The sequence below is a fragment of the Carcharodon carcharias genome, chromosome 6, assembly GCF_017639515.1.
Source record: "Carcharodon carcharias isolate sCarCar2 chromosome 6, sCarCar2.pri, whole genome shotgun sequence".
Classification (NCBI taxonomy): Eukaryota; Metazoa; Chordata; class Chondrichthyes; order Lamniformes; family Lamnidae; genus Carcharodon; species Carcharodon carcharias.
Genome location: NC_054472.1, coordinates 167,670,898 through 167,804,495, shown reverse-complemented (window position 1 = coordinate 167,804,495; position 133,598 = coordinate 167,670,898). Strand labels below are relative to the sequence as shown.

The 133,598-nt window shown below is 42.5% G+C and overlaps 1 protein-coding gene across 6 annotated transcripts; it reads right to left on the bottom strand.

The window, feature by feature from the left end:
• Positions 1-23,869: 23,869 nt before the first annotated feature.
• On the bottom strand, positions 23,870-104,613 carry LOC121278900 (solute carrier family 45 member 4-like). 6 transcript variants are annotated; one of them, XM_041189409.1, is made up of 9 exons: positions 104,436-104,613; positions 63,400-63,935; positions 50,719-50,907; positions 35,935-36,114; positions 33,524-34,617; positions 30,970-31,069; positions 28,800-29,011; positions 27,854-28,255; positions 23,870-26,316 (listed from the first exon to the last, which is right to left on the bottom strand). In XM_041189409.1, exons 2-8 carry the CDS (start codon positions 63,632-63,634, stop codon positions 27,896-27,898), a joined length of 2,370 nt encoding a protein of 789 aa, XP_041045343.1. In that variant the 5' UTR covers positions 63,635-63,935; positions 104,436-104,613; the 3' UTR covers positions 23,870-26,316; positions 27,854-27,895. The 6 variants fall into 6 exon arrangements, with proteins under 6 accessions (XP_041045343.1, XP_041045341.1, XP_041045347.1 ...); XM_041189407.1 differs by having other exon boundaries at positions 23,870-28,255; XM_041189413.1 differs by having other exon boundaries at positions 23,870-28,255; positions 35,935-36,027.
• Positions 104,614-133,598: the final 28,985 nt, after the last annotated feature.

The following is a 133,598-nucleotide window of genomic DNA, read 5'->3' as shown; positions in this document are numbered from 1 at the left end:
ACGGCTGTAGTTGGGATTGGAAGAAAGGGTGGGGACGGAGGGACAGGCAGGGGTGGAGGGTCCTAGATGGGTGTTGGTGTCGATGAGTTGTTGGAGCTTGCGTTCCTTAGCACTTGAGAGAAAGAGAAAAAGTTTCTTGTTGAGGCGTCGGATGAGCCGAAGGATAAAATGAAACTGGGGGCACGCGCAGCTTTGAAAAAGGGTACAGCGGTGCTGCTGGAGGGAGAGGTCGAGTGTGTTCATATGGCGGCGCATGGCACTGAGTGTGGATTTCAGAATGTGACGTGAACAGCAGTCCGAGAAAAGTTTTATGTCCCGGAGATACCTGTAATCCTGGGTGGGTTCGAAACATGAGGGGTGGAATTTCAGTTGAAATCCACGTGGGGTAAGTCGGAGACGGAGACAGTCACTGAGAAAGGAGATATGGCTGTGAAAGCGGGTTTTAGTAAACACCTTGCCAAACACTAGGAGGGAAATGGAAAGCAAGGAAGGTGAGCAAGACAACAGAGAGATACGGAAATCTTGTCGCAGAGAGGAACAGAACTTCTTCAAGGAGGTAGGCATTTCTTGAAGAGCAGTGGCAGTCAATTAAACACAGAGATAAAAACAAAAAAACTGAGGATGCTGGAAATCCAAAACAAAAACAGAATTACCTGGAAAAACTCAGCAGGTCTGGCAGCATCGGCGGAGAAGAAAAGAGTTGACGTTTCGAGTCCTCATGACCCTTCGACAGAACTTGAGTTCGAGTCCAAGAAAGAGTTGAAGTATAAGCTGGTTTAAGGTGTGTGTGTGTGTGTGGGGGGTGGAGAGATAGAGAGAGAGGTGGGGGGGGGGGGGGGGGGGGGGCGGGGTGTGGTTGTAGGGACAAACAAGCAGTGATAGAAGCAGATCATCAAAAGATGTCAATGACAATAGTACAATAGAACACATAGGTGTTAAAGTTGGTGATATTATCTAAACGAATGTGCTAATTAAGAATGGATGGTAGGGCACTCAAGGTATAGCTCTATACCCAACCTGGGGATTTTATGGCTTTGAGTACAGCCTGATGATATTATCTACATATCTCAGTTGCCCTTTATACATCATGACAAAGGATCAGGTTGGTCAACAAAACATTATTATTGCATTAATGTTGTTAGTCTGGATAGAGGCATATGCAAGATGCTTACTTTGATGGGTTTTTGAATCCTTGCCATTATGGCATGGCAAACAAGTTGCTGGTATGCTCACCACAAGTGGATTCAGAGCCTGACATAAGAAGTACATCGAAGGTAGGAGCTTTGCAGCAATTAATGGATAAGTTTTGCCTCAGCCAGAGGACCTACAATCAAATCAAGTACTTGCTTTAGGATCAAGCAGTGTTTCACAATGTTTTACAAGGAGCCAATTCCTCTAGCACTTCTCATTCTTATCAATTGTTGCGCTACAGGTGGAACTGCTGCTTTACAACTCGACCACTTATAAATTGGAAAAGAAAACTGCAAATGAGTGATAGTGATGGTTGGCCCAGGGACTGGTTCTCTGCCCATTTTCTTCTTGCCTTGTGGTCCTGTGCTTTTTTTCTTCATTTGTTTGAAATTGAAAATGGGAGGCTATTACAATGACTAATATGATTAGAGAAAAGAATACGTGTGTTGTTTCCTGTTCCTTTTCTTTGTGAGCTTAAAGGAAGCACATCGCTTCCCTCCCCTTCCCAAAGGATCCTCTACCTGTAAGCAACCATTATCCCTTGAGGTTTGAGGCCTTCTGTCATCATCATGGGACGCTGGCTTCGCTGGCTGGGCCAGCATTTATTGCCCATCCCTAGTTGCCCTTGAGAAGGTGATGGTGAGCTGCCTTCTTGAACTACTGAACATCAACCTAGGTAATGGAAATGATAACAGTGTAATAGACCTTGCAAAGCCTGCCTTACTAGCCTCTGGTGGTGGTGAGCTGCCTTCTTGAACTGCTGCAGTCTATGTGGCGTAGGTATACACACAGCTGTTAGGAAGGGAGTTCCAGGATTTTAACCCAGTGACAGTGAAGGAACAACGATATATTTCCAAGTCAGGATGGTGAGTGACTTTGAGGGGAACTTCCAGGTGGTGGTGTTCCCATCTATCTGCTGCCTTTGTTCTTCTGGATGGTTTTGGTCATGGGTTTGGAAGATACAGCCTAAGGAGCCTTGGTGAATTCCTGCAGTGCATCTTGTAGATGGTACACACTGCACTGTGCATCGGTGGTGGAGTGAATGTTTGTGGATGTGGTGCCAATCAAGCAGACTGCTATGTCCTGGACAGTGTCAAGCTTCTTCAGTGTTGTAGGAGCTGCACTCATCCAGGCAAGTGGGGAGTATTCTATCACATTCCTGACTTGTGCCTTGTAGATGGTGGATATGCTTTGGGGAGTCAGGAGGCGAGTTACTCGTCACACGGTTCATAGAAACATAGAAAATAGGAGCCGGAGTAGGCCATTCAGCCCTTTGAGCCTGCTCTGCCATTCATTATGATCATGGCTTATCATCCAACTCAATAGCTTGCTCCCGCTTTCTCCCCTTTGATCCCTTTCGCCCCAAGAGCTATATCTAACTCATTCTTGAAAACATACAATGTTTTGGCCTTAACTACTTTATGTGGTAGCGAATTCCACAGGCTCACCACTCTCTGGGTGAAGAAATTTCTCCTCATCTCAGTCCTAAATGGTTTACCCCTTTTCCTTGGACTGTGACCCTTGGTTCTGGACTCCCCCACCATCTGGAACATCCTTCCTGCATCTATCCTGTCTAGTCCTGTTAGAATTTTATAGCTTTCTATGAGATCCCCCCATATTCTTCTGAATTCCAGCGAATATAATCCTAACCGACTCAATCTCTTCACATATGTCAGTCCCGCCATCCCAGGAATCAGCATGGTAAACCTCCGCTGCACTCCCTCCTTAGCAAGAACATCCTTCCTCAGATAAGGAGACCTAAACTGCACACAATATTCCAGGTGTGGTCTCACCAAGGCCCTGTATGTTTGCAGCAAGACATCCCTGCTCCTGTACTTGAATCCTCTCGCTATGAAGGCCAACATACCATTTATCTTCTTTGCCGCCTGCTGCACCTGCATGCTTACCTTCAGCGACTGGTGTACTAGGACACCCAGGTCTCGTTCCATATTCCCCCTTCTCAACTTATAGCCATTCAGATAATCTGCCTTCCTGTTTTTGCTACCAAAGTGGATAACCTCACATTATCCACTTATACTGCATCTGCCATGCATTTTCCCACTCACTCAGCTTGTCCAAATCACACTGAAGCATCTCTGCATCCTCCTCACAACTCACCCTCCCACCCAGCTTTGTGTCACCTGCAAATTTGAAGATATTACATTTAGTTCCCTCATCAAAATCATTAATATATATTGTGAATAGCTGGGGTCCCAGCACTGATCCCTGCAGTACCCCACTATTCACTGCCTGCCATTTGGAAAAAGACCCATTTATTCCTACTCTTTGTTTCCTGTCTGCCAACCAGTTTTCTATCCACCTCAATACACTACCCCCAATCCCATGTGCTTTAATTTTACACGCTAATCTCTTATGTGGAACTTTGTCGAAAGCCTTCTGAAAGTCCAAATAAACCACATCGACTGGCTCCCCCTCATCAACTCTACTAGTTACATCCTCGAAAAATTCCAGTAGATTGGTCAAGCATGATTTCCCTTTCGTAAATTCATGCTGACTGTCCAATTCTGCCACTGTTTTCCAAGTGCTCAGCTATTAAATCTTTTATAATGGACTCTAGAATTTTCCCCGCTACCAACGTCAGGCTGACTGGTCTATAATTCCCTGTATTCTCTCTGCCTCCCTTTTTAAATAATGGGGTTACATTAGCTATTCTCCAATCTGTAGGAACTGTTCCAGAGTCTATAGAATCTCGGAAGATGACCATCAATGCATCCACTTTTTCTAGGGCCACTTTCTTAAGTACTCTAGGATGTAGGTTATCAGGCCCTGGGGATTTATCGGCCTTCAATCTTATCAATTTCCTCAACACCATTTCCCTACTAATACTGATTTCTTTCAGTTTCTCCCTGTCACTAAACCCTGTGTTCCCCAACATTTCTGGTATGTTATTTGTGTCCTTCTTTATGAAGACAGAACCAAAGTCAGCCATTTCTTTGTTCCCCATTTGTTGGACAGACTTGGGTTGTTTTCGTTGGAGCAGGGAAAACTGAGGGGTGACCTGATCGAGGTGTACAAGATTATGAGGGGCACAGACAGGGTGGATAGGGAGCAGCTGTTCACCTTAGTTGAAGGGTCAGTCACAAGGGGACATAAGTTCAAAGTGAGGGGCAGGAGGTTTAGTGGGGATGTGAGGAAAGACTTTTTTTACCCAGAGGGTGATGACAGTCTGGAATGCGCTGCCTGGGAGGGTGGTGGAGGCGGGTTGCCTCACATCCTTTAAAAAGTACCTGGATGGGCACTTGGCACATCATAACATTCAAGGCTATGGGCCAAGTGCTGGTAAATGGGATTAGGTAGGTAGGTCAGGTGATTCTCAAGTGTCGGTGCAGATTCGATGGGCCAAAGGGCCTCTTCTGCACTGTGATTCTGTGATTATAAATTCCCCTGTTTCTGACTGTAAGGGACCTACATTTGTCTTCACCAATCTTTTTCTCTTCACATGCCTATAGAAACTTTTACAGTCAGTTTTTATATTCCCTGCAAGCTTACTTTCATACACTATTTTCCCCTCTTTAATCAATCCCTGGGTCCTCCTTTGCTGAATTCTAAACTGCTCCCAATCCTCAGATCTGTTTTTTTTCTGGCCAATTTGTATGCCTCTTCCTTGGATCTAATACTATCTCTAATTTCCCTTGTAAGCCATGGTTTGGCCACCTTTCCTGTTTTACTTTTGCAACAGATGGGAATAAACAATTGTTGCAGTTCATCCATGTGCTCTTTGAATGTTTGCCATTGCCTATCCACCATCATCCCTTTAAGTAATGTTTCCCAATCCATCATAGCCAACTCATGCCTCATATCATCGTAGTTTCCTTTATTAAGTTCAGCACCCTAGTCTCAGAATCAACTACGTCACACTCCATGTTGATGAAGAATTCTATCATATTATGGTCACTCAAACCCAATGGGGCCTCGCACAACTAGATTGCCAATTATTCCTTTCTCATTACGCAATACCCAATCTAGGATGGCCTGTCCTCTAGTTGGTTCCTCAACGTATTGGTCCAGAAAACCATCCCGTGTACACTTCAGGAATTCCTCCTCTACAGTATTGTTACTAATTTGATTTGCCCAATCTACGTGCAGATTAAAATCATCCATAATTACAGATGTTCTTTTATTGCATGCGTCTCTAATTGCTTGTTTAATGCCATTCCCAACATCACCACTTCAGTTTGGGGGTCTATATACAACCCCCACTAACGTTTTTTGCCCCTTAGTATTTCTCAGCTCTACCCATACAGATTCCAGATCGTCGGAGCTAATATCTTTCCTCGTTATTGCGTTAATTTCCTCTTTAACCAGCAATGCAAGTCCACGGCCTTTTCCTTTTAGTCTGTCCTTCCTAAGTACTGAATGCCCCTGGATGTTCAGTTCCTATCCCTAGTCACCCTGTAGCCATAATAGTCTCCGTAATCCCGACTATATCATACCTGTTTACATCTATTTGCATGGTTAATTCATCCACTTTATTGTGAATGCTCCTCGTGTTAAGGCACAAAGTCTTAAAGCTTGTCTTTTTAACATTACTTGTCCCGTTCCCACTATTTTTCACTGAGGCCCTGTTTGATTCTTGCCCTTGATTTGTCTGCCTATCACTTATTCCCCTTTCTGTCTTTTGTTCTTGTCCTTGATTCCCCCTCCTCTGATTCCTTGCACAGGTTCCCATCCCCCTGCCATTATAGTTTAAACCCTCCCCAACCACTCCAGTAAATATTCCCCCTAGGACATCAGTCCTGGTCCTGCCCAGGTGTAACCCGTCCAGTTTGTACTGATCCCACCTTCCCCAGAGCCAGTCCCAATGTCCCAGGAATCCGAAACCCTCCCCCTCACACCATCTCTTCTGCCACATATTCATCCAATATATCCTGCTATTTCTACTCTGACTGGCACGGGGCACTGGTAGTAATCCTGAAATCACTACCTTTGATGTCCCACTTTTCAACTTACTTCCTAACTCCCTATATTCTGCTTTTAGGACTTCACCCCTTTTTTCACCTATGTCGTTTGTACCAATGTGTACCACGACCACTGGCTGTTCAGCCTCTCCCTTCAGAATGTCCTGTAGCCGCTCTGAGACATCCTTGATCCTAGCACCAGGGAGGCAACATACCAGCCTGGAGTCTTGTTTGCAGCTACAGAAACACCTGTCTATTCCCCTTACAATTGAATCCCATATAACTATTGCATTCCCACACTTTTTACGCTTCCCCTGTGCTGCAGAGCCAACCGTGGTGCAATGAATTTGGCTGTTGCTGCTTTCCTGAGAGGCCATTCACCCCAACAGTATCCAAAGCAGTATATCTGTTTTGCAGGGGAATAGCCACAGGAGATTCCTGCACTGCCTGCCTGGTCCTCTTGCTCTGCCTGGTGGTCACCCATTCCCTTCCTGCCTGTGGACCCTTAGCTAGCGGTGTGACCACCTCGCTATACGTGCCATCCACGATACTCTCTGCCTCGCGGATGCTTCACAGTGTCCCCAGCCGCCACTCCAGCTCTGAAACCTAGGCTTCCAGGAGCTGCAGCTGGAGACACTTCACTCACACATGCTGGCCCCAGGCACTGGAAATGGCGGGAGAATGGGTTTAAGAAACTTCAGCCATGATTGAATGGCAGAGCAGACTCGAAGGGCCGAATGGCCTAATTTCTGCTCCTCTGTCTTATGGTCTTATAATGAAAGGAAGGTCATTGATGAAGCAGCTGAAGATGGTTGGGCTTAGTACACTACTCAGTGGAGCTCCTGCAGCGATGTCCTGGAGCTGAGATGACCAACAACCACACCCATTCTCCATTTGTGCTAGATGTGACTCCAACTAGCAGAGTTTTCCCCGATTTCCGTTGACTCCAGTTTTGCTAGGGCTCCTTGATGTCACAATGCGGCCTTGATGACAAGGGCAGTCACTCTCACCTCACCTCGGGAGTTCAGCTCTTTTGTTCATGTTTGAATCAAGGCTGTAATGAGGTCAGGAGCTGAGTGGCCCTGGCAAAACCCAAAGTGGGCATCAGTGAGGTTATTGCTAAGCAAGTGTTGACGACCCCTTCCATTGCTTTACTGATGATCAAGAGTAGCTCAATGGGGCAGTAATTCGCCAGGTTGGATTTGTCCTGCTTTTTGTGTACAGGACTTAACTGAGCAACTTTCCACATAGTCAGGTAGATGCCAGTGTTGTAGCTGTACTGGAACAGCTTGGCTAGGGGCACGGCAAGTACTGGAGCACAAGTCTTCAGTACTATTGCCGGAATATTGTCAGGGTCCGTAGCCTTTGCAATATCAAGTGCCTTCAGACATTTCTTGATATCACATGGAGTGAATCGAATTGGCTGAAGACTGGCATCTGTGATGCTGGGGACCTCCGGAGGAGGCCGAAATGGTTCATCCACTCGGCACTTCTGGCTAATGATTGTTGCGAATGCTTCAGTCTTATCTTTTGCACTGCTGTGCTAGGCTCCTACATCATTGAGGATGGGGGATATTTGTGGAGCCTCCTCCTCCAGTGAGTTGTTTAATTGTCCACCACCATTCATGACTGGATGTGGCAAGACTGTAGAGCTTAGATCTGACCTGTTGATTGTGGGGTTGCTTTGCTCTATCGTTTGCTGCTTATGCTGTTTGGCATGCAAGCAGTCCTGTATTATTGCTTCACCAGGTTGACACCTCATTTTTAGGTATGCCTGATGCTGCTCCTGGCATGTCCTCCTGCACTCTTCATCGAACCATTGTTGATCCCCTGGCTTGATGGAAATGGAAGAGTGTGGGATATGACGGGCCATGAGGTTACAGATTGTGTTTGAGTACAATTCTGCTGCTGTTGATGACCCACAGTGCCTCATGGATGTCCAGTTTTGAGTTTCTAGATTTGTTTGAAATCTATCCCATTTAGCATGGTGGTAGTGCCACACAACATGATGGACGGTATCCTCAGTGTGAAGGCAGAACTTCGTCTCCACAATGACTGTGCAGTGGTCACTCCTACCGATACTGTCTTGGACAGATGCATCTGCGGCAGGCAGGTTGGTGAGGATGAGATCAAGTGTGTTTTTCCCCTTTGTTGGTTCCCTCACCATCAGCCGCAGACAGTTGAGCAGCTATGTCTTTTAGGATTTGGCCAGCTCGGTCTGTAGTCTCCCACCCAGAATACATTCTGCACCCTTGCCACCCTCAGTGCTTCCTCCAAGTAGCGTTCAACAGCTGAGGGAAGGCACTATGTTGTACTCAGCAGGTTTCCTTGCCCATGTTTGACTTGATGCCATGAGACTTAATGGGATCCGGAGTCAATGTTAAGGTCTCCCAGGGCAACTCCATCCCGACTGTATACCACTGTGCTGCCACCTCTGCTGGGTCTGTCCTGCTGCTAGTGCAGGACATACCAAGGGATGGTGATGGTGGAGTCTGGGACATTATCTGTAAGGTATGATTCCATGAGGATGACTATGTCAGGCTGATGCTTGACTAGTCTGTGATGCAGCTCTCCCAATTTTGGCACTAGCTCCCATATGTTAGTAAGGAGGACTTTGCAGGGTTGACAAGGCTGTGTTTGCCATTGTCATTTCCGGTGTCTAGGTTGATGTCGGATGGTCTGGCTGGTTTCATTCCTTTTTTGTTACTTTGTAGTGGTTTATTACAACTGAGTGTCTTGCTAGGCCATTTCAGAGGGCATTTAAGAGTGAACCACATTGCTGTGGGTGTGGAGTCACATGTAAGCCAGGCCAGGTAAGGACAGCAGATTTCCTTCCCTAAAGGACATTCGTGAACCAGATGGGTTTTTACAACAATCGACAATGGTTTCATGGTTATCATTAGACTTTTAATATGGATGCTTTACTACTTCCATTTTTCAGTGTGTCTCTACACTACATGAGATGCATTTTTCTGCCTCGCCACTGGAGGGAGACATTGTTGCATTGATACTTTATAACATTAACAAAATAAATGATCAGAAGCCCCCTCACATTCTTTTCTATCATTTTTTCCTGGTTAATATAAAATTTTCTCCATCATGCATTTAGAACTTTTACCTAATTAACACAGGAGAGTAGTGATAAAGGGGATGTTTTCTGGGATGCAACAAATGATATTCCCCAAGGATCTGTAAAGGGACCTCAGCTTTGATGATACTAGGTTAGGAGCCACAGTAAATTCTATAGACTGTAATCTCCAGCTCTAAAGGGACTAAGCGAATGGTTAAAACCTAGGCAGATGGTTTTAATATGAAATGAGAGATCATTTACTTTGGGCCTGAGAAAAGCAAACCGGAATATTTTCTTAATGGTGAGTGATGTGTAGGAGCAAACAAATGCATGTGCCTATTAACACAAATCCTGAAAAGCTACTGCCTGGAGACTATAAGTAATTAAAAGTTTAGCGATAAAGGCCAAAATTCCATTAGTGGGTTTTTAATTCAAAATTAAGAAAGTGATGTTTCAGTTGTACAGTGTCTTGGTTAGATCCCATCTGGAATACTGTGCTTTGTTTTAGGCACCTCTAGGAAGTTATAATGGACTTGAAAGTGTTGGGGTATTTTTGCAGGGGGCAGGGGAGTGAGAGTGTTGCAGGTAGGATTGGAGGTTTTTTTTAAAAAAAGCTTTCCCAAAACAGCTGTTAATCATTGTCAGGCTAAATCCTATGCCTGAGATTAACAGTGGGAGAAAATCGGGGCAAATTTCTGCATAAGTACAGGGCATCAAGCCCATGTCTCTGACACTAACATCAGTATTGGAGTCATTCTCATAAAGGTCCCAGGCAGTATAATTGTGCCCATTACCTATGGGATGGGTTGAGACCTCCTCAGGCTCCTACATCTCAGTGAGCATCTCAACATTTGCCCCTGTTGCTATCGGAAGATCCAAGTCAGTATTTCTTCTGGTGGGGAGTCCAAAATCAGGAAATAAAAGAATGTACGAAATAGGAGCTAGAGTTATTTCTCTCCTATATTCTTTAAAATTGAAATGAAAACAAAAGTATTGGATAAACTCAGCAGGTCTGGTAGTATCTGTGCAGAGCGAAACAGAGCTACTGTTTCTGACCCTTCTTCAGAGCTAAAAGAGCTTTTAGCTCTGAAGAAGTCATATTGGACTCTAACCACGAACTTGGTTTCTCTCTCCACAGATGCTGCCAGACCTGCTGAGTTTGTTTTCATTTCAGATTTCCAGCATCTGCAGTATTTTCCTTTCATCCCTTAATATTGACTTCTGTCCTGAATACGTTTGGAAATGAAAACTGGCACAACCTTGGTTCAATGAACGCTAGGAGAAATTCAATAGATAGCTTAACTGTTCTTAACTTACCTCTTATGTTGTTGATATCTGAATTTGGTCTTTGTTGTACCTCTGTCTCAAGTCCACAAATAGTCGCTTGGTAGCACATATTATCCTGGAAGGGCAAGGTTTCTGAAAAATTTTGAGCAACAGGTGAAGCTAGCTGTTTCACGCTGCGACTATGTAGTAACAACACGTGTGGTATTTACCACTAACAAGCTGCTGCTGTCAAGCCAAAAAGACGTTCTGCCTATCACACAAATGAGTAATGTGGTGTATGAATTTCAGTGCCAGTGTGATGCTATAGTATGTACGTAGACCATTTATCCCAAACACTGATGGATCATATCAAACAGCATGTCCCAGCTGCTGTTTGCAACAGGCAGGGTACAGACTGCACTCAAACAGCCCATGCTTGCAAGAGTGTCCAACATTAGATGTGATTCCACGATTGAGGATTATTTAGCAAATGTTGATCAATGTGCTAAGAATTACTTAACAACTTAAGATTGTCAGTAGGGCTCATTGTGTGGCACATGTGTGTGTACTGAAAGCTACAAATATTAATACACAGAGCCCTGTTCTTTGCAGACAGAATATGTACAAACATTGCACCTGTTTCCGCTAAGCAAAGAAGTGACAGCCATTCACTGTCTCATTCCTCAGGGCAATGCCTTGACCAATCAGGGTCAAGCTGCCTGGTTTAAATTCCAAACAATGCTTGGTAGTTAACTGTCAGTCACCATCACTGGTGCATTCTCCATGGCAACGCCACTTGTCAACCCATCAGCACTCTTCACAAACAGTATAAATTGTTGTTTTTTCCCTTATATTGGTATTCTTGTGAGCATCCTGATGAATGAAAGATGTCTCTTTTTTCAGCAATACTCATGTTTTGGACTACCAAATAACTATTCATATGCTTTACCTGGAAAAACTCAGCAGGTCTGGCAGCATCGGCGGAGAAGAAAAGAGTTGACGTTTCGAGTCCTCATGACCCTTCGACAGAACTTGAGTTCGAGTCCAAGAAAGAGTTGAAATATAAGCTGGTTTAAGGTGTGTGTGTGGGGGGGGCGGAGAGATAGAGAGAGAGAGAGGTGGAGGGGGGTGGTGTGGTTGTAGGGACAAACAAGCAGTGATAGAAGCAGATCATCAAAAGATGTCAATGACAATAGTACAATAGAACACATAGGTGTTAAAGTTAAAGTTGGTGATATTATCTAAACGAATGTGCTAATTAAGAATGAATGGTAGGGCACTCAAGGTATAGCTCTAGTGGGGTTTTTTTTTAATAATGGAAATAGGTGGGAAAAGGAAAATCTTTATAATTTATTGGGAAAAAAAAAGGAAGGGGGAAACAGAAAGGGGGTGGGGATGGGGGAGGGAGCTCACGACCTAAAGTTGTTGAATTCAATATTCAGTCTGGAAGGCTGTAAAGTCCCTAGTCGGAAGATTAGGTGTTGTTCCTCCAGTTTGCGTTGGGCTTCACTGGAACAATGCAGCAAGCCAAGGACAGACATGTGGGCAAGAGAGCAGGGTGGAGTGTTAAAATGGCAAGCGACAGGGAGGTTTGGGTCATTCTTGCGGACAGACCGCAGGTGTTCTGCAAAGCGGTCGCCCAGTTTACGTTTGGTCTCTCCAATGTAGAGGAGACCACATTGGGAGCAACGAATGCAGTAGACTAAGTTGGGGGAAATGCAAGTGAAATGTTGCTTCACTTGAAAGGAGTGTTTGGGTCCTTGGACGGTGAGGATAGAGGAAGTGAAGGGGCAGGTGTTGCATCTTTTGCGTGGGCATGGGGTGGTGCCATAGGAGGGGGTTGAGGATTAGGGGGTGATGGAGGAGTGGACCAGGGTGTCCCGGAGGGAGCGATCCCTACGGAATGCCGATAGGGGGGGTGAAGGGAAGATGTGTTTGGTGGTGGCATCATGCTGGAGTTGGCGGAAATGGCGGAGGATGATCCTTTGAATGCGGAGGCTGGTGGGGTGATAAGTGAGGACATGGGGGACCCTATCATGTTTCTGGGAGGGAGGAGAAGGCGTGAGGGCGGATGCGCGGGAGATGGGCCAGACACGGTTGAGGGCCCTGTCAACGACCGTGGGTGGAAAACCTCGGTTAAGGAAGGAGGACATGTCAGAGGAACTGTTTTTGAATGTAGCATCATCGGAACAGATGCGACGGAGGCGAAGGAACTGAGAGAATGGGATGGAGTCCTTACAGGAAGCGGGGTGTGAGGAACTGTAGTCGAGATAGCTGTAGGAGTCGGTGGGTTTGTAATGGATATTGGTGGACAGTCTATCACCAGAGATTGAGACAGAGAGGTCAAGGAAGGGAAGGGAAGTGTCAGAGATGGACCACGTGAAAATGATGGAGGGGTGGAGATTGGAAGCAAAATTAATAAATTTTTCCAAGTCCCGACGAGAGCATGAAGCGGCACCGAAGTAATCATCGATGTACCGGAGAAAGAGTTGTGGAAGGGGGCCGGAGTAGGACTGCAACAAGGAATGTTCCACATACCCCATAAAGAGACAGGCATAGCTGGGGCCCATGCGGGTACCCATAGCCACACCTTTCATTTGGAGGAAGTGAGAGGAGTTGAAGGAGAAATTGTTCAGCGTGAGAACAAGTTCAGCCAGACGGAGGAGAGTAGTGGTGGATGGGGATTGTTCGGGCCTCTGTTCGAGGAAGAAGCTAAGGGCCCTCAGACCATCCTGGTGGGGGATGGAGGTGTAGAGGGATTGGACGTCCATGGTGAAGAGGAAGTGGTTGGGGCCAGGGAACTGGAAATTGTTGATGTGACGTAAGGTGTCAGAGGAATCACGGATGTAGGTGGGAAGGGACTGGACAAGGGGAGAGAGAAGGGAGTCAAGATAACGAGAAATGAGTTCTGTGGGGCAGGAGCAAGCTGAGACGATCGGTCTACCGGTGCAGTTCTGTTTGTGGATTTTGGGTAGGAGATAGAAGTGGGCCGTCCGAGGTTGGGCGACTATCAGGTTGGAAGCTGTGGGAGGGAGATCCCCAGAGGAGATGAGGTCAGTGATAGTCCTGGAAACAATGGCTTGATGTTCAGTGGTGGGGTCATGGTCCAGGGAGAGGTAGGAGGAAGTGTCTGCGAGTTGACGCTCAGCCTCCGCGAGGTAGAGGTCAGTGCGCCAGACAACAGCACCACCCTTGTCAGCGGGTTTGATGACAATGTCAGGGTTGGACCTGAGAGAATGGAGTGCAGTAAGTTCAGAGAGAGACAGGTTAGAATGGGTGAGAGGAGCAGAGAAATTGAGACGACTAATGTCGCACCGACAGTTCTCAATGAAAAGATCGAGATAAGGTAAGAATCCAGAGGGAGGGGTCCAGGTGGAGGGAGAATATTGGAGATGGATAAAAGGATCCGTTGAGCTGGGAGAGGACTCCTGCCCAAAGAAGTGAGCCCGGAGACGAAGACGGCGGAAGAAGGGTTCAGTATCATGCCGAGCCCGAAATTCATTGAGGTGAGTGCGTAAGGGTATGAAACTAAGTCCTTTGCTGAGCACTCCCTTCTCTCTCCCCTTGTCCAGTCCCTTCCCACCTACATCCGTGATTCCTCTGACACCTTACGTCACATCAACAATTTCCAGTTCCCTGGCCCCAACCACTTCCTCTTCACCATGGACATCCAATCCCTCTACACCTCCATCCCCCACCAGGATGGTCTGAGGGCCCTTAGCTTCTTCCTCGAACAGAGGCCCGAACAATCACCATCCACCACTACTCTCCTCCGTCTGGCTGAACTTGTTCTCACGCTGAACAATTTCTCCTTCAACTTAGTCTACTGCATTCGTTGCTCCCAATGTGGTCTCCTCTACATTGGAGAGACCAAACGTAAACTGGGCGACCGCTTTGCAGAACACCTGCGGTCTGTCCGCAAGAATGACCCAAACCTCCCTGTCGCTTGCCATTTTAACACTCCACCCTGCTCTCTTGCCCACATGTCTGTCCTTGGCTTGCTGCATTGTTCCAGTGAAGCCCAACGCAAACTGGAGGAACAACACCTCATCTTCCGACTAGGGACTTTACAGCCTTCCAGACTGAATATTGAATTCAACAACTTTAGGTCGTGAGCTCCCTCCCCCATCCCCACCCCCTTTCTGTTTCCCCCTTCCTTTTTTTTTCCCAATAAATTATAAAGATTTTCCTTTTCCCACCTATTTCCATTATAAAAAAAAAACCCCACTAGAGCTATACCTTGAGTGCCCTACCATCCATTCTTAATTAGCACATTCGTTTAGATAATATCACCAACTTTAACTTTAACACCTATGTGTTCTATTGTACTATTGTCATTGACATCTTTTGATGATCTGCTTCTATCACTGCTTGTTTGTCCCTACAACCACACCACCCCCCTCCACCTCTCTCTCTCTCTATCTCTCCGCCCCCCCACACACACACCTTAAACCAGCTTATATTTCAACTCTTTCTTGGACTCGAACTCAAGTTCTGTCGAAGGGTCATGAGGACTCGAAACGTCAACTCTTTTCTTCTCCGCCGATGCTGCCAGACCTGCTGAGTTTTTCCAGGTAATTCTGTTTTTGTTTTGGATTTCCAGCATCCGCAGTTTTTTTGTTTTTATTCATATACTTTAATTAGATCACACCTCATTCTTCCAATATTCCCTAGAATTCAAAATCCCTCCCCAAGAGACAATCCCCTCATTCCAGGAACATTAAATTAGTGATGGACCATTTAGTAGTGAAGTCCAGGACCCACATAGGGAAGAGAAAATCTGTAACCTTCTAAAAAAAAACTGACTCCTGGGGTTAATTGATAATTTTGCAAGACTGAGATAGTTAGATTTTTTTGTTAAGGATACCAAGGGATAAGCAGCAAAAGCCAATAAATGGTGTTGAGTTACAGGTCAGATATGATTTAATGAATGGTGGAACAGGCTTCAGAGTGACTGAATGGCTTACTCCTGTTCCTAACCCATTAGCTTGTCATGTTGGGGTCTTGGCACAGATGATAACATGGAACTGTGTGGATCAGCACATTGTGATACTTTGGGGTGTTGCAATTTTTTGCTGATACAACTGGGTTCTATAAACATGTCCAGAAAATTTTAAAGGATCTGCCCTCCCTCACACAGCCTCTAACTTTGCCATGACTGAAGCACTTCCTATGCAATCAGGCAGGTCATGGTGTGTCCCGAAGAGAATTTTAGTTGCGTTTTAATTACACGTTGAGCCATGCCTTAATTTTTCTAAAGTGAGTACTCAAACAAGTTTGGTCAATGCTTTATAAATGGAATGACTGAATAACCAAAACAATCAGTAAACCAGAATTTGACACACCTTGATGTTAAATTGTCCATCTCACATCATTGTGTAAGACCACAAGACGTAGGCCATTTGGCCCATTGAGTCTGCTCTGCCATTCAATGAGATCATGGCTGATCTGATAATCCTCAACTCCACTTTCCTGCCTTTTCCCCATAACTCTCGATTCCCTTACTGATTAAAAATCTCTCTCAGCCTAGAATATACTTAATGACCCAGCTTCTATAGCTCTCTGCGGTAAAGAATTCCGCAGATTCACTACCCTCAGAAAAAATTCCTCGTGTGTCTTAAATGGGCGACTCTTAACCCTGATATTATGCCCTCTGGACTTAGACTCTCCCACAAGGGGAAACAAACTCTCAGCATCTACCCTGTCAAGCCCCCAAGAATCTATGTTTCAATAAGGTCGCCTCTCATTCTTCTGAATGCCAATGAGGGCAGGCCCAACCTACTCAATCTCTTCTCATAAGAAAATCTCTCCATACCCAGGATTAACCTAGTGAACTTTATCTGGACTGCCTCCAATGCCATTATATCTTTCCTTAGATAAGGGGAACAAAACTGTTCAGAATTCTGGGTGCAGTCTAACTAGTGCCTTGTATAAAAACAGGGAAGTCTTGCTAAAACTATACTTTATTCCCTTTGAAATAAAGGCCAACATTCCATTTGCCTTCACTATTACCTGCTGAACTTGTAAGTTAGCTTTTTGTTATTCATACAGGACCCCCAAATCCCTCTGCTGCAGCTTTTTCTATTTAATATTCAGCTCCTCTATTCTTCCTGTCAAAATGCATAACCTCACATTTTCCCACATTATATTCCATCTGCCAAGTTTTTGCGATAGTACATTCACTTTCCTCATCCAAGTCATTAATATATATTGTAAATAATTGTGGCCCCAGCACTGACCCCTGTGGCACTCCACTAGTTACAGGTTGCCATCTTGAAAATGACCCCCTTATCCCAACTCTCTGTCTTGTATTGGTTAGCCAACCCTCTATCCATGCTAATATACTACCCCTAACACCATGGGCTCTTATCTTAAGTCATATTATGTGTGGTACCTTAAACGACTTTTGGAAATCCAAATATATTACATCTATTGGTTCCCTCCTCAATGAATTCTAATAAATTTGTCAGGCATGATTTCCCCTTCATGAAGCCATGCTGACTCTGCTTGATTATATGACACATTTCTAAATGCTCTGCTATTACAACCTTTATAATAGACAGACATTTTCTCTAACATTGGACAATCTTATGTTGTGGGGTTGCTTTCCTGTGCTGTGGATTAAGTTGTTATAAAATAATGAAGCATTGGCAACAATAACTTGCATCATATATTACCCTTAACATAAAAAAACATCCCAAGGCACAGCTCAATTTTGTTTTTCGAGCATGCTATTGACAACAAATGAGCTAGTAAATAACCAGAAGCTCAGTGAATGAAGATGGTTTTAACAGAAGTGGGTGTCTTAAAGGAGTGGAGGGAGATGGGAGGTGTAGGCTGAAGGAACAGTTGCCAAAGATTGGGCAAAGGGAATTGAGTATACAAGCAGGTCAGAGTCAGAGGAACAGAGATTTCAGAGGGTGGGTTACAGGACTGGAATAAGTTACAGAGGTAGGGACGGTAAAACCATTAAGGAATTTAGAAATGAGGTTGAGAATTTAAAATCAGAGCTAATAGAGGAGATTGAGATGATAGATGAACAGGACTTGGTGCAAGATAGGTTGCAGATGTTTTGGATGAAGCTGAAGTCTATAGAGGCTAGCCAGGAGAGCATTTGAGTAGCTAAGTCTTGAGGTGCAAAGGTATGAATGAGGGAGGGACAGAGACAGTGAAGGTAGGATACACCGGTGCTTGAACCTCCATTGTATGTAATGGAAACAAAACGTAGCATAAGCTGGTGAAAGTGTCTTTTGTCCTCTCCATATATAATTGGAGGAAACTGGGGTCATTGGGCAAGCAATCTCTACAACCACAGACACTGGAGAGAGATAATGAAGCTATAAAACTGGGCATTTTCAATGTATATGTCAGAGTTGACCAAATTACTTTAAATGTTGTCACCAAGTGACAGAATGTAAATGAGGAAGGAGAGATGTTTCAATCCAGAGGCCAATGGTGTGGATTCAGGAAGTGATACGTTATTGACTATGCTCTGCTGCAATCAGTTGGTAAGAAAAGATCCAAGTCAATATAATTCCATTATTTCTCAATTCAGAGTAAAGGAATTACAGGAAGACAGTGTGGTCAACCATGTCAAAGCATTATACAGAACTGAGGATGATGAAGAGGGATAATGAGCAATTGCCACAATCAGACATTGATTTATTGCTTTGACGTGGATGGATACCTGATTTAATTCCAAATAGGAAAGATGGACATGGATTTGTCAATTGATAACATGTTTAAAGACTTGAAGGGAAGGAAGTTGAAATTGTGTGATAGTTTTCAAGGGCAGAAGAGTCAATAGTGTTTTTTTGTTGAGGGAGGGACATGAGTTGTTTTTTGAAAGGCCAGGACTGGTACCTGAAGGGAGGGAACCATTTACAATGTTAGCATGGGGTCATAAAGTGGTGCTTTCCAGTTTGTTGGCAGGCCTGAGTCAGGGAAGGTGGGGCAGGGGGTGTCTGGCAGCAGGCTTAAATTGGGAGGTAGCGCCTGGTGTGAACATTTGGTGGGAGGGGGTTTTCAGGAAAGGGGCTTCTAAGTATGACTGTCGGGAAGGGAGTTGGGTAGTTAGAGTCACTAGATTGTTATATTGTTTAACAACCCAGTCATAAACAATTGGCACAGATAGTTTGGTCTTAATACTCTCATGGACATTTGATTGCGTTGTTTGAAATGAAGGATCCAGATTGTCTGCACGAAGCTTATTTGAATTAGAAAGGTTAGGGAGAACTAGCTTTGATGTCATCAGAAGCTTTCCTATTCAGAGAGGGTCATTACCCTCTAGAACAAGTTCTCAGCTTGTGCAATTCACTATGATTGTGCAACTCACTGTAAGCATTCAGAAAGAAGAATCCCTGAATTGTCTGGGGGTTTATTTTGTTTCATTCAGGAGCTTATGGCAGTTGGTTGGTGGGGACATTTTTAAGGACAGCGACTAGGTAAGAGGAACAAAGGTAGAGGCAAATATACACTGTCGAGTTAGATGCAAGATGCAACCCAAAGAAAGTATTGCTAGATCAAGGTCGAATTTTTCTGGGGGTGGGGAAGAGGGCATATTACTCTCCCTCACACCCCTCTGCGGGTGGTCTTAACTAACAGAATGTGACTTCTGCCCCTCAGCCCTTGAATGCTGCCAGGCAATCATATTGGCCAGCAGCTCTTGCAGTCTCATGAAGATCATAGATGGACACCGGACCCTGCAAAGTCCCAGCTTTTTGGGTGGGAAGGGATTAGGGAGGGTGACACAATCTTAGGGGTCCCCAGTGTGCACAGGACATCCCCCTTTCTTCTTGCCCTTTCACCAAAGTTGGTAAAAGGCAGCCTTTTCACTCTCATCTGCCTTCCACTGCCAAGTGTTTATGGCAGTGGTGGGATTTAGGTCCTCAAGTGGCCACTGAAGGGCCTCAATAAGCCTAAGGGTGGGTGGGCTAGTGTATGCCTTAACCACCCATCATGTTATGTGCCACCATTGTCCTTGTCTGCCAAAAACATACCTGGCAGGTGTGGTGTTTGGGGGGGTGGGGGGGGGGGGGTGGGGCGCAGAGGAGGCATAAAATACAGCTCAAATTTGGTGACTTTACCCTTTGCAAGAGTCAAGATACAAGATGAAGCCAATGGAAAGAGAACATAGGATGAGGAAGACAATGCTTGCACACGAACAGGGGAGACACCTCATCGTGAGTGAGACACAGCCAGAGAGAGCGAGTATTACCAATTTGGTGCAGAGCGGGAATTTGGTGCAGAGCGGAAGAGGTGCTCTTTGCATTTTTTCTTTGCTATCCAACTTCTTAAATCTTCAGAGTGGTCTTGCCCTGCTGCAGCAGTAGAGGCTACAAGGGAAAGGAATGACTGGTAAGTAGTTGGTAAGGTTGGGTAAGTATTTACTACTTTTATCGCTTATAGTTTAAGATCTTTTTGTGGTTTTTAGTTCTGTAGTAACAAGGATCAGGAAAGAAGGGCCCCTGAGTAATTGATTTCAAAGCTTTAATTTAAAGGGATGAGTCATGGCAAGAGAACTCAAAGCCGTGGTGTGCTCCTCATGGGAAGCCGGGAACATTCCTATTGCCTGGGACCAGCATGTGTGCAGGAAGTGTGTCCAGCTGCAGCTCCTGGAAGCTCAGATTTCAGAGCACGAATGGCAGCTGGGGCCACTGTGGAGCATCCACAAGTCTGAAAGCAACGTGGATAGCACGTTTACAGAGCTGGTCACACCGCAGCTGAAGGGACTTGAGGAAGGAAGGGGAATGGTTGACCACCAGGCACTCCAAGAGAAACAGGTAGGTTGTTCAAGGACTCCTCTTGTGTCCTGCTCACAAATCGGTATTCCATTTTGAAGGCTGATGAGGATGTTGGTTCCTCCAGGGAATGCAGAGAGAGCCAAGCTTCTGGCACCACAAGCAGCCTGTCTGTACAGGAAGGGAGGAAGAGAAGGATTTTATAGTAGGGGAACAGATAGGCACTCCTGTGGCCAACGGGACTCCAGGACTGTGTGTTGCCAGGAGTATTAAAGGTAAAACAGATGAGTTAAGGGTGAGGATTGACAAATGGAATTGTGATATAATAGCCATCACTGAGACGTGGTTGAGAGAGGGGGCAGGATTGGCAGCTCAACATTCAATATAGAATCTTCAGGCGAGACAGGGAAGGGGGTAAAAGAGGAGGTGGTATTGCATTATTAGTTAAGGAGTCAGTTACTGCAGTAAGGAGAGATGATATCTTGCTTTGAGGGTAGAACTTAGGAATAAAATAGCATCAGCCACATTGTTAGGTGTTTATTATAAACCCCCAGTCAGTGGGAAATCGAGGAGCAGAGGTGTGTAAAAACAATAATAGGGTAATTATATTAAGTGATTTCAACTTTCCCAACATTAATTGGGATAGACAAAGTGTTAAGGGCTTGGATGGAGTGGATTTCTTGAAATGTGTACAGGAGAACTTTTTAGGTCAATACGTAGAGGGTCCAACAAGGGACGGCGCATTGCTGGACCTAATTCTGGGGACTGAAGCAGGACAGGTGGCTGAGGTGGTGGTGGGCGAGCATTTTAGTGACAGCCACCACAACATAATGCAGTTTAAACTTGTTATGGACAAAGAAATCGACAAATTGCAAAAAATGTTTTGGATTTTGGAGGTGGTGGGCGGGGTGTGGGAAAGAGCAGATTTTAGTAAAATAAGGCAGATCTGGCCAAGGTAGATTGGGAACAGCTAGAGCAGTAGTGCGGGAAACGTTCAAAAAGGAAATGCAGAGGATACAAGTTCAACATGTTCCCTCTAGGGTGATAGGAAGGAGTAACAAGCCGAGAGAACCACGGATGACCAGAGATATTCAGGATATGATGAGAAGGAAAAGAGAGGCTTTTAGCAGGTACAAGGGGAGCAAATCAGTGGAGGCATTAGTGGAGTACAGAAAGTGCAGGGTGGAGCTTAAGAAAGCAAAGAGGGGATATGAGAAAGCTCTGGCTGGTAAAAGTAGGCAAAATCCCAAGATGTTCTATAAGTGTATCAATGGGTAGAGGATAACCAGGGAATGAGTAGGTCCCATTAGGGACCAATCTATGGGTGGAGCCAGAGGATATCGGTGGAGTGTTGAACAAATACTTTCCATCTGTTTTCAGCCAAGAGAATGAGGCTGAAGGTATGGAACTCGGGGAGAGAGACTGCGAGGTTCTTGAGCATAAAAACAAAAAACTGCGGATGCTGGAAATCCAAAACAAAAACAGAATTACCTGGAAAAACTCAGCAGGTCTGGCAGCATCGGCGGAGAAGAAGAGTTGACGTTTCGCGTCCTCATGTTCTGTGGAAGGGTCATGAGGACTCGAAATGTCAACTCTTTTCTTCTCCGCCGATGCTGCCAGACCTGCTGAGTTTTTCCAGGTAATTGTTTTTGTTTTAGGTTCTTGAGCAAACTGATATAGGGAGTGACAAGGTATTGAAGGTGTTGGCAGGCTTAAAAGTGGACAAATCTCAAGGACTGGATGATTTGTGTCCCAGACTGCTGAGGGAGGCAAGGGAGGAAATTGCAGGGGCTCTGACCCAAATTTTTAATTCCTCTCTGGCCACGGGGGAGGTGCCAGAGGACTGGAGAAGAGCTAAATGTGGTTCCGCTATTGAAGAAGGGTTGTAGAGATAAGCCAGGGAACTACAGGTCAGTGAGTCTCACATCAGTGGTAGGGAAACTATTGGATAAAATTCCGAAGGAGAGAATCCATCTCCACTTGGAGATGCAAAGTTTGATCAGGGATAGTCACATGGCTTTGTCAGAGGGATGTCATGCCTAAAAAATTTGACTGAATTTTTTTGAGGTGACCAGGTGTGTAGGTGAGGGTAGTGCAGTTGATGTAGTTTATGGATTTCAACAAAGCCTTTGACAAGGTCACACATGGGAGACTTATAAAAGTGGCAAATGCACATGGGATACAGGGTATTAATAAGATGGATTCAAAATTGGCTTAGTTGTAGGAGACAGAGGGTAATGACAGAAGGCTGCTTTCGTGACTGGAAGCCAGTGTCCAGTGGCGCACCACAGGGATCTGTGCTCAGTCCCCTATTATTTGTCATTTATATAAACGACATAGATGACTATGTGGGGGATAGGATTAGTAAGTTTGCGGATGACACAAAGATTGGCCATGTGCTTGAGGTTGAGTGTCTTGGGCTTCAGGAAGACATAGACAGGATGGTCAAAATGGGCAGATAAGTGGCAGATGGAATTTAACCCTGAAAAATGAGATGTCGATACACTTTGAAAATTTCCTTGTCAAATTACTCCTTCCAATGAAAGGCATGACACTAGGAAGTTCTGAAGAACAAAGGGACCTTGGCGTGTGTGTCCATAGATCTCTGAAGGCAGAGGGGCATGTTAGTGGGGTGGTGAAAAAGGCATATGGAACACTTGCCTTTATCAAAGGAGGCATAGATTACAAAAGTAGGGAGGCAATGTTAGAGTTGAATAGAACCTTGGTGAGGCCACAGCTGGAGTAGTGTGTGCAGTTCTGGTCGCCACATTATAGGATGTGATTGCACTGGAGGCAGTGCAGAGGAGATTCGCCAGGATGTTGCCTGGGACGAAACATTTATGAAGATTAGATGGACTTGGGTTGCTTTCATTAGAGCAGACAAGACTGAGGGGTGACCTGATTGAGGTGTACAAGATTATGAGGGGCATGGACAGGGTGGATAGGGAGCAGCTGTTCTCCTTAGTTGAAGGGTCAGTCACAAGGGGGCATAAGTTCAAGGTGAGGGGCAGGAGGTTTAGGGGGGATGTGAAGAAAAACTTTTTTACCCAGAGGGTGGTGACGGTCTGGAATGCGCTACCTGGGAGGGTGGTGGAGGCGGGTTGCCTCACATCCTTTAAAAAGCACCTGGATGAGCAATTGGCACGTCATAACATTCAAGGCTATGGGCCAAGGGCTGGTAAATGGGATTAGGTAGGTAAGTCAGGTGTTTCTCACAGACTCGATGGCACACTGTGAAAACGGGGGACGGGGAGAAGGGAGAAAGAGATGATAGGAACAGAGTACAAAACAATGTCTCTGTCAATGAGCAGCTAGATGAATCATTAACTGCTGCACAAACACCAGCAATTTAAAATAAAATTAAATGACAAGAAACACAATTACGATCAGTGCTTAGATAACAAACCAAATGGAACCAGTCAATAACTACAATTTGAACTTCAACAGCCTGCAAATTATTCCAGGTTATACTACACAGGCCTTAATGTTTTGTAATCAGGTCAACTGTCAGTACATTTCCATGTCATTGCACAATGCTGTTGACGCTTCAGCTACAAATTTATCAAGTAGTGATTTACAGGTCAGCAATTCTTGATTTTAAGGCTAATCTGCATTGAACAGGGATATAATAAATTAACAGAAAGAGATACACTGCAGTAAAAATAAGTGCAAACAGACAAAAATAATTTCAGAAATTTTTATTCTTCATGAAAGATAATATATTGAAACACTATAATGGAAGAATAGAACTTTTTTCTAAATTTCTTTTAAAATCAATTGAGTACACAGTTAAAATGGAAAGTGCTGAACAAAGTCACTGTTTCATGCAATGACTCATTTTAAATCCCTCCAACAAAAAAAAGCTTGAAAATATAGAAATAAAGTCTATGCCATTAAGTCACTCATATCATTCTTTGCTTTCATCCCTTTTTAAAAACTAAAGCATGTGTTTAACACATTTAATATTTCCACTCAGCAAGAGCTACTAGTGCCCCAACTTAATAAGTTGATTAAAAAAGCAGTCGTCTTTTGGCCAGTTCACTATGGAACCATATTTAAAATGAGATGCTTTTGTATAACCATTGGTATAAATTTGAGGCATTTGATGTATTTCCTCTGCTATTCCATCTAAGTGCAGTTCAATAATTACAAGGTGACAGTAAAGCCTCCTAAAACCATGGATCTATTAATATAGACAAATTTGGTAATCCTTAAATATACAGAAGAAACACCATGTACATGCTGTGCAAATTGGGAGCAATCACTGTCATTTTGGCATATTTCAGTTGTTGATGGATGGGTCAAATGTGATCTCTTTGCTGCATGTTAACAAAAACTAGCAAGCAACCAGGCCATTCTCCACAATTGAGGATTTTTTTCAAACAAACAGACAGACATGCTAAAAGTACAATTGCTTTAGCTGTAGATCTGAATATGCAGAATACACAAAACATCACAATCATATTTGCAACTTGTTCACATATAAGTTATACATTGATCATTGTCAACTAGGCACATCTTACAAGTGATGTGGCCAGGCAAAATCCTTTGCATTAAACAAGGTGAACAAGTCATACCATTAAAACAAATTAAGATCCTGGTCATTATCAAGATAAATAAATTTAAACTTGTTTGAATAGCTTTCCCCGTGCAAACCCTCAACCCACACCCCCATTGACATAGAACAGATGTCACAACAAATTGCATCGAGTATTCAAAATACTTCACATTCCCATTACCTTCATCCTCAAAGTCTATTATAGTATCTTTGTTTAAACAGTTAGTAGTTCCACTTTTCTGGGCATGGGTTAGCAATAGATTTAAAACTCTTGACAAGCTCAAAATCAAAGAATTACATTTTGATTTTTTTCCTGTACAAATATAAAATGGAAATTTGAACTTTAAAAATTCTTAAGGATAATTGTCTTATCACAAGAGCTCAGATATAAACTGTACCCAACACAAGCTGACACTGTTTGAATGGATTTGCTAAGTTCAGTAGTATTTTAAAATACAAAAAAATTCACAATATAATTGCAAAATAAATAGGACCTTGAAAAACATTTTAAAGTCTTTCTTGATGTAGAATTGTGTGCAATTTTTTGTTGGATTGCCATAAGCATTCAAGAACCAAGCATACTACATTCACAGAGTTTTGCTTCAGTAGTCAACATCATGATGGTATAGAACCAATGTGTTGAACTATAGAATTTTTGCAAAGTCCCTTCCTTTGTCATTTATTGATATCTATTTGCTTTGGCTAGATGGTGCTTTTGTTCCAAACACATGTCCTTGCACTGTATCCACACTTCAAGTATTAATAATGGATTTATGATGGACTTCAATAGATTTTACATACAATGCCATTATTATTTTCCTGGTGATGACACAGCACAGTTTCTTCATGCATTCAGAAGTCTATTTTACAGCAAAGGTAGGTAAATAAATTATTGCAACATTTGTTTGATTCGTCTGCACGCGACAAAACAAAAACTCAGTGGTTTGTCTCAATTTTCCTTCTTTCTCGGCACATTGTGAAAATCATTCTGAATTACATTTCTCAATCTAAAACCAGGCTGAGTACGGCCCAGACTAATCCGGGAAATATCAAGGCTTTGACAAGTAGTTCTCGTTCACTTCAGCATTAAGAGCTTTTGTGCAGCAGAAATTATTATATGCTGCATTCTGCTGTCTTGTCCTGATAGCAACAGGCAAAGCTTAAGCAACTTCAGAATCGTATCTATAAAAACAGGCCATATTAGTTTCAGGCTTCTTTGGCCCCAGCTCAAATTTCAAAAGAATGACACTTGAACTTACATCTGGTAGTAAAATATAATCCTAGTTGTTGCTCAAATCTGTTTTCCTATAGCTGTCATTTCGGGGGTGTTAAAACAATTCCCTCCATAGTAGATGATTTTCTAACCTATTACTTCAAGACTAGAGTTTTAGGACTATCAATTAGAAATGCCTCAGTCAGAATTGCAGTCTCAAACAACATTAAAACTCTGAATCCACACTGGGAGAGGTGAAACAGTTTTGACAGTCTGAAAGATGGAAGTTCGTTCCTGCAGAGGGAGAACTAGCAGGACCGGTCCCATCTTGTAGAAATGTGCCCCATTATGAAGAAAGTCTTAGATGAAAGAGAGAAAAAATATACAATTGGACCATATTTAACTCAGCCAACAACCAGGCAAAGCAGAGTACAGGAAGTTCAGCATGAAGATAGCAGATCTTTTACACAAATCAGTGAGGATCTTTTAAGAATTTGTAAGCCATTTGTATTTTCAGGGAAAGTTCTCTATTTAGTCTTTGCTGATTTAATCAATGTTAGCATTCACATCAGATGTTTTGTTCTTCACTTTTTCAGGTGAAGATATGAAAGAAATGAGCAAAGCTGGCATTAAAACAAATTTCTGCTTTTGAACTCTCAAAGGAAAAACCTGGACAGTTGCTATCTAAAACAAATAAAGGTACTTGATAGGATAGGTTCAAATTACTAGAGGCCAACATTTCAGTTGAACTGGACACAAGACAATTCTCAGATATTTAATCTTGGCTTATTAAACCGCCTGCCTCAGCAGGTTCTCTTCTCACAGCTCTACTGGCCAACGCTCAAAAGGCAGCCAAAGCAAAAGGTATAAGGATACGCTCAAGGTCACTCTAAAGCTTGGAGGCATAAACACCACTGACTGGGAGGAGAATGCTGCTGATCGCTTGGCATGGTACAACCTGGTCCATCAAGATGCAAGCTCAGTGACTCAACAGTGAGGCGGAATGGTGGCTGCAGAGAAAGGAGAAAGAAGCCACCCTGGAGCTGCAGTTTCCACCCCTCCGTGCCCTCACTGCGGAAGAACATGTGGATCCAGAATTGGGCCTCCGTCATCTGAAGTCTCACCAAGCCTGATGGACATCATCCTTGACTCCGAGAGACCGCCGATAATGATTATAGTAAATTCTCTCTTGTCTAAAGACGCTGTCTGTTATTTATAACTTGTTTTTTGTAATTAGCTTACCACAATAGTTAACAGATAAAGCCAATTAACAATATGCATCTGACATGAGAAAATTCAGCTGCTCATTTCTTCCTATATTCTATAGAGTGAGCAAAGATGTTCATGGTCTACCTGGATGAGGATAGCATGCGCAAAGGAGAAAAATTTGGCATAATGCAGTTTGAAAACAAATTTAAATTGCCCAAAAGTAGATTGTTACCAATTGATTTTTAGTGTGGAAATGTTCAATGGCATCTTCGTGGTCAAAATTACAATTTCAACATTCCAATTATGTTAAGATAGGCCATTTTAAAATAAATTGTGGGGCCTTTTAGGAAATCAATTGTTGCAACAAAATAGAAAATCTTTACTAGCTACAAAATGCCATGTTTATGCAGTAGATCAAGGCGACTTTTTTTTTTGAATGGGTCAAAAATCTGTCTAGTCCCTTGATGCCTCACTGTAGCCTTTGGTACATAAAAGCAGCAAAACGTTCTGAAAATGTTCACTGTTTAAACTGGTTTAAAAATATGTTGCTTATTGTGAAACAAACCATTTTGTCTCTGGGGCAGACTTTTACCAGAACCTAATGCGGTTAAGTTTTTGCCTTTTTTTTCCTACAAGGTGGGTTAAAGACTACAGAAGAAAATGGAGAACAGGAAATTTGATGCGTACTTGTGATCACAAATTTCTGGAATGTTTTGCTGATGTGTCAATTCACACAGCTGATTCGATCTCCACTTCAGAGATGGTGCCTTTACGCGTCAGCTTCAAAACAACTGGCTTCTCTGTATTTTTCCCACTGCTTTCTGAAGATGCCATCAGAGTCTCCCTATTCTCTTCCTCCCCTGGATCTTCCTGGTTCTCAGGATATATCACAAGAAACAAGGCAGATAGAAAGCCAAGAAATGAACCAATGGATGCCACAATAGGGATGACTCGAACTGAACCAACTGCTTCCACCACACTGCCCAGTGCTGATGCTACCAGTATTTGGGAAATATAAACTTGGCAAGATAGGATTGCGCAATCTATACCAAAGCCTCTCTTGGAGTTTCCAGGACTGTGATTTCTATACTGCAAAACAAAATTTAAAAAAGTTTGACTAGACTAGAAAATGAAGGTTCACCTTTTAATAAAACATACAATACTCAGTAATAAGATCAGCATTAAAAATTTGGAACAAGGCCAAATATGTTAAATACTGGATGGCTCTTAAGCCCACCAACTGTATAATTTACAAGAAGTGACAGTACTTTTCCCAAAAGCACACAGCAGTTTAGATTATTGGGTTATTGGACATTTAAAAACATCCAAACACAAATGTCCAACTGTTTTTGTGCTTTTCATTTAAGTCACAGGTTCAACTGTTCAATCCTGATACATGCCATTCAGTACATCTAGATAGGAGAAGTGTGTTTCATTACAACACAATACACAGAATGCTCAACTGACACTCCTGGAGTAAGGATAACCAGTTCTCAAAATAATTGATTAGATAATTATGCAGTAATTTAGATCCCATCTTTAGTCTACATAATTTTAGAAAGAATTTCTGCTACCAAGTACTGCAGTTTTAAAACAGTGGTAACAAAAAGAAAACCTCAAATATAAAGCTTACCGTTTTCATTTCATGGTATTGTCCAAGGAGAGCATAAGGACAGTACGAGATACTCATGGACACTATTCCCATTGTACTGATCATTATCATTGCCACGTAAACATTTGGAAAAATAGCCATCACTGCAGTACCAATCGAAAACCCCAGTGTTCCCAATATGTAGATAACCTTAATGCTCAAATCATAGTTGTCCAGGTACTTCTGCAAAATGGCTGCCAGAAAAAGAAAAATAATTGAAATTTATGAAAAAAATCACTGATTTAATGAGATACTTCTATAAAAAGTTAAATGGATTTTAATCAAGAGCTACCAACATCTTAAAATAATTAAAATCACTATTTTTCAAGCAGGTAATAATTTGGTTTATTTTAGTGCAACATTCTGACAATACACAAGCTCACGTGAAATCAGCTCTCCTGATTTGTGTACACAAACCAACTTAAACAGGGTGGTGGAAAAGGGGAAATTGCCTAAACTACCTCCTTTGCAGATTTCAGTTTGTTACCTTGCAATATATATATGCAGCAAACTGAGTTCATATGACACATGGGCAAGCTATCCAAAAATGCAGGGGCACATCCACATTCCAACACTAAATATTGGATTATGCCCTTTAGCTGTTAATCACTTAACAGTACAAGTTACTGATTGAAGCAGAATTACTGAACATACTGACATTTTACATTATGTCTGAAAAGCTGGCAGTCAATTACAATCACTGAAGTTTGCACATTTTTTTTTAAGAAAGCAACACTTTAGCCCTTGGTAGTACAGACTTGAATATTTCTAAAAAGAGACATGCTGCCAAAGCTGTCTTCCACTCATCGGGACAAACACAAAATGTCAAATGATCACAACAATTTATAGCATGGGAGAAAAGGGTGGTGATTGGTTAGCAAGTCAACTCTGATCAGCTAAGAGGTTGTCATGGAAAACCCAACAGGAAATGAAGGCTCCCCAAGCTCCTGGGCAAGGCACAAAGCTTGAACATATTCCGTTTGTTTGCAGAGAACGGGTCCCTGTGTACTAATGTATGTTGCTTCCAGTAAGTGTAAATGAACCATGTTATGAGCAGAACGGATTATCTTAAATCAGTTATGTAGCTATTTGCACACTCAGAATTGCTCAGCAAGTGCTGCTCAATTGCTGAATCACTTCTAATAGTAGATGTTTTATTTTGAGTTTTGCCAGCATGGGCTGTTTGAGTATGGTTTGTACCCTATTTGTTATTAGCAAGCCTATAGTTTCCCATTGCTTTCTCTGTGGCAATGCCTCAGCCAGAGTTAACTTGCCAATCAGTGCCCTTTTCTCCTTTAGTATAAATTGTTATGATCATTTCACATTTGGCCTGATGAGTGCAAGACGAAAAAGCTTTGGCAACATGTCTTTCTTTTCAACATGTTACCCCATAACACAAGGAGATGCTTTATCCAATACAATCTCTCCAAAACATCTTACTCAATTGGAAAGTTTAGCAGTTCCTCACTGAGGGACACTTCTGATGAACCAAAGAGTTAAGGCTAAGTTATAGGCTCTTCCAGAAGCATTGTACACCCCCATCCAGTAATCTAGAATTTCATTTAATTTTCAAATTCCTCATTATTCTGCATCAGAGCTTTAGCTATGATGTCAAGAGAACAGGACTAACCAAATTCAGAAACTATACGCAAAACATACACAAATGCTACTGAATTAGATCAGTACATTTACACTGGTTTTAGTACTTGGCAGGTCTTTGCACCAAATTGACCCATATTGCGCTAAAAATCAAACCTCTTTGTTCATTGCTACATTAAAACATCCTCTTTAAAAACACTTTTTTTTTTAATGGCTCCCAAAAGCAGTATTACATAGACAAAGGGACAGTCTACTGTGCAGTTATGAAAACATTTGGATATCATTGTGTCAGTACTAAAGAGTACAACTAATCTCCGTTCATGACCTGCACATTGTTGCCTTGTGACCTTTCACCTACAGCTAAAGCATTTTTCTTTCCACGTTGACAGCAGTCTAACTACATGAAGTATTAAAATGCTCTTAAAACACAATACCTAGCATAATCATACAATTGATTACAGCAAGTGTGCAGGAAAACCTTGGGTTTAACACTAGAACTAGATTTTATGGTAAACTTCAGGCTGGTTCTGGCACAGTTAGCCTCAATACTAACCCGAACAGATGGCAGCAGTAACAGCATAAATAACAAGTCCCCAGCATCCCATCTGTACACCAGTGTTATAGTTCCAGAGCTCAGTAGAATTGGAAGGACCCTGGCGGGGGGGGAAAAAAAAATCAAGAATTTTGATTAGGCTAACGTGAACACTAGTGACAAATATTGCCATTTGTGGTTCAATAACTGCTAATATGTTATTAATATTTCAATATACTCCTGTTCATGGTGAATGGGGAAGGGGAGGAAGGGAGGATAGAGAGAAAAGGAATTATGCCAGAGATGTAGACACAATCAACTTATTAATAGTTGAACAATGTGGAATTTTCAGTGGATTCTGCTGTAAGGTTGGATTATCAGTTGGGACCATTGTTGTGAGTATGACTGAAACCTAATGCATAAAGAAATTACTATTCTCTATTTATAAAAGAGCTATTGTCCTTGCTATGCATTTTGTTTATTCATAATGTTTTATCTTGGAGATAGGGACACATACACTATCTAGTTTTTATTAGTCAAACCTTTTCTTTGGAAACTCAGCCCTCATAGGTATCCATTTGTGTTGAGCTTCTCGGGACAGTGGCAAATGTTTGTGTATATGAAATTATTATTTATACCAACTCCTTTGCAATTAATGATTGCAGGCTGAGTTTGAGGAATGGATGTAAAGGAATTGGGCAAACACTTGTCAACAAATAGAATGCTATTAGAAAACACTGATTTCCCTTGCATGTCTTTTCCAAGGTTTCAGCTAGAATAATCGGCGAATGCAATTATGTTCGTGAGTCACTTGTTCTCTTACTTTCCTGCTTTGAATAAGTCAGTCAATCTGTAATGCTCATTAACACCTCCTAAAGCTGCCACATCATTCCAATATCCAAGATGCCCAAGGAGATATCACTGCTGCTTTCTCAGTTCAGTAATTTAGCCTATGCTCTGGCTAGTGCCATGTGGTGAGTGGGTGGGGGGGGGGGGGGGGGGGGGGTGGGCGGTGGTGGTGGGGCCCTTTCCAGTGAGTGAATCATTTCAGATATTCAGATTCAAGTATGTTCCATCCTCTTGAAGGAAATATGCATCGTGCTGTAGACAGCAAGATGTGACTTGAGAAACTCATTTAAAAAAAAAAAGTTTTGCTTTCTGCAAGAAAACAGATCAAGGATGCTGTGCGCTAAAATGAAAAATTGTGTACATCTAATGTGACTGAGCACAAAGTTTACCCATCAATTATTTTACAGTTCATTTAGTTGATGTTTTAAGAGCTTGGATATTGTTAGAAGTAAAAGGTCAAGTCACACATTTGCATTTCATCCTGTTTTCTTAAATCATGGCTGCTTCATACTCGGCTTTCCTTATCCCGCAACACTGGCGATAATAGAAGCTAAAGGATTAGTCACTGGTTACAAAAACAAACCTAGCGAGGATGGAATAATACTATCCAATGCGTATTTGTACCAATACTGAATTGTGGTCAGAAAAACATTTAATTATCTGGATACAGCACTGAAATATTCTAAACCCGATTTTACAATTAACATTTTAGCTTCAAGTAAATTTGAACTGGAAAATTAAGCAGCCATTTCTTTTATCTGCACCATCTTTGTTAATAATTCTGATTAAATTAAAACATGGTATGTCCAGCAAAGGGGAACTAAGTCACTGACAAAGAATATAAAGAGATACAAGGTCAAAGAAACAGAAGTAAAGTTGATCACTACAGTTAAAATGCTAGCTATAGCATAATACTTGCGTCCTTCCAAGCTGTCATTGCTAGAATTCTCATCTGAAGTCAATCATGCCTTCTTTGGATAACACACCCACTTTTCCAGCAAACTGGATTCTATGCACGTTATACTTAGTATAAAACTTCAAACCATTCAAGAATCTCAACATTTAATCTATTCCTTTCTAAACTTATGTACAGTGTGTGGAATTTCATTTGACATTCTCAGTTCCAAACTCACTGCAAAAATAACCCAAGATTTCAATCTGAAATTATGCAACTTGATTTAAACCAAATTCTATTTAAAGAACAGATGAGTTGACACCTGGCACCAAGCTGTAAAGGTGATGGGGGTTTCAGCAAGGACTAAACAGCACATTAGAAGATATTTTTTAATCATCACCTTCTTCCAAAAAGTGAATACCATTGAAGAATACTAACACATAAGCAGTCAATTAATAAACTCCTTCAGAGGATGATTCTACAGAGGAATAGGACTAAGAGTGGTTCTGTTCAAAGGCAGCACAGGTACAATGTGCTGTACAAAAGGCCTCTTTCAGTGCTGTAAATTTATGATAGTCACCTGGATTTCATTATCTGATAAACAAAATTGAAAGTTATAAGATAAATATCAATTATAGTATAGCTCATGTTGCAGAAAATATGGAATCATCTGCAGAGCCTAGTCAGGGTCACCCTAATCTAAATAGTTAGGTTAAAACTTTCTTTGTGAGTGGACATTAAACAAGGCCAATTGGTTTTAAATTCCAAAATACTCAATATTCTGCCTCATCAATGAGAACAAAGAAAATGGTTAAAGTGAAAATAACTTACTTTTGGATCTCCTCCATAGATAACCTGCCCCATGAAGTCTGTGTAGAACACTGCAGCTCCAATCACTGCAAACCAGGTTACCAGATGACACACACACAGTCTTAATAGCTCCTTTGGCATTTTCAGCATTGACAACCATAGAAGTTTCACAGTAGTCTCAGTCTCTCCTTCCTCGCTCTCAGTATCACTGCTGGAATTGGTCACACCACTCCGGTTACGTTGTCTCTGTCGCTGCCTTTGTCTTTTCTGCAGATCATACAGGTCATTCATACTCCGTGAGGATTTGATCAGGACAATGGCATTGGCACGACGGAAGCGGTAACGGTGGGAACCAATCTTGCCATAATATGAAAAAGTGTGAGAGGGCTGCCGGTAGAACATGTGCCTCCGCCTACGCATGGAGCTGCAGGTTGTTGATTGTTTAATTCCAATTCCGCTTGTGTTATGGTTAATATTACCGTTACTGAGGTCATCAGCACGTCCATTTGCCACTTTGGAATCAGTCTTCAGATCATTCTGTGAAAAACCTTCAAACTCATGTTCCCTGAGCAAAGCAGACATTTGGTTGAACCTGGTTATAATCTCCTGGTTGTTACTTTTGGGTAAACTTGATAAAGAGTGACACATGCTATCACATTGGTCCTGAAAAATAGAAGGTTCAATGTCCTGCAAAAATAGCAACTCTGATTCAATTTCTATTGTTGCATCAGGCATGTGCAAAACTGAGTCACTTTGGCTCCGTCCAATGTTTACATCCAGGAAGTCGAGGTCGATATCTTGCGCAGAGTAGGTTTCATTAGGGAAGACTGAAGCAGAGTAAGGTCCTTCCTCGTGGAGCAAGTCAAGCCGTGGGACTGGCGGGAGGCTGTCATTTAACTTAACAGTACCACGCGGCTCAGTTTCCTCATCAATTCGATCTTGTTGAGGGTTATATTCCTCTTCTTCAATGCTGAAGAGATGCAAAGCAACAGACACAGAAAAGATGATGGCTGCAAAGAAGAAGAGGACCTGTTGTTGGGATCCGAAGATCTGGCCCAAAGTGGTCTGTGTCCAATCTAAACCACCTAGCATATAGCCAACAGCTCCACCCAGACCTAGGGAGAAATTAAGAGGTGAAAACCAATTTAGATTCTCAATCTGCAGCTATAAACCATTTACCTTATTAAAAAGATTTTTAACACAAGTTCTAGTTAAAATTATGGGCTGTCTCCTGATGCAGTTTTAAAAAAAATTTTCTTCTTTCGTGAGATGTGGGCTTCGTTGGCTGGACCAGCATTTATTGCCCATCCCTAGTTTCCTTTAAGGTGTTGGTGGTGAGCTGCCTTCCTGAACTGCTGCAGTCCACGTGGTGTAGGTACACTCACAGGGAGGGAGTTCCAGGACAACAGTGAATGAGGGCAAGGAAAACAGACAGATTTTACATCTCTCAGGGAATCAAGGAATATGGGGAGTGGACAGCAAAGTGGAGCTGAAGCCCCAGATCAGCCACAACCCATAATGAATGGCAGAGCAGTCTCGACAAGCCATATGTTCTACACCAGCATATCTCCTGCATATCTCTTATGTTTGTGTATTCAGGACTTGAAAAGATCATTGTGATCCACCCCAAAAGTACAATAAAGACTTTAATATCCAGTTAAATAGACAGCTGTCTCCTGAATTAGCTAAGGCTACCATATATACAGGCAATCTGTTCTATATCTTTTCCACCATGTGTAAAGTAGTTACATTTAAATTCACTTCTAAACTCAAGTCTTTGGCCCAAGGTTGATAACATTGCAGTTATGTCAGACAATTTATATTGGATTAGTCTATCAATACCCTTTAGAACTTTAAGGAAATCTCCCATGAATCTTTGCTTACTGTGGATCTTCAGCTACCTCAAGTTTCCCCTTGTAGCTCAGGTGCCCAATTCCCATCTGTCCTATTGTCCTTCTTTGCACCCACTTTAAAGCCAGGATATCCTCCTAACTGCAGTAAGGTGATCAAGATGTAGACAGTACTTCTAGCTGGGGCTAAACAAATGTTCTATACCCTCTGCCATTGAGCATGGATTTTACTAACTATGTGATGCACTAATACAGCCACAATATATATAATTACAAGCTTATTTTTTAAAAAATTATAAAGTACAACAAATATAAAATACCTTTAGAAAAGCCTTCTCATGCATATTCAACTAAAAAGCAAATTGGCCAATGGCCTTTAAAAACAGAGCAATTTAACAAAAGGTATAGGAACATTCTCACCCAAGGATCGCTGCACTTTAAAATCATACACATACTATTTTTTACACCCATTTACATAATTCACTTCAAAAACCACAAGTTTTTGCAAGGTCTCCATCCTTTCACATTTTACAGAGGTAAATTTAAAAAGAAGATTAAACTAAATGAAAACAGGTTACAGACCTGCAGAAAATGCATGGATATTGAGTGCCATATCTTGCTCTTCAGTGTCTGCTACATCCAGCAAATAAGCTCGGATTGGTCCCTCTGTTGCATCTGCGCAAAAGTCCAATATTACTACACCTAAAACAGTCAGGACTATGCCAATTGGCTGATGATCCGGGATGTCTCCAATGGCTAGACCTGAGAAACAGAATTTCTAAAAATAAAACAGGACCGCCAGAAACATGTTTGCACTAAAGCTACTACATAACTTTCAGGGTCCCAAAATGGATGCATTTCAATTCCAAGCTTTATTATCTCAAAACATCATTGTCTTGTTTTTAAGCCTTTTGTATTGTCATGATAATGAAGCAAAAAAAAAAAAACAAACACCGAAATGTGTCCGGAAATATTGGGCTTTAAAAATAAGACCGAATTTTTAAAAAATGCACACAAGCCGCAGGCTGGAATGCTGCAGGGTGATTCTCTAAGAGGTAATGGAACCCCACCCTGTTGCCAGACAAGGTACTTCCAAAGACATCCAGAAACTAATTGCTCCCTCTGGTAGAGGCAATGGGAGATGAGAATCATCTCATCAAGAAACCCTGCGAGCAATGCCCAGATAGATTTGTGAATTTGCTTCCCACTTGGAGTGTACAAAGAAGGGGTTAAAAATGATCTGAAAAGTTGCTCCGGTGTCTGTCTGTTGGTGGGTGTTCTGAGAGAGCAAGTGCTGCACGTTTGACTCAGAAGTAACAGCCACACACAGTGCCCCTTCAAATCACCAGTTTTCAGGCATCCCGATCTATCTACCTCCCTACCGAAGTCAACTCTACCGGAACAGACTATTTGTCTACCAGAAGTAACACTACTGGAACTTTGAAACTGACCATTTGCCTATTGAAGCCAATTCTACTGGAACTTTGAATTGCAATGGCTGCAATGCTCAATCACCTACTCCCCATGAGTCTAGGACTGTTCTGTATGTGTTCACTTACTTCAAGCTAAATTCTTACTTTTAACCTGTATGGCTGTATATGCATGTGTTTTATCCTTTCTTGCCTTTAGTGGTTAATAAACTTACTCTTACCTTTAACTCAAGAAAGTCTGATAAAATTGGCTCCTTCAAAACCAAAATGATCAGGTCTGGGAAAAAGGTATCTGCCAAAAGGGATTCTTTTTAGATTAAATCTTGTTGCGACCAATAAGAGGGATGTGCGGCAGGGGGTTGCACTGAATAAGGACAGGGAACCAGTTCATCTCTCCTCACCCGGAGCATAACTATTTGGGGGTATCCCAGCCAATGACAAAGACAAATTAAGGGGTCTCACCTGGGTCAACAACTTTGGGGAATCTCACCTCGGGGTGGGTTGTAATAAATTGAAGTGTTCGGCTGGGATTTAAACAAATTGGGGACTTGGAGTCTGGAATATTATTTCTCCCATAGAAGAAATGAACGAATTAGGAGTGGGGAAGGTAAATTGTCTTTCTGAAATCAAATTTTTTAAGAACTGCAAAAAGACTTTGAGTTTATACTACTGAAGTGTTAAAAAGGTCCACTTCGATGCCAGTGCCTTTCTGGCAGAACCAGAAGCAGTTACTTTTGAGGATCTAAAAGTTAGGTCCCTCAAACAGTTAAAAGAGTTAGCCAGGCATTTAGGATTAGAATTTCGACTGAAAATCAGAAAACTTGAAATTTTAAAAAGGTCTACAGGTGGAAATTGAGGACGATGAAATGGATAGCATAGCAGTGGAGAGATTAAAATTGGAGAAATGGAAATTAGAATTTCAGGACAGAAAAGGGAATTTCAGGAAAGGGCATGAAGAGACAGAATTTCAGGAGAGAGAAAAGGAAAAGGGAGTTTCAACCAAAGCTTAAACTGAGGAGCATGCATCCTGATGGGTCCCTTGAAGACACCGCTAGCTCAGACTTGAGGATTGAGGCAACCTGGTTTGCTCATCTAATCCCCAAGTTTGATGAAGCAGGGGCAGAAGCCTTCTTTATATCTTTTGAACAGTTAGCACAGCAGTTAAAGTGGCTAATCCAACAGTGGCCCCTATTACTGCAGAGTGAGCTTTCAGGGAAGGTTCACGAGGTTTACTCCCCCTGACTGAGGCAAATGTCACTGACTATGAGGCAGCAAAAAGGGCTATATTAAATGTGAATCAGTTAGTGCCGGAGGTGTACTGTCAGAAATTCTGTACCCTCAGGAGACAGCCTGACAAGATGTACCTGGAATTTGAAAAAGGCTCAAGGAACTTGCTCAAGGAACAAGGATTGAGTCGGGGTAAAAAGGTGTCTGTGAAAGGGATCCTTTATAGATTAAATCTTATTGCAACCAACTGAGAGGAGTGGGGTGCTGAATAAAGACAGGGAACTAGTTCATCCTCCCTCACCCAGGGCATAACAATTTGGGGGTGTCCCAGCCAGATGGTGACAAATTGGGGGCTCTCGCCTGGATCAACAACTTTGGGGAACCTCACCTGGGTCGTGACAGTATAGCAAAATAGTTTGGTCAAAGTATTTCTTAAATCAGCGTGTGAATAACAAAAATGTGCCACATACTTAAATTCCAAGCTGAGTTTTACTTTTAACAATGGTTAAAACACAAGTGAAATTACCTACCCTCATACTGACTTCAAATTGTAATTTTACTTTTCCACTCAACTTAATCCATTCCCTTTCCAATCTTCTCCCCTTGTCCCCACAACCCTACACAAAAAAAAATCAAAATCCTGCACTTCCCTCCTAAGACTCAGATTACTGGGGTGTGGGAGCAATGTTTGGAGATAATGGTCCAGTTATGCTCTGCAAATACAAAATGTACTCTATGTTGAGGATTACTGTAGTTGCATCTTGTTAAAGGTTTCAGTTCAGAAATCAACATTATATATCTTTAGTCAGCTTTCCAGTGAAGGAAACTGGATCTTGTGAATTGGTTATAACCATTTTTTATTTTCATCTTTAGCAAATCTAACCCCTTTGAGGATAAATCTTTATCAAAGAAATAGAACAACAATGGCCCAACTTTTGCTGTGAAAATAACAGTGAGGTTACTGTTATATATGTGCAAATTGGCTAACAACTTCTAGTGACTGCTGTCCAAGATGCATCCCACTTCCATAAACTATGTGAAAAATGGCACCTCATTGTCTGGCTCCCCATTCAAATGAATTGAGTACCATGAAGTTCTTGTACTTCTGTTTTTGATCTGGACTAAAATTGCCACCAAAAGTTAGGCAAGTCTGATAAGTACCTTTTAAATTATGGTCAAACAATCTCTCAAGCACTGAAAGTTAACTTTAATAGGTATGGAGTCTCATTCTTTTAACTTTTAATTATTCCTGTTATTTAAAAAATACATTAAAAATCATCTCTTATTGTCCTTTTTAATCCAATCCTGCTTTTCCTCTATTTAGTTTTCTGTACCTGAACTGACACAGAATTCATAATAATTTACATTTCCTGGTTCAGACCCTGTGCTGATCATTAGTGGTTCTTTAATCCGATTGTTCATTTTCTTCTCCAATTTCCTGTGCTGCAAAACTTCATAGAAAGACAATGGACTGGTGCTGTTCAGTTACAGCTCACAAAATAATCTGGTTCATTAGGTTCCAAAAAATTGACGATGGAGCGAGTGTCAATCAATATCCTCATGCATTTACTGACTTTTTTCTACATAAGTTCCATTCTCATTAAACAATTTCTAATTTCATCTCGAGTGCTTTAGTTTTTTTTCCCCTTGTTGCAATAGAAGTGCAATGAAATCTATGAGAAGGTGATGTTCTATTACATATTAAACTTACCTTTAGGCTGTCTTAAATTCGGTAATTTCTTATTATATATGAAAATTTATACATAACCATTCTATCAAGTTTTTCATTTACAAACAATGTCAAAACTGTACCAATCAGGAAACTGCATAAAACTTTAAATCATATTCAGTAGACATGAGGAACTGTATAAAGAACATATTTTAATTTTTCCTTGGACTGTGGATTTAAAAACTACCATGGCTGCATTTTAAAAGGAATGTTCACTAGAGCAGGAAGAAGAAAATCTACAATGTTGTTATCTCCTAGAACAATGTGTGCCAGGTTAGACAGAATGGTGCTGGAAAGGAGACCCGGTTTAAGAGGGAACTGCCCAACGATGGTGTTTTGATTGGCTCCTGACCAAGTGGCCAGGTTGTGTGTAAGGATAGTGCAGTAGATCAGCTCTTAGCCTGACAAGAGGAAAGACCTGAAATCTCTCTCTCGTGTTTTGTAAGACTCCAGTAATCCAGCCGTAGTGGCTTGCTGGCTACTCCTCACATTACTGTATCCTGTTTTCTTTGAGAAACCCTTCAGGAGGAAAAGGGGAAAAGGGGGGGAAAATATCACCAGTAGAGACATTAAAATCAAGTTACAACCAGAGAACCACAGGCTGCATGTGCTGGGAGACCACGTTGTGTCAACTACAACAACCTGCAAGGAATTTGGAAGAAAGCAATCAAAGTCAACCCACCTAAATCCTGAACTCCAGACTGGTGCTATCTCACCCTTAAAATCCATGTTTTGCCTGGCACACGTGCATGTAAGGAGGGATAGAGTTTAAGTTGTAAGTTATCAGTTCATATTTTTTTCTTTTGCCACCGGTTACAGACAATTTGTTAAATAAACAGTTATTTATTTGTTAAGTTTAGAAACCTGTGTCATGGCTCAGGGAGCAGTGGGGCTTGATACTACAGCGCACTATCCCCAGTGAGTCATGACAACTGATGGAAGAAAATTAAAAGGGAAATGAAATACATGTTATGATTCTTTGTAGCTTAATTTTTCTTAAAGTAAAAAATGTAACATTTTTAACAGTAAAGTTAGAGCATTAGTTTTGGTAGTTTATTTTCTTCATGCTTGCAGTGTATCTAAAATTAGTTATAATTTTATTGGTACTGAATAGTACAAAATCTTACTAACAGTTAAACATGGAAAGCATTAAGGTCTCATTTGCCTATGTGACTGTGCCACCTGCATGCAAAAATGTGACAATGGGTCAAGAAATCCACAAGCTTACTTTAGCAATTTCTTTGCCCGCTTTCACATTGGCATAAGTGAAAAAGTTAGTCCCAGGAAGATAGTGCTCTGATTTGTTTATAATAGTTCCCCTCTTTTCTGTCAGAAGACAATGTAAGGTGGCTTTGGGGACAAGCAAAAAAATAGCATTTCTTTGAAAGCGTTTTATGTTTTATAAATTTAAGGCTATAGCTACAGACATTAGTATAGTAAAAACATTTCTTTGGGGGAACAGCAGATTTAGAATAGATAAGTATTTCAGTACTGCCATTCACACCTCAGCACATGAAAGAAAAAGGGTCTAGTGTTAACTTGATTCAAATGATAGAACTCTCACCTTTGAGGCAAAGTTTACAATTCAAATCCCCCTTCAGGACTTGGGAACATATTCTGACATTTCAGTGCATGACTGTCTTTCAGATTACCTAAGGGGTGCCTGACTATTCACCAGGAAAGACGACCCCCACACCTCCCCAAGAGTCCTCAACCAAAGTGGATTAATTCAATTAGGTGTCTCAGTTAGGACCTTGTAAACTGGTCATCACTTGTGTACCAAAACACGAGTGGCTACACTTCAAAACACTATTCTCTTGCTCTTTAGATGTTCAATGCTTAGGATCATTGAGGACTTGAAAAGGTGCAATATAAAATAAAAGCCTAAATCTTCATTTTAGTTTAGCCTAAAAAGTTCTCAAATTACCCACATCCTTCAATATTTACAGAATTCTTAAGTATAAGCCCACAATTTTATGCCTAGACTGACAGCGTGAAACTGAGCCCAACAGTATATGCTGCTTTTTGAACATGTATATTGCGACTATACTTTGGTCAGTAGTAAATATCAATTGTTTCCGCTCTGCCTCCTTAATAGGTTTGTAAACATGAGCCCCGCGTCTGGAGTTTGTACCCATCCTTAAAATATCATTTAGATTATGCTACCTCACCATGTTGTTCCTTCTGAATTGCATCACTTCACACTTAGCTGCATTAAGTTGCATCTTCCATGTGCCTATTCATTTCACCAGTCCATCTATGCTACTATCTGTTAAATTGTGTCATTCATAAATTTCAAAATTGTACTTCCTATTATCAACGTATCAGTAATTACATTGCTTTTTTTTCCTCCTTCACTGTTTAGTTCCTTGCCCAGTTCCCTTGATGATGCTCTCAGCTCTTGCCTCTTGTTCATCTTCCTGCCCACCAGCTGAATCAGCGCCTGGCACTGGCTCCTTGGCTGCTTTCCGAGGCCGCCTGCCCAAACTCCAGACGCTGCTTCCCTTGGCAGCTTTTCTCTGGCCAGCGCTGCCCTTCCTCCGCCTGGCTTCTTCTCCTTCACCCTGGACAGGCTCCCCTTTATCTTCGTCTTGCAGTGGGTGGCCACTCTCTGCTGCCAGCCCCAGGGTTTGGGGATGGGGGCAGCAGCTGGGCAACTCTGGCCCTCCAGGTGCTGCTGGTTGATCCTGAAGGAGCCTGAGGCCCAGCACCCACCATTTGCAGCAGCGAGCCCTTGGTGACCAGCTCTGGACTGCCTGGTTCACCTGTGAGACGATCCATAGCATGTTGTAGCCAGCGGCAGACAGCGCCTCTTGACACCAGCCAGCGAGGTGTCACAGTGCCCCCAGGAAGGCAATGGACTTAAAAGTATGGGACAAGGATAGAGTGTTTCCTACGATATTGAGTCCCTATCAAAACTTCAGATATGGAAACCAGATTTAGCCTATCCACTGTAATACACAGTAAGGACAAATGGACCATTGTTGATAAGGTCATGGTGAAATGGGTAGGAACAGGATCAAGAACACTAACAAAATTTCTGACAGATAATGGTGGGGAATTTGCCAGTGAGGAATTTCGGGACATGTGAAAATTTGAACATCATTGTTTACGCATACTAAGGCTGAGAGCCGGTTTAGTAATGGTCTCTGCGAGAGAAACCACGCAATGATAGACAACGTTACATAAAATATTGGCCGATCAACCAGATTGTAAACGGCATTGGTATGGGCAGAGCATGCAATGAACTCTTTGCAAATGATTGGGGGGGATACAGTCCGTACCGGTTGGTGTACGGAAAAAATCCGAAGTTGCCTTCAGTGCTACCAGATGCTCCCCCTGCTCTAGAAGGGACTAGCATTAACTCCACCTTTTCCGCTCATCCGAACGTTTTTCATGCAGGCAGGAAAGCTTTATTAAAGCTGAGGTTTTGGAGAAAATGCAGCAAAGCTTTTGGCACCATATCAGGTTTAGGCACGCACGTGCACACATGACAAATGAGGAGCCGACTACAGCAGATAGAGAGTCGACTGATGATGAACAAAGTAACACTGAGGTACAGGATAAGGCTATTTGTCCTAAAGGGCAACTACCTAAAGTAGAAACAAAAGGTAACATACATTCCAAAAAGGGCCAGTATGTGGAGGGTTACCACCATCATAGGGAGAGCAGGAAAGGTTACTGGTAAATACAAACATTAGCTAAATGTGAAGGATGGAGGGCAGGAGATAAGACCCCTGGATTGGCAAACCGAGGTAATGATGTGGAAGTCCAGAAAGCAGAGTGAGGGTTCTGATAGTGGACCAAAAAGTGGTTGTCACCCCAGGGAAAGATCACAGACTTGCAAAAGGGATTCTGCTCACATATGGGTAAGATCATATAGTAGTATTCTAGGAAGAAAGGGGAATGCGAATAGAGATCACAGTTTGATAAGAACGAGGACTTTAGAACAAGCTAGGAATTTCAATAGAAATAGAAGTCCTTATGACCGAGGTTTTAGTAGCTGCTAATGAATTGGAAAATAAGCGGATAAAGGAAGCAAAACAAAGAGATGGAAAGAATTTTGGGTATATACTGAAATACCTGTAAAGGGACAGCCAGATATATTGCATAAGTGGATCTGTACAAGAAAAGATACTTCCAGACGGCATGTACAAAGCGAGATTAGTAGTTTTGAAGAAAGACTTGGGGATCAAGTAGTCAGGGTGGACTCCCCTACTGCAGGGAAAATGAGCTTGAAGATTTTAAGCTATTTTAGCATCACATTCCTGATAGTGCACTTTGATTGATTGATATAAAGGCTGCGTTTCTGCAGGGTGAGAAGTTTCAGAGAGAAGTTTTTTTTGGAACAGCCTAAAGAAGCTGGCAATATAGAATGAAAGCTGTAGAAATTGAACAGGTGTGTTTATGGATTGAATGATAGGACAGTATGGTATTTTTCTGAAGTCTGTCCTGTGGAAAATTTGTTGCATTCAGTTAAAGGCAGACCCTGCGATGTTCTACTGGTATCATAAGAAACTAGCAGGAATCTTTATCTTTAAGGATGATGATGATGATTTTCTGTGCATGATGGTGATTTTTTGTGGGGAGGCTCTGTAGAATTTGAGCAATGGGTAATTGAGAAGATAAAGAAGGAATTCAAGGTTAGAAGTCAGGCTTCAGGGGCCTTTAAATACATAGGTTTAGACATTAAGCAGGACAAGTCAGGAGTGACACTGAATCAATAATCTTATCTAAAAATTGTTAATCGCATCCCAATAAGCTGGGTTAGATCCTCACAAAGAGAGGATCCTGCAACCAAGGAAGAAACAGACCAATTGAGAAGCTCGATTGGGCAGTTGAACTGGTTGTGCACTCAGACCAGACCCGACGCTAGTTATGACGTGTTGGAGCTGAGCATGATGATGAAACATGCTACTGTTGAGGAAGTTCTGAGAGCAAATAAAACATTAAAGAAGTTAAATTCAGAGAGATGCACACTCAAGTTTCTAGCCTTGGGCGAACCAAAAGATGAGGTTGGCATGTGAAGCATTGCTAAAAATGACCAATCTACCAGATGGATATTCTAGCACAGCAGGGTTCATCATGTTCTTACATAAAAGCAAAATGCTACAGATGCTGGAAATCTGAAATAAAAACAGAAAATGCTGGAAAAACTCAGCAGGTCTGACAGCATCTGTGAAGGAAGAGGCAGAGTTAACATCGAGTCTGTATGATCTTCAGACCCTTCTGAAGGGTCATACAGACTCGAAACATTAACTCTGCTTCTCTCTCCACATATACTGTCAGACCTGCTGAGATTTTTCAGCATTTTGCTTTTATTTCATCATATTCTTGGTGGGAACGAATGATAAGTGTTGCCCGCTGGCTTGGGAGACCAGGAAAATAAAAGGGTAGTGAAACGTACCTTAGCAGCTGAAAAACTGGCATTAATGGAAGCGATAGATATGGAGGCTTACTTATCTAATATACTGACAGAAATATCAAACAAGAGGCAATGAGAGAAGTTTGCCCTTGAATGCTATGTTGATAACTGGCCTCTTTGGGATAATGTCCTTTCAACAAAAAGTATCGCCGAAAGGCTAATAGACCCAGCTAGCATAAAAAATGTTAGAGAGAAGAGAGATCTCTAAGATATGATGGGTTGACAAGCCACCAGCTATCAGACTGTTTTACGAAAAGAAATGCCTGCATTTTTTCATGACAAACACTTATTGTGAGTAACACCTATACCCATTTATATCAAGGAAAAACAATGGTCCCAATACCTACTCCATAAAAGCAAAATATCACTGCATGCTTCTCTCTAGTCAGAAAAAACATGTTCACCACTATTCTTTGCCTTCTATCTAATAGCCTTTTAACATACCAAGTTACCACTGTCCCTTTAATACTATGTGCTTCTACTTTCTGAATATTGTTCATTTTCAAGCAATTATTTCCACTTTAAAAAAAATGATTAATCAGAGATGTTTAGCAACATTCTAAACAACGTTTCTAACTTTGCCTTTACCCAAGTATATCTTTATACCTATAGGGATAGGTCTATATCCTTTTAAAATTCTGTTTGGCTCAATATATATATTTAATATGTATTAAATATTGAATACATACATATACAAATTTAATACATTAATATATTAAAATATTATAAAAATAATCTCACACAGTATGTGTATATATTTGCCAATCTAAGATTTGCTGAATTTCAGCGCCAGTTACATTGGGACTGCCTCATAACCATTAGGAAACCAATTGTAATCCATTGGAACAGAAATAAATGTATACTTCATATTATTGGTGCCACTGCTGCATGAAAACTGCTCATTCTGTTAAGCATTCTTGCACATGTGAAAAAGCGTTTACTTGTAAAGAAATTAGTTATTTCTTCTGAAGACCATAACAGGAGGCAGTGTAAAGATTTGGACCTGATATGAGCAGAGTGTTCCAATAATAAAGGATGTGGACTTGTACTCCTCTGACAACTGCTTGAGAATTCTTTTATTAAAAGGAAAACAACAGGAAACATTTCCTATGAATTGCTTCCTACTATTTTTCTCATGTGAAAGAGGTTGGATTTATGGAATTCTCAAAGCCTGTGAATGAATCAAACTGAAAACTACCAACTCTAAAATTAAAAAAAATGATGCATTGTATTTTTTTAATGAAATTAACCACAAAGCATTGTGTGGTGTCGGTAAACTTGCTTCCACTCGTGAGAAATGAGCATGTTACTGATACCTTAAATACTTAACTCATTTCCTTTCTGTGTAAATGTAATGTTTTGAGTGGCTCCATTACACTGTGGGTGTATCTACACCCATGGGCTGCAACAGTTCAAGAAGGTGGCTCACCACCATCTTAAGGGCAGTTAAGGATGAGCAATAAATGCTAGCCTAGCCAGCAATTCCCACATCCCAGCAAAGAAAAAAATTAGTTGCTACGGGAATAGGTGCTTTGGACTAGCTCAAAAGCAGAGTATCCAGCAATAAAAATCTTTTCCCAGGTTGGCCATATCTAGATTAAGTTTCAATTTTAGGTGAAACAAGAGTCCCCATAAAAACAGAAAGATATATACTATGGGTGCGAGCAGAGATCCAAAATAGGGATCCAGTTACGGCACAAGGACCTATAAAAAGGGAAAAGATGGTGTCTTCCTTATATGAGGAGGAATGGCAAGGGCATAAAAAGACAGAAGTTTTCGTTTGTTTCTAATCTCTGAAAAGAATTGTGGCAAAATTCATGTCAGTTCTCAATCAAGGATAATCAAACTTTGACTTAATTCTTAATAGTATCAGTACCTGTCTAGACTGAATTGATGCTATTCAAATTCCCAAAGTATAACTGCCCACTGAACCAACTTGGTTGTGTATTGAAATTCCAAAATTTAAATGAATTATATGCTCTGATGACGTATTGATCAGAATAACCCATTTTCTACCAGCAATAACTAAATTAAGGTTTGACAACTATTTAGTCTAAACATTTCTTAGTAAGTCCATGGTAGAGAGTTACACAGATGATGCAAGACACTTTCACTTCTTTATTAAGGTTTATTAATGTGAAAAGGTTAATTTGCTTATTGGTAAACTGCAGTTAGTCTACAGAGGTAATCAGTGTATAAACTTGACTGCCACGTTGTATCTAATGGTCTAATTCTTGTACAGTGAAAACAAGCAGTTCAACAGTTGAGAAAATATTGATTTACATATCTTGTTTTCTATATGCTGGTGACAATTTGCTGACTGGCCTGCTGTGTATAAACAACTTGTGTTAGTATTACATTTCATATTGTAATTTAACAATTAGAATATTGATCAAGTACTACCTATTTGGTTCATGATCTGTTGCAATTATCCTTTACACAGATCCTTGACAGCCATAGGGAAAGTTAGCTCAGATGTCTGGGGCAGGTGGAAGCCCAGAACAGGAACGAACAGTCAGGTCAAGAATTTTGAAATTACTTAACATAACCGAAAATCAAGGTATGGGAAGATATGCAAAATTATAGAAATTTTGACTGGTTTTGTCTTATTCAGACTCTCAGATACCGCAAATCTTTGGAAAAAACAGGTTTCATGATAACTTCCTTACCATTATTGTTTTGAAAAAGCACTTGCACTTTATACGTAGCAGAGAGCGCACAAAGGGGCATTTGGCTCAGCTAGTCTGCTGGTATTTATACTCTACTAGTCTCCTTCCATTCTATCTACATTATATCGGCCTTTTACCATATCTTTTTATACTCTTATGTTACTCATCTAGTTTCCTTCTGAAAATATCTAAGCCATTTACCTCAACCACCCTGTGACAGCAAGTTCCACTTTCTAGCTGCTGAGTAAAGAAATTTCTCATTTCCCAGTTGGATTCATTAGTAACTATTTTGTATTTATTACTCTCTGTTTTGGATTCCTTGACATCTATCCGGCAATGTGAAAAAATTGCCCAGGTCTGTATTATCCACAAAAAGCAAATCCAAATCCAATTATCAAGCTGCGATTGCACAGCAATAACCTGCTCACTGAAGTTCAGTTTGGGTTCTGTCAGGGCCTCTTGGCTCCTGATCTCATTAGCCTTGGCCCAAACATGGACATAAGGGTTGAACTCAAGAAGTGAGGTGAGAGTGACTGCCCTTGATATCAAGACAGCATTTGACCAAATGTGACATCAAGGAACCCTGGTAAAACTGAAGTCAATGAGAATCAGGGGAAAAAAACTCCCCACTGGTTGGAATCATACCTAGCACAAAAGGGAGGTGGTTGTGGGAGGCCAATCATCTTCAGCTGCTTCAATGACCTGCCTAACATTAGAAATGGAGATGTGCAATCATCAGAGAACAATGTCTAATATCATTCACAGCTCCTCCAATACATGCCCATATGCAACAAGACTTGGACAACATTCATGCAAATAACATTTGTGTCACACAAGTGCCAGGCAATGATCATCTCCAACAAGACAAATCTAATCATATCCCCTTGACATGCAATAGCATTACCATTGCTGAATCTTCTACTATCAACATCTTGGGGTTACCATTAACCAGAAACTGAACTGGATCAGCCACATAAACACTGGCTACAAGAGCAAGATAGAGATTGAGAATTCTGCGGAGAGTAACGCACCTCCTGACTTCCCAAAAGTCCGTTCGCCATCTACAAGGCGCAAGTCAGGAGTATGATGGAATATTTTTCACCTGCCTGGATGAGTACAGCTTCAACACAAGAAGGACAAAGCAGTTCAAGGCAACAGTATGTACTATATACAAAACGCACTGTAGCGACTCCAAGGCTCCTTCAACATGACTTCTACCACCTTGAAGGACAGGGGCAGCAGAAGCATGGGAATTGCACCACCTGCAAGTCACACATCACCCTGACTTGGAACTACACTGCCATTCTTTCTGTCACTGGATCAAAATTCTAGAATTCTCTTTTTAACAGCACTGTGGGGGTACCTGCACCAGTTCAAGGCAACAGCTCATCATCACCCATGGAGGGCAACTAGGGATGGGCAACAAATGCTGGCCTAACCATTGACACCCACATCCCAAAAGAATACAAAAAATGGAAACATTCTCCCCACATCTACCCTGTCCAACCCATTCATAATGTTAAAGATCTAGCCGATTACCTTATCTTAAAAAAAAGCCCCAACCTGTTCAATCATTCCTACAGCTGTAAATCGCTCAGTTCTGGTATCACCCTCGTAAATCTTTTTTGCATTTTCTCCAGTGCTTCTGTGTCCTTTGTATAAGAGGCCAGAATGGCGTACAATGCTAAATGCAACCTGACAGGATCCTTTAGGACTTATTTTGGATTGTATACTCCTAAAAATAAATCCCAGTCCTTTTTGTCAAAGTTTTAACTGCTTTCCTGATTGGCAATGCTGCTTTCAATGATTTGCTCACCTGTGTCCCTAGATCCAGTTCTGTCGAAGGGTCATGAGGACTCGAAACGTCAACTCTTTTCTTCTCCGCCGATGCTGCCAGACCTGCTGAGTTTTTCCAGGTAATTCTGTTTTTGTTTTGGATTTCCAGCATCCGCAGTTTTTTTGTTTTTATCCCTAGATCCCTTTGTTCTTCCAACCCATTTCAGTTTCTTATTTCTAACGACGTAGATGGTGTTTTTCTATTCTGTTCTACCAAAATGCGTCATCTCCTATTTACCTATAGTAAAGTTCATTTGCCACTTAACTGCCCAATCTACAGTTTTCTAATGTCTTCTTGCCCTGGTAGCCCAACATAGACAAAAAATGTGCTTTCAGAATATTGGAAAATCTGTTTTCTTTTGAAGTTATTTAGTACAACCCCAAGACTTGGTTAGAGATGTCTCTCTGGAGTCTCTACATCAAGGAGCAATTTATCCTTGGATTTTTTTTTAGATAATTATTTCCCCTGTCCAGAGGCTTCTCCATCCTCACTCAACCTCACTACACACCCACTATTAGTTGAAGGGGTACGATCATTGATAAGGCTATCTTGGAGCACTTCCTAGTTCTCCAAATTTGACCCAATTACCTAAAGCCCAGACTACAGTATTTAAATTAATTAAACTATGCATATAAGAATCAGCGGTTGCTCCATGGTATTGAATGTGGATTACAACACCCATCATCTTAACCACTTGAAGCTGCCTGGAGGTTGGTTAGAAATTCTCATTTTTGTTACTAAAACATTCAACAAGTGGACAACTGAGATTTTGCATTTGAATATTTTGTTACTTATTAATCCACACTGCATTCACAAACACAGTTGCTTGTGGGATTCATAAGATATTCTTTAGCTTCATGTACACAATAAATCAAATAGATTTCAAGAGGAAAATGAGTGTTACACTACTTCTGAGGCTTCTAATCAATGACATTTAGGCATTCCTAAACTGAGTTATAATTTGAAGTCAAGTTACTTCCAAATTATTTACAACACAAAGAAATATTACTTGCGCTGTAACTAAATTAACTGAAAAATTCCATATTTACCTATAAGGGAGCCATTTAAGAATAGTGCAACCCCAAAGAGAACGCCAATACAAAGAGCAAGAATGAAAGGCCGCCGGCGGCCCCAGGTCAAGGTGCAGCGGTCACTTGCTGAACCGATCAGAGGAGTGAAGATCAATCCCAGGATTGGGCTAAGGAACCAGGTGAGGCTGTAGTATTGTTCTGGAAGACCTGCAAGAACAAATGTGAATCTTCAGTTGATGATATCTTTAAGTGAAAATAAACTATTCAGAGTTAATTTGCAATAAGTATTCTCATTACAATTCAGGATTCCTTAAGCCACATACTGAAGTTATATGCATATAGCTCCCAATTTAATGGAAGGGCAAGATAAAGATAAGAATTGAGGTTGAAGTCTGGCCTTAGTAATTGACTTTATTAATTTCAATATTTAACTTTAGTACCAACTTACATTATGAGGGATATTGGTAATGCAAGATGGATATGTTCAATTCTGATTGTGGGTGGATGGAAGATAATTTTTTTTAAAATTCATCCATGGGACGTGGGCTTTGTTGGCTGGGCCAGCATTTATTGCCCATCGACAGTTGCCCTTAAGGTGATGGTGCTGAGCTGCCTTCTTGACCTGCTGCAGTCCATGTAGTGTAGGTACACCCACAGTGCTGTTAGGGAGTTCCAGGATTTTGACCCAAAGGCAGTGAAGGAACAGTGATATATTTCCAAGTTAGGATGGTGAGTGAACTCACAGGATGGAGGGGAACTTCCAGGTGGTGGTGTTTCCACCTATCTGCTGCCCTTGTCTTTCTAGATGGTCTTGGGTTTGGAAGGTGCTAAGAAACCTTGGTGAATTCCTGCAGTGCATCTTGTAGATGGTACACACTGCTGCTAATGTGTATCAGTGTTGATGGGATTGAAGATTGTGGATGTGGTGCCAATCAAGCAGGGCTGCTTTGTTCTGGATGGTATCCCGCTTCTTCAGTGTTGTGGGAGCTGCACTCATCCAGGCAAGTGGGGAGTATTCCATCACACTCCTGACTTGTGCCTTGTGGACAGGCTTTGTGGAATCAGGTGGTGAGCTACTCGTCGCAGGATTCCCAGCCTTTGACCTGCTCTTGTAGCCACAGTATTTATTTATATGGCTAATCCAGTTCAGTTTCTGGTCAATTATATCCCCCAGGATGTTGATAGTAGGGGATGCAGTGATGGTAATGCCATTGAACATCAAGGGGCAGTGATTAGATTCTCTTTTGTTGGAGATGGTCATTTCCTGACTCTTGTGTGGCATGAATGTTACTTGGCACGTGTCAGCCCAAGCCTGGATATTGCCCAGGTCTTGCTGCATTAGGTGGTAGGCTTGACGCTTGATTTGGAGACCCTCCACCAGACCACTAGTGGAGTAATCTATACCCTTGTTACAAGCCTGCTTATTTCTTCAGATTGCTGGATTCTATTCTAATTTGATAGCTTTTCTTTTCCTCCCAGCACCCCACAACCTCAGCTATTCACACAGTCTGCACCTCTGTCACGTTATCCTTCTTTCCACCATCTTGTGTATCTGCTGCTACTTAACCATCACCTGAACTCCTTTTATGCACTTTACAGTTCATTCTACTTCGTGTGTTCACTCCTTCCCATTGTCCTCTTTCTTTCTAAATGCAATTAATCAGCTTTTCAGTTCTGATGAAGCATTGTGTCTGAATGTTACCTCATCTATCATAGGTATCAACTAAAGACAAACCCAAATGCTCATCAACCTACAATTCTGCCTCCATAACAATATTAAAAAGCAACTAAACCACAGCTGCAGGATTCAGCCCCATGGCCATAATAGCCTATGGCTAAGTGCTATGTTGTTGCAATTCATATAGCAGATTGGAGACAATTGTGCTCAAAAAGAAAAATCTTCATGGTTGGAACCATTCTGGATACAAAAGGAAGATAGTGATAAACTTCTTTGTCTAAAGGCAATTTGGAAAACAAATTTATCACCCAAGATGCAAAAAAATAAAAAGTACATTCTCATGCTTCATAACTAAGAGACAAAAAAAAAGCTAATGCATCACTCATGATTCAATAGATGCAAATACTATAAATATAAATTCTATAGTCGATGAAGGCTCATTACTGAATTCGCAACAGACCTCCTTTGAAGTGTCCATGAAGGTTCCAGGTCAGCTTATAACTTAATTAACAGCCAAACGAGTCCTGCCTAATTACATTACATGATAGGTCCATCCATGAAGGTGTACTCATAATTTTAAAAATTCCTGATCTTTTAAAAAAGTAGAATAATGAATTAAAAAATCCAGTGTGAAGAAAGAGTATGACAAAGTTGTAAACAAACTTGAAAGATGAAGAAAATAAGGTGTACTTTCTAAATGACTTTGTCCAAATAATCATTAAAAGGCAACGAGCAAAATTGTTTAATCTCCTCAATAACCTACACAAAAAATGACTTCAATATAAATGAGATGGATAATGAGAGTTAAAAGGGCTAAAACAAAAAACAGATGACATTCATTGTAGAATGTTAGGATAGAGATTTGAGAGGCATGAGGGAGTCAGTAGACACTGGGGTGGTATTGGTAAGTTTGGAAATGGGATGCAGTTTATATTCAGAAAGTGAAAAAATAGATCGTAATTACAAAAAAATTATTCCTGTATAGAAGAATGCAATTGATTACTGAAGTATTACAATTTAATAAATCGTCATTAACATGGATTCAAATGCAAAGATCCTGTCTAATCAATTGCTGACTTCTTTGAAGTGATAACTCTGAAAAACTCAATTAATAGCAAGTGCCACATGAAAGGTTACTGGGTAAAATTAAAGTTTTGGGATTCAGATTAAATCTTGGGAAGTGACAAGGAGCCAAGATGGAGGGCTGAAAATAAGAACTACCTGCAATGCAGTTGTGCAACGTTACTTTTTCATAACTTTGTGCTGGCCTAGGATTTTAGGATTTTTTTTTCAATTTAGAGCATGAGCTGAACGTACGTGAGTTATCAAGTACATTCTACATATTAATGCAGCAGCTTATCAAAAACCTATTTTTTGAAAATCTTTCATGGTAATTGTGCATAGTAATTTGATGGAAATGGAGCATTCAAAATGATCACACAGAATCAAAGGGAAAGTCTAATCTTTTACTACAGCAGGAAAGCAGTGGGATTTAGTTGAAATAGCCTTTCTCACAACACTATACACAGGATAAATGACGGTATTGAGCATCAATTCACTGATTGAAAACAATAATGTCTGTATAAATTCCATGCTGCAGGAAAACGTTCATTGTTTCTCTCCAGGTCAAAGAATGACTCTAGCTCAAACTGCTCAACAGCCTACTCATTACAGAAGTAAAGTTCGCTCATCCACACAGTTTGGTCAGAACAATTACGTAATTTCCCTTGGCCACAAGAAATGTTACTTTTCCTGTTGGCCCCTAGATAAATGGCAGGTGGATAGTTCACTCCTACTGGCTATCAATGCAACTAATAATCTGAACAGGAAACAGATGGATGCACCTGCTAGTGTGATATACAATGTGGCAGAAAACAGACAGCATTAATTGGAGATAAATTATCTACATTAAATTTAATCTGTTTACTTAAACCAAATTAATTTTCTCTCCCTTTCCCATTCATTTGCTTTTTTTGGGGAATTACAACTTATTCACATCTCCATTTTAATGGCTTTTTTTTCTTCTTTACAGATTGTCCAGCATATTCAAATGAAGGAACCCGATATATTCAAGTGAAGGCATAGGGTGTGCTTCACTCAAGTTCTTCGTTTGGAATGGCATCAGTTCTTTTTGAAGACTAATCAAAAATGGTTCTATAAGACTGAGGAAAGAAAAAGGAAGGTCTGGGATAGCATGAAGGCAGGAGAGATTAAATGAAAAAAGAACAATGGTGCAATGCAAAAGGTGATGACAATGTGACAAGTCAAGAAACAAAAAGGCCTAGAAGGTGCAATGTGGAGTGATAGAGTTCAACAATTCAAATGCCTCCATTGTCAACAGCTACTGCACAAAAGAAAATGATTGTTTTTCCATTTACACCTCCTAAACCCACCTTTTATTCCTTTTCTTGACAAATTACAATCTACTTTTACCTTGCACCATCATTCCTTTTCACCATTTAAGCTTACTTTCCATCCCAATAGAGAGCTTCTCTTTTGTTCTTCCACTCCTCCCTTCCACTTACTACCCCAATCCCATTGCACCCCGCCCCCCCCACCAAACACACACTCCTCTCCACTTGCTCAAACCCTACTACTCTAACTTTTCCCAGTTCTGATGAAAAGTCATTAACATTAACTCTTTCTCTTTACAGATGTGTGACCCGCACAGTATTAAGTAGCTTATTTATTTCAGATTTCTAACACTGTATTTTGCATTTCTGTAAGTATTCATTTAGCCCATAAAATTATAGGTTACAATTCTCATTACTTGCCACCCTCCACCAAAAAATTGCTGGAAGTCAAAAGAGAATGCTGAAAACAGTTTGCAGTCGGTATTTGTGAAAACAGATAATGGCGCAGATTTTCCTAGAGACTTTCACCTCACTACGGTGTGCGGACCCTTAATTGGTCTAAAAATTGATGTTAATATTGCAACAACTTGTATTTACATAGCAGCTTTAATTTAATAGAACATTCCAAGGCACTTCACAGGACCACAATAAAGCAAAATCTGCCAAGACAAGACTATATTAGGATAGGTGGTGAATAATTTGGTTGAAGAGGTAGGTTCTAAGGAGCATCTTAAAAGAGAAATAAAGGGAATTCCAAAGCTTAGGATCTAGGCAACTGAAGGCATGGCCACCAATAGTGGAGCAATTAAAAAAATCAATATGCTTATGAGGCCAGAATTAGATGAGTGCAATATGAGATTTGTGGGGCTGAAGGAGATTAGAAATAGGGAAGGGTGAGGCTATGAACCGATTTGAAAGCAAGGCTGAGAATTTTAAAAGAAAAACAAAGTGTTGCTCAATAGGAAACTAAAGCAGGTCAGCCAGCTAAGGATGTTGAATGAACTGGTGCAAGTAAAGACACAAAGTTTAGTGGGTATAATGTGGGAACTCAGTTTGGAGGGCTTTAGAATAATCACGTTTGGAGGTAACAAAGGTGTGGATGAAGACTTCAACAGCAGATGAACTGAGGGATGGAGACGGATGATGTTACAAAAATGGACATAAGCGGTTTTAATGATGGCATGGATATGTGGAAGGAAGCTCATCTCGGGTCAAATATGACAGCAAGGCTGCAGACAGTCTGCTTCAGCATCAGACATTTGCCAGGGAGAGGCATGAATTTCGTAGCTAGGAATGTAGTTTGTAGCAAGGGCCAAAGGCAATAGCTTCGGCTTTCCTAATGTTTAGTTGAAGGAATTTTCTGCTTATCTAATACTGGATGTCTGACAGTGAATTTAACTGTGGAGACATTGAAAGAGGTGCTGGTGGTGGTGTAGCCGTGTGTTGTTAGTGTATATGTGAAGACCAGCATTCTGGTTTCAAATGCCATTGCTAAAAGGCAACATGTAGGTAGATCCTGAGGGACAGAGGCAACACTGCAGAAGCAGGAAAAGAAGCCATTGCAAATGATACTCTGGTTACAATTAGATAGGAATGAAACCAGGCAAGTGCAGGAGGCTTTGGAGGAGGACGGTGTAGCCAAATGTGTGGCTGTATATGTTGAGGACAAAGAGGGATCAGTTTATTTTTGTCAGTCAGATAGGATGCCTTTTATGAATACATTTCCTACATTATGATAGCAACTACAGTTAAGTATTTCATTTATTGCATATCACTGAGATGTCCTGTGATCATGAAAGGTGCCATATAAAGGTCAGTCTTTTTTATAATTTTATGAATTGTCTGGATTTTGCAGTTGTAATGTCAAAACTCATCACTTGCAGTCATTCCAACTGCGAAACTGACAGCAACTTCTGGCGTCTGCACATGTGCATTTAAATGTGGAAAACAGAAGTTACTGTCAGTGAGTCCTGCTCCTGTGGAAATCTTTTGAAATCACTGAGTTGACATGAACTTTATCTTCCATGCCGTTAGCCTTGCTACAAAAGCCATTAGAAATTTACAACTTGTTGAATGAGGTGTAACTGAGTTTTGGTGGCATAAGAAATTCATAATTCAAATTGTGAGGAGGCTACAAAGTCTTCAAAGGGACATAGATAGATTAAGCAAATGGGCAAAAATTTGACAGATGGTGTATAATGTGGGAAAATGAGGCTGTCCACTTTGGTAGCAAGACTAGAAAAGCACAGTATTATTCAAATAGAGAAGCTGCAGATTGAGGTGGAACAGAGCAATCTGGATATCCTTGTACATCGTTCACAAAAAGCCAGCATTCCAGTACAATTAATTAGAAAGGCAAATGGAATGTTGGCCATGTAGGTAAACATCCTAAATTTGACGTTCACAAATCTTTGGAAATTCTCTTCTCCCTTCCCCTCCTGACTTCTTCATGCTTCTTCTAGAATTGATCAAGTTATGTATAGTGTTGCTTCCATGGATGCCAACAGCTCTAAGAGCTGTTTTTTTTTTCCTGGCAGCGCAGACACAATGGGCTGATGGCCTCTTTCTGTGCTGTAACTTTTCTACAGGTCTTATTTCAAGGGGGATGAAGTATAAAAGTAGGGAAGTCTTGCTACAACAGTACAGGGCATTGGTGAGACCATGACTAGAGTACTGAGAGAACTTTTGGTTACCTTGAGGGACATTCTTGAGGTAGTTCAGAGGTTAACCACACCGCTTCCTAGGATGAAGGGGTTGTCTTATGAGGAAAGGCTAAACAGGTTTGGAGTTAAGAAGAATGAGAGGTGATCTTATTGAAACATATAAAGGTCTTGAGGGGACTGGATAGGGTAGATACTGAGACGATGTTTCCTCTCCTGGGGAAATCCAGAACTAGGGGGCACAGTTCAAAACAAGGTTCTCCCATTAAGATGAAGATGGAGGAATTTCTTCTCAGAGGGTCATCGGTGTTTGGAATTCGCTTCCCCAGCAAACAGTTAAGATTGGGTTATTGAATATACTCAAGGTTGAGTGCGACAGATTTTTGATCGATAAGGGGCTCAAGGGTTATGGGTGACAGGCAGGAAAGTGGAATTAAGGCCATATCAAATCAGCCATGATTGTACTGATTGACAAAGCAAGCTTGAAGGGCCAAATGGCCTAATCCTGTTCCTATTTCTAAGTTCTTACATTAACCAAAAATACGACTCCAAGATGGTACTTTGGCAAATGTAGAACATTGCGTGGCGGAGGTGGGGTCTTGTAGTCCTCATACCAACAGTTAATGAGTACAACTTTTCTTTGGTTGACCTTATCTAAACTTGTAAATCTTACTCGCCTCTTTTGAAATGCCTCAACCTCCTTTGCACCAAGGAGAACACCCCCAGCTTCTCCAACCTAACCTTGTAACTAAAATCCATCATCCCTGGAACTAATCTGGCAAATCATCTTGTCCCCTCTTGAGGATCCTCGAATCCTTCTTAAAAAGAGTGATGATCAGAACAGGATGCAATACTCTAGTTTTAGCCCAAGAAGAACTTTATAAAAGGTTCAGTATAACATCCCTGTTTTTATACTTGATATCTCTATTTATGAAACTCAAGATCCCATGTACTTTGTTAACTGCTTCTTTAACAGGAAGGTCTATGAGTCCCAAGGCATGCCTGAAACAACTTTAAAAAAACAAAGCGAGTGGTAATGACCTGAAATTCACTGCCTACGAGGGTGGTGGAAATGGAGATGTTCAATGACTCTTAAATGAAATCGGATGGGCGCTGGAGGAAAACAAACTTGCAGGGCTTCAGGGATTTGGAGGTGGGGGGGAGAATGGGGCTGACTGGATTGCTCTACAGAAAGCCAGTATAGATTCGATGGGCCAAGAGATCTCCTTTGCTGTAAATTACACCATGACTCAATTACCTACTATGTAATGATTTCATGTGATGATTTTTGATCTGTGCCATTGCATACGACCTTCCTTAATTAATGTTTTATAGTTGCTGGACGTAACAAATTGACATTAATAGCTGTATTCAAAAATGCAGTAGTACATTCTCATTTTTACTGAAAATTGCACTAATGCTGCCATGAACAAATGACCAGACAATGGGATGAACAATTTCATACTAGTAACATAAAAATGGATATGGATAGTATTACGGATATTGAAAGACCACAGAATGTTGGCTTGTCAGTAAATTGCGAAACAATACTACCTGCATTAATCCTAATCCACTTAATTTTCCAGGAGAGAAGGGGGAAACAAAAGCTTTTCAATATTGTTCACCCCTTCTCTATTGTTGAAATGTGTTAGGTCAGGGCAACCCCATTCCATAAACATGTCAGCACAGTTACACTGAACAATACTAGGAACTAGATCCTCTACTTTTCCCAGGACAAGGCTGAAGAAATTTAGGAGGGTGGCCTTATGTATTTTCACATCTCAGCTGAGAATCAACAATTTAAGACTATATCGTGCAGGTCTTCATACACCCGAAACACATTTAGATACGAGGAAGCTCTGGACAAATGTGTTTACTTTAGCATATGTTGTTTTGGAATGTTTTGCTTGAGCCAACTTAACAACAGGCTTAGGAGGTAAACAAGTAAATAGATGATTGCTTGATAATGGGAGAAAGCAATCTAAGTTATTTCAGTTTGTTTTTAAAAAAGTGAAAAAATTACACATGTAAACACATTTTTGAAATGCCAGTTTACCAGATGTTGACAAAAACAAGAGTGGGCCAAGAGCCAAAGGATCACTATTCAAGAGGCTGCTTTTTTAAAAAAGACATGGAGTTGGTGACAAACTTGTCAGCACAATTACAGACCCAACTCTGCAATTGACAGGCAATGTAAAAACAAATTCAGTCAATGCCTGGGTCATAACTGAGTTTGAACACAGTGGGCTTAACAAGATAATAGCTAGCTTTAAAAAAAGTGTGCATGAAAGGATGCAAAGCAAGCAAAAGTAAGCAAAGGAAATAACTTAGTTAGAATCATATTGCAAATGAATTTACCCCTGTATTTTTCCCCCACCCAAAAAATGTGTTACTGGTTAATTATTAGATGAGAGATCGCTTTATCACAATTCCAAATTCAAGATGCTACATTTTTTGCAGCATTATTGGGTTATTTAAAGAAAATTCTCTGCTGTATTCATAAGTTCTGTACTACCAAAAAGGATCTTGAATATTGCTGAATGTTGCCTTGTCTTGCATTCAAAAGTAAGAATTCCAAATTTCAAACAATCGCAACGATATTAAAGGATAAAAAGGGAACTGTGGGGGTGCGATGCCAGGTAAATAGGTTGTACGTCCCAGCAACTGGCTGGTCGAATCAAACAGGATGTTCCTTAGTCTCCGTTCATGATAGGTAGAGCAAAAACCATACTCAACCAGCCTGCGCTTGTAAAACCCAAAATGTCTATTAGATGGGATTCTGCAATTGGGCAGCACTTGCTGAACAATCCCGAGTGTGCTAATAGCTACACTAACAACCATTTAAGATAATCAGTTGAGTTTGTAACATGGCTCATTTAAGCTTGCGAGAAGAGACATACATTAGTACACACGACCTCTTCTTTGCAGACAAATGGAATATGTTTATGCCTTGTATCTTTTTAAAAAAAAAATACCCAGCAGTTTGGGGAACCTATTGTTCTGTTGCTTTCTCCATTGCAATGCCAGAGTTGACTTGCCAACCAATTAGCACCCTTTCCTCCTGTGGTATAAATTGTTGAGTGCGTTTGAAATTTGGCATTCTTGCGTTTGTCCTGATGAGTGCAAGATAAAAAAAATTTGGCACCTTATCTCTCTTTTCAGCAATATTCAAGATCCTCTTTAGTAATGTTACAAAGACAGCAATTGTGATTATGCCATTTGACTAAGTGAACCTGTCTGCTACTCTATCGTTTACATATCAGTTTACTATCAACAATCATCCAAATGTGAAGCACTCCCAGAGTGTCAAGTCTTTTGAGGGCACTTCCTGTAAACATTAAGCTTTTGTTATATTTTAAATCATACTTCCCAACTTACCAATTTACTATTGGTTACAATATTGTGGAGTAAAGATGATCATCAAAATCCTACTACATACATTAAATTATGCAATAATTTATGCTATGGGCACCAATATACAACTGACTGCAAGCTAGCAAACACTATACTGAAGATATGGGCTAATTTACTTCCATTAACATTTTCTCTTCTTGGTGAATTCAGTTGTTGTTTGTGCAAACGGGGGAAAATTTAGATATTCATCAGGAACTGTAAAGCAAATATATATCATAACAAAGAGAGAAGTACAGTTATGATCTTTCCAACAGTGGTATTAGATTGGCTAGCACCTTCAATAGCATTCCAAAAACCTTGGAGGCATAAGTTCCATTAAGTAGAGCAATACAAAATATCATCTGGAAATTCTTGGAAATTTGGTAAGTATTCTTATTCAAGATGGACTGGTCAGGTGGACAGAAAAGTGGCAAATGGAATTCATAGAATCAGAGAGTCACTGAGGTCTACAGCACAGAAAAAGGTCCTTCGGCCCATCGAGTCTGCATCGGTCAAACAAGTAGCTAGCTATTCTAATCCCATTTTCCAGCACTAGGCCCATAACCTTCTATGCCATGACATCGCAAGTGCACATCCAAATACTTCTTAAATATTATGAGGGTTTCTGCCTCTACCACCCTTTCAGGCAGTGAGTTCCAGATTCCCACCACCCTCTGGGTGAAAAAAAGCTTCCTCACATCCCCACTAAACTTCCTGCCCCTTACCTTAAATCTATGCCCCTTGTTTTTGATCCCTCCACCAAGGGGATAAGTTCCTTCCTGTCTACCCTATCTATGCCCCTCAATTTTATACAGCTCAATCATGTCCCCTCTCAACCTCCTCTGCTCCAAGGAAAATAACCCCAGTCTAATCAATCTCTCTGCATAACAAACTCTCCAGCTCAGGCAACATCTTGGTAAATTTCCTCTGTACTCTCTAGTGCAATCACATCCTTCTTGTAATGTGGATTCCAGAACTGCATGCATACTTTAGCTATGGCCTAACCAGCGTTTATTTATACAGTTCCAGCATATCCTCCTTGCTTTTATATTCTATGCCTCGGCTAATAAAGGCAAGTATCCCATTTGCCTTCTTAACCACCTTATCTACCTGTCCCGCTACCTTAAGGGACCAGTGGACATGCACACCAAAGTCCCTCTGATCCTCGGTACTTCCCAGGGTTCTATCATTCATTGTGTATTTCTTTGCCTTTTTTGTCCTGCCCAAGTGCATCACCTCACACTTATCTGGATAAAATTCCATTTGCCTCTGATCAGCCCATCTATATCCTCCTCGCTATTTACCTCCCCAATTTTTGTGTCATCCACGAACTTACTATTCAACCCTCCTACATTCAAGTCTAAATCGTTTATATATACCACAAACAGCAAGGGACCCAACACCAATCCCTGTGGAAGCCCAGTGGACACAAGCATCCAGTCACAAAAACCCCCTTGATCATCACCCTCTACTTCCTGCCACTCAGCCAATTCTGCATCCAATTTGCCTTGGATCCCATGGGTTCTTACCTTCGTTATCAACCCAATTCAACCTAGAGAAGTGTGAGGTGTTGCACTTGGGAAGGCCAAACAAGGCAAAAGAATACACAAATGGGAGGATACTGAGAGGTTCAGAAGTAGTGAGGGTCCTTGGAGTGAATGTCCATAGATCTCTGAAGGTAGCATGACAGATTGATAAAGTGGTTAAGGAGGCACAAGAAATCCTTTAATTCATTAGCCAAGGCATAGTATATAAGAGCACGGAGGTTAAGCTCAAACTATATAAAACATTAGTTAGGCTGCAACCAGAGTACGGAGTGCAGTTCTGGTCACCTGACTACAGAAAGGATGTAATTGCATTAGAGGGTACAGAGCAGATTAACAAGGATACTGTCAGGACTGGAAAATTGTGGCTATGAGGAAAGATTGGATGGGCTGGGGTTGTTCACCTTAGGACAGAGGAGGCTAAGGGACGATTTGATTGAGATGTAGAAAATTGTGAGGGGCCTAGATAGAGTGGATGGGAAGGGCCTATTTACTTTAGCAGAGAGGCCAATGACTAGGGGGCATAGATTTAAAGTAATTGGTAGAAAGATTAGAGGGGAGACGAGGATGTTTTTAAAAAACCCCAGGAGGATGTGGGAGGCGCTAGTAGAGGCAGAAACCCTCAACTAATTTAAAAGGACTCTGCATATGCACCTGAAGTACCATAACTTGCACAGCTAAAGCCCACATTCTGGAAAACAAAATTAGGCTGGGTGGCTTCTTTTTTGGTCAGTGCAATTGGAATGGGCCATGTGGCAGCCTTCTCTGTTGTAAACCTTCTATGATCCTCTGAAGATATAAAATTAGATTATTAAAAAAGTGTTATGCATATTTGCTGTAGTGAGGCAGCAGAGCTTTACTGTATTATTAACATAGTTGTTCTATTAAGTAATGCTTAAATATTCAGCGTGGGTGTATATAAATAGGCAATGCATGGATAAATAACTCAATGAGAGCACACTGGCTTAGTTCCAGTGTTTTGGTCCTTATACTGGTCTGTCACTGATCGGAACTATAGAAAAACCTCTGCAGAGGCATTTTCTAGTGTTGTTTAGATTCTTAGCACTCACCTATCTGTAACAATACTGGTGTTACCAAGGCAGTTTCCATTGCATAACAGAACTCTCTGCCAAACATCACTGCACCGTGCATCACCCATAATTTGACGGGAATGCGATCGATGGACCCCTCACTAACTGTTTCATCACCATTCTCCTTGTCGTCTCTTTTCTTTTTCAATTTGGTAGGTAATTCTTGTGCTTGCATAGATTCTGTGTCGTCATTCTGAGGAGCCATTGCAGCCATAAGAATAAGTGTGCGCACACTTTTATTGGGGAAAAATGCTTAATCAAGATGTCTTCCTCAGTTGTTTTATAGGCTTGGCACTTTTCTTTCACAATTTCCTTCAAACGTATTCAAAAACCAAAAGAAAGCTATTTGGTAGAAATTTTGGATTATGGCTTGTTTATTGTCTATTAAAAATCCATATTAATTGCCATTCAGTTAATACTAGTTTCATTATAGAAGAGGTGTTTTCTTTGCAGTATAGAGTTGGGAAGGCGACACAAAGAGGTGGTCCTCTGTTACTCCCCATCGAGCGACTGTTCTGAAACACAAAATAGGAAAAAAAGGATGAAACTCTATCATAGTACCAAAGGAAACTATTCAGCCCTTCATGTCTGCACTGGGAGATCTGTAGCTTTTATTTTGAAAGTGATGCCTACGTTAAAGTATTACAAAATTAATTTCAAGGTAAACTAGAAGCTACTGAGCACTTTTTCCATAAGATTAACCAGATGTTAATTATAACCAACTATAATAAGGACAGAGCTGTTAAAATTTGATTTAGTTCATTGGATAGTTTCTTATGCCTTATCAATGGTTTCCATGAGCAAAATCAGACATTTTCATTTCCTAAAGTGTGCTCCAGCAATTTTTGCAAAGTTTCATTTTATATTTGCACTTCAGCATATAGGGTAGAAAAGCTCCAGTGGTAAAGTGTCGTTTGTACAGCTTCACTGTAGATTCACAACATTATCTTCATTAAGAGTTGCTTAGGTTGTCTACATGCTGCTATTCTATGACATCACCTGAAAACACATCAGGTTCCACATGTACACTGACAACACACTGCTCCTTCACTCCCCTCTTGACCCTTCCAAAGTTTGATTTGCTATATTGCTTATCCATTATCCAGCTTTGGATGAGCAGAAAGTTCCTCCAACTATTTACAGGAAAGGCTGAAGCCCTGTCTTTAGTCCCCACCACAGGTTCCATTCTCTGACCACTGTGTCCATCCCGATCCCTGCAACTATCTGATACCAAGTCAGGTCATTTTCAACCTTGAGCATTCACTCACGTATCAGTTCAATCACCAAAACTGCCTACTTCCCCTCTATATTATCCAACTCAGACCTTGTCTCAGCTCATTTGCTGCTAAACTCTCATTCATGCCTTCATTACCCTTGGTATTATTATTCCAATGCTTCCCTGATAGCCTCCCATTTTTTACCTTATATAAACCCATGCTCATCCAAAACTCCACTACCCATATTTTAACTTGCACCAAGTCTCATTCATTTATCACTGTGCTTCCTCACTTCTGCCTATCTAACCTCATACAACCCCAGGTGCCTCTGTGATCTTTGCACTCCTCCAATTGACCTCTTGGCATCTAATTTTCAAAATCTCATCGCCTGTGGTCACTGTGCTTTGAGCTACCTTCTCCCTAAATTCTGGAGTTCCCTCTCTGAACTGTTGCTCCTTTAAGATGCTTCTTAAAGCCTGCCTCAGAGCAAGCTTTTGGTCATCTGCCCTGATATTTCATGACTCAGTACAAAATTTTTTAAAAAACTATTGGTAGTGTTAAGCAACTTAGGATATTTTGCTATGTTAGAGGAGCTATATATTTACACATGCACACAAGCTCTTGCTGGATACAGATTGATGATATGAACCCTTTCTACACCACGTATGCATAATCTAAACACTAAATGAAAACTAACTCTAGGAGTAAATTCCATGGCCTCACAGCTCTGAAAGCTCTCTTATTCTGTTGCAGATCTCACATTTAGTCTTTTATCTATTGCTCCACGTTCTAGACCTCTCAGTTACTGGAAACTATTTACCCCATCTCTTTTCAATTTAAATCTATATCATCATCCCACAATCTGCACTGTACTATTGAAAAGAGCCATAACTTTTTCCTAATCTGTTCACAGCAAGCAGCATTGTGCACACTTTAAAGCCTCAAGATTCTCCCTATAGTGTGGACTCCAACATGGCAAGTCATTCTAGTTATACCAAGCCCTGTGCAATATTGGAATCCACATTCTAGGGAGAATCTTGAAGCTTTAAAGAGCGCACAATGCAGATTTAGTACAATGCTGCTTGGTGAACAAATTTGGAAAAAGTTATATAGCTTCGATATTTATTGTTTCATACTTCCCAATAAAATCTAGATTCCCAATTTAAGAAATAGCCTGATCAATATTTATGTTTCATTAACTTGTATATCCATATCCTTCTGTACTTTCAAAGTGAAAAATTATTGCATTTTTCTTTTTAAAACCTCATTCTTACGGAATTTCATCTAAAATTTTTAGCCCTTACCCCCATCTCAATATTCCCCTGCCCTATCATGTGAGGCACTGTCTTAAGTAGACTTTTATGTAGGCTTCAGAGTGAGGAACTGCTGCTGGCAGCAGCTCCAGGTGAGCAGGCAGGTGGCTGTTGAAGGGTCATGAGGACTCGAAACGTCAACTCGAAACGTCAACTCTTTTCTTCTCCGCCGATGCTGCCAGACCTGCTGAGTTTTTCCAGGTAATTCTGTTTTTGTTTTGGATTTCCAGCATCCGCAGTTTTTTTGTTTTTATGGCAGGTGGCTTGTTGTGCACTGTGGTGGCAGAATTTCACAAAAGGGCAATGCAACGAACTAGCTAGCTTGGGGGCAGGAAGTGCAGAAATGGTAAGCATGTTTGTGCCCAGGCTACAAGATCAGAGAGAGCGACGGAGGTTAAAGATGTGCATAAATTAGGAACAAAATTCAAGAAAAGAGTCTCGCTTCCTTGCCACCATTTGCTTCCTGATTCATCTCCTATCCTGATCCTGCTTGCAAGTTACAACAAAATTAGCTATGGACAAGAAAACAAAATACAGAGAGCAGAGGGTTCCATTGTCATGGCGACAGGTAGGCTTGGTTAGGCATGTTAAATAATAAACTACAGTGCCTGTTTTGGCATTAGTTGCAACACTACTCCAGACCTGTATCCAGATAATTGATACATACCAGACATGGCCCTTAAACTGAATTCAGTGGGACATTATTGCTAACCATCATGCAAAAAGCCTAGCTCCAACTCAGTTTTCTCCTTTCTAAATTTAATTCCTGTTTTCTATGCTCCTCTTAATTTCACACCCTAGTTTTGTCTACTAATCATCCAAGTGGTGTTTTGTCAAAAGCTTTCCTGAACTCCGCTACAGCTTCCTCCATTCTGAGAGGTTTCTCAAGCACAACTGTCTCATCTGTTTTGGCTTCTTTTATTTACTCTATATATGCAGTAATTTATTTTTAAAGTTTTGATATTTTTCTTCACCACCACCCTTAAGCTAACTAGGTTCTAATTAACCAGAGTATCTGCGTCCTTTTTGAAAATGGGAAATGATATTGGACAGTACTCAATCTTTCAGCACATAACCAGTTCAACAGGACCCCAAAATGCAATTTCTTGGTTCTTTGCAATTTCCTTCCTTGTCTCCCTCAGGAACCAGAGATGTATCCCATTGTTTATTCGTGTTGTGTCTTCCTTCAGCCTTGTTTACTTATGTAGAATTTCATTTTTATTTATTGTAATTGCTCAAATAGGGTTCAACTATTTTCTGGTATCCATCCTTGCTGACTGTAAAGAGTTTTGAGATGTCTTGAGGTCATGCAAGGTGTGATATGAAAGAAAACCAATATGAAGTATAACTAAATATCCCTAATAATTATTTTGATCATCTTTTTCATTCTTGCAATTTGAGAGTCTGTGCTACATTCCCAAATGAGGCCTGAGCCATCTCAGGTTCATTGGTGCTTTTCATGGTCCTCCCCATAAACCTCATAGCAAGTTACAGCTTCAAACCTGAGAATAGGAGCTCTGAATATTCTTATTCTAAACTCATTTGTGCCTTTCCCTACCTCAGATAGTCACCAGTCTTTCACCCTTCATCACTCAGCAATGTGATTACCCTTGCAAACCCTTGTTCAAAACTTTTCCCTGCTGCGTTGGATTGTCTCCATTTCCTTCTTAAATTGAGACTAAGCTCAAGGAGGGATGGTGCTAACTCCCACAACTGTACTTGCCCAAGTCAAAGCCATAAGCTCAAAACTCACATCTAGCAGGAATTGCACTGTTCCTTCCTGTGCTGCCATATTTGGGTTGTTAGGTTGGTTTACATTAAAAAGTTTCACACTTGAATACAATATCATCTAGCCTACTTAGCACTTTCTTGCAGCTCTGTACTCAATTCCAACACCTAAAATTTCACTTCAGAAGTTCTTACACCATTCATGTATTTGATATCCCTTGTCCAACTCCAAATTCCACTGACAGCATTCTCAATGCAGATGGATAAAGTACTTGCTCCCAGATTCTAGATATAGGTTCATGTTATATTTAAATTATAACATACAGCATAAGAAATGTTCTATTCTAAATTAACACATAACTGGAGTAAATTTAAATTTTACAAATGTGAAAGTTGATGAAAATCATCCAATTTCAAAGCTGTAAAGTTTGGGTTTTTTTTAAACCAAGCCTTAGACTTTTGGTGACTCACCAACACAAGCTCCAAGCTAGATTCAGAAATGCTTGCCAGTGGAGAATAACTGTTGATTAAGACTTTACTTCTGTAATAATTTTCATTCAGAAAGATATTCTAAATAAATTTATACTTTGCGTATCTTCCTCAAATCAGCTGTGTTGAAATAATTACTAAAATCTATGGTAAGCAGAAGTTTAAAGTTAAGACCAAAACTGTAATGAAGTTGGCAGGTTGGGCTTATGACTGACAGTTTCCTCTGCTAACATTATTATTTCCAATAACCCAGTGTAGCTTTCACAGCATTTCCAACATAGCCAAGCTTCACTTCTGTATTTGAGGATTTTCTAGTCATTTGGATCAGCAATCATATGCAAAAAAAAATTACCACAAAACTTCTGCCGGTGTATAGTTCTCCCCAGCAATCTAAAAATGTCACAGGTTTCATAGCAATCACCACTTCCTAAATGTTTTCAATGTGACTTCAAGTAAACCCTAGTATGGCATATTTCTTTGGCTGTGCTTATGTGCTCACTTTTAGATCATGCTCTTATGATTAAAGAAAAATGTGTCTTTTTAGAAAGTAAATAAAATACAACTTTCAGCAGACACCACATTTATTAGGCTAATTAGTGCAGAAAGCATTGGTTGAGACTGAATTTTCTAACAATTGAGATATGATTCAAGATGACAAAGTTTCACTAAACCGAAGTTTGACCAAAACCATGGTACTTCGTTTGACAAGTCAATTTACACAGCATCCGGATTCAACTGCAAGTAGTAAACAAACCTAGCCTGGGGCTTCTATTGCCGAGTTATTGAAAGCCTGAACCACAGGAATGAACAAGTGCTGCAACATGAAATCTGCCCGATTTTATTGACTATTACATTCAGCAACACAGCAACATTGAAATCTAGTCCAGTTAAACAAATTTAGCCCTTCTGCAAAAAATAAACATCCATCTTACTTGGCAAGCACTTGTGCCATGATTACCAACTACTAAAATGTTGGTTTTGTTAATAGATTCCTGTTGCTTCTGTGAGACGTATAAATGTAACTGGAGTTAGCATACATTTACATAGAGCGCTGTTCTTTAGTCTACAATAAAAAGAATCATTTTTGTTTCAGTATTGTGACAGGGATAGAAGCCTAACTGGAGATTTAAACAGGGAATTGCAGGAAAGATGAGCATTGATATGAGAGAATCAAAGGAAACACATTGAAGGCTTTGAGAAGGAACCACTATTTCTAACAATGCTACTCTTCCAATACAATTATTTCTGCTTTACATGCTGCCCCTTGTAACTTCCAGATACAAGGTCAGCTTCCTGCGAGATCCATCAGTCTCAAACCTTCCACTGGAATGACAGAAAGGGCAAGCGTAGAATCAAGTGAGTTCAGGACTACTGAGCCGGTAAACAGAGGGAAGGTGTTGGAGAAAAGTGACATGGTCTACCAGGTTAAAGGCTGTGTGAAGTTAAGGAGGAACAATGCACCATGACCACATTCTAAGCATGTTGCAGTAAAGATAGGCGCAGACAGGTCCGGGGGGAGGCAAAAGATGTTGGGGATGCTGGGCATGGGGGTGATTAGATTCCAAAGATGGATGGGCTGGATGAAAGACTAAGGAAACCATTTACACCCAGTTTGGGAACTAGTTTGATAACCTGTGCAGACAGCTTTGAATTTTAATATACAATTCAAACGACTGAAATTGACTGTTTTCCAAAAGAAATTTGTGCACATTTTTCTGTAATGAAGGGGAAATTTACATAAGAATGCTGGAGATGGGGTCTGCAACATTGGAATAAAATTAGCATAAACTACTCTGTCATAAGAAAATTTTGCACAAAAGATCTGATAGACTTGGAGCAGACCTCGTGCTAGGGTTGTACAAATCAATATGGGATCTACCTAGTTATCTGAACTGAGTATGTATGTCGGTATAAGTAAGCTATCACTATCCAACAACCCCCAAGTAGAAGTTTACACCTGGCAAGGATTGAAATCTGTTAAGCAGATCTTCAAAGAGCTTGCGACCAGTCTCTTTAGGATTACATTAGAAGACTATCAAATTGGGCAAGCTAACAGATGTCGCTTCCCAGTTTTCATCCAACATTACAGCAAATCATATATCCTTAACTATTTCCATAGGATTATAGGCAGTCTACATGTTGGCTATGTGTGGAAAATCAGCAGGCCAAGTTTCACTTACAACAGTCGAATGATAATCAGCATTAAGTTTTACATTAATTTTATGATACCAGTTAAAAAACAAAAATGTAAGCTTTTTACAGAAAAAAGTAAAAGGAAAAAGCTAAACTTACAACAGCATCGACTTGAGCCTCTTGGCCAAATCACATACCTTTCCTTAGCTGAAATGCTTAAACAGCCTTTATCTGATTAAACATTCAAAACACTAATAATCAGACTCCAGGACAGCTTGAAAATTTAAAAGGAAGGGGCTGGAAAACAAAACATTCCACAACATACTCAAGTTTTGCTAAAATGCCAGCATTTTTTCAATTATATAAATATTTATAAATAACAGAGCTAGTAGGTTGCTGTAGAACTGTAAACCCCGACTAAGAGTTTTAGATTACAACCTTGGAGCCTTAACCTAATCTAGTTGCAAAGATGAAAGACAGAGCTGTGAATGCACTGGAGCCAACAAGTTCCTAGTATGTTTTCATACATATCATTGCAGGGGTCTATTAGCAAACACATAAGCAGCATTAGAGGCTTAAAGGGACCAATTTCTGGGCTCATGGTAAGCTGATCAGAGACACTGTGTAGTATACATTTAATTATGACATTGAATTGTAGACTGACAGTCTGAAAAAAAAACGATGAATTCCTTGCTTGTACACTTCACCAATCCTGACCAAATTATAAAGCACTAATACTTATAGGAAAATGTTGAAAAGTTGTCTAGATATATTGTATCTACCCAAATTGAGTACAAACCTAACCCAGCCAATTAGCCTTCCCTCAAAGTGATTGCAGAAGTAACAGTGCCATTATGTATCACCTAATTACCAGTTTGGGTTCTACAAGGAGTGTTCAGTTCCAAACCCAATTACAATTTTCATCCAGGCCAAGACATACAAGTTCAATGTAAATGGTGCAAGAATAACAGCCCTAAAAAAAACTGAAGCAGCAAAACCAACCTGAAATGTTTGCTAATCTGTTCTCTTTACAGATGCTGATTAGATTGACCTGTGTGTTTGCAGCATTTTGCTTGTCAGCTACATATCTATTTTTTGTTCTCAGTACATGAAATACCCAGGCAAGGCAACTTTACTACCCATCCCCAACTGTGTTAATTTAGTAGCAGGTTTTCTCCTTACATTAATAGTGGCTCAAGGATGATTTAACCAGAGAATTCCAGGATATTAACCCAACAGTGTAGTAAAGGTGAAGTAGATCCAAGTCAGGGTTGTGAGAAATTTGGAGTTGATGGCATTCCCACACAAGTTGCAGGGGAGGGATTTATTGCACCGCATCCTGTACATACTGCAGTTACATTGTGGATGCTGAGTGTAATAAGTGGTAATTGCACCAAATTCTGTGTGAACTCTTGATCTTTGGGTTACAAGCCCAGTACCATAAGATGCACATCATTCTGACTTAGGCAAATGCCTGCACTTTCATCATTGCTCAGTCAATATCCAGAAATCACTAACCCAACACCATGTTGGAAGCACCACCACCATTGGGACTGTAGCAGTTCAAGGTGGTCCACCATAACTGTTAAGGGTAACTAAGGTTTGGACAATAAATGAAGACTTGTCAGGTGCACCCCTATCCCATTACTTAATTTAAAATAAAGTTACCCATGAGTATGGGAAACTGATACCAATTACAACATCCCATGTTAGATGAAAATCTCTTTCGATACCATCAAGTAATTTAGTCTGTTAAATTACATGTATGCAGAACAAGACAGGGCAAAGCTCAACATGATGCGCTTTATGGTGCCAATGGCATGGCCAGCTGTGTCAAATGAAAGAAATCGAATATCCTACATAGTCTAATGCACTGCATTGCTCCAGGTATTTGTCCTTCCATTTTGGTAATCCTTAGCAATGCAATACAACTATAGAATTCTTGATGTCATGATTGGGAAAGTATTATCAGGCATATTTCCATTACTAACCTACAATTTATATATTTGAAAAGCATACGAGAAGGCATTAAATATCTGCTCTTATTTGAGTGGAAAATCTCAGATCAGCTATTTCTGCTGCAGCATTTAACAGAAGAATGCTTTTTCAGTAATAATGCTCACTTCAAATCATTGTGTTGGAAGTGGGCAGGGAGGAAAATCAGGTTGGGGTACAATTTCCACACACACCCTGAATTTGGCAGAATAGTAAAAGGAAAGAGGGATCAACAACATTTGGTTATAAAGTATTTCAGCCAAAGTCTTAATGCAAATTTACTACATACTTAGAAATTATATCAAGATGCACTTAGGTTTGAGCGTGATCAAAGTAGAAAGTATTGAATCAACAACTGTGAACTCTAGATTTTGCTGCTTTGTGAACAGACATGGTACACCTAAGTATACAGATTTCAAGCTCAGACAGCATATGAGCCTTAACACCTCAAAAACTGCCAATGGCATAGAAAAATTATCTCTTGCAGAATATGAATTTAACAATTGCATCTACTGGGAAAAACCATCACTTGGGTAGACAAGATATTCCTGCTATCATGAACGTGAAAAACACAATCATCCTTGATTCACCAAGCTCTGGAGTAGAATACCTAATGAACACATCAATTAATTAGCACAATCCTGGCTCAGCACAACTTACTTAAGTAGTCACTGAATGACGTAGGAAGCAAGTCTACTTCAATTATACTGTGCCTTGCCAGAAGGTAAAACGGAACTTAACCTTCAGTAATTTATTTTCCATTCCACAGATCATGTTGCTTGCTCAAGCAGAGTTCAATCCCTTTATATTGTGCTGCATCTTATTAACCATGTTAAATTGCATATTAGTTAACGTTAGAGTTAAACAGTATACATTAAACTACCTCTTCAAATTGCACATTTAAGGAATTTTCTTTAGCAAGAGCCAGAACAGACCTGTGATACAAGAATCACTCATCTACACCTGGCATAAAACAAAAACATACATTTCCATCATGGGTTATTTACAAATTACAGTTTTAAATTATAAACTGAAAAATACACTAGTCTATAAGTTACATCATCAGAATATAGTACCAGTATTGGAGATGACACACCATTAGGTTCAGAGAAATTCAAGCTAAAGACAGCCATTGCATAAGAAAGTGCATCAAGCCTACCTAAATCCATATTATTTTTATGTTCCAATTGATGATCCATAAATTTGAAAAGGTTACAAACTGCAACTCAGTTTTGCCATCACAATTTAAATAATCAGAACCCATCTTTAATCCTTTGTTATGGCACAGCCAATGGTAAATGCTGAGTTGTTCAAAATTCCAAAGGGAAACTTGAAACAACTGCCACAATTTGTTTTGCAGTTTGTATAAATTGAGATGCATCCCTTGAATTCAGTAGTAATAAGACCAAGTATTATGGATTTTTACAAAACTAGATTAAACATTTATTAAGAGAAATGATTTTAAACACATATAGACCTACAAATTATGATAACATCTAAATCCCCTATTTAATCTGACTCCCAGTTACACTTTCATTAAGGCAACAGTAAGATGCAGATTTTTAAAAGACCTAGGTTCAGGATACCCTGAACCAGTCGAATTCAAAGTGAGGTTTCTTAACTTCAGTTCTTTGAAAACAGCAGCTTGAGGCACAGATGCTGAAGGCTTTTCACACTTGTTAGATCTTAAAAATGCCTACCCTTACACAGCTTTCGTTCCTTCATACATATTTTCCCCTTTGAATGCAAATTCCCATTGTATCACTATGTCTTTGGACTTTATCTTCCTGATAATAAAAATTTCTCATAGCACTAAGTTTTATTAATCTTTTGTAAAAATAAACAGTTTCTAAACTTCACCTAGCTAGGTGACAGATTTCACCCCTCCTTTGAAAACAATCTAGCCTAGTTTATTTAAAAATGCAAAATGTTCTTTTACACCTTGTATTCTAAATTTCCCCCATGTTTATATCAAAGCCTTCAGACCAGCTGCCGTTATTCCAATTAAGTCTCACACAGACACCACTATTTTACAATAAATTCCAATAACATTGAGAATTATTATATCTTCTTGACACTCGTTAACATGTACTTCTATCTGCCATGCGAAAAATATACCAATTCAATGTTTCTTAAAATATATCTGCAGGTTTTCCCACTTGTGCATCTTACTAGTTTCAATTGGTCTTTCACTCTAATTCTTTATTTCATGTCTGTTTAAAGTGAAAGGCTTGCATTTATTTAATGCTTTTTCACCAGACTTTCCAAAGTTCTTTACAATGAAGTGATTTTTGAAGTGTAGTTATTCTTGTAATGTGGGAAACACAGCAGCCAATGCAGCAAAGCAACTTCCCACAACCAGCAATGTGTTAATGACCAGATCAGTTCTTTTTGTGATGTGATTGAGGGATAAATATTGACCAGGACACTTGGGGTTAATTCTGCTGCTCTTCTTCGAAATAGTGCCATGGGACCTTCTACATTCACCGGTGCAGGCAGCTGAGGCCTCAGTTTAAGATCTCATCCAAATGACACTTATGTGTCAGCCTTGATTTTTGTGCTCAAGCCCTGGAGCGTGACTGGAACCAAGAACCTTGTGACTAAGAAGGCAGAGTGCTGCTAGAAAGAAGCCACAGCTGATGGTGCAAAATTTGCAAGTCAGCTGCTACTCAGTAAGTTCCAATCTTTTAAAAACCTTAATTTCTTGAAACTCAACAGTTAAGCTATGCATACAAGATTGGGTCAAGAGCTGCAATAAATTAATGTCTCTACTCTTATTTATAGACACTGACTGACTATGCATATAAGAACATAATAAATAGGAGCAGGAGTAGACAAAAAAGCTGAAATCCCAAGGTGAGGCGAGAGCGACTGCGCTTGACATCAAGGCTGCATTTGACCCAGTGTGGCATCAAGGAGCCCTAGTAAAACTGGAGTCAATGGGAATCGGGGGGAAAACTCTCCACTGGTTGGAGTCCTACCTAGCACAAAGGAAGATGGCTGTGATTGTTGGAGGTCAGTCATCTCAGCAGCAGGACATCACTGCAGGAGTTCCTCAGGGTCGTGTCTTCGGCACAAGCACTTTCAGCTGCTTCATCAATAGTCTTTCTTCCATCATAAGGTCAGAAGTGGGGATGTTCGCTGATGATTGCACAATGTTCAGCATCATTCACAACTACTCAGTTACTGAAGCAGTCCATATCCAAATGTAGCAAGGCCTGGACAATATCCAGGCTTGGGCTGACAAGTAGCAAGTAACATTCGTGAAACACAAGTGCCAGGCAATGACCATCTTCAACAAGAGAGAATCTAACCATTGTCCCTTGACATTCAATGGCATTACCAACACTGAACCCCCATTAACTTTATCCTGGGGGGTTACCATTGACCAGAAGCTGAACTGGACTAGCCATATAAATACTGTGGCTACAAGAGCAGGTCAGAAGCTAGGAATCCTGCAATGAGTAACTCATCTCCCCACTCTCCAAATCCTGTCTACCATCTACAAGGCACAAGTAGGGAGTGTGATGGAATACTCTCCATTTGCCTGGATGAGTGCAGCTCCCACAACACTCAAGAAGCTTGACACCATCCAGGACAAAGCAGTCTGCTTGACTGGCACCACATCCACAAATATTCACTCCCTCCGCCACCAACACACAGTAGCAGCAGGGTGCACCATCTACAAGATGCACTTCAGGAATTTACCAAGGCTCCTTAGACAGCATCTTCCAAACTCAAGACCACTACAATCTAGAAGGATAAGGGCAGCAGATAGATGGGAACACCACCACCCGGAAGTTCCCCTCCAAGTCACTCACTATCCTGACTTGGAAATATATTGCTGTTCCTTCACTGTCACTGTGTCAAAATCCTGGAACGCCCTCCCTGACAACACTGTGGATGTAGCTACACCACATGGACTGCAGCAGTTCAAGGAGGCAGCTCACCAACACTTAAGGTCAACTAGAAATCTGCAATAAATGCTGGCCCAGCCAGCAAAGCCCACAACGCATAAACAAATAAAAACTAAGACCACATGGCCCACCAAGCCTGCTCCGCCATTCAATACTATCATGGCTGATCCTGGGCTTCAAATCCATTTTCCCGCCTGTTCCCAAATCCCTAGATTCCCTGGTACACCAAAACATCTGTCTATCCCAACCTTAAATGTATTTAACCATGCAGCATCCACAATCCTCCGGCGTGGAGAATTCTAAAAGATTAACAATCCTTTCAGTGAAGAAATTTCTCATCTGTCCTATATAGTAGGTGCCTTATCCCGAGACTGTGTCTCAGTGTTTTAGATTCCCTGACCAATCTCAGCATCCACCATATCAAGCACCAATTTCTAATTTTGTTTTGCTTTTGTTTCATATTTCTAGTTTCATTTTACTGGCAAAGGTAGGCAATGTTTGGCCAAAATAATTTGGGGAAAATAAATATGCTGACTAAGCCACATATAAACAGCTAATGTCTGTTAAAACTAAACTTTAATCAGCAAATTACAGAGATTATCCACAGAGATAATCATACCTGAATTGACAGACCACAGATCATCCCGACTTGAAACGATATCACTGGGTCAAAAAACCTGGTACCCCCTTCCTAACAGCATTGCAAGTGCACCTACGCCACAATGACTTCAGCAATTAAGAAGGTGGCATATCACCACCTTTTCAAGGCCAATTAGGGATGAGCAACAAATGCTGGCCTTGCCAATGACGTGCACATCCCTTGAGAGAAAGAAAATCATTAACATTTTCACAAATAGCAAAATGAACCATCAGGCAGGATACCACGGCCTCAACATACGTACAAACATAGGAATTAGGAGTAGGAGGTCTTGGCCTCCCTAGCTGCTCCATCATTTGATAAGTTCATGGCTGATCCGATTGTGGCCTCAACTCTACTTTGCTGTCTAACTCCTATAATCTTCGACTCCCTTGTCAATCAAGAATCTATCCAATTTAGCCTTAAAAATATTCGATGACCTAACCTCCACTGTTTTCCAGGGAAGAGAATTTCACAAACTAATAAACCTCAAAAATTTATCATCTCTGCATTTAAGTGGGAGACCTCTTATTCTTAAACTTATTTAGCATTTAACTGAAATTTACTGTCTAAATTCCCCAGCCTTAAGCAGGGTTTCAGGACTCTATTGGAAGAGCAGCTGAAGTTAGCTGATTAAGGAAAGCAGCTTAAACCAGTTTTCCTGTAACTGGGGTCAGTTAACTCCACTTCAGAAGGATATATAAACAGACATTTCAGTGTGACTTGGCACTGGGTGCTGGAGTTGGGTGATTAAGGGAGTTAGGTGAGAAGAGGAAGCAGGTGTTCCTTTGTCTTTACCTTCTCTAACTTTTTCACCCTGTAGGAGTTGCTTCTTGCTCCACTCTAGGGAAAATCGTTAGCTGGTTAGTGAGTATATAGTAAGTGGTTAAGGTCAATTCTATTCCTAAGGTTTAAATAATATATAAACAGGTGGTAAGGTTAAAATAAAATAATTTTAGTAAATAAAGACAAATTAAAGATGGCAGGATAGGCGATGTCACGTAAAAAGCATGTGGGAACTCTTGGCTGTAGGGCAAACACATCTGCAGTAAGCGTTTACAGCTCTAGGAGCTTCACCTCAGAGGCCAAGCTGCAGACACTGCGATGCATCAAGGAGGGGATGAGTTATTTGGATACTTTTTACTAGGAGGCAGACACTCCTCTTAGGACAGGTTTTCTGATGTGGTCAGGGCAGGAGTGCGAGACTATGAGCGAGACAGATAAGGAGACCCAGAGGGCAGGAGTACAGGAGACAGCCTTTGCTTCTGTCCAACAGGTCTGAGGTTCTTTCAGCTTGTTTGTATGAGAATGGGGGCTGCAGGATGGATGAACTGACCAATCATGGCACTGTGGTACAGGAAACCATTCAACTGGAGGGAGCAAAAATGTAGGGGACAGTATAGTGAGGGGTATTGAAATTCTCTGCAAAGAGCAAGAATCCAGAAGGCCATGTTGCTTGCCCAGCGTCAGAATTTAGAACATCTGCTCAGGGCTAGAGAGGAACTTGCAGTGGAAGGAGAAGGATCCAGTCACCGTGGTTCGTGTAGGTACCAATGACCTGGGCAGAACTAGGAAAGAGATTCTGCATTGTCAGTTTAAAGTGTTAGGCACCAAATTAAGAAGCAGAGCCTCAAAGGTAATAATCTCTGGATTATTACCTGAGTCACGTGCAAATTGACATAGGGCAAATAAAATTAGAGAAATGAATGCATGGTTCAAAGACTGATGTGGGAGAGTTAGTGGTGCATTGGCACCAGTATTGGGGAAAGTGGATCTGTACCACTGGGACGGTCTACACCTGAGCAGTGCTGGGACCGGTGTCCTAGCGAGCCACATAACTAGGGGAGTAGAGGGTTTTAAACTAAACAGTGAGAGTAAGGGATCAAATTTGGAAGAATGGTAAATCAAAGGGTAGAGTAGAGACAAGGCAAGAGAGAAAATGTATTCATATGGGAAATGATAAACAGGCTGTGACAGGAAGGGATAGAGAATACAAAGCTAAGAGTACATCAGAAGGTAAGGCTGGAGGTTACAAAAATAAAAGGACAAAACTATAGGCTGTGTATCTGAATACATATAATACTCGTAACAAAACAGATGAAATGAGCATGCAAAGAAATAAATAATTACAATCTGATAGCCATTACATACACACAGCTGCAAGATGACATAGATTGGGACCTGAATATTGAAGGGTACATGACATTTATGAATTGTCAGGGGCTAGGAATCTTGCAGCGAGTAACTCACCTCCTGACTCCCAAAAGCCTGTTCATCATCTACGAGGCACAAGTCAGGAGTGTGATGAATACTCTCAACTTGCCTGGATGAGTGCAGCTCCAACAACAATCAAGAAGCTCAATATCATCAAGGACAAAGCAGTCTGCTTGATTCACATCCACATCCATTCACTCCCTTAACCACCGATGCACAGTGGCAGAGTGTGTACCATTTACAAGACACATTGCACAAACTCATCAAGCCTCCTCATACAGCACCTTCCAAACCCACGACCACTGCTATCTAGGAGGACAAGGGCAGCAGGCAGATGGGAGCACCAGCTCCTGGAAGTTCCCCTTAAAGCCATTCACCATCCTGACTTGGAATTATATCGCCATTCCTCCACTGTTGCTGGGTCAAAATCTTGGAACTCCCTGCCTAGCAGCATGCCCCAGAATCTAGGAAATTTGAAAGATCTCAACCTGCGCATCCCGATCTTTGCAGCTACCTTTTTGAGAACCTTAGAGTACAGGCATCAGGTCATGTGGTTTTTATCACTAATTTCTCCACTGCATTTTCTTACTAGTATTAATTATTTTAAATTCCTCAATCTCATTTAAACCCTTGGCTCCTCACAATTTCTATTATGGTCTTTGTGTCGTCTATTGGGAATAAAGATGCAAAATATTGTTTAACATCTTTGGACATTTCCTTATTACCCATTTATATTTCTCCTGTCACATTACTCCTTTTTACTTTTTTACCTTATTCTTTCATGGGTTGTGGGCAAATACTGGTAAGGCCAGCATTGTTGGCCCAACCTATTTCCTTGAACTGAGTGGTTTGCAAGGACAACTTTCCACAATAGTTAACCACACTGCTGTGGATCTGGAGTCACATGTGAGCCGACTGGGTAAAGATGACAGATTTTCTTCCCTAAATGGGCATTGATGAACCAGATGGGTTTTTAAACAATTGGATGATAGTTCACAGTCACCATTACTGAGAAGCTTTCAATTCAATTGAATTAAATTCCACCAGCTGGCCATGGTGGGATTTGACTCCATGTCCCCAGAGATTAGCCTGGGGCCTCTGACTTATTTGACTAATTGACTTACACGATGCCACCATCTTCTCCCAAAATAAAATATCCCCAATTATAAAAACTTGTAGAAGCTCTTGCAACCTGTTTTATATTTTTGCTAGTTTACTCGTGTATTTTATTTTTCTCCTTTTTTATCAATGTTTTGGTCTTGCGATGGATGGGTGAGTGCAAGTACCAGATGAGGAGGATGAAGATGATGAAGGGTGGATTGATGTTCACCATTCTTCAGATGAAGAGCAGCAGAAAGAGGTGGTTAAGCTGGAAACTTTCTCATAGACATAACATATTTTATATTAAATCAACTCAGCTTAAGTTGTAGAACAGGATAAATATTTTAATTGTTTTTTGTTATTCTACTTTCAATGACGGTATTCGTGGTGCTTATAAGAGAGTGGTGCCCATCCAAATGCTCCTTTCCCCTCCTGAGTTTGTGTTTGAGATTGGGACTCTGCATTGGAACACTGCACCTGCAAGGTGGTTGCACCTTGGTTTTGACTGTTTTATTTCTTCTACCAGGATCCTAGAGTCTGTTCTGCTTTGCTAGTTTTTTATGTTTCCCTCTCTATCTGCCTTACCCAGCTCTTTAAATAGTCACACGTTCTATTTATCTCATTTGCCTTTCAGTGTTTCTAGCATTAGCTGTTGTCATAAGTCAATTTGATTTGAAGAATGCTCGAGATAACACCAAATGTTTTAATTGTTGACCACACATATTGGTAGATAATAGAACAATCCAGCTGTTCAGTGCATTTGTTACTAACTAGTTATTAGACATGGACAAATGAAACGGAGAAAAGCTATCACCTCAGGTAAGAGTTTTCACATGCAAAAGCAAATATAAAAAAAGACTGTTGGAATCAAGCTCGGAGGAATTATGATGTGCAAAGAAAAAGTGGAAAATTTGCAGATTTTGTCAGAGAAGTCAATATAAATATTGCTTATTTACACATGTTTATACAAATTTAAATGAATATGAATACAGGAACTTGTTTGATCAGAGTAGATGTGGTGAAGGAGCTGTACTCAGGCAGCCATTGAGCGAAGCGGACTAAAGATATTTATGCTGGCTAAAAAAAGCACAGGTAAGTTTAGAGATCAAAGGAGGAGCAAAAGGAAAATGCTGAAGATATACTGCCAATTATTGCATCTGAAAGGCAGGTTAACATCAACTCGGATAGAATCTGGTCAGAACACATTCTAGTAAGTCTGAATCATTTTCACATTGATTGTCAGATGCGAGAGTTTGAAATAAAACTTTGATCAGATGAAATGTTTCTCAAAGTGTATTCAGCAAGTTTTGTTTTCAAAAGTAGAGAAGATTAGCAGTATGCCCTGGAAGCAGGAAAGCCAAAGCAGCAATTGTCAGTGCAAGCCGAGTCCTACACAAGAAGATTTCAAGAAAATCCCGTCTGGCTCAAATGGCAAGAAATTGATGCTGCCCTGGCAAAGGTCAAAAATGGAAAATTGTTGGAGGATGTCAGTGATGAAAGGCAAGTATGTACCCATTTTATTTTGCATAATTACTGTGGAAAATCTCTCTATGACAATCAAACAAGCTCCAGGAGATTTCAGGATTAAATGTGATACAATACTTGATGTACTTAAACTCCGCATTCCCTTCATATGTCAGTTTCCTTGATAGCATAAAATCATTGTTTCACATGTCAGGCCTGCATTAGATATCCTTTGGCGTTCTGTGTAATCAGTCTCTCCAATAAGAAAATCCCACATCCCGCTCAATCTAGCGTCTAGTACCTTTACTTCATAATGTTCAGCCATATGATCATATAGCCATAAATTCACTCACAATTAAAATCTCCTCATACCTCACACATTGAGGGAATGCTGCATTGTTGCAGGAGCTGACGCTAACCCCAGCTCTTACTGCCCGCCATTCCATCACCTCTAGGCTTGTCCTTCACTAGTTTCCAGTACAGCAGGCCCACTCAATATTAGTGTGGGACACTTTAAAAAATACAACGCTAAGGACAGAGGAAGCAGTGAGGCAGCACGCAGTGACTCAGCCCCAGTTGCAATAGGCTGGGATGGAAAATAAAACATCAGCTAGGACATGTGCTAGCCCAAGGGGGGTGCATGAAAAGGGAAGATTGTGTAACTGGCTAGCATCAGTAAATGCAAGACGATTGGGCTAGGTTCATCAACAGGTGGCACCTAATACTACCAAGCTTCCGAGGACTAAGAATAATGGTGAGCCTTATAGCTTAAAGCTTCCCATATGATGGAAATAGCACCACATGGCCTCCTGCAAGCATAGGAAATGCATGCTGTTTGTCAAATACTGTAGATCATGGCGTATAAGTCGACCTTTGAAGCCTCTCAAACTGTGGGTGTATGTACCTACACCACATGGACTGAAGCGGTTCAAGGCAGCAGTTCACCATCTCAGGGGCAATTAGGAATGGGCAATAAATGCTGGCCTAGCCAACGATGCTCACATCCCATGAACGAATAAAAAAAAGCTAGGGAAAGATGGAGGGTGGCTCTGCTAATTCATGTTGGTATTGACACAATAGAGAGGGATGACCTAAGTTCAGGAAACCAGGATGTAGAACTGGTTTGGGTAGAGGTGGAAAATGATAAAGGCAAGGAGTGGTGTGCAGGCCTCCTAACAGTAACCACATGGTAGGGAGGAGCATAAGAAAGAAATAATGGGAACTTGTCAGAAAGGTATGGTGATTTTAATCTACATATAGACTGGATAAATCAAATGGGCAAAGATAGCCTAGATGAAGAGATCATGAGAGTGTTTAAGGGATAGTTTCTTAGAATGCCACATTCTGGAGCCAACCAGAGAACAGGCCATACTAGACCTGGCATCGTGCAACGAGACAGGTTTAATTAATGATCTCAGTTAAGGTGCTCCTAGGTAGCAGCAATCATTATATGATTGACTTTTACATTCACTTTGAGGGAGAGAAGGGAGAGTCCAAGACTGGTATTTTAAACTTAAACAACAGCAATTATGAGGGCACGAAAGCAGAACTAGCTAAAGTGAACTGGCAAATGAAGCTAAGGGATAGGTCAACAGAGATTCAGTGGCAGACATTTAAAGGGATATTTCAGAATACTCAAAATAGATACATTCCAACAAGAAAGAAAATTTCCAAGGGGCAGATCCACCATCCATGGTTAGCTAAAAAGTTAAAGAATATTAAACTTAAAGAAAAATATTAATGAGGGAAAAATTAGAGTACAAGAGAAAGCGAGCTGGAAATGTAAAAAGATAGTAAGAGTTTCTTTAGCTATTAAAAAAAGTGAGTGTTGGTCTGAAAGAAAAAAAGTGAGTCTGGGGAATTAAGTGTGGAAAATAAGGAAATGACAGATGAATTGAACAAGTATTCTGCATCAGTCTTCATTATAGAGGATACATGTAACATCTCAGAAATAGCTGTAAATCAAGAAATAGAAGGGAGGGAGGAACTCAGGAAAATTACAATCACCAGGGAAGTAATATTAAGCAAATTGTCAGCTGGGGGCTGACAAGTCCCAGGTCCTGATGGACCTCATCCTAGGGTCTTAAAAGACGTGGCTAGTGAGATAGCAAAATTTACTTGATTCAGGGAAGGTTCCATTAGATTGAAAACAACCAATGTTACTCCTTTATTCAAAAAGGGAGATAGAAAGCAGGAATCTACAGGCCAGTTACCTTAACATCCGTCATAGGGAAAATGTCAGAAGCTATTATTACAGACTGCATAGCAGAGCACTTAGAAAAATTCAAGGTAATCAGGCAGAGTCAACATGGTTTTGAGAAAGGAAAATCACGTTTAACCAATTTACTGGAATTCTTTGAAGTAGTAACATGTGCTACAGATAAAGGGGAACCGGTGGATGTACTGTACTTAGATTTCCAGTAAGCATTTGATAAGGTGCTACATCAAAAGTTATTACAGAAAGTAAAAGCTCATGGTGTAGGGGTTAACATATTGGCATGGATAGAAGAACAGCTAGCTAACAGCTAGCTAACAGGAAACTGTAGGTATAAATGGCTCATTTTCTGGTTGGCAAGAAGTAATGAGTGGTGTGTTACAGAGATCAGTGCTGGGGCCTCAACTTTTTGCAATTTATATATTTGACTTGGATGAACAGTCTGAAGGTATAGTTGCTAAGTTTGCTGATGACACAAATATAGGTAGGAAAGCAAGTCATGAAGAGGCCATAAGGAGGCTACAAGGGAATATAGATCAGTTAAGTGAATGGGCAAAGATCTGGCAAATGTAGCATAATGTGGGAAAATGTGAAATTGTCCATTTTGGCAGGAAGAATTAAAAAGCAGCATATTATCTAAAATGGTGAGAGATTGCAGAGCTCAGATATAGAGGGATCTGGGATTTCTAGTGCATGAATCACAAAAGCCTAGTATGTACGTACAGCAAGTACTTAGGAAGTAATTGAATGTTATTTTCTATCGCAAGGGGAATTGAATACAAAAGGGGCGAGGTTATGCTTCAGTTGTACAAGACATTAGTGAGACCACATCTGGTATACTGTATACAGTATTGGTCTCCTTATTTAAGGAAGAATGTAATTGCGTTAGCAGTTCAGAGAAGGGCTAATAGACTTAAAGCAGGAATGAGCAGGTTATCTTGTGAGGAAAGGTTGGTCAAGCTAGGCTCATATCTATTAGAGTGTAAAAGAGTAAGAGGCAACTTGATTGAAACATACAAGATCCTGAGAAGTCTTGCCAGGGTGGATGTGGAGAGGATGTTTCCTCTTGTGGGAGAGGTCTAGAACTAGAGGTCACTGTTTAAAAATAAGGGGGTCACCCATTTAAGGCAGATGAGGAGAAACTTTTTCTGAGTCGTGAGTCTTTGGAACTCTTCCTCAAAAGGCGACAGAAACAGTCTTTGAATATTTTTAAGGCAGAGGTAGATAGATTCTTGATAGGCAAGAAGGCCAATCAAGGGTAGATGGAATGTGGAGTTGAAGTTACAAGCAGATCAGCCATGATCTTATTGAATGGCAAGGGTTAGGATGGCCAAGTGGCCTACTCCTGCTCCTAATGTGTATGTTTATAAACTGTGTCCCCTAGTTCTAGGCTCTCCCACAAGGGGAAACATCCTTTGAGCAGCTACCCTGTCAAGTCCCCTCAGGATCTGAAACGTTTCAATAAGATTGCCCCTCATTCTTCTAAACTCTAATGGATATAGACCCAACCTTTCCTCGTAAGGTAACCCCCTTCATCCCAAGAATCAGTCAATGAACCTTCTGGCATAGTTGGATGTCACTTAACATTGTAGCTTAGTCTGGAATAGCAAAAAAATAATCAGACTCAGACCAATTTGATCTCAAATCCTATAAATGTTTTAACAATTTAATCAACAGCACATAGTTTTCAGATCTGTGCCATAAAATCAGTAGGGTCATAAACAGATCTCACGATATGCCCTACCAATACACTACTTTTCCCATTCTCTCACCATTGTAAAAAGTATGCATACAGGAAAAGAACATGCATTTTTATGGAACCATTCACATTCCTTTCTCAGGAGATCTTACAGCATCATGGAACAGATAGTAAATTATTCATGAAATGTTGTAATGTATCTATCTTGAAACAGATTAATGTTTAATGTAAAAAAAGGCTTACATTTATAAGTGCACTTTTCACTACCTCAAGGTACCAAGAGCATTTTACAGCCAACTAAATGCTCAAACATGTTGGTATGAGACAAGGGTCACAGGCTTTTTCCTCTTTTTCCCCAAAAATATACTTTTTAAACAAATTTTAACAAGTAAATTACAGACAGTTCATTTCTTTCAATATAGCACATGGCATTTGAGGTTATTTTAAATGTAGTGAGGCACATTTACTACTTACATTTCATTACAAACAAACATACATTCTGAGATACATATACCCTAGAGCCTTTAGGCAAGTTCTAGCATGGGCTCTGATATGTTGCTGGCCAGAAGTATTCCCATGTAAACTTTAAACAGGTCTTGGTCAACCCAGTTCGAGTTGAATACAAATCAACTGTTAAACTATTGAAGCAAGTAAAATTCTCAGAAGCAAAAAGGATTTCATCGCTTTTGTTAGCTTGCCTAGAGTTAGCAGTTTGTCCAAACTTTCCCACTTTGTGTCATCTAAGAACTCTGCATAAAGGAAGGGAGGAGGCTATGCTGTACGACCCAACATAAAAAATCAATCTGGTACATCTCACTGCTATGTTACTAAGTCACCTGATCAAAGATCTGCATAGCTTTGGAAGAAGAAACCAGAGTACTCCTCAGCCTGCTCCATGGAGTGGACTCTATAATGGACAATGATCTTGGAGGTCCCAAAAGCAAAGACAAAGCTTGCTCTCAATCTCCTGAAGATTCTGCTAGACACCAACCCCCACTGACTACAGCAGAGGCAGATTTGGCATGCTTTTTTGGAGTCTGGGTGAAGAACCTTTTGACGTTTGCTTTGGTTCCTTTCCATCAGTCCAGAGACTCAATTAAGGTATTTTACGGTTTTCCAAAAAAAATCACAGATAGACCAGCAAGGTCTTCCTTCCCTACATGATATTAGTGAGCCGGTTGGGATTTACAACAATCCAATAACTTCATGGTCATATTTAATGATTCCAGCTTTTAATTTTCTTTTTAAAAAGAAATTTAAATTTGCAAAGTGTCATGATGGAAAATGAACTCATGATCTGGATTATTAACAAGGTGATTAACTGAGGTTATTGATTGCTTTCTTTGCAAACTACATTTCAAGCTGTGAATTCTACATTCAGAAAGGCCTGCTCATTAAAACATGGTTTCTAAAATAAAAATTTACACTGATGGCCACTTCATTTCATTAGCAGCTAAACTTTGATAATCTAGAAAAGCAGACATTTTGCTTTATAGTTTGATCAAGATTGACCCTGTATCCCATCATGGCATTTGAGCAATGTCACGAAGGAAACCAAGTTACAATGACTGTACAATTAACAATAAATAAGTGCCATCCCAAACCATCCAGCAAGTACTTGAGTGACTACCTAAAGACAACTTACCTAAATCTATTAGGAGATAACTTATATGCACAATATAAAAATGATTGCTGGAGGCTGGACCACTATTATGAGACAGAGTATTAATTCTGATGGAAAGACTGCAGAGAGCACGAGCCAGTCACAGTGGATTCAATGTGTAACTTTGATTAGGGGCATTTCAGTATTGTGATATCCTCAGGAGGATATATTTGCAAATACATCCAATTCAGAAGCAGGGGATTTGTGGGGGAAACAACTCTATACACAAGGGGTCATAGAAGTTTGGAACTCTTTCCACAAACAGTAATGGTTGCTAGGTTAATTGTTAACTTTAAATCTGGGATTGACAGATTTAGAGCAAAAGTGGGTATATGGAGTTAGGTTACAGACCAACCATGATTTCACTGAATGCCAGAACAGGCTCGAGGAGCCAAATATGAACATAAGACATAGGAGCAGAAATTAGGCCATTCGGCCCATCAAGTCTGCTCCGCCATTCAATCATGGCTGGTAAGTTTCTCAACCCCATTCTCCTGCCTTCTCTCCAAATTCTCAAAGGCTATCGGGGTAGGTGGAATGCAGAGTTGAGGCCACAATCAGATCAGCCATGATCTTACTGAATGGCAGAGCATGCTCAAGGGGCTGAACAGCTTACTCCTACTCTTAACTCGTAGGTCCTATTAAGTGTTAGGCATTGCTCAGACACAGAACAGGCAGAAAAGCTCCTCGTTAGAAAGGCCTTGGAATTAACTAACCTAATATACTATGCAACTATAATTTACCCATTTATACAAGTGCTCAATAGTCAAAAACTCAACTTAGTTCTTGGCTAACTGAATTAAATGGTTTTTCCTGGTGGCTCAATTGTGATGCAAAATAATTTTCTTAAACCTGATGTTGCATAATTACCAGAGACTTCAATGACTTATTAAAACAGTGATAGAAAATTGAGTACAAAAGATAAGGGGAAGAGACCCATAGAGTTAAATAGCTTATCCTTGGCTTAAATGTAGAAGTTTGCTGCATCTAGATAACGGCAATAATATTGTTATTAAACTTAATTGCTGCATCGTTGGCTTTGATTCTTCAGGTATTAGAAACAATCTTATCTTGGAATGGTACAACAACAACTTGCATTTTTACAGCCTTTTTTAAATATAGGGAGCGGGTGGGTGGGAAGGAAGTAAAAGGATAGTGAATAAAGCATGGAGATATGTTTGTAAGTTTGATAGATGAGCTTAAGATGCTGAAAGGAAGTTTCAGAGAATAGGACTGAAGCAGCTGTATTAAGTGGCACTACAACGTGCAGGTGGAATACAAAAAAACAGATAGTTAAATAACTAAACAGTGGGCTGGAATAGAAATAGCTGGGGTGAAACTGAGGAGGATGCAGGGCGGTGTTTTTTAATTTAACAGTGTGGGATACGATGAGAATGAAAGTAACTTCTATATGGACTGTTATCTTATATATAAGGTACAGCACAGAAAGAAGCCAACTGGTCTACCTCAGTGTTTATGCTCCATGCGAGCCTCCTATTCAACATAACTTTTTTTCCTCTTACATTTATATATCTTTCCCTTAAAGGTATCCACTTTCACTAGAAAAATAATCTAGTACTGGCATTCACAACCCAGAATTAGCAAGTCAGCAGTAGCTCAGTGGTAGCATGCTCTTCCGACTTTGAAAATTCTTTAGTCAGAAGGAAGCCTTCAAGGAGGAAATGGGGAGGCAATGGCATAGTGGTACTGTTGCTAGACTAATAATCCAGAGACCCAGGATATTGCTCTGGGGAACTGGGTTCAAATCTTAAAAGTCTAATGACTTCTAATGATTGTTGATAATTGCAAAAACCCACTAATGTCCTTTAAGGAAGGAAATCTGCTGTCCTTACCTGGTCTGGCCTACATGTGACTCCAGACCCACATCAATGTGGTTGACTCTCAAAAATGCCCTCTGAAATGGCTTAGTCCACTCAGTTGTCGCCACCACCTTTTCAACAGCAATCAGGCCCAGCCAGCAAAGCCCACGTCCCAGTGACAGAAAAAAAAGATAGTTCAGTTGAAAACAAGATGCACATTCCCATAAAGGGGAAAATAAGGCATTGATAAAAATGAAACAAAAATATAAAGCATGTAAAACTAATATAAACTGAAGGGTAGGCGGAAGAAAAACAAATGGTACAGGTCTGTTCAAAAAAAGGGGGAGGGGACTAAATGTAGTAAAAGCCAGTCAGTCCAAGACTAATGGTGGGGAAAACGGAGTCATTGACTGGCACCTGGAAAAATATGCATTAAGTGAAACCCAGCATTGATGTTAAAACAATTTTTTTTAAAACCAACCCAATTATCCTCATCCACTGAAGAAGAAACAATTTGCTTGATGTGTGCAACATCCAGGTAGTTGCACAAACTTTCGTAAACTACTATTTAGGCCCTAGCAGAGCACTGTAGTCAATTCTGGGCACCATACTTTAGGAAGGATGTCACAGCCTTAGAGGATGCAGAAGAAATTTACCAGAATGCTACCAGGGATGAAAGATTTGAAGAGGAGAATAAATAAGGGTATCAGGCTTTCCAATGGCAGAAGGGTTGGTAATCAGAGAACACAGATTTAAGGCAATTGGCAAAGTACCTGCGGTGGGGTGGAGAGAACGGCAAGTTATGTTGACTTAACTGTACTGCCTGAAAAGGGTGGTGGCAAAGAATTAAATAACTTTCAAAGGGAATTGGAAATTACTTGAGAAAGATTTTCAGGGCTATAGAGAAAGATCAGGGGAATGGGAATAATTTGCCTTTCAAAAGCTAGCATGGGCACGATGGGCTAAATGACCCCCTTCTGTCTTGACTCTATGGCAGTGAATACAAATCTTATTTTAGGAGACAAGTACACAAATCTAGGCTGATAGTGCAAAATTGCTTCAGTGTTGTGTTGGGGTGTATTTCAAGTTGTTAAACCAAGGCACGACCTGTTCCCTTGGTTAGATGTAAAAAAAAAATCCCAGTTTTTTCCCCTCTGTTATAGCCAATATTTATACCTCAACAAACAAACATTACCTGGTCATCATCATATTGCTGTTTGAGAGAGCCTGTATGTGTGCGCAAGTTGACTGACACGTTTCCAACATTAGTGACTTTACTTCAAAAGTACTTTGTTGGCTGTAAAGCATTTTGGGGTGTCCTGAGGTTATGAACGGTACTAAATAAATTCAAGTCAGCCATTATTACTCTAATTATTGCAACTTATAATCATCAACTTTTGCATTAATATTTTTCACTAAATTTCAACATTGAGTGCAGATTAAAGAGGTTGCATTCCAATACTGAGGAGGAGTAAACATTGCACATTCAGCATGTACCTTGGCTTGTGACCAACTTCCCAAAAGAAACACGTATAGAAAGTTATACAATGGTGGGGGAAGAAATAATCTAAGATCTTATTCCAAATAGAAAATACATATTAGGGCGCTTTTGGCTCATTTCATGCCTTATAAAAACGATAAGTGAAGGTTGACAGTTTATATTTTGGACACATGGATGATAACAACACAACCAATCCAGGCCAATAAAGAGCACGCAGCAAGTTATTTTTCATACAGTCAGGAAGGATGAAGTGCATCTTATAACTTTAGATAAATTGTGCATACAAATCATTTCCACAAGTTTTGAAAGCCAATCAGCATCATCAATTTTGCTAGCCTTCAGCCATATTTAAGCATTAAATCTACATACGACACTTTAACTTGACAGGAAACAGAACCCCCCCATTAAGTGGCAACAGTTGGCTCACGAGCTACCTCAAGCTTCTGGGACATCTAAGTTATGTGGAAAACAGTGAACAAACAAGTGAAGTCTGTAGAGACTGTCTTCACTGTACACTGGCACTACTCCAATCACAAAACTAGCAACACTGTAGAATAAATGAAAAACCAAGCACAGCAGCTGGTGTCCATTAATCGAATTGATTAAAAAACTCATTAAGAGTCAATATGCACGGTATACTTCTAAGAAATTTTCTAGTGTTCCTTGAATTAATGAAAATAAAGTGCAAGATAAAATTGTAATTTTAGTTCATTTATGTAAAGTGCTGGATGCAATTTTTTTCCTAAAAAGCAGTGTCCAAAGCTATGTCACCTCACAAAAATTAGTGTACAGGTGTCTCTAACTATAACATAGCAGAACAGAAGGCCAGTGGTTGCTCAAAGCACTGGGGAAAAGAAACTTGTTCCAAGATAACAAAATAAGCCAAATTACCCGATTTCTAATTAATGTTCTGCAGCCCTAGCACAAGGCATTAATTTCATCTTTGAACTGTCAAGGAACAAAGTGCTAGGCAATAATTTCAACAGTAGTAGTAGCCTGCAGACAAGAGAAACAATACTTCCATTATTCCAAACTTCTGGATTTCTAAGCAATACTGAGGTGCAGTTGTAACAATTTGCTTTTCTAGCACAAACATGGAAATCTTGAGCATCACTATTCCAATCTTCTGGTTAGAGGTAAGGAATGAAAAAGGTGTAATAACATTGATTGGTGTGGTATACAGACGACCAACTAGTGGAAGAGTTTTTGGAGAACAAATTTGCTAAGAAATTATGGAGAGGTGCAAGAGTTATAGAGTAATCATAATGGGGGATTCAATTATCCAAATATAGACCAGGATAGGAATAGTACAAAAAGACAAGAGGGGCGAGAGTTCCTGGAATGTGCTCAAGGTAATTTTCTACAGCAGTATGTTTCCAGTCCAACAAGAGGACATGCACTTTTGGACCTGGTTCTGGGGAATAAATTGGCCCAAGTAGATCAAGTATCAGTGGGAGAGCCTCTAGGAAAGGGTGACCATTGCATCTTAAGGTTTAGGTTAATCATGGAAAAGGACAGAACAATCCAGGGCAAGGATAATTAATTGGGGGGAAATCCAACTTTGATGGGATGAGAATGCATCCAAGTCAAGTGAGTTGGAATTAAAAATTGGCAGGAAAGACAGTGGCTAAACAATGGGCCACCTTCAAAGAAAAAGTATTGCAGGCAATGTCAAGGTGTATTCCCTTGAAGGGAAAGGTGGGACAAGTAAATCCACAGCACCCTGGATGACAAGATCTCTCTTAAGATCTTAGAGGTAAAGATGAAAAGGAAGAAGTGTGCCTGTGACAGATGTCAGGTAGAAAATACAATGGAGAACCAATCAGGCTGAATATAGAAGGACCAGAGGGGAAGTGAAGAAACTAGTAAGAAAAGGAAGGAGACAGCATGGAAAGAGGCTAGCAGCAAACATAGAAGACCTTGGGATTCTCTTTTATAAGCATGTAAATAAAAGGGTGGTAAAAGAAAGAGTTGGGCCAATTAGGAACAAAAAAAGGGGACTTGCATGTGGAGACTGGAGAAATAGCAGGGGTGTTAAACAAGTATTTTGCATCTATCTTTACAAAGTAGGATGCTAACCAGGCCAAGGTGAGAGAGGAGGTAACTGGTACACTAGAAGAACTTAAATTGAGAGGAAGGTGGTGTTGGAAAGGCCAACTTTACTTAAAATAGATAAGGTACCAGGACCGGATGAGATGCATCGAAAGAAAGAGAGATTGGAAATTGCAGAAGCACTAGTGATAATTTTCCAGTCTTCCTTAGACACAGGGGAGGTGCCAGAGGACTGGAAAACTGCAAATGTTACACTTGTTCAAAAAGGGATACAAGGATAAAGCTGGCAACAACTGGCCAGTCAGTTTGACCTCTGTGGTAGGGAAATTTCTGGAAACTATAGCACAGGATAAAATCAATCATCACTTAGACAAGCGCAGGATAATTAAGGAAAGCCAGCATGGATTCATCAATGGAAAATCATGTTTAACTAAGTTTTTTGAAGTGGTAACAGAGAAGGTTGATAAAGGAAGCACTAATATGGTGTGTATGGACTTTAAAAAGGCATTTGATATAGTGCCAAACAGGCATGTGAACAAAATTCTAGGTCATGGAATCAAAGAGAAAGTAGGCACTTGGATAAGAAATGGGTAACTGACAAGAAACAGAGTAGTGGTTGTTATACAGATTGGAGGAAGGTTTGTCGTGGAGTTCCTCAGGGATAAGTGTTGGAACCTTTGCTCTTCCTGATATGTATTAATGACCTAGATTGTGGTGTGCAGGGCACGATTTCAAAATTTGAAGATGTTACAGAGATTGGAAATGTTGTCAACTGTGATGGAGATAATCTTGAACTTCAAAAGGACAGACATGTTGGTGGATTGGGCAGGCAAGTGGCAGATGAAGTTCAATGCAGAGATGTGTGAGGTGATTTGTTTTGGCAGGAAAATATGGAGAGACAGTATAAAATAAAAGGGAATGTCTCTAAAGGAGGTGCAGAAACAGAGGGACCTCAATGTATATGTACATAGATCACTGAAGATGGCAGGGCATGTCGAGAGAGCAGTTAATAAAGCATATAGTATCTTAGGTTTTATTAATAGGGGCATTGAGTACAAGAGTAAGGAGGTCATGCTGAACTTGTAGGAGATACTAGATAGGCCTCATCTGGAGTACTGTATACAGTTCTGGGCACTATACTTGAGGAAGGATGTGAAGGCATTGGAGAGAGTACAGAGGAGATTCATAGGAATTGATTCCGTGGATGAAGAACTGTAGCTATGAGGATAGATTGGAGAGGTTGGGGCTGTTTTCCTTGGAGAAATGACGGCCAAGAGGAAACTTGATAGCGGTATTCAAGATCTGAGGGGTATGGACCGGGTAAGTAGAGAGAAACTGTTCCCACTCGAGAACATCAAGAACTAGAGGACACAGATTCCAAATAATTGCCAAAAGGAGTAATGTGATGAGGAAAATTTTTTCACCCAGAGGGTGGTTGGAGTCTGGAGCAAACTTCCTGAAAGGGTGATGGAGGCAGGTTCGATAGAGGTATTCAAAAGGAAATTGGATTGCTACCTGAAAAGAGAGAATGTGCAGAGTTACAGAGATAAGGTAGGGGAGTGGGACAAGGTGGAATGCTCTTGAGAGGGTAAGACCATAATGCAGAACACAAAGTTGAAAGAGTAAAACAATTAGGTAAACAGGTGATTCCAAGTTCATGTTATAAAAGCCTGAAGATTTAAGAGGAAAAACAATCTGAAGGGGAACTCAGTTTTGAAAAAGATGAATGAGGATGGCACTGATGCATAATACCACCACAGGGATTTGGTGAAGAGTCACACGGACTCGAAACATTAACTGTATTCCTCTCTGTAGATGCTGTCAGACCTGCTGAGTTTTTCCAGGTATTTTTGTTTTTGTGAAGAGGAAGAGCATATTTGATGCCTAGAATAATCAAGGAAAATTCAGAAGGTCACTACCATAATGAAGATGTTAAAATTCAGCATTCAAGTGGCTGATCTGTATAAATGAAGTGGTGATCCTCAAATATCAGCAATGGAATCACTGTTGCTCACCATTTACACAAATAATTTGGACTGCGTACAATTTCAAAATTTATGGATGACACCAAATATTTAGGGGTTGGCAAATGTCATGTTCAGTACAAGCATGAGGACTGGTTACTGCATATTGTAAAATCATACTTTGTGAAAGTGGCCACAAAACCTATTAAGTTGGCTGCAACTTAACATGTGACTATGGACATTTAAATTCTAGACAGTATTCAATTCTATAGCCAATAATTACTTAAACATGGGCCTGAATAAGAGTATTTTGCAGCCACCTGTGAAGTTCACACATCTCATTGTTTAAAGATGAGACAGTGTTTGAGGAATTTGGGATCTCTAGAATGTTGGTCTCCGAGTGCCATATTGAACAAAGGTGAATATTCGAGCACAACTTGGGGCAGAGGTAAGAATGAATGACCATTGTATTATGGTGGTCTGGACCCTAGAAGTGTTAACTCTGCAGTCATGTGACTAAAACTAACTTCTGCAGTATAATACAACCTTAAAGGGAGAGAAACATCGGAAACACCTGAACCATCGTAGTTGAAAGTCCTCTCATGCAGCCAAAGTACCATACTTGATCCAGCTTCCAAGTCCACCTAAGAACCAACCTCCTATTCGAATTCAAGAGGATTTGCAGCTTCACTAGAATCTTGTTTCTAAGAGATCTTCACTCCAATTGAAAATCAACTCGACTAAGATGATATCAGGCCGACATCAGAGAGACAGTTATAAATTCCATTCTTATAATTACAGCTTTAACTTCATCTGTATCTAATCTTTGTATGTGATAACATGAGTGTGACGAGCGATTAAGATGGTGTGTTTCAAACATCCAGGGCAAGTATGTGATCGTAAATAATTTTTATTTTTAAAATCACCAAAATTCTGCTGCTGAATTTATTTTAAATTAGGAAAAATCACTGAGGGTAAGGAAATACACACACCTTACAAATAAACATCTTGATTAAGGACTGGAAGGGAGCACACAATTCTGTCTGTAAAACATAATTAATACTGAGGAAGACTGACAAAATACAAGATGTTAAACTTGCAGAATGGATGTGCAATTGACAAATTAATTTTATATTGATAAGCATGTGATGTGATACATTTTGTTAGAGAAAGGCCACATATACCTCATGTAAAAAGCATAAATAGAATTAATGAAAGATATTTAAAAATACACATACACAAGTCACAAAGCAGTGATACAGGTTAATAGGGCCATTACAAAAAAAGCAGAGATTCATTTCTTTCTCCATTGATCAGCATCTGTCAACATTCATTTTGCTAAGGTCCCTGCAGTCTTTCCTGAATAAATTTGCCAAATTGGGACATGAACAAATTTTGATTGTTCCCTCAAACCTGAAGCCTAGATTATTTGTTTGCAATTAATTAGCGTGGCTCTAATAAATACCTGTGGAATATCACACCACAGCCTTTCATTACATTAAGATTCCTATTATGTCTATCCCTGGCTATCTACCCTTCAATCACCTCTTTATCCATGTAGCCACACTCCTTTTTTGATGATGTTCAGGCTCATGTGGCAACTTATTAAATGCTTTTACAAAGTCACGTAAATGTACTGCATTACCTACGTTCATCTTCAAGGTTAGTCAAGTACAGCCTGCCTTTCAGAAATGTGCGCTTCCTGGCCCTGATTAGCTCTCAGTTCTCCAAGCAGTTACTAATTTAATTCCACATTATTAGGCACATAAGCTACCAAACCCCAGAGATTTTTCTGTCTCAAGTCTCAACAATTTCAGACCATCTCTACATATAAAATTGTTGTACAACTTCCATAGCCAACACTTCTGTTAAGAGACGGGCTACTCATCTAGTATTTTTGCCACCATCTCATTTTCCGATACAAGTTTGATTATCACATTGACATGCTTAAAGAAAACTATATTGCTTTTTGTTTTTTCTCCCCCATACTAGTTTAGGACTTTTTTTTTACTTTTGTCTTATTTTATAAAAAATGCATATGTGGAGAAATATATATTTTATATTTCAAATTTCAACTGATTGCCCTGTACATCTTTGGATGCACTCACTTTTCTCCTTACCGGATATATTTGATTTCATCTGATGTAAATATTTGCTGATTTACACAGTTCTTACTTGCCAAATTTCCTCTTATTTAATCCAGCCATGGTCCTTTTTCAAACCTTGTTATTTCCATCCCCACAGTTCAAAGGAGAATCTTTGTCTTGACTTGGTGATTCTTGCATTTAACCTAATTGTACGGTGGTCACTACTTTCTAAACGTTCCCCTACTTTAGGATCATTACCCAAAATGAGACCAAGTAGCACTTATTCCTAAAACATAAATTTAACTTCTAAAGCATCTGTCAAATCACTCTTAAACTTCGTACCTCTAGTTTGTGTGCAGGGCTATTAAACTCCTGACAACTAATTGATGAAGGAAGGGATCAGAAGTTAACTGTACTTAGTTTTAGATTTATTCACAAAGTGAAATATTGTAAGTGTATAACTCCGAATTATATTCCACATAAAGTCAACAAGAGTCTCTTTATAATGTTCTATCCAGTTTTGAACCGGGAACCTTACATATTCGAGGTAAATGTCAAAACCACACTACGGAAACAGGGGCTTAAAATTTCACCAGCCGCCAGGCTGGGTTTCGAAGCTGTGATCCCAGAGAATTAAAAACAAAAAAAACTGCGGATGCTGGAAATCCAAAACAAAAACAAAAACAAAAACAGAATTACCTGGAAAAACTCAGCAGGTCTGGCAGCATCGGCGGAGAAGAGTTGACGTTTCGAGTCCTCATGACCCTTCGACAGAACTTGAGTTCGAGTCCAAGAAAGACGTTGAAATATAAGCTGGTTTCAGGTGTGTGTGTGGGGGGCGGAGAGAGAGAGAGAGAGAGAGAGAAGTGGAGTGGGGGTGTGGTTGTAGGGACAAACAAGCAGTGATAGAAGCAGATCATGTTGCATCTTTTGCGTGGGCATGGGGTGGTGCCATAGGAGGGGGTTGAGGAGTAGGGGGTGATGGAGGAGTGGACCAGGGTGTCCCGATGGGGGGGTGAAGGGAAGATGTGTTTGGTGGTGGCATCATGCTGGAGTTGGCGGAAATGGCGGAGGATGATCCTTTGAATGCGGAGGCTGGTGGGGTGATAAGTGAGGACAAGGGGGACCCTATCATGTTTCTGGGACAGAGGAGAAGGCGTGAGGACGGATGCGCGGGAGATGGGCCGGAAACGGTTGAGGGCCCTGTCAACGACCGTGGGTGGAAAACCTCGGTTAAGGAAGAAGGAGGACATCACCAAACACATCTTCCCTTCACCCCCCCTATCGGCATTCCATAGGGATTGCTCCCTCCGGGACACCCTGGTCCACTCCTCCATCACTCCCTACTCCTCAACCCCCTCCTATGGCACCACCCCATGCCCACGCAAAAGATGCAACACCTGCCTCTTCACTTCCTTCCTCTCTCACCGCCAAGGACCCAAACACTCCTTTCAAGTGAAGCAGCATTTCACTTGCATTTCCTCCAACTTAGTCTACTGCATTCGTTGCTCCCAATGTGGTCTCCTCTACATTGGAGAGACCAAACGTAAACTGGGCGACCGCTTTGCAGAACACCTGCGGTCTGTCCGCAAGAATGACCCAAACCTCCCTGTCGCTTGCCATTTTAACACTCCACCCTGCTCTCTTGCCCACATGTCTGTTCTTAGCTTGCTGCATTGTTCCAGTGAAGCCGAATGCAAACTGGAGGAACAACACCTCATCGTCCGACTAGGCACTTTACAGCCTTCCGGACTGAATATTGAATTCAACAACTTTAGGTCGTGAGCTCCCTCCCCCATCCCCACCCCCTTTCTGTTTCCCCCTTCCTTTTTTTTTTCCAATAAATTATAAAGATTTTCCTTTTCCCACCTATTTCCATTATTTTTAAAAAAAATTTTTTTTACAAAATCTTTTATGCTCTCCCCACCCCCACTAGAGCTATATCTTGAGTGCCCTACCATCCATTCTTAATTAGCACATTAGTTTAGATAATATCACCAACTTTAACACCTATGTGTTCTTTTGTACTATTGTTGACATCTTTTGATGATCTGCTTCTATCACTGCTTGTTTGTCCCTACAACCACACCCCCACTCCACTCCACTTCTCTCTCTCTCTCTCTCTCTCCGCCCCCCCACACACACACCTTAAACCAGCTTATATTTCAACTCTTTCTTGGACTCGAACTCAAGTTCTGTCGAAGGGTCATGAGGACTCGAAACGTCAACTCTTTTCTTCTCCGCCAATGCTGCCAGACCTGCTGAGTTTTTCCAGGTAATTCTGTTTTTGTTTTTATCCCAGAGTATTTGCCTGGGTTTCTGGATCACAAGTTCAGTGACATTACCACTGTCTCCCCAAGCATCTCTTGATATGTGCTCAAGTAATCATCCAATTAATGCCCTCCACTTGTATATACTTAAACTTAATATTAAATTCACTGTTAATTGCATAAATTAACAAAAGTGCCACAAAGTGGTCTATTCAGGATTATTTTCTTCAAAATTGATGCTACCAAGTTTTTCAAAAGAAAATTAGGTAGACACGAATGACATGTGGTACAAATGGAAGGAGATAGTCTATCACGATGTCACTGTCAAACACTGACAGGTGGAAAACAAATCTGTTATAATACCTTTCAACAGACAAGTTTAAAATCAGTCACCCCCACAGACATTACAACATGGAAACAAGTTGGTGGGTCCAACTTGTCTGTGTTGGTGTTACCTTCCAATCCAGCAATTAATTTACATTCACTCACTCTGCTGACATATCCCTTCATCTTTTTTGTCATACACCTAATCTTGAATGTGACAGTTACAATTTCAACCAGTAACCCTGAAAATGAATTCTTCAGCCTCACAAATCTAAATAATTTATCTTGTTTTCTATTCAAAATCATTTGCATTCAATCTTGCATCTACAGTTCCTCATTCTTGACACCTCAACTTTTAATCTACAAAGTCCCGTCCCTTCAGAATTTTAAAAACTTATCACCCCAATAATCTACATTGTTCCAACAAAATCTTTTTCAATAAAAACATATGGTAGAAGGTGAAAAGGTCCATGAGACACCGCAAGCAAGTTTCTTTCAATTTTTTAGGCAGCCTTCCTCTCATGAGATGGTTTGTGCCATGCTGGTCAACTAAGCATTACCTGGTGTGGCTCGGGAGCTCTACTCTGACATGGCAGTCTTCGCTGCAGGTGAAGACAATGGGCTGAGAAGTTGCACGACTCGCTGGCTTCTGTTTCCTTTGGGCCCTCTTCAAGGGCAGCTGAGCTTTCTGTTTCTGCTTGCTTCTTCCAAAACATCAGCCTGCAGGTGTCACGGCCTTCAGCAACTGTCTCCCAGTTGCCAGTACCAATGTCCACTATCTTCATATCTCGCTTTCAGGTGTCCTTCTAATGGAGCTACGGACACCCAAGATCATGACCTAGTGACCAATTCACTTTGGCTGAAGTTTTTGGGTATAAGGCTGTCACCTATCTGATATGACCAAGCCACCTCAGTTGGTGACCTTGCCTTACCAAGAAATGCCAGGGATTCGTCTGAGATAGCAAAGGTGGAAACTGTTCAGCCTTTTCTCCTGCCCATGTTGGCCAGGCTTCATCATTATAGAGGAGTGCACTAGGGACACAGGCTTGGTAGACTTGCAGATTGGTGTTCTCTGTCAGATTGCTATTGTTCCACACACTATTGCTCTTGGATATAACAGCTGCAGATTTTGCAATGTGTGTATTAATTTCAGCATCAAATGACAGATTGCTGGTGATTATGGGGCCTAGAAATGTGAAGCTATCAACAACCACCAGTGTCAAATTGTCAATGTTGCTACATGGCATGGCAACATTCTGGACCACGATAGTTGCCCTCTTGATGCAGATGGCTGAACCAAACACTTTACAGGTGTGAGAAAGTATGTCCATTGCCACTGCATGTGCTTGTCAGTATGGAATATTAGTGTAACATCATCATTGTAGAGCAACTGTCTGATGAGGATTTGACACACCTATATCTTAGATCTCATGCAAGCAAGACTCAACAGCTTTCAGTCAGTTCTGAGTTCTGCTATGCAAGACAACGACCTAAAGGCATAGACAGCAAAAAGAAGAATATGCCAGAGTGTCAATGCCAGAACATAATCCCATTTGACCCAACTATGGATAACAGGTTCCAATGTTGCCTAGTCATTGCTGACCTTAACCAACATGTTGTCACATACAGATTGTTCTACTTTTCCTACCAAAGTGCATCACCAAGGGGAGTTCAGCCTGAGAGCAATGTACAGAATTAAAAAGACAGGCAACTGAAAGTTTGGGGTTGTGCTTGCAGACTGAATGGTGATGTTTGGAAAACGGTCACTGAATCCGCATTCGGTCTCCTCAATTCCACAATACAGCCTGTTTTTCATTGGGATCTGTGAATACATATACTAAATTGAAAACAATATACTAAATTGTGTCCAACAGTTCAAAGTGATGGGTCTAGTGTGGGTGAAGAGTGGGTGCAATATGCTAAAATGTCATTGTAAATTATGTGCAAAAGTCTCATGGTTTACACCTCTACTAATCACAAGAGTCCACTCTACGTTGAGCGCACAATTTGCATGCCAATGCAAAGTTAAATTTAAAAAAAGACACCCAAGAACATAAGAGTAAGAGTGCCTCAATCACTCCAACTTCAGCAAAACTTTATATCCCACTAGTCCCTCACTGTGCCAGTCTCAGATGTCACTCCTTAAATTCATTGAGCCCATGGTTGCTTTAGGTGCTACCTTATATAAACTCAGATTCAGTTCATTCCTCAGTTGCTTATTCTGGCTGTAACATGTTGATGCATGATCCACATCCTGTGCCACTGAGCTTTAGGCACTTCTGGGCATAACTACTCTGATATTTTTGCCAACCTTCTGAATTTCACCTTGCAAGATGACATTAGAAAACTTCTAGGCTAGGTAGCAAACAAATAATTGCGTGGTGATAAATTTCAGCAGGAAAAATAGAATCATTTACATCTTAGCAGATAAATTGAATGGAATAGAAGCAAGGGATCTAGGGATAAAGAAGAACATTAAAAGCAACATCCCAGGTTAGCAATTACAATTCCTAATGAAGTGCTGCTATTTATTTCTAGGGATATAGAATTCAGAAGTGGTGAAGTTATATTAAGCTTGTATAGGGTGTCAGATCCAAAAGACAGCAGTATGAAATGCAGAATGCTTCAGCAGTGTACTAAAATATCAGTGTAGATTATGTATTCAAGTTCTGGGATGGGGCATGACCAACAAGCTTCCCAGTCAGAGGCAAGGTAACCAAATGAGCCAATGATAGAAATGCTAAAATAAAAAACTGAAGATTGGGATACCTGAAATAAAACACAAAAAATGCTATGATTACACAGCATGTCAGCAACACAAAAATGTTTATGCTGCGAGAGGGACCCTAGAGCAGAATCAACTGAAACATCATGGATGATAAACCAAATAACAAGCTGTCTCTTTCAGATGCTAACTGACTAGCTGTGTATGTATAGATTGTGTTAAGAGTAAAATATATTGAGCTTTTTAAAAAATACTTTAAAAGGTAAACCTTGCATGCAGTGCTACTACGTAGATTTATAATTCTCATAACAAAGAGCCTAAAACTCACCGACACAAGGAAGATTTTAATGCTCTTATGGTTACACTTTCTGAAGGGCATGTTTTTTCCCCCCCCACTATTGAATATTTTCCAGATCTGTCCAAAAGGCTCAGTGGTACAAATATTCTTGTTAAACTGTCATGCAGATAATGCAACATCTACATTAATCTCTTCATGGATTACTAAAGGAATTGCCTTAAGCTTCAATAAAAAAGTAAATATAATTTTAATTAAATCAAGTTAATTTATTGTCAATATATCAATAGTTACCAGAAGATATTGCAATTCCCAGTCTTAGGATCATTTGCAGACAGAAGCTCCAGGGATTTTATTTTGCGGTGAAATCTTTATCATTCATCTATAATCATCAGGCACAATGAAGCCCTTGTGCTCTTTTCTGAAAGGCAGTTCCCCATCTCAGGAAACACCAAATATTTATTCAGTGTAGCACGTCCAAAGAGCTAACCCAAATTCCTTAAAAAAGCCTTCCAGCCTTTTTCAGGCAGCAACCAAAAAAATTAGCATACTGTAACTAGTCGAGTTTAAGTGGGGCCCACATAGGTTTTAAAAATGTATATAATCTCTAAAGCAACGTCCATTAGTTAATCCAGTGTGGTTCTAAATTAATGTTGATTATATAACAACGACTGATTGCACTTTTAAGCTTACCAGCTTACAGTCTGCAGACACCAAGATGAAAATGTGTCCAGTTTAGAGACAGGGAGAATGCAGTAGAATAACGAAGGCACTTACAGCTGAAGCACCCAAATAGACACTGCCTGTTAGTCTTTAAAACGCTACAAATAAACATTTTCCTCCTAATTGTATGCATTTTAATTAAAATGCAATAGAAAATAATTCAGGCATATTTCACTTGCATAGTTACCCATCTCACCTCCGAGAAAGTCCAGTTTGCTTTAAAATCTCACACTTGCAGTCTGCTGTACGTAACTAAGACTTGGAACCAGGAAAGCCAATCACGGATAGTAAATGGTCATGCGACCGTAAATGCGATATTATGCATTCGTATCCTGACCTTTATGGCTGAATGATTAGGTTAAACCAATGCGGCACCATCAGAAAAAGAGCGATGTTCGCCAGCAGAACCGTTGAAGAAAGACATTTAAAAACATACCTTAATGAGTAAATGAAATTACGTCAACTCCATAAAATGAAATAATTTCTTCAAGCAGCACTCACTGCCAACATACCTCCTTGTCACTTTCATTTTAGGTGGCATAAAAGCACATTAGCTGCCAAATCTTAGGAGATTCTGGTGACGGGAAATGCGGGTTTCAATGTACCCCCGTGACAGTGCAATCATCACACTTGCCTCTACAAAATAGGGAGACTAGATACAGATCTCGGGGCCGAAGTCACCAAGGAGGTCCTTTTAGCAGACTGAAACGTACAGGATTCATGGATAATCAGGAAGCAAGAAAGTTCAGTACAACAAACCAGAACCAAAACCGCACGTTACCCAGCTGGGATCAGAAAGAATCAAACAGAAGTAAATGGCTAAAAATAAGTAACAACCTATTAATAAAAACAAATCGGAGCCTTTACTACCGTCCAGGGGTCAAATAATCGAGTGAATTGCCCTGTATGGGGGTCATGTTTCAATTGTAAACTTGCAGTGCCCAACATAAACTGTAACAGGCGCAAGAGCTCATTGAAAATCCTACAATAAACATGTAGAGTTTACCAACAGACACCTAGTCCAAATGCATCATTTAGCTAGTGGACAAATCTGCACCTGCAACAACATTTAACTAGTCCAGACACGGATCTGATCAATATGCTTGTTAAAAAATATAAACAAATATCCGTATTAGTTTCACCCAGCTTCCCCCCCATTGCGGCTCCAGCCAGACCGGCGGGGGGGCTCCGTGCAGCATCTCTTACACCCCCGGGACAGTGCGCACGGTGCCAAAGGTTGCGGCATCGCTGCCGGGAACCGGCGGCACATCAGCCCCGCAGCGGGTCCCCGGTATACCACCTCCCCCTCTCTCTCTCTCTCTCTCTCCTCCGGGCTACAGCTTTCCTCATCGAGAACTGGTATGTACCAGCCTCCCCCTCCGGTCCCCATGCGGGGCTGGGCTGCGCTGGACCGGACCGGACCGGGTAGCCGACCCCTCCGGATTAACCCCACTCCCCGTCTCTCTCACCTTTCCCCGCAGACCGGTTGCTGAAGCGGGGCCTTCGGCAAGAATGAGTGTCCCGCAGTCCGGGAGTACTTGGGGTTTTATCAGGGGCTGAGTGTGCAGTGTTTTCCGGCGTGCGTGCTCTTGGAGGCCGGGCCGCTCTCTCACCATTTCCCGGGAGGGAGACGGGGTGGGGGAGGGGAAAGGCCGGAGGGGGGAGGATTTTTAAATCGAAGAAACAGCCGTTAACGACAACTTCCGGTGACGGCGCCTTCAAGACACCGCGCGCCACCCAAGCGCATGCGCCTCCACTCACTCCCCCCAACAGTAACCCCCTCCCATTCCCCCATCCTCCCTCAAAACCCTTCCCCACACTCCCACCCTCCTCCCCACAGTCCCACTCACCCCCATCCTCCCTCAAAACCCTTCCCCACACTCCCACCCTCCTCCCCACAGTCCCACTCACCCCCATGCTCCCTCAACCACCATCCCCCTCAACCCCCTCCCCACAGTCCCACTCACCCCCATGCTCCCTCAACCACCATCCCCCTCAACCCCCTCCCCACAGTCCCACTCACCCCCATGCTCCCTCAACCACCATCCCCCTCAAACCCCTCCCCACAATCCCACTCACCCCCATACCTCCCCACAGATCCACTCACCCCATCCCCCCTCAACCCCTCCTCACAGTCCCACTCACCCCTATACCTCCCCAATCCTCCTCCCCACAGTTCCACTCACCCCCATCCCCCTCAAACCCCTCTCCATCCCCCATAACCCCCATTCTCCTCCCCACAGTTCCACTCAACCCATCTCCCCTCAACCCCTTCCCCACAGTCCCACTCACCCCCATCCCCCTCAAACCCCTCTCCATCCCCCATAACCCCCATTCTCCTCCCCACAGTTCCACTCAACCCATCTCCCCTCAACCCCTTCCCCACAGTCCCACTCACCCCCATCCCCCTCAAACCCCTCCTCAGATCCCCCATTCCCCACATCTGAAATGGTCCAACAAGTCATTCATTTGTACCAATGCACTCTTGAAAAGTATAATAAGAGCAAAACCAGCCAGGATCACCCAGCATCAATCAAGGACTCAGATACAACAAAGACACACTGAGCCCAGTCAACCTGACAAAGTCTTTCTCGCTAGGGACTTTCTATCTAGGGACTCGTGTCAAAATTGGGAGTGCTGTCCCATAGACTAGTCAAGAAACATAATCATGCTCCAGATGGTCTGCAGCGGTTTAAGAAAACAGCTCATCACCATCTTTTCAAGGACAATTAGAGATGGGCAATAAATGCTAGCCTTGCCTGCAATGCAAATCCACAATTTGAAAACCATGTTGGCTGCTTCAGATTATGTTCTCATCTACATCTTTAATAATTGAATCATTATTTTAAGATCCATAATTTTCCTTACTACAGGTAATAAATTAGCCAGCTGGCCTTTATTTACCTCTCTAACTAGGTGGGGGTGGGGGTAGGGGGTAGGGGGGTGGCGGTAGGGGTGCTGGTGGGGGGTGGTGGGGGGGTAGGGGGTAATGGGGGTGGGGGTAGGGGGTAATGGGGGTGGGGGTAGGGGGTAGGGGGTACTGGGGAGGTGGGGATGGGGGGGTAGGTGTGGGGTGGGGAAGGGGTGGAGGGTGAGGGGGTAGGCGTGGGGTGGGGGGGGGTAGAGGGGCTTGGGGGCGTGGGGGGGTGTTGGGAGTAGGGAGTGGGGGTGGTTGGGGTACGGGTGGAGTAGGGTTGGGGGTAGGGGGCTAGGGGGTGGTGTGGGGGGGTAAGGGGGGTAGGTGGGTGGGGTTGGGAGGGTGTGGGGGAGGTGGGGTGGGGAGGGTGTGGGGGGAGGTTGGGGGGGTAGAGGGGTGTTGGGGGTAGTGGGGGAGTAGGGGAGGGGGGGTGGTGGGGGGGTGGTCTGGGGGGGTAAGGGGTGCATTTGAGTGTTTTGGTAGCGCCAGTCTAGCATGGTCCGGCGAGGGTATCAAGGAGGGGGTGGGGGGGGTAGGGGGTGGGTGTTGGAGTAGGGGTGGGGAGGGGGTGGTGTGGGAGGGGTAGGATAGGTGGTGTGGGGGGTAGTGGTGGTGTGGGGGGGTAGGGGGTAGAGGGGTGTGGCAGTGTAGGGGGGTAGAGGAGTGTGGGGGGTAGAGGGTGTTGGGGGGGTTGAGGGTGTGGGGGGAGTAGGGGGTGGAGGGATTGGGAGGAGTAGGGGGGTGGGGGGGTTGGGGGTAGAGGGGTGTTGGGGGTAGGGGGGGAGTAGGGGAGGGGGGCAGGTGTGGGGGGGGGTAGGGGGGGTGCATTTGAGTGTTTTGGTAGTGCCGGTCTAGCATGGTCCGGCGAGGGGATCAAGGAGTGGGGGGGGGGGGGTGTAGAGGGTGGGGGGGGTAGGTGTGGGGGGTGGGGGGGTAGGGGTGGGGAGGGGGTGATGTGGGAGGGGTAGGGTAGGTGGTGTGGGGGGGGTAGGGGGTAGAGGGGTGTGGGGAGGTAGAGGGGGGTGGGGGGGTGTTGGGGGCGTGGGGGGGGTTGAGGCGGTGGGGGGGTTGAGGGGCTGGGGGGGAGTAGGGGGTGGAGGGATCAGGGGGGGAGTAGGGGGGTTGGGGGAGTAGGGGGGTGGGGGAGTTGGGGGTAGGGGGGAGTGGGGGATGGGGGGAGGGGGTAGGGGAGGGAGGGGAGGGGGGGTGGGTGGGGGGGTGGGGGGTTGGTTTGGGGGGGTGGTGTGGGGGAGTAGGGGGGCTGGTGTGGGGGGGGGAGGGGGATGCATTTGAGTGTTTTGGTAGCGCCGGTCTAGCATGGTCCGGCGAGGGGATCAAGGGGAGTGGGAGGGCCAGAGCGTACATGCCATGGGGGAGGGAAACTGGCAATGGGGAAAGATCTGGAGGGGGGCCTCCAATGGGCCCAGGGGCCTGTTAAGGAAGCATCCACTATTGCTCACCCCCTTGACCACAGACTGCACAGTGAAAACTGCTGGGCTGGATCCTTTCCAAATTCAGCTGGAATCTAAGTAAATCAACTAACTAGTTTCATACATGTAAATAATGTCTATAATCTATAGACAATTAGGGCTGGTTTCCTGGGGCTGGGGATGGTGATTCTGCCTGACCACCTGACCAAAACAGCACACTAACTCTGCTAGATGGATCAGCCCCTTTATTTATTTGGGGGTGGGGGTGTATGGTGTCGGGTGTCGGGTGTCGGGTGTCGGGTGGGGGGGGTGGGGGGAGTGGGGGGTGGGGGGGTAGGAGGGGGTTTCTGGCTCATTTGCATGGAGTGAGGATGTGCTGGGTACTTTTATTAATTGCATTGCATGCATATGCTGTTACTTGAAGTTGCTGTGTTGCAGTAGAACGTAAAGGCTTGTAGCAGCTTTAAAAGGCAGTGAATCTGTGCCGGGTTGGCTTTGCTCCAGGGTTGTTTTTTTTCCCATTCCTACGGTGTTGTTTTTCTGCAGTTTCATTCCATTTTGTAAATGCATTTGTCAGCATTTATTGTTGTCCTGAGTTAGGAAGTGGGTTGTTATGTCTGGTAGCATTTCAGAAAGAAGTCGGGCGCCTTGTTTTGAATGGAGCACAATAGAAATGTTATTACAGGAAGTGGAGGAACAGAGGGAAGTCCTCCTTCTTTCCTATGGCTTAAGAGGTGCGAAAGGTTGTGACATGAAAAGCATGCTAGAAGGTGGCCCTATTAGTAAGTAGCAACAGCATTGTCCAGAGGACCTGGTTGTCATACTCAATGGCCACACTAGGAGGACAAGGTACGTAGTTACCTGGCCTTCTTATTTGATCTCCATTAACTGTGGGAAATATGACCTAGCACCTCCTTTTATTCCTTGGGAATTAAAGCTGGATGCCTTCTAACTGCCCCGCAAAGCAATTAACATATAGAATGAAAGATGCATGCGCAGAACAATTGGAGATCGTCAGACTACCCATATTAAGAGCGCAATTATAAAGAACAAAAACAAAAACAGAATTACCTGGAAAAACTCAGCAGGTCTGGCAGCATCGGCGGAGAAGAAAAGAGTTGACGTTTCGAGTCCTCATGACCCTTCGACTGAACTTGTCGAAGGGTCATGAGGACTCGAAACGTCAACTCTTTTCTTCTCCGCCGATGCTGCCAGACCTGCTGAGTTTTTCCAGGTAATTCTGTTTTTGTTTTTGTTTTGGATTTCCAGCATCCGCAGTTTTTTTGTTTTTATCTCTGCAATTATAAAGAATCTCTCCAACTTCCATGGGTTGCCCATGATCTCCACCCTACATTTTCCAACACCTCCCTCAATCTCCCTTTAGCACAAACTGACCCAAAATAAGCTGATAACAAACCTTCCATTACAACCTCCTGCATCTCTGCCTTCAGTATCCTGCAGCAGTTGGCTTTTACATATAAGATTAAGCAGATTTCTGCCAGCATTTGGTACCTTCTTTAACCCTGTTTCTACAGTTATAGCAGAGATATGTGCACATTAGAAGGGAGAAAGCCAAATCTGGAAGGGTTCTTGTGACAACTCACAAACTAACACAACTTGATGAAAACAGGGAAACACGTTCACACACGTTGAATTACACCTCCTCCTTCAAGCACAAACATACATACAAGCTGACAACAAATGGAGCGCCAGGTCAGGTGCCTGCCCAGGGCAATTTTATACTAAAATATTCTGAGTTTTTTTTCCTAACCATAGATTCTTTTTGCCTTTACAGGCATAGCAGAAGAACCAGCAGGTCTCTCCCTGAAGCAGTCACAAAACTGGCACCGCATCACTACTTTTCACACTCCCAAGTATTAGCACAGATGCATCAGCTCACTGGTGATACACAGAGCACATGACAGGATCAGCTGGAAGTGGAAGAAGAGGAACAGGAAGCAGTTTACTGAAGAAAAAGGATGCTTCCCTCCACAGCAATGCCGTCAATGCATCTGTTCTCTGGGGCCTAAGAACTGCCTTCTGAGCATGAGAGATTATTGGAGTCATTAAGGAAGGAGAAAATATTGCAGTTCAAGATCTGGCTGCAAGCTGAGTATTCAGGAGAGATTGATGCAACAGCCTCTGCATTAAGGGCTGTGCTGCAGATGGCCTTTGATCTGCCCTTTGTTCATAGAATGTTTGCATGTTATTGATGCCTTCTGCAAACACTTTGCACATGCAAGTTGTGAACTCCTCCATGCTGGGCACCATGAAGTGGAAACTGCAAATCACTTTCCTCAATGACTCCAATAATTTCTCATGCTCCACTCAGTTTTTGCCCAATTTGGCACTAGGATCCTGAAATAGGCATAATCAAGGGACATAACACTGTTTAAGCAGATGGTTGGGCACTCAGAAATGAAGCCAGCTACCAATTTGCTAGCCTGTGCATTACTGAGAGGAGAGGGCATAAGACAATGTCACTCAAAACTGGTCCCTATGACTATGATTTTGTGCCTATAAATTGAATGTAATACAAACCAATTTTTACCCCAAGAAGCCATTTCAATGCACACAGAAATATTTATCAATAGACAAAGTGCCAATCCACAAATTTATACCAGCTACTCTGAGTTATTGCTGGGTCATTCACCTTGCTTCACTTACTGGTAGTAGTCCATTACATACATTACCAAATTATTTAAGAGATGATAAACTTATTTCTGAACTATTTTGGGATGATCACTGAAATGAAATTAAGTCATGTAGCAAATGAGGCCATTATGTGATTGACAAAATCCTGAATAGCATAGGTCCAAAGCAGCTAACCATATGGTCAGTGATCAAAAATGCCATTGATCTGCCAAAAGTTTGAACCTATTGTCTCGCCTGAATAGAATGTCCTGCAGTCTAGCCCCTCTCCTCCTGCCAATGAGGTATGTTAAATATCCATCATGTGCTGTCTCCTGTATAATCTGGCTAAACTTTGTGGCTTTAGACTGGACATTGGTGCTTTAACAATAGTGAGTATAGAATTATAACTGCCTGTTTATGCATTTGATCCCTTTGCACCATCCAGGGGAACAATGGAAAACCTTAATCTGGTGTATTTTTCCTAAACCATGACAAAAGTAGAATTAACATTAATATCATGGATACTTCAATAGTTTTTGAAAACTTGGAGATAAAGGGATGATTTGATCCAAGCAATCAAGATATTAAGGGGAAAAAGTCCGGGTAGATTGGAAAAACACTATTTCTGCTGATTGGGAAGTCAAGGACTAGCAACATAATCTAAAAATTAGAGCCAGACCTTTCAGAAGTGAAATTAGGAAACACTTCTTCATTTGGACCATAATGATCTTTTCTAATTCTGTATTTTGCACAGTCTTTAATCCTTGTTTCTTTCTGGAACTCTCTTCTGCAAATGGCAATTGATCCTAGATCAATTGTCAGTTCTAAATTTGAGATTGATAGGTTTTTGTCAACCAAAGGTGTTAAGGGACATGTGACAAAGGTGGATATATGGAGTTAGGTCCCAGGTCAGCCAAGGAAATATCCTTCTCCGACTGAGTCACAGCACATTATCTATATCTGTTTGTTCCATATGTGACCTAGAAGTCTTGATGCTTGCTTGAGTACATAGGTCAAAAGTGACTCAATTTCTCATGCTGGCCTCTCTCAAGCTGAAACATTAGTAAATCAGAGCATACAGTCTCCCTCCTGGTTCTGAACCTATCATTAACCAGTTTTTGTCCATGTCTTGATGTCATACTTTAACTTGAAATAATTCACTCTCGTTCATTTTCTGTCAAGGCTCATTAGTCCAATATTTTCTAACCTGCCCTCACAACCGAGTCCTCTACCACTAAAGATAAACCATCTTGTCCTTTTCTGTGCAGAGCATGTGATCATAACTGAGCACAGTATGCAAGGTGCAGTTTAACCAAGAAAGCTATATAACTTTCCTCTTGATCCTTCCTCTCATTTTTATATCTTTCCTTCTTTATGCGCAAAGTGGTCAATGTATGTAATGGACTACTACCGATAAGTGAAGCAAGGTGGGCTGAAACCAGAAAATTCAAGGGAGAGTTAGATAAACGTCCAGAGAAAAATTTGAAAAGGGTGTGAGAGGAATTGTGCAATATGATATTTCTTTGACTCTGGGGGCATCCAGTTGTTTGTGTGGTAACTTTACATACTTTTTTTCCTTTGAGGAATAGTGGTGAAGTATTGGGACAATTAGCAAGCCAATTAGCAATCTGCTTGAACCACATCATGAACTCTCATTCCATGGCCAACAAGTCCTGGCATGGTGGTGCTTCTAGCTCAGAGGCAGGGGCACTATCTACTGAGCCACAAGACCTCCTCCAGTTGGACCATAATGATCTTTTCTAATTCTGTATTTTGCACTGTCCCTAATCCTTGTTTCTTTCTGTCAAAGTTAAACAAATCTACTTTTCTAACTTTAAAACTTTGAAACATTTGATTTCCCTCTTCATGACTCTCACCGTCCATTTTGCATACCTTCATTGGGGGTATCTTCATAGATCACTGAAAATCTGATTATCTAAACAATATCTCCATTACGTACGTAATTGCTAATAACCAGAAATCTGAATTCACAGGAATATGTATAATGCTGTGTCAGTAAGGGAGATGTGGTAATTTACAATAAGTCATTTCTGAATCCTGCCTCTGTGTTCTTTGCAAACATGGTCATCAGCATTTTCAAAAAAATATTCCCATGATGTAAGAACTGTTCTCAGCTGATATAAACAATACGTAAAGTTCAAGATTACTCCTTGAACCACAGCAAATGGTGTGAAAATTATTTTCTTCTTGAAAGCATAGCAATTCAAAAAAACACTAAAGGGTGACATAATCAATGTTGTATTAAGCATACTGATGCAACTATTATATAAACACTGCTGGAGCTCTGCTTATGGCTCAATTGGTAAGCATTTTGACTCAACAGTGACTACGCTTTTAAAGTATTGCATTGTTTGTATAGCCTTTTGGGGCATCCTGAGGTTGTGAAAAGTGCCATATAGAGGCCAGAGGGAGCAGTAGTATGGTGGTAATGTTACTGGACTAGCTTTTCAGAGGCCCGGACCAATGCTCTGGAGACAAGAATTCACCACGGCAGCTAGGGGATCTTAAGTTAAATTAAATTAATTAAATTTGGAATTAAAAAGCTGGTCTCAATAATGACAATCATGAAATTACCAGATTGTCATAAAAACCCATCTGGTTCACTTACATCCTTCATGGAAGGAAATCTGTCATCCTTACCCGGTCTGCCCACTTGACTCAGTCCCACAGCAATGTGGTTAGCTCTTAACTGCCTTCTGAAACAGCCTAGCAAGCCATTCAGTTGTATCAAAACCACTACAGAAAAGTTGAATAAGAATAAAACTCAATGACCACCTGGCATTGACCTAGGCACTGGAAAGGACGAAGGTACACCCTGCCTGGTTGACCCTGCAAAGTCCTCTGGGGGCCTGACCACAGTCATACTCACTAAATCATACCTTACAGCTAATGTCAAAGACTGCTCCATCACATCCTTGGGTACGTCCTATCCCACCAGAGGTGATGGCACAGTACACTATGGTCGGGAAGGCAATCCTCAACATTGACTCCGAACCCCATGAAATCCCCATGGCCTCAGGTCAAACATGGGCAAGGAAGCCACCTGCTGATTATCACCTACCACCTTGCCTCAGCTGCTGAATCAGTGCTCTTCCATGTTGAAAACCACTTGAAAGGGGACAAAATGTACTGTAGGTGAGGGACTTCAACGTCCATCACCAAGAGTGGCTCAGTAATGCCACTACTAATCAAGTTGGTCAAGTCTTGAAGGACATATCTGCCAGACTGGGCTTGCAGCAGGTGGTGAGGGAAGCAACATGATGGGATAATCTGCTTGACTTCATTCCTATGATGATACCTGTCACAGATGCACCTGTTTATAACAGCATCGATAGGAATGACTATGGCGCAGTCCTCATTAAAACAAAGCTCTGTCTTCACACTTGGGACACTCTCCATTGTGCTTTTTGGCAACACCATTATGCTAATCAGAATAAATTCAAAACAGATCTAACAACTCAAAACTGAACATCCATGAGGCACTGGGACACCAGCAACTGCACAATTGTATTTCACCACAATAGGTAACCTCACTGCCCGGCACATCCCTCATTCTACCATTACTCAGGATGAACTCTGGCTCAATGAAGTGACATGAAGATATAATCATTTCTGTAAGGTTATTGGAATTTATTGGAAAATAAGAGTAATAGTGGGATTTGTTTATGTGTGTATGTGTGTACGTGAGACTTAATTGAATTAGAGGCAGCTATCTGGGTGCTTTGATGTAAGAGGAGAAGTTAGATTTGAAATGTTAATTAGGTAAACATGGGTAAGTTTAGAAATATAGGTGTTAAGGGAACATTTGCATTGTTTTCAAAGGAGGGGTGAAATTGTCACCTAGCCAGGTGAAGTTTAGAAACAGTGTTTATTTTTCCCAAAGATTACTGATAAAACTTAGCGCTATGAGAGATTTTTATTATCATGAAGATAAGTGCCAAGACAAGGTGAAACAATGGGTATTTGTATTCAAAGAGGAAAATGTGTATAAAGGAGAGATCTTACAAGTGTGAAAAAGCCTTCAGCATCTATGCCTCAAGCCGCTGTCTTCAAAGAACTGAAGTTAAGAAAACTCACTTTGAATTTGACTTGTTCAGGACAGACACTCAAGATGATGGTCCACTATCACTTTCTCAAAGACAGTTAGGGGTGAACAATTAATCCTGGCCTTGCCAGTCACCCTCACATGCATGAACAAATAACAATATATATAAATGTAGTTCTTTCTTTCCTGTAAGGGTAAAGTATACAAACAAGGAAGCTCTCAGTTTTGACCCCTGCGTTATGTTAGGCCTGAACTCCCTCGGAGTGGCTATCAGCGTCGGATTGCCACTCTGTGCCCAATTTCTTACCTGAACCTTTCTTCCCAGCCTGTCTCACCCCGACCTTCCGACTCAGGCCAGGCAAGATCCAGGCAGTGCAGCGCGTCCCCGGAGCCTAGCATCAAAGTGCAGCTGAGTTGGGGAAGGAGTCCAACCCCCCTTTTTACGGCACTAGCTGCCATAATCCAGGTAACTTTAAAGGTCCATTGAGATTTAAAGGTCCCTGACAGACGAGGGTGAAGGTAAGTGTCTAAGGTAAGTGGATAGGATTTGGGGAGATCAGAGGTCTGGCAGGGGAGAAATCGGAGGACAGGGGTTGTCAGGCCTTGGGAGGGGTGGGGTGAGGCCTTGGTTGGGGGGGTGGCGGGTCAGGCCTCGGGTAGGGCTGGGCCTGGAGTGGGGTGGGGGAAGAGTGTCAGACCTCGGGGAGAGGGGAGGGCCTTGGGTTGGGTAGGGCCTCTGGAGGGTGGGAGGGGTGGGTGTCGGTCCTCGTCAGGTCGTTCAAGCCTGGAACGGGGGTGAGAGACAGGCTTGGTGGGTGAGGGGTGGGGGTGGAATTCCCGCGGGGGGAGTAACTGTGATGTGGGAGGAGACTCTGGGGTTGTCAGGAGGTGGGGTGAGGCCCCTGGGATGGGGGGTGGGGGGTGGTCGGGGGTGTGGGAGGAGACCTGGGGGGGGGGGGGGATGATGTCAGTCAAGCAATAGTTACACAGAAGTTAGAAGTGGTTTTAAGTTTTAATCCTTATCACTTTTTCTGGATAACAATTGGTGTAACACAGTCAAAATCATCCAAAGTTTGCAATTTAATTCACATTTTCGGATGGTTCCCAGGCAGGGCACTTGCTTAGGGGACGTTTGCACTTCTGGGAATTGATGAGTAAACCTCACCTGGGAACTTTTGAAGGGGATCCCCCAGCGCATTTTTTGGGTACAGCCCCAATAGGATGCTAGCAACTCAGAAGTTATGGCCCGTTAAATCAGCAGATGTCAGGTGGCAGGGCCATAGGGTACAATAGATGGCCTGAAGAATTATCTAGGATTCCTGCACCGGATTGCTATTTACTTACTATACTAAGACATTAGTATATTAGGTGGACATTAGGTGAGGACAGATTAGGCATAGTTGTGATGTCACCCTTTCTCCCTTTCTCCATTTCTCCATTTTGGAATAGCCTGTCGATACTCACTGTCCAGTTTCATCATCAAAGAACTGCCATATAGGAAGGTTCTACAGAGTGATCGGCACTGTGCAACATTTCCACAACACAAGTCAATTCCTTCAGGAAGGGAGAAAAGAAAAAGAAGGGCTGGAATTTTCCAGAGGCTTTGGTGGGAGGTAGGACCTGGGGCTCCATTTTACAAGTGGCAGCCAATTAAGCAGCAGCTGTTCAATTAAAGATCAACAAGAGGCATTTCAGAGGGCCAGCTCTCAACACCCTCAGCAGTGCCACAGGAGATAGTGGCCACTACTTGGGCTGCTCCTGGAGGAAGAGGACACAGCAATGGATGCATGCCCTCACAAACAGTTACTAACAGACAGGGGTCTGGGGGTGCTGGCGTCAATCAGGCAGGCACTGGCTAGGGAGATGGGGGTTGGTGATGCCACAGATGCAGCCATTGCTGTTAGGGGGTGGCCTTCATGAGCCAAAGAGCACCCAGAAAAACCTGCTAGGAAGCTGCCAGTGTTTACCTGGTAAGTTACCGACACAACAAATATCCCCCACCCTTCTGCTGGTAAAAAGCTAGGAAAGGTGAGAAGAGGCCCTTAATTGGCCACTTAAATGGCTCAGTTGGACTCTGGGTGGCTTCACCTTTCCCTCTGTGGCAAAATGACCACAGAAAAATCCCATCTCCAACATGTCCGCAAAGGCCCTGTTAAATCCAACCTAAAGTATCTGAAATTTGTAAGATTAGATACATTTCAGAACTAGTCTGAGGATTTGTTTTACATCTGTTAAATTCAAAATGATGCATTAAACATGATATGCAATCACATACTCCCACATGTTCCTTCTATTGTTTCAGTGCTATCCATTACTTAAACAATTAGCAGAGACCCGCAAGACACTTGTGGAAAAATTAGTATCTTTATTGCAACTGCATTCTGTAAACCCCCATCCCATGCCAATCCTTCCCATGCCCTCCCTTTCTTGCCATACCCATCCCATTCCTTTCAACCTTCTCATATCATCCCCATCCCATTCCCCCATCACACCCCTTCTTCCTATGCCATCGCCATTCCATGCCATCCCATCCCACATTCCACACCCAACATGAATTTAGCTCCATTCCATACCATATCCACCACCATACTCCCCATGTCATCCACTCATCCCTGTCTATGCCGTTCTGTCCAATTCCCATTCTGCTTCCCTTGTTCCTAATTCCTCCAAACTTTGTAGCTGATCTTCCCTACCTTCTGCTGTTTGTTTTCTCCATCAACTCCCCCCAGCACAGCGGGCACCACCAAGCATCCCTCACATGCTGGGCTTATCCCCCAGTGTCTGGGTTGGTGTAGCACTGATGGGAAACTTGCATTCACTGTGGGGAAATACTGATCTCTGTTCAATTCACTGACACTACTGTTAAGTTCCTGTGCGAAGAACTGGGCACCACTAGATGCCTTGTATCAGGTGGATCAAAAAATTTGATACTCAGTACATGCAGCAGCCGAATTTTGCAATAAAGTTTTAAAATATCTAATTTTTAAAAATATTTATTTGTTCATGGGACGTGGGCATTGCTCAAGCCTAACTGCCTTTTTTTTCAGAGGGCATTTAAGGGTCAACCACATTGCTGTGGGTCTGGAGTCACATGTAGGCCAGTAGATTTCCTTCCCTAAAGGGCATTAGTGAACCAGATGGGTTTTTATGATAATCAGCAATGATTTTGTGGTCACCATCAAACTTAATTCCAGATTTTTATTGAATTCAAATTTCACCATCTGCCATGGTGGGAACTGAACCTGGGTCCCTAGAACATTCCCCATGTCTTTGGCATACTCACCTGGTGCTACCACCTTCTTCACCTTTATCCCACAGGTGCAGAACAACAGTTTTAATTCAGCCCGCTGACCAATCAGACAAGTGTTGGAAGATAAAATCTCCGTACTTTTATTATAAATTGTTTGATCTTGCAGATTTAATGGCTGCAATAACTCTGACCACAATGCAGCCAAACCTTTGCCATAGGGTTAAAATGTTGCAGTGGTTGCCTCTTCCATATTAATATCACTTAAAAGCAGCTGAATCTAGAGGTGAGAAAGTTAAATAAATTTTGACATAAGCACATGAGAAAAATCTGTTAGCCTGGAAATGAGAGATGTCACCGTATAAATAGTTGATGTATCACACTTCTCTCACCATTATTTTATAGGAAGCAGTTTGAAATAAATTGTGTCAGGTGTTCACGTGATAACATCACTCACAAAATTTACAGGATATAAGGAAAAAGGACAGGGAACAATAAACACTTAACCTGAAACAGTTTCATTCTTTTAAAAGCTTCATTTTCTAATAATAACTGCACTATAACGCTGGTGTGGATCTCTTACCGCACTCGAGTGCGTACACCCAACAAACACTATTTGTCTGACAGTGGTTCTGCAGTTAACAGGAGTTCACTGAAGATAACTGTGGCTTACTGGTGTGTTAGAACTTTCAGGACTTCCTTGGAATTTGATGATGGCACTGAGAGAAGAAGCACCATAATTGAATTTAGTCAGTGGTTACTAAGGTGACTAAGTGGAGTGGGAAGCTGATCTTGAATTCAGCTGGGATGTTTTAGGGGGTGTACATAAATTAAAGAGATTCTGATTATAAATGTCAGTTTGGTTCACTTGATATGTTCTAGCCTTTGAGCCATAAAGGTTGTGGGTTCCATCCGTTCCAGGAACCGAACACATAATCTAAACTGACACGGCAATGCTGTATTTTTAGAGGGGGTTGTCTGTCTATTTTTCTGGATGAGGTGTTAAAAAGGGGTTTTATCTCTTTATTCAAATAATCCCTTCGTACTATTCAATGAATCACAGGGAGTTCTCCTGGTGCCCCCACCCTCCCCCATCAACTGACCACCCCGCTTCCCCCACCCATCAAAAATAAATTAACTGATTATTTACGCCGTTTGGTCTGTCTTGAATCTTGTTGTGTGGACATTTGTTGTGTGGCTGCTTTGTTTGCTGAGCATCAGTAAGTCCTTTAAAATAATACGATAGGTTTGAAGCACTCAAGTTTCCTGGTAGTGCGATAGAATGCAAGCTCTGAGTTATAAGGGAAGATCATGTGGGAATTGCCAGATGTATTTTCTTGGCAGGGATTTTCCAAGACCTGGCGGGAGTGCAAAGACAGAACGAGAAGCAGGTGGGCGAAGGCCCTCCCCTGTCATCTCTGTTTGCGGCATGATCTCGCACTGACTGGCCTATTAACCGCCAGCAGATGGAGTGGTCGAGTACACAGTGTCTGGAGGCAGGCTTTGAGGCTGCGGTTGCATTGTCACCTGTCACAGATAAACTTGCTGGCGCCATGTTTAATGGACCACCAGCACCTGAGCCCTGATTGGAATGGAGGCCTGCAAGAACCCAGCATCCTGCGACCTCCCAGCAGCCAGCAACCTTTCAATAGCTGGCAGCCTGTGACCATCCCAACAGCCTGCGATCCTGCCCATGAGCCCCTCAGCATCAGCAGCCAATCCGTCCCCCATCAGCCAGCAACATATCAGCACATTACATGGCTGTGTCTACGGTCAGAAGATAGTAAAAAGCTAGAGATAAGACAGTGCTAAATAAAATGCCCAAAAATTCACAGGCATGGCACCTCCAACCTCCATCTGAGTCATAGCAGTCCCTGTTGAATCATGATTGTCCAACATCCAATAGAGGGTGAGCAGAAATTTACATCTACTAAATATTGGGAAGGCCAAAGCCATTTTCTCTGGTCACTGCTACAAACACCATTTCCTAGTCAACAACTACAACATCACCCTGCAACCCCCTCCCCTTGACCACTGTATGAGGTTGAACCACCCAACTTGGGTGTCCTATTTGACCCTAACTGAAGCTTCTGACCCTATATCATCTCCATCTCTAAGGCTGCCTATCTCCACCGCTGTAATATTGCCTGTCTGCACCCCTACTTCAACTCATCTACCACTGAAACACTCACCCACACTTTTGTTATCTCCAGATTAAACGTTTCCAATGCTTTTCTGGCCAGACTCCCACCTACCACTCTCTGTAAACTGGAGCTCACCCAAAATTCTGCAGTCTATATCACCAAGACCCTCTCACCATCACCACTGCACTCACTGACCAACATTGATTCCTCATCAATCAATAACTTAATTTTAAAATTCTCATCTTTGTGTTTAAAACCCACTATGGCCTTACCCTTCCCAATGTTTGTAATCTCTTCTGACCCTCCAATTCTGGCCTCTTGCACATCACTGGTTTTCTTGTGTCCACCATTGGCGCACATGCCTTCAGCTGCCAAGGACCTGAGCTCTGGATTTCCATCCCCAAACCTCTCTGCCTCTACCTCTCTCTCTCCTCTGAGTCACTGCATAAGTATTCGGTCACCTGTCCTAACATCTCTTTATGCGGTTCAATGCCAAATCTTGTGATTATCTTATGAAGAAAGGTTAAGTAGTTTGGGCCAATAACTATTGGAGTTTAGAAGAATGAGAGGTGATCTTATTGAAACACATACAATTCTGAGGGGGCTTGATAGGGTAGATGCTGAGAGGATGTCACCCCTCGTGGGGGAATCCAGAACCAGGGAGCAGTTTCAAAATAAGGGTTCTCCTATTTAAGACAGAAATGAGGAGGAACTTATTCTCTCAGAGAGTTGTTAGTGTTTGGAATTTTCTTCCCCAGTGAACAGTGGAGGCAAGGTCATTGAATATATTCAAGGCTGAGTTAGACAGATTGTCTGAATGACAAGGGCAGACTCAAGGGGCTGAATGGCCTACTCTTGCTCTTATTTCTTATATTCTTACAACACTCTTGTGGAGCACCTTGCAACATTAAAGATAGTATATAAATGAATTTGTTATTGGTTATATTTCCACTTTGGCAGCTTTATCAACAGGAACAGATAGGACCCGGGAAGTGAGTGCAAAGAGGAGAAACTTAGGATTAGCATTTTGAAGGATAGAGGTACAGTGCCAACATGGAGAGGTAAAGAAAATTCCAACAATTCAGCACTGGGAGGAGGGCAACAGAGCCAACATTGAGATGGAAGCATGAAATGGGAACACAAAGATATTTTTACAGCACAGAATGGGGTGAGAGGAGTACAATAGCAGCATGGGTAAAAGAGAAACAGTGCCAGCCTGGGCTTCAGTATGGTGGGAGGGCCACACTGATAATGTAACATGGGGATGAGGAAGAATTTATTGCCAGCCTTGGGGGGACAGATACACATACCATCAGGGTGTGGAGAGGCAGAAAAGATTGTAGGCATGGGGTTAGGAGTGAAAAATGCCAGTATCAAGTGAGGGAAGGAAAATGAATGGTATGGGGATGAGGAATCAACATTGGTCAGTGAGCACAATGGTGATGGGTGAGTGGGTCTTGGTGATAGTTAAGGTATGGACTGCAGAATTTTGGGTGAGCTCTAGTTTATGGAGGGTGGTGGGTGGGAGTCTGGCCAGAAACGCATTGGAAAAGTTTAATCCGGAGATAAAAAAAGGCATGGATGAGTATTTCAGCGGTAGACGAGTCAAAGTAGGGGTGCAGACATGCAATATTACAGCTGTGGAAATAGACAGCCTTAGTGATGGAGGTGATATGGGTGGTGGTGGTGGTGGCAGTGAACAAGCAATTTTTCCAAACTCTCTGTCCTTTCTTCTTGTCATCTTTTGAAAATTCCATCCCACACGGGAAAACAGGTTTTAGATATTGACTTGGATGTTTACTGCAGCTCTGAAATTAATGTAAGGGTCGATGGGAATCTCACTGGCCTAATTTTTCTTGAAAGAGAAGTGAGGAAAATTCATCAACTGTCACCCATCCATTGATGATGGTATTAGATGAAATGGGCATCACAAGGGATAGTCTGAGACATCAGTAATTTTGGCAGGGATTGTCTGCTCCATCTGTCTTTAGCCTCTATTTTGCTGGAATTACTCCCAGTTCTTCTTCATTGTTCCAAACTCTTGGATACATGGTAGAAAACTTAGCGAGATCAGGGAATGTGGAGAAAGGGGCACAACTAATAGAAAATTTAAACAGAAACGAAGGAAACTTCAATCTTAAATAAAACCAATTATATTTTGGTGCCCACCAATAACGGGAGGCATTAAGCATACCAGTTGTAATGAACTCCGATACTTACCTTAATCAGCAGTCAGAGATCAGGTGTTTGGAGGTCAGGGCCTACAGTTCTCACTGGGCCTCAGGGCTTCTGTGCATGCGCTGGTCGGGAAATGGCCGCACATACGCAGTTCATTTTTTCTTTATGATCTTTGGGCCTTCTGTGCAGCCCTTTCCCGGCTGGTGCATGCCTGAAGACCATAAAGAAAACATGAACTGTGTATGTGCAGCCATTTCCCGGTGGAGGTGACAAGCTTCTGGGCAGGTTGTTGAAAAATCTATAGTGTCTGCTTTGGTCACTTCTGTCATTTACTTTGGAGGGCGGAGTGTCTGACCACAGTTGGCCAGTTGGTTCACATGTACTGCATACTTGCCCTGAATATTAGAGTATAAGATAGATATGATAAATTGTTTTAATCTTTCTGAATTTGTATGTGTCTGTGAAGATATAGCTACGGAGAAGGAATCATAAATATTTGAATTATTTTCTTGTGTTTGTATTCGGTCTTTCCAACCTTCTTGTCTGGTGCAATATAGTTCATTTTTCTTGTTTAATAAATGTTTTATCCTTTGTGTTAGAAATTTATCAGCAGACTCCTGTGAATTTGTTCAGTATCTTACCTCCATGGTTTCTTAAAAAAAAGTTATGATCTATCAAGTCAGGTTTCACTCTGGGATCTGACTTGCCCAGTAGTAACATCAGCTGGGATCATTACACAGTGAATGCCATGTGCTCATTACTGAGGATCACCTAGACACAGACAAGGCTGCAGAAGAGAAGCAGGCAGTCAGAGCAACCACACCAATGGATCATATTCAACCAGGGCCTGTGTGGATGGCCTGCCTTTTTAAAAATTCATTCATGGGATGTGGGGATCACTGGCAGGGCTAGGCTTTATTGCTAATTCCTAATTGCCCTTGAGAAGATGGTGCTGAGTCATCCTCTTGAGTCCCTGTAGTGCATATCATCTAGGTACACCCATAGCACTGTTAGGGAGGTCAAACCTACTTGATTTACGGCAGCTAGTGCCATTAAAAAAAGGGGTGTATCTTCCTTCCATCCGATGCTGCAGCCCTGGACAGAAGACTGTAGGAAGCCATTGTGCTACACAGCCTGGCCTGACTTGGAAGGTTGGGCGAGATAGGAGCAGTTGGATTTCAAGGTAAGTAATTCTAAGCAGAGTGGCAATCCAAGTCAATTGCCACTCCACCGGAATTTATGGGCCCATATATTGCAGGCTTATTGCACATGGTGGGTTGATAACTGGCAAGTAACATTTGCACCATACAAGTGTCAGGCAATGACTCTGCCCAACTAGGGAGTGTCTAACCACCTTCCCTTGATATTCAGTGATATTACGGTTGGTGAATACCCACCATCAACATTTTGGGTAGGTCACCATTGACCAGAAACTTAACTGGACCAGCCAGATAGATATTGTATCTAGAAGTGCAGATTAGAAGCTGGATACTCTGCAACAAGTGACTCTGCTCCTGACTTGTCAAAGCCATCTAAAAGGCACTAGTCCGGAGTGTGCTGTGCAAGTCCAGCTCCAGCAATGCTCAAGAAGCTCAACATCATTTAGAACATTTGATTGGCATCTCATTCACTATCTTAAATGTTCACTCCCTTCAACCATCAGCGCTTCATGGCTGTTGTAAGACCATCACAAGATGCACCGCAGGAAGACTTCTTTGAAGGCACCTTCCTCACCCACTATATCAACCATCTAGGAGAGTAAGGCAGCAGCCGCATGGGAACACTACCATCTCCAAGTTCCCCTACAAGTCACACACCATCCCGACTTAGAATTACATTGCCGTTACTTCATCCTTGCTGGGTCAAAATCCTGGCACTTCCTCCTACATAACGTGGGGGGGGTGAGAGGTTGGGGGTAGTGGGGATGGCTGGGAGGGTTGGGGGAGTTGCATGGGGGGTTTTGGGGGTTGGTAGTGGGGGGGCATGGAGAGACCGGTGGGGCTATTGAGGGGTGGCGGAGTGCGAGTCCTGGGGCGAGGTGGGGGGTTGCGGGGGCGGTTGGGGAGTCAGGACAATAGTTTCCCAGAAGCGAGAAGTGATTTTAATTCTTCGAACTTTTTCTGGGTAACTATTGCTATAAGACAGTTGGAACCATTCGGAGTTTACGATTTAAATTGCATTTTTGGATGATTCCCAGTGCAGGGCAATTGCCCAAGGGAAGTTTGACCTTCCCGGCCAATTGCTGTGCAATCCTTACCTGGGAACTTCCATGCGGAGGGTTCCCCAGTGCATCTTTGGTATCCCCCAGATACAATACCCTAGAGCCCGGAAGTTATGGTTCATGATGTACCCATAACGAAAAGTTGAGCTTCCGACTGAGTCTTATTACCATGGCTCCTTAAGCAGAAAAGTTAGCATAGCTGCTCAGTCAGCCAAATTGTCTCAAGTTGTCCTCATGCACTGAGGAGATGGGCATTTCTCAGTTACTAGGAAAGAAAAGCTGATGAAAACACAGACCTTGATTTTTGCTACAGAGGTGGGTGGCTTAAGTTGGGATATTCCCCCGAAAGGCCCTTGTATATTGTGATCTTCGCTCTGTGGGAGTGGGGGTGGGGATGGGGGGAGGGGTGCAGGGTACAGTTAACTCCGCTGCCCCCAGAAGCAGAGTGTCAGCGGCTAAGTGCCAAAACAGACTAATGCCCGCCTCAGTTTTCTGGAACTTTGTCCCAATTGTATTGTGACATTTTGGATCCTCTAGCGCTCATCCCCGTACCTACTCCCGATGTTCATGCCAACTCATGGCTTCCATAAGCCCCCATGAGCCCTTTAGCCCCCATGCCAACTTATGGCTCCCCAATTGCCCCTCACATCCTCCATGTGAACTCATGGCCTTTCCATGCCTATTCAACCAGTATACACTATGCATAGAACCAATGAACACTAAAACAACAATAGCATGTGTGGAACTGCTTAGAATAAAAAACGCCCTTTCACAAATTTTAATTTGGAAATATAATGCTGTTCCTACAACCCTCTAACCCTCAAACAGACCATTATTTTATCAAGAATGGAGACTTCAAACACTTCAAACCTTTCAATCTTCTGCAAATGAGACATTGATAAAAGAGGTCACAGAAAAATAATCTACTATAACCATTTAAAGATGTCAATTAAGCAATGTAAAATGTTCTCTTCAGCTGTCAAAACAGAATGCCACTGTGATAATGCTTTTATGAGTTTGGACTTTAGGGGAGGAAAGTGGTGAGGGATGTGTGTGAAAGGGATGTGAGTGCTAAGGGGAGTTGGTGTGAGGGGTAAAAGGTTGTTAGAGATGAAGGCTAAGGGCGGGGGCTGAGGGAGAGGGGTGAGGAGGAGGGGAGTGTGGTAGGTATGGAGGTATAAGGGTTATGGGGATTATGAGGGGTAGAAGGAGAGGGGAGGGCTATGACAGGTAATGGGATGTGAAAGAGAAGGGAGGTGTGAAGGGTGAGGTGCCTGTGAGGAGGAGGATTGTGAAGGAGAGGGTGGTGAGTGGAGGCTGAGCGTAAGTGGGTGGCTAAGGGGGAGTGGGAAGCTGAGGGGGAATGGGATGCTGACGGGGAGTGGGGTGCTGAAGGAAGTGGGGTGCTGAGGGGAGTGGGGCAGGGGGTGTGGGGGCTGAGGTGGAGTGAGGGGTTGAGGGAAAGTGGTGTATGGGGTGAGTAGGAGTTGAGGGAGAGTGGAGCTTGAGAGACAGTGAGGGATGAGGGTGAGTGGGGGATGAGGGGTAGTGGGAGATGGGGGAGATTAAGGTGTAAGGGGTGAGAAGGTGTGGGGGTTTGACAGGTGAGAGGAGTGTCGGGAGTGAGGGCATTGTGAGGAATTGAGGGCGTTGTGGGGGAATGTGGGGGGAGGGAGTGGGGGGTTGAGGGAATGAGGGGGTGAGGGACCAAAGGGGATCAGGGGGGCTGTGAGGGGTGAAGGGGTGTGGGGGTTGAGAGAGTGAGGAGGGTGAAGGGTGAGAGGGAGAGAGTGGTGAGGGGATGTGAGGGAGTGAGAGGGGTGAGGAAGTGAGGGGGTGAGAGCGGTGAGAGGGGTGAAGGGCATGTGAGGGGTGAGGGAGGTGAGGGAGTTTGGGGGTATGAAGGAATCAGAGGGGTGAGGGAGTGAGGGGGTGGGGGAATGAGGTGCATGCGACGAGTTAGGGGGTGTGAGGGGAAGTGAGGGGTGAGGGAGTGTGATGACAGAGTGGGGGGTTGAGGAAGTGAGGAGGGTGAGGGAGTGAGGACACTGTAAGGCATTCAGGGTGATGTGAGGGAGTGAGGGGGCTGAGGGAGTGAGGGGGTGAGGGAATGAGGGAGATGATGGAGTGGGGGTGAGGAAGAGCGTGGGGTGAGGGAGTGACGGAGTGAGAGGGGTGAGGGGGTGTGAGGGGTGAGGTGGTGTGAGGTGTCAGGGAGTGAGGGGTAGAGGGAGTGAGGTGGGAGTGGGTCAGTGATGAGGGGGTTATGAGCAGTGAGGAGGGTTGTGAGGAGGTGTCTGAGAGGTGTGTCAGGGAGTTTGGGGATGTGGAGAAATGAGGGTTGAGGGAGTGAGGATGTGAGGGGGTCAGGGGGTTTTGAGGGATGAGGGGTTTGAGGGACAGTAGGGGAGGAGGGAGAATGGGGCTTGAGGGAGATCAGGGCTTGAGGGAGAGTGGGATGTGAGGGGCGAAGTGTGGGTGTTGTGAGGGGTTTGGGGGGCATGAGCAGTGTGGGGGGTTTGTGAGATTTGGGGATGTGAGGGGTGATAGTAGTGTGAGGGAGTGAGAGCACTGTGAGATAGTGAGGGAGATTAGGGAGATGAGAGAGTGGGGAGTGAGGAAGTGAGGAGGGCGAGGGAGTAAGGGCAATGTGAGCCATTGAAGGTGGTGTGAGAGAGATGGGGCTGAGGGAGTGAGGGGGGTGGGGATTGGGGTGAGGGAGATGGGGAGTCGGGTGAGGAAGTGAGGGGGTGATGGAGTGAGGGGATTGTGAGAGAGTAGGAGGAGTGTGAGTGAGTGAGGAGGGTGTGAGGCGGTGTGAGGCAGTGAGGGGATATGAGGACTGAGAGGGTGTGAAGGGTGAGTGGGTGTGAGGGGGTGAGGGAGTGAGGGGTTGAGGGAATGAGGTGTGGGGTGTGAATGGTGAGGGGGTGTGAGGGGTGAGGGAGTTGTGAGGGGCTAAGGGGTGTGAGGAGTGAGGGGGTGTGAGGGGTGAGGGGGTGTGAAGATGTGTGAATAGTGTGGGAAGTTTCAGGGATAAAAGCAAAAAACTGCGGATGCTGGAAATCCAAAACAAAAACAAAAATACCTGGAAAAACTCAGCAGGTCTGGCAGCATCTGCGGAGAAGAACACAGTTAACGTTTCGAGTCCGTATGACTCTTCAACAGAACTAAGTAAAAATAGAAAAGAGGTGAAATATAAGCTAGTTTAAGGGGGGTGGGGGGGCACAAGAAGAGCTGGATAGAGGGCCAGTGATAGGTGGAGATAACCAAAAGATGTCACAGGCAAAAGGACAACGAGGTGTTGAAGGTGGTGATATTATCTAAGGAATGTGCTAATTAAGGGTAGAAAGCAGGACAAGCAAGGTACAGATAGCTCTAGTGGGGGTGGGGTGGGGTGAAGGAATCGAAAAAGGCTAAAAGGTAGAGATAAAACAATGAATGGAAATACATTTAAAAATAATGGAAATAGGTGGGAAAAGAAAAATCTATATAAATTATTGGAACAAACAAAAAGGAGGGTGAAAATCGGAAAGGGGGTGGGGATGGAGGAGAGAGTTCATGATCTGGGTGACCGCTTTGCAGAACACCTTCGGTCTGTCCGCAAGCATTACTCCAACCTCCCTGTTGCTTGCCATTTCAAAACTCCACCCTGCTCTCATGCCCACATGTCTGTCCTTGGCCTGCTGCATTGTTCCAGTGAAGCTCAACGCAAACTGGAGGAACAGCACCTCATCTTCCGACTAGGCACTTTAGAGCCTTCCGGACTGAATATTGAGTTCAAGAATTTTAGATCATGAACTCTCTCCTCCATCCCCCACCCCCTTTCTGATTTCCCCCTACTTTTTATTTGTTTCAATAATTTATATCGATTTTTGTTTTCCCACCTATTTCCATAACTTTTAAATGTATTTCCATCCATTGTTTTATCTCTACCTTTTAGCCTTTTTAGATTCCTTCACCCCACCCCACCCCCACTAGGGCTATCTGTACCTTGCTCGTCCTGCTTTCTACCCTTAATTAGCACATTCCTTAGATAATATCACCACCTTCAACACCTCTTTGTCCTTTTGCCTGTGACATCTTTTGGTTATCTCCACCTATCACTGGCCCTCTATCCAACTTTGTTTGTTCCACTCCCCACCGCCCCTTAAACCAGCTTATATTTCACCTATTATCTATTTTTCCTTAGTTCTGTTGAAGAGTCATACAGACTCGAAACGTTAACTGTGCTTCTCTCCACAGATGCTGCCAGACCTCCTGAGTTTTTCCAGAAGTTTCAGGGAGTTAGGGGAGTGTGAAGGCATGAGAGGGGTGCGGAAATGAGGAGGTGAGAAAATGAGGGGGACTTGAGGGATGAAGGGATTTGAGGGGTAAGGGGGTTGAGGAAGAATGGGGCTTGAGAGAGTGTGGAGTATGAAGGAAAGTGGGGTGTGGGGGGGCTGAGAGAGGTGTGAGGGAGTGAGGACACTGTGAGGGAGTGAAGGGGTAAGGGAGTGGGGTGAAGGTTGTGAGGGAGTGAGGGGGTGAGAGGAAATGCTGGGGTGTGAGGGTGATGTAAGGGCAGAGGGGGTTGTGAAGGGTGAGGGGGTGTGAGGGTTTGGGGGTTGAGTAAATGAGGCAGGTGTGAGGGGGTGTGTGAGGGGTTGGGGGGTGTGAGGGGTGGGAGGGTGGGGGGGCATGAGGATGAGAGGGTGTGAGGGGTGAGAGTTGTGTGAGGGGTGAGGGTTGTGTAAGGGATGAGGGGGTGTGAGGTGTGAGGGGAGTGTGAGATTGAGGGGGTATGAGGGGTGAGGGGGGTGTGAGAGGTGAGGGGGGTGTGAGGGTAAGGGGGTTGTGAGAGGTGAGGGGGGTCCGAGGGTGGGGAGCATGAGGCTGAGGGGGTGTGAGGGGTGAGGGGGGTGTGAGGGGTGGGAGGGTGGGGGGGCATGAGGATGAGAGGGTGTGAGGGGTGAGGGTTGTGTGAGGGGTGAGGGTTGTGTAAGGGGTGAGGGGGTGTGAGGGGTGACGGGAGTGTGAGATTGAGGGGGATGTGAGGGGTGAGGGGGGTGTGAGGGGTGAGGGGGGTGTGAGGGTAAGGGGGTTGTGAGAGGTGAGGGGGGTCCGAGGGTGGGGAGCATGAGGCTGAGGGGGTGTGAGGGGTGAGGGGGGTATGAGGGTAAGGAGGTTGTGAGAGGTGGAGGTTACAGAGACTGGAAGCCAATGGAGATACAGAGGCTCTGGTGGGATTGGGATACAAGATGAACATTTTAAATTTGAGACATTGCTGGATCTTGAGCTAATTAAATTCATTTTGCAAAATATTTTTAAACACATATTATGGGGAGATGGTGGCATTGGTAATGTCACTAAATCCAGAGGCCCAGGCTAATTCTCTGTGGGCATGGGGTGTGAGGGGTGATAGGGGCTGTGAGGAGTGAGGAGGTCTCATGGAGTAAAGGGATGTGAATGTGAGAAAGCTGGGGATGGGAAGGAGTTAGAGGGGTGAGGGAGTGAGGTGGGTGAGGGGTGAGGAGGGTGTGAGAGGTGATGGGGGGACGGTGTGATGGGGTGTCAGGGAGTTTGGGATTTGAAGGAGTGAAAGGGGTGGGGGGCTTGAGGGGTGAGGAGGTTGGAGAAGAAAGGGGGATGAGGGACAGTAGGGCTTCTGGGAGCATGTGGTGTGAGGGGTTTGCAGGAGTGTGAGGGGTGACAGTGGTGTGAGGGAGTGAAGGTACTGCAAGAGGGTGAGGGAGATCAGGGAGTTGGGGTGAGGGAGACGGGCATTGAGGGAGTGGGAGGGCGTGAGGGAGTGAGGGACGTGTGAGGGGTGAGGGGATGTAAGGGCTGAGGGGGTGTGAGATCTGAGGGTGTGTGAGGGAGTGAGGGGGTGAGAATGGTGAGGGGGTGTGAGGGTTGAGGGGGTGTCAGGTAGTTTAGAAGAAGTGAGAGAGGTGAGGGAGAGAGGGGGGTGAGTGGGTGGGGAGTGAGGGTAAGTGAGGGGTGAGGGGGTGTGAGGGGTTAGGGAGTGAGGGATTGAGTGGGTGATGGGTTTTGAGGGGAGAGGGGATGTGTGAGGGGTCAGGGGAGTATGAGGGGTGAGGGGAGTATGAGGTTGAGGGGGGTATGAGGGTGATGGGTTTGACAGGGTGAGGGGTATGAGGGCACAATGGAGGTTTGAGGAGGATAGGGCTGTGAGGGTGGTTTGAGGGAGTGAGGGGGTGAGGGATTGAGGAGTGTGAAGAAGTGAGGGGTGAAGGAGTGAGGGGCCAGGGAGGGCAGGTGTGAGGGGGAGGGTTGTGTGAGGAGGGTTTTGAGGGGACAGTGAAGGGTTAGGTTTTGTGAGGGGGTTTGCAGGCTAAAGGATGTGTGGGGAGGTGGTGAGGGGTGTGTGAGGAGGTGGTAAGGTGTTTGTGGGGAGGAGGCGATGGGTGTGTGGGGAGGCGACGATGGGTGTGTGAGGAGGTGGTGAGGGGTGTGTGGGGAGGTGGTGAGGTGTGTGTGGGGAGGTGGCGAGGGGTGTGTGAGGAGGTGGTGAGGGGTGTGTGAGGAGGTGGTGAGGGGTGTGTGGGGAGGTGGTGAGGGGTGTGTGGAGAGATGGTGAGGGGTGTGTGAGGAGGTGGTGAGGGGTGTGTGAGGAGATGGCGAGGGGTGTGTGGGGAGGTGGCGAGGTGTGTGTGGGGAGGTGGTGAGGGGTGTGTGGGGTGGTGGTGAGGGGTGTGTGGGGAGGCGGCGAGGGTTGTGTGGGGAGGTGGCGAGGGGTGTGTGGGGAGGTGGTGAGGGGTATGTGGGGAGGTGGTGAGGGGTGTGTGAGGAGGTGGCGAGGGGTGTGTGGGGAGGTGGCGAGGGGTGTGTGGGGAGGTGGTGAGGGGTGTGTGAGGAGGTGGCGAGGGTTGTGTGGGGAGGTGGCGAGGTGTGTGTGAGGAGGTGGTGAGGGGTGTGTGAGGAGGTGGCGAGGGGTGTGTGGGGAGGTGGCGAGGGGTGTGTGGGGAGGTGGCGAGGTGTGTGTGAGGAGGTGGTGAGGTGTGTGTGGAGAGGTGGCGAGGGGTGTGTGGAGAGGTGGTGAGGGGTGTGTGGGGAGGTGGCGAGGGGTGTGTGGGGAGGTGGCGAGTGGTGTGTGGGGAGGTGGCGAGGTGTGTGTGGGGAGGTGGTGAGGTGTGAGTGGGGAGGTGGCGAGGTGTGTCTGGGGAGGTGGTGAGGTGTGTGTGGGGAGGTGGTGAGGTGTGTGTGGGGAGGTGGTGAGGGGTGTGTGAGGAGGTGGTGAGGTGTGTGTGGAGAGGTGGCGAGGGGTGTGTGGAGAGGTGGTGAGGGGTGTGTGGGGAGGTGGCGAGGGGTGTGTGGGGAGGTGGCGAGTGGTGTGTGGGGAGGTGGCGAGGTGTGTGTGGGGAGGTGGTGAGGTGTGTGTGGGGAGGTGGTGAGGGGTGTTTGGGGAGGTGGCGAGGGGTGTGTGGGGAGGTGGTGAGGTGTCTGTGGGGAGGTGGTGAGGGGTGTGTGGGGAGGTGGCGAGGGGTGTGTGGAGAAAAGGCGAGGGGTGTGTGGAGAAGTGGCGAGGGGTGTGTGGGGAGGTGGTGACGGGTGTCTGGGGAGGTGGTGAGGTGTGTGTGGGGAGGTGGCGAGGGGTGTGTGGGGAGGTGTTGAGGGGTTTGTGGGAAGTCGGAGGGTGTGTGGGGAGAAGGTTTGAGAACAATGAGGTATTTGCAGGGAGGGGTTGGGGCAACAAAGGATGGGGAGATGAGGGATGTGAGTAGGCTGAGGGTTAAGGATGAGGCATGAGTGGGGCTGGGGGAGGGGATGTGAAGGATAGGAGGGGTCATGGGCTGAGGGGGTGAGAGTGGGGCTGTGGGAGGGGATGTGAAGGGTCAGGGAGGGTGAGTGGGAATTTGGGGACGGTGTAAGAGGTGTTGAGGGTAGTAGGCGTTTGAAGTTAGGATGGGGAATGGAAGAGGGTTGAGGGTTATGTGGGAGATGGGATGCATTTGAGGCGGCGTGAGGGATTGGAGGGTTTTGAGGAGGCAAATTGAATGTTGGTGTATATTATAAGAGAAATGGAATATAACAGAATCCTGCCCCACACCTCTGAATCATTAGTCCAGGTCTCCAGATTATTTGCTGTCATCATTGTCAGTCTCTTGACATGAGTATGACATATGCCTGGCTTCATGATTTGTGTGTCCTCAGGTGACTCAGCAGGCCAATCCTGGAGCCCCAGGTCTTTTGGGCAGAGAGGGCAAGAGTTGCCGTTAAGAAGGTGGGGGGAGGGAGGCGGTCCCTTGAGCCAGGGTTCTGCTCTCTCTCCTTCCACTTTTATTACTTCACTGCAGTAGAGTTTCTGCAGTCAGTTCATGGCTGAGATGCAGCTTGTTGGTTGAGGCGATGCCCCACGGCACAGTCTGCAGCAGGTTCCTCCCATGCACCAATGTCAATTTATTCCCTTTTCAATGATGCCTTAAGTTTCCTTAAAATTTTTTCTCTGTCCTCCTTGAGACCGGCTGTTATCCTTAAGTTGTGAAAAGAAGATCTGCTTCGGAAGCTGATTTTCTGGCATGCAGTGTTCTGACCAGTGGATCTGATATCACACGACCGTGATTGTGATGGTGGAAGAATTGGTTTCGGTGAGAATGCTGGAGTTTGTTTGCCTGCCTCCCCACTTGACGTTGAATATCCCATGGAGACACCACTGGTGGAAATTCTCTAGTGTCCGGTGATGCCTTTGTGGCCATAGTCTCACTGCCATATAGAAGGGTGGTGACAACAGCGGCTTTGGAGACTAAAGCCTCTGTTCTCTTATGGAGATCTCTATCGTCAAAGACCCAGTCATATCTAACGCAAAGGAAGATGGTTGTGGTTGTTGGAGGTCAGTCATCTCAGCGCCAGGACATCACTGCAGGAGTTCCTTAGGGTAGTGCCCTCTGCCCAACCATCTTCAGCTGCTTCATCAACAACCCTTCTTCCATCATAATGTCAAAAGTGGGGATATTCCCTGATGATTGCACAATGTTCAGCGCCATTCACGACTCCTCAGATACTGAAGCAGTCCATGTCCAAATGCAGCAAGGCCTGGACAATATCCAGGCTTGGGCTGACAAGTGCCAAGTAACATTCATGTCAGACAAGTGCCAGACAATGGCCATCTCCAACAAGAGAGAACCTAACCATTGCCCCTTGACATTCAATGGCATTACCATCACTGAATTACCCACTATCAACATCCTGGGGGTTGCCATTGACCAGGAACTGAACTGGACTCGCCATATAAGTGCTGTGGCTACAAGAGCAAACCAGAGGTTACGAATCCTGCGACGAGTAACACACCCTCTGATTCCCCAAAGCCTGACCACCAACTTTTTAAAAATGTTTTTTTATTTGTTTATTCATTCATGAGATGTGGGCTTCGCTGGTTGGGTCAGCATTTATTGCCCATCCCTAGTGCCTACAAGGCACAAGTCAGGGGTGTGATGAAATATTCCCCACTTGCCTGGATGAGTGCAGCTCCCAGTACACTGTACCATTTACAAGATGCACTGTAGGAATTCACCAAGGCTCCTTAGACAGCACCTTCCAAACCCACGATCACTACCATCTATAAGAACAAAGACAGCAGACAGATGGGAACATCATCACCTGGCAGTTCCCCTCCAAGTCACTCACCATCCTGACTTGGGAATATATCACTGCTCCTTCACTGTCGCTGGGTCAAAATCCTGGAACTCCCTCCCTAACAGCACTGTGGGTGTACCTACACCACATGGACTGCAGTGGTTCAAGAAGGCAGCTCACCACCACCTTCTCAAGGACAACTGGGGATGGGCAATAAAT

Bases quoted from the DNA above. Each gene is read 5' to 3' on its own strand.
- LOC121278900 (XM_041189407.1), bottom strand. From the start codon at position 63,634: ATGGCTGCAATGGCTCCTCAGAATGACGACACAGAATCTATGCAAGCA. The intron at 36,115-50,718 runs GTAAATATGGAA...TCTGTTTCTCAG, and splicing joins CTTAAATGGCTCCCTTATAG to GTCTAGCCATTGGAGACATC. The intron at 28,256-28,799 runs GTAAGCTTTATA...TTTGTTTTGCAG, and splicing joins AATACCATGAAATGAAAACG to TATAGAAATCACAGTCCTGG.